This window comes from Pleurodeles waltl, chromosome 6, assembly GCF_031143425.1.
Source record: "Pleurodeles waltl isolate 20211129_DDA chromosome 6, aPleWal1.hap1.20221129, whole genome shotgun sequence".
Taxonomy (NCBI): Eukaryota; Metazoa; Chordata; class Amphibia; order Caudata; family Salamandridae; genus Pleurodeles; species Pleurodeles waltl.
The window spans coordinates 622,672,591-622,816,769 of NC_090445.1; the positions used below are offsets into that span (position 1 = coordinate 622,672,591).

Genomic DNA, 144,179 nt, shown 5'->3' on the forward strand with positions numbered 1-144,179 from the left:
ATTCTTGGTTTTTAAGCAGTGTAATTTCTGTTGATGTTTTTCCACCAAAAGGAGTTCCTAAGACACAGCATGAAGTATGAGAGTCCAGTCTGAGAAGTATAGATTTAAAAAAAAGTGGTTGTAAAATTGTGAGTAGGACAATAGGGCTGTTAAACAGTTAATGACAGACGACTAAATGATTTTAGCTCCTTCTGATGCAGTCATAAAACCTTGTAAACAAATCCAGCAACTATGCAGAAAGGAGCTACAATACAAGTACACAAATGAGGGGCCCAATGGTAATGTTATTTTAGGGGACATGTTTTGGAGTATTATGATATCCTCAAGAACCCTTCAGACTGTGGTGTTTTGCACTGTGCTTTCTCTGCAAGGTTTTGTCAATGGAGCAAAGATGCCAATCAAAATGATACAATGTGAGGTGAGGGGAGCATCTTCTTTTTTATTTTCTAAAAGAAGATCCAGCTTTAGGATTTCCTTTTTCAAAATAAAAAAGAAAACAGTTTGGTGCTTATAGTGTCCCTGAGCACTATAAGCAGACGTCTCTTACATTATATAACAGTTTGAAAACCAAGATAGAACAAGTTACCTGTAGGGCCTTACGGTGTGGGGACATTTGTATGAAGGAATTTGAATTCCTAAATGAGGATAATTGGGTCATTCCAGCCCTCCATGGAGTCCCCAAAACTCATAAAACTACAGTAGATCCACCTCTTCGCCCCATTATCTCTTCCATTAATTTGATGACAGAACCTCTGTCTAAATATGTTGATGCCTTCCTCTGTCCTTTGACTCAACAGTATGCCTCAAATATAAGAGACAAAGGAGATTTGATCTAAAAAAAATGAAAGCAAACCATTCAAACCCCAGCAAGAGATTTTAGTTACTTGTGATACGGAAGCACTGTATACAAGCATTCCACAATTAGAAGCATTGGAAGCAGTAGACAATCTAATGGAAAGAGTACTGGGAGATAGGCTTAATGGATTTATTTTAGATTGCTTAGAAATTGTGCTATTCAACAACTTTTTTTAATCTAATAGAAGTATATATCAGCAAATCAAAGGACCAGTATGGGGGCTTCTTGTGCACCTAGTATAGCAGATACCTACATAGGAGAACATGAGAGAAATCATATATTCAATAAGGTAGGACCCTTTTATGAGAATGAGGGAAAATGGTCATGCTTCATAGATGATATATTTGTCAATTATTCTGAAGAGAAAGAATACCTTGAGGAATTTTTACTTTGGCTCACCTCCAGTAATAAGAATATTAAATACACTGAAACATTCAAGAGGCAGAGAGTAGAGCTCCCAGTTATCTGGATATCAGGAGAGCAATGATATGTAAGTTCTCACAGGAAACCAACAGCCGGCAACACAGTCCCACAACATGCTAGCTTTCACCCAAATAGCCAAAAGGATTTCATTCTGTTTGGTGAATTTCCTAGGATTAGACACAATTGTACCACCATAGAAATGTTTCCGCAGCATGGACAAGAGGTCATGACAAGATTGCTGAGCAGAGACTGCCCTAGGCGCCTCATCAAACAGACATTTAAGAGAGCGAGATATTACAACTGAGATGCTCTTCTGTAAGATTTCTAAAAAGGAGGAAAAACTTAATTATAAGGTGAAAAGGATTTTTGAACGCAACTGGAAAATTCTTAAATCAAATGATGAGGACACACCTTTGGAGAAACCTATATTGGCATTCTGCCTCAATGCCAACCTGAGGGATAAATTGGTTCATGCATGTATGCGCCATAAACCTGAATGCAGGCATAAAACTATTGGAGATATTCTGCTGTTCAAAGGAAACCATTGATGAGGCACATGTCATGCCTGCGCCATAGTCCTAGTGACTCAAGGATGGGAATATAAACTACATGCTTGCCAGCTGAAAGACATTACAAACTGTAGAAGTCAACATGTAGTCTACCTCATTATGGGGGTCATTCCTACCCTGGCGGGTAGGCGACGGAGGAAGCACCGCCAACAGGCTGGCGGTGCTTCCGGGGGCATTCTGACCGCGGCGGTAAAGCCGCGGTCAGAAAAGGGAAACTGGCTTCCCGCTGCCCCAGGGAATCCTCCACGGTGGCGCTGCAAGCAGCGCTGCCATGGGGATTCCGACCCCCTTCCCGCCAGCCTGGTTCTGGCGGTTTTCACCGCCAGAACCTGGCTGGCGGGAACGGGTGTTGTGGGGCCCCTGGGGGCCCCTGCAGTGCCCATGCCACTGGCCACTGGCATGGGCACTGCAGGGGCCCCCTAACAGGGCCCCACATAGATTTTCAGTGTCTGCGTGGCAGCATGGACAAGAGGTCATGACAAGATTGCTGAGCAGAGACTGCCCTAGGCGCCTCATCAAACAGACATTTAAGAGAGCGAGATATTACAACTGAGATGCTCTTCTGTAAGATTTCTAAAAAGGAGGAAAAACTTAATTATAAGGTGAAAAGGATTTTTGAACGCAACTGGAAAATTCTTAAATCAAATGATGAGGACACACCTTTGGAGAAACCTATATTGGCATTCTGCCTCAATGCCAACCTGAGGGATAAATTGGTTCATGCATGTATGCGCCATAAACCTGAATGCAGGCATAAAACTATTGGAGATATTCTGCTGTTCAAAGGAAACCATTGATGAGGCACATGTCATGCCTGCGCCATAGTCCTAGTGACTCAAGGATGGGAATATAAACTACATGCTTGCCAGCTGAAAGACATTACAAACTGTAGAAGTCAACATGTAGTCTACCTCATTATGGGGGTCATTCCTACCCTGGCGGGTAGGCGACGGAGGAAGCACCGCCAACAGGCTGGCGGTGCTTCCGGGGGCATTCTGACCACGGCGGTAAAGCCGCGGTCAGAAAAGGGAAGCCGGCGGCAAACCGCCGGCTTCCCGCTGCCCCAGGGAATCCTCCACGGTGGCGCTGCAAGCAGCGCCGCCATGGGGATTCCGACCCCCTTCCCGCCAGCCTGGTTCTGGCGGTTTTCACCGCCAGAACCTGGCTGGCGGGAACGGGTGTCGTGGGGCCCCTAACAGGGCCCCACATAGATTTTCAGTGTCTGCGTGGCAGACACTGAAAATCGCGACGGGTGCAACTGCACCCGTCGCACACCAGCAACTCCGCCGGCTCCATTCGGAGCCGGCTTCCTCATTGCTGGTGCTTTCCCGCTGGGCGGGCGGCCTTTTGGCGGTCGCCCGCCAGCCCAGCGGGAAAGTCAGAATCACTGCGGCGGTCTTTTGACCGCGCAGCGGTGTTCTGGCGGGGGAACTTCGGCGGGCGGCCTCCGCCGCCCGCCAAAGTAAGAATGAACCCCTATATGTCCATGTGGTTTGGGCTATATTGGGGAAACAGGTAGGGAATTCAGGATTCGATATGGATAACACAAATCAGCTACTAGGAGAAATATGATCCAGGCAGCAATAGCTCAGCATTGTGTGGAGATACAACACTCAGGAGATGATGTGAAATGGCTCATAGTGGAAAAAGTGAAGCAAAAGCAAGGGTGATCTATGATGGAAGTAAGGAAGGAGAGGGAAAGCTTTTGGATTCTTACCCTTAACACAGTGAAAGAGGGATTGAATGAAGAAATAATATGGAAAGTTACACAAGCTTTATGGCTTATGAAGAGTTACCCTCTGGAGATTTGTTCATGGGACACTAGAGGGCTTCCATCATGAGAAGGAACTCTACATCTCGACGTTAAAATCCATTATCCTGATTTCCCCTGTTTTAATCCATAGTTGCTACTCAGAGATGTGCTTTCAATACTTTAAGATTAGGTTATTTGAAGTACAGTTTGGGACTGCATGAGATCATGTCTAAATCTTGAGTTGTAATTGTACATTCTTATAATCTAGCTGTGCTTTACATGTGTCACATCTCTGTATATGTGAGCTTGATCAGCTGCCCATTACATGCTGCTGTTTTGTCATGCTTATTACAGTGAATTGAAGGTAGGTAAGTAGGCAATTTGATGTTAGAAAGGGTGTGGACAACATTCTTACTTGACACTGTTATTTATGATTAGAGCAAATCAGTTTATTGATAAGGATTTCATCACTATCCTCTTTTTTAAAGTTCGCTCTTTGAATGGTGATTGCTTTTCTCGTTAAGATGTTTTTTCTGACCCCTAAGCAATGTATATAGGCAGTCCTTATTTCTATCAAGGAGAGGTATACTATAGTTTTATTTTATATTCTATCCTTGTCCCTATCATCAATAGTGCATTAGGTCATTTAATCAGTAATATTCTGAATCATATACTTCATAATAAGGACTTCCTATTATTATGTGAGCTCATGGGTAATGAATCTGTGACTACTTGGGTCCTAGCTCTGGTTTGGAGTGGTGATCGTTTTCCCTTTCAGGAGAGTTTTGTAGCTCATGTGGTGCATAAATAGACAGCCTTTATTTTGGTTCTCTGCGGTAGTCCTTATCATATTAGTAATGGACTGTCTGGAAATTAGGTTTCTTTATACGGTTTGTGCATCAGCATGAGTGCTGGCAGATGGTGAGGGTCTTTCTTTTCTCTCCTTTCTGGATTCCCTCCATAGTCTTTCTATTGATTCACCTTGCCACCACTCAAAGATGGTGCCCACTAATCTTTATGTATTTTGTCCTCCCCTGAGCTTTTCATGTTGACTAATGGATTTCAGGTGTAGTTCTGGTATTTCTTGGGTCCTCTGAACACGGAAGTTATGAACTCCAATAGATTTACTAGGAGTAGATAATCCTCTAGCATTTGTGACATGCATTTTAGATTCTGTCAAGGACATGGAGGTGAGGATTATTCTTCTCAAAGTTTGCAGAACAGTAACTGAAACATTCAAGATATCATCCATCTTACCTGTCCCCTTAGGTGGGATAACCCTTGCCTCCGCGTCCTAAATAGAATCTGAAATTCTTGTTGTGAGTGATAAAACGTTTTCTATTCTATGTCAGGACCTGAAGCTCATATTATGCTGGTTCAAAACTGATGAACCACACCAGAAGACACATGCACAATAGGTTTATAATGAAATATTTTAAGTAATGAATCAGATGACAAATCAGCAGCACGAAGGATATCTTCTAATCTAGAACCTAAAGCAAATGCTTCTGTCTGAGTGGGCACCATAATAGAAAACATAAATTCCCACTTCAGACCCACCCAGCAAACCCAGCAAGCCAAGGTCGCTGCCGAGACTGGACAGAAAGGCTTCTGATGGGCCAACAACAAAGGACCTAAGGGGTCTGTTCTATGTGCTAAAGTACGTTCTTGATAAACTTTAAGACAGTGTACCACACACAATTTCTCATTGTGATGAAAAGCAGGATAATCAACAGACCTAGGCATAGTTTCTGTTTGCTTAGAAATAAAAAACGCGACTCCTTCTGGAGAAAATAACCTATCTGGAAGATCCAGGGCTCGCACATCAGAAACCAAATGGCAGGAAATCAAACATAAAAGCATAGTCAACTTTGCACAAAGTTGCTTGAAAGACAAATCAGAATTATCAGGCCATGTTTCAAGTAAGGACAGGGCCTGTGCTACGTCCCATAAGTGGGAATATTGTGGTTTAGGTGTATTAGCCACCCTAATGCCTTTTAACAACTTACATACCATAGGATGGATACCTGCCGTTTTCCATCGATAAGGTTGTGGCCAGGAGATAAAGCCGATCTGAAATTATTTACCGACCTGTAACATAAAGTGGATTTGGAACATTATGAAAGGAAATTAAGGATAGCCTTCAGTCGGAGCCCACAGGACCCACTTCTTGTTGAAGGCACCAACCCACCCATTTCTCCCATTCCAAAGAGCATCATTTCCAGGTAGAAGGAGCTCATGTTTGGTGTATGAATTTGCACCTGCCTTTGAAAGGCCTGCCAACAGGCCCTGTCTCCCCATAGCTTCCAAACCATGAGGGACAAAAGGTTCTGCATAACCAGTGGACGTGGGGATTCCACCAGATCCAGGAAAAGGTGCGGGAAAACTGGAAGAAGAATGAGAGATGCTTTTGACATTTCCAGAAGAGTTGGAAACCAATGTTGTGTTTTCCACACTAGGATAAACAGAACTAACATTGCCATCACGTCTGACTTGGGCCACTACTCTTGGAATCATGACGAATGAAGGGAAGGCATAGTGCACCGAGCCTGCCCAATTCTGCAGGAACACATCAGTCACCATGGCTATTGGACTAAGGTGGTCATTATGACCCTGGCGGTATTACAACCGGCTGGCAGTGCCTCCCGGCGTATTTTGACTGCGGCGTGACGGGGCCGGCGGTTTTCCGCCACAATGGCCCCTGTTGGATGTAATTGCAGCGCTGCCCAGGGGATTACGAGTCCCCGACCGCCAGCCTTTTTCTGGCGGTCTGAACCGCCAGGAAAAAGCTGGCGGTACGGGAAGTCATGGGGCCACTGGCATGGGCAGTGCAGGGTTCCCCTGACAGGGCCCCATGTGGCTTTTCACTGTCTGCTGTGTTGCAACCGTGATCCCCGCTGGGGCGGCGGGCGGAAAACAGGTTTCTGCCCGCCGGCCCAGCGGGGATCTCCAAATGGCCGCAGCGGGGGTGTGGCCGCATTGGCGGCCGCACAGCAGTCAGATCTTGGAGGGCGGCTGATGCCGCCCGCCATGGTCATAATGACCCCCTAAGTCTCTAACTGTAAAATTTCTTCACGTGAACATTCAAGTGAGATGCAAAAAGGTCCACTTGGCACTGTCCCAATGAACAACCTCCTGGAAAACTTTTGGATGACATTTCCAATCGCTGTAATGGACCAGGAACCTGGAGACCTGATTGGCCTTGCCTGGGAGAAACTCCTCTAAGACTGAAATCTTTTAGGAGAGACAAAAATGCCAAAACTCCAGAGCAATGTTCGCTGGAAGGCATGATTTGGTCCCCCAGACAGCTGATGTTACAAACCGCGGAGACATTGTCCATCTGTAAGAGGATGCAACACTTGCTCTTGATAGGAAAAACTGACTTTATGGCAAAGGAGCAGGCCAGACGCTCTAGACAAATAATGTGAGGCAGTAGTTCTTCTGATGACCATCAACCGCATGCAGAGAACTCTCTACATTTACCTCCACAGCCCCACCTACTGGCATCAGATTTGATGACAACATCTGGAGAGGTTCAGAAAATGGCCTTTCAGTTCACTCCTCCATGTGCAGAAACCATCATTGAAGTTCTTATTGGGTTCCCTGAGACAACAGGATCAAATGGACATATCTGAAGCCCTGCTGAAGATATTAGATCTTCAAGCATTGAAGAGCTCTGTAATGTGATGGACCCGGGAACACAACCTGTATTGAGGAAGCTAACAAGCCCACTATCTGAGCTAGGGACCTCAAAGATACTATCTGCTTCGATAGAGCACACTTCACCTCCTGCTTGATGGATTTTATCTTCGGCGGGGGAGAGCAACAACTGGGCTTTGATGGAGTCTACCTGAAACCCCAGGAACTCTATTAGTTGTGAGGGAGTCATCATAGATTTTGTTGAGTTGATCACAAACCCCAACTCCAGGAGAAGAGACACTGTCAATGAGAGGTGTGACAACAATTGATCCTTGTTTTCCGCTAGAACTTGCATTTCCTCCAGGTAGAAGATCATGTGGACCCCATCTCCTACAAGCGGACCACCACCAGTTTCATAAGCTTTGGTAAACATCCAAGGGGCTGAAGGGAGACCGAAAGGGAGTGAGAGGTACTGGTACCTTCGACCCTTCCAGGGGAATTGAAGGTACCGTCTGTGTGACAGACAAATGGGAACTGGCAGATAGGCATCTTTCAAATTGAGTCGAACCATCCAATCTTGCTCCTGAAGCAAGTCTATCAAAAGATGGATACCTTCCATTGAAATGTTGATATATCAAATAAATATTGAACTGTCTTAGATTTAGAACAAGTCTCTGATTTCCACCTTTCTGAAATAAGAACACATTGCTGCAAAAAAAAAAACTGAGAGGTTGGGGAAGTAGCCTGTTTTGCTAAAAGTTCTAGAATTTCTGATGGTATAAAAGATTTGTTTTGTTGTGAAGAAAAGGTAGGCGGAGACAGCAAGGACTGGACTGGTTCCTGGGACAGTTGTATACGACAGCCCTGAACAGTTTCCATCACCTAGCAGTCTGATGTAATTTTGGCCCTGTTGTAAACAAAATGTTTCAGCCTGCCCCCCAGTGGAAGAGAAGAAGGAGAATTGAAAATCCAACCCTGTAGATTGGTCATCTGAGGCACAAAAACCTCTGTTGATCCCTCTGGTAAATCGCCCTCTATAACCTCTGGATCTGGTCAGGTAGAAACCCGCCTGGGCTGGATCTTGAATGTAATCCCTACATCTGGGGCTTGCATCTCTTGGAGGACCTTGCTGGTAGTAACAGCCAGTCACTTGCTCTCGCACTCGTGGTCGTCGAACAACTGGCCCTCTGCTAGGGTTCCTGGTTCAGCCGAAGCCAGTTCCACAAGTTGTGGATAGATGTGCATCAGCACTGACTTGTGGTACTCTGAGGAAAATGCACAATTAGTGTTACCCAACAGGCAGATTGCCCATAGGGTCCACCCCGCCAAGACTTTCGGGTGGATAATAGTCCCGTCTCTTGTGCATGAAGTATTTTAGCCAGGGGACCGGAGATGTCCAGAAGCTTATCCTGGCTCGGTTGATCCCTTTTTTGAGGTCCTTATTGAATTTCTTAAGGAAAGTAATCTTGGACGTGTCAATATTAGGGGAAAGAGCAGTTTTGTGGGGAACATCCAGCCTGGGACATTCTGATTTAAGATGGGATCTGACCTCCTCATCTATTCCTTTGCGGAGGTTGAGGTGCATGTAAGACACCACCGCAGGGTCTGGGTTCCAATCTGAGGATCTAGCATGTACAATCTCTGAAGGGTCAAAAATAAAAGGAGTTGGGGTGGAGTGGAAATGGAGCATTTACATTTCTTGGTAGGCTTGCAGGCATAAGAAGTATGTGAAGAGTCTGCGTCAGATTTGGTATCAGGGGATGCATCTGGGCCTGCCTCAAAACCATAGACATCGTCAGAAAAAGCAGCATGAGCCACTTTGATAATGGACGCTGAATGAGGCCAGGAGGCCAAAGCGTTAGTGGGGGCTGAGGAGGTTGGCATGGCAGGGTTTTCAGCTGTGGGAGTTCCGGATGCTTGGTTTGCTAAATCATCAAGTCATTGAGAAATGGGATGCAGAGCAGAACTTAGGGCTTTATAAAGAGTCTTTTGTACTGACATCAATAATTTCCTCCATGCCGTCACCATAATAATAGTCCTCATCTTCATTAGGGCCATAACCTTCCAGGCCCTGCTCAAATGTCTCATATTCAGACATGTTAACTGGAGGGAGGTACCTCAATCTCAAACAATACCCAGAGGGAAGGAAGGGTCTTGGCACAATATTGAAGGGGAAAAAGGGAGAGAAATGACAATTATTGCAGCCCTGCTCCACTTATGCACAGGACGTTGAGGGGAGCAAATGTCTGGCAGCAGTAATGAAAATAGTTTATATGTCACCACTTAACTCTGGCACAGGCTTATAACAGAGAGTGAATAGCCTTGCAAACCAAGAAAAATACGATCACCCCATATGACAGACTCCTGCTGAGGCCCCTCTTATTACAGCCACAGGGGTTTGGGGGTGAGACGCCACCAGCAAGGCAGCTGAAATCACTCCCCGTCAGCCGATCAGCAAGCTCTCTGAGCTGTACTGGATACCTGAAAGCAGACACACTGGTGCCCTCACTTCCAATAAGGTACACAGTGCACATTTAATACAAAAAACACCAAACTGAAAGTCATCAATAATTTTAGTGAAGCAGAATAGAGAGACACTTATCTTGTCTGAAGACCAGCAATGAAAGAGGCAGTTAAGATGATGCCTCCCTAATTTGAATATGACACTGCCTGATTATTGGTGGTTTGATGAGAGGCATCGTTTAAAACCTAAAGGGAGATGTAGTGTTAATGTTTACTGTGTATTCATTGGCTGCTATTTTTGGAGTAGTAAAGTTTTAGAAGCATAATCTGAGCCTCGGGTCCTGACCAAGGATCTGATTTTGATGTTGGTGTTAAAATATACAGATTTTTAGGTAAGACGCTCGTTGTCATGTGCATTAAGTGGGAGAGGGAGGAACTTCTGGAGGGATTCTTAGTGTATTGGATATAAGCCAACTCTGTGTACTTTGTTTTTTGAGTGCTGACTTTCATACTGGAGGGTATCCTCAGCATATCTGTTGATGTATGTTTGGATTGTCTGAGTGGGCCGATGGTGATTTTCTGTAAATTCAGCTATGCCTTAATGGGGAAGTTTGTGTGAGCAAAGAGAAGCACCCTATTTGCATTCCATTTAGAGTACATTGAATAATTAGGTGTTTGTGTTAAAGGACAACCCACTATTGTGATATGCTTGACATCTGAGTAGAATTGTCTAATTTTAAGCTTGTTTTTAATCACTAGCTTTAAGCAATGAGCTCCCTTACATCCCAATTGGATTATTTCCCATTGATGCCCAGCCTTCCAGGTCCTTAGAGGAGTTCAGTTTGTTTCCATAGGATTATTGTGTCCTTCCTATTGAGGAGGACTTGACAGAAGCAAATCTTGAACTTTTGTTTGCAGTGAGGGGACCCTCACAGGCAGGACTGAACATAAGGTAACTATGTTTTATTTATTATTTGCTGAGTGGGTCACTTCTAAAGCATTGAGTATTTCCTGATTGCTCCCTTTAGCATGATTTTTTTTAATACCTCCATTACTGTTGACTACTTGGAGATGTACCTATCAATACAAAGACAAAATAATTCTTGAGGATGTGCTTTGTTGCCCCGACTTTAGTGTGATCTTTACTAATACATCAGCGATAGTGTGCTCAGAAGACTAGAAATGAGAAGGTAATGGTAGAGAAAAAACAGGAAAGAATGGGGGCATGTTGGCATGACACTGATATCTTGGTTGCCTATCAATATTCCCTGTGAGGCTGTTTTCACCCTTTCTTGCTTTGAGTAATAATATGGACTCAAATTTAGACCACATATGGGTCTAGGCCAGAGGTCTCCAAACTTTTTTATGCCGCGCCCCCCCAGTTGAAAAATAAAAATCATTGGGCCCCCCCTCAGAATTTTTCACAATTATTTTATAAACATGGCAATGTTTAAATATGTCTAAACCTATTTAAACATTGCAGTTAAGTACTGTTACCTTTTTAAAACTGATATAACATGCTTCTGCTTAAAAAAAAGGCCTGTTATCTGTATAATATTTATTTTGGCCAGAGTCTGGGGCCCCCCCTGGGATCACTTGAGGCCCCCCTAGGGGGGCCCGCCCCCCAGTTTGAAGACCTCTGGTCTAGGCCTTGTAGACCCGCGACCTCACAGTGGTGCAGCATGACTATTATCACCTTATTCCCTATATATAGCTCACTTAGATCCACAACAATGATGATGTACAAAGGAACCTTTCATGTTAGTGCTATGCAGAAATTATTATTTTACATAAACGTAATGGTTCTGATTGCCCATGTCTACGCGTTTTTGTAGATTCAGCTCGCTGTAAACCTTTAGAAGCCACTTGTAATATAGTGTGATCCTGAGGAAGGTGGCTGAAATAAATTATTTTGTACAACAAAATGAGTGTTGACCGCCTTTAGGAGTGTTTCCAGACCACCACATTACAACAACTATAAATTAAAGCTGTATTTTGTTTTGTATGTGTAGTATGACTGGGTCTGGGTGTGAATGAAGAGGATGAAAGGGGGTGATTCTAGATGTGAGCAGGAGTGAGTAGATTAGAATGTGGGGGTATTCTTTTTTAAGCATGTAATATGTCTAACATTTTGTTTGTAAAGTGTTTTATGAAAGTAATACATAGAATAATTTTGGAAAATTATGCAAAGTAATTGAATACTATTACTAAATGTGTCTTTTAATGATATCATGTAAGAAAGAAATAAGTGAATACATTGTAATAAATTAATTGGTACATGGAATCACATTGTGCTTCGGGATCAGAACCATAAGCAATTTTTTTCAAGAATATGGAAAGAAATGCAGGTCAAGTGGGACGCTTTACATTTTGAGTTGTTATTTTTCCCCTTTGTTCCAGATCTTGAATTATAGAGGCAGGGGGTACCTTCAATTTTCGCAACGTCGCTCCACGCAGCACACTCAGAAAGCACACTGTCTGCCATGGCAGACAGTGTGCTTTCTGAGTGTGCTCACAGGGGGCCCCTGCACTGCCCATGACATGGTCGTGGGCAGGTCTGGGGCCCTCCTATGGCCCCAACTCTGCCTTTCTGACAGCCTTTTAATGGCAGTGACCCCAACCTGACAAGGCTGGCGGAAAGGAATGTCTTGATCAGAACGGTGGTTTCGAACTTGACACGCCCATTGTTGACCATGAAGTTCACTGCTGCCAAACCATTGGGATCACAGATCCTGGTGGTGGCAGGGGTGTTGTGGAGGTCCGACGGCAAGAATCGTAATCTGGCAGGTGGACTGCCAGGGATGCTGCGGTCAGACTACCACAGCAGGTACTGCAGTCCTATGGACCGCCGTATTTGGAAGCAGGCACTAACTCCTCCACTAGGCCATTGGAGATTACTCTGTCTACCAACAATTAATTTGAGCCCTAAGATATCTGTCAGATCTTGCTACACACACAACAGTATAAATATGAGGCTATAAAACCAAAATTACAGGAAGGAGAGGATAAGATGACAGTCTAGTGAGAGTGGGTCTGGAATTATATCCCAGTCCAGATCCAGCATATTTCAGCACTTCCTAATGAAACTGAGACCCATCTGTTCGAGCATTAACCTGCATTATGGTCCCACCAGGCATCACACTTTCCACAATAACCCCTTCTTACCAATCTTTCAAAATTCTTTCAACTTTGTAACCCATCTATACATTCTCCAGTCTTGCTCAACCACTCCTGTTTTAAAGCTATTTGCCTCCTCTCTCATAGCCTTCTTTTTCTAACACTTTCTTTTCTGTAAGCCCTCGCGGCTGTATTGCACGTCATTACTTTGTAGCAGTGTTTGTGCTTTATAAGTCACATAAGTGCATCCAACCAAGATACCTCTAGAGTCACAAGGGCTAGAAACAGGGGTCAAATAGACTCTTGGTATTCATTGACTTTGCAGTGATTACTAAACTAGCGATAGGGTAAATAGGAAAACACTTTCTGCTGTTATCATCATATAGTCGTCGAGATATTCGTCACCTTTGTGACGAAGTAACCCCTTCCGCCAAACTCTAACTCAGGCCCTAGGTTCTGAGTTGCTGGGCTGCCACTTCATTGCATGTCCTTAACTTTTGACTTCCTTAATATGCAGCCTTCAGTTCACTGGGCATTGGTTTGACATTTCCTGGACAAGGGTTTCTCCTCTCTTCTTTTTGCACCAACAGAGGTTCTCGTTCTTTTGGGTCACTGCAGCAGGGTTTTCTGAACATCGGTTTGTTTTCTGCCTTCAGATGAAATGGCGACATGTGGTGTGCTGTTGCGATAGAGTACGCTTTTGAGTTCAGATCAAGTACAATCACACTGGTCAAGAGGGCAGTATTTATCAGACCTTAGATGCATTGGCAAGAAGTCAGTTCTAGCTTAAATTCAAGCTATTTTTTATTTTAAAGATTCATCCATTTTGGACAGAGTGCATTTACAAAAGCTGTCTTCTGGTTTTCCAGGGTTTGACATAGCATGGAAAAGGATTAGCACTAAATAAGCAACAGAATGTGGATTGTCCTGAAAGCACCCAGAGTCTCCTAGCCAAGGCTAACTCATTCTTATGTGGCATGCAGTCCTGGCCAGAGGTGGAAGGGGAGCTCTTGTACTCTCACTGGGCTGATAGTATCCTGCCAGAATACTAACCTAAATATCGACTGGGTCTAAGGGGCACTGTTTGATGGTCAGCGGCACAAAGGTTATCACATTCACACACTACTACAACAGCCTTGGGAAGGATAACCATTTTGTGCTGGCACTCGTTATGTCCTTGAAAGAGCACAATTTTCCATACACGTTCTTCCTGTCATGCACACAAATGGCATCCTACAAACACACACACACACACACATTTGATTATGGCCTTTGTTTTGGAAATGGCAGATTTCCAAACGACAATCCGGTTAGACCTACCTTTTTCAGAGGCTCTTATAGCAGTATTCTGGATTATGTCATCCTTGATTTACGAGTTTGGCACTTTATAGTCGATGTAGAGGTGGGTTCTCGGCGTACCAGTGACCACGCCCCTTTACAAATTGTATACACCGCATCTCTTTTCATAGGGCTCGCACCGCCTCACGTCTTGGATGCTCCCAACGATTTGCTGGAATTGTCCAGCAATAGGCGCGCAGTGAGATGACCTTAGTTTTTGAAATCCAAACTGCTTAACGATAAGCTTCGAGCCTTAGTTTCCTACCACCAGCTCTTTGATGACTCTATCGTATTATCCTCCCCAGAACTCATGCCTTCCCACTTGGCTCTCTTTGCGGACCTTAAGGAGCTTTTTACCACATCTTCCATAACCAAAAGGAAACCCTTTGCATCCAACGGCAAATGGTTTGATAAGGAGTGCCGGGAGGCCAAGAGCCTTTTGTCTAAAGCTCTAAAGCTAAGGAGCCGGGATGCTATTACACATGCGAGAAGAAACTACGTTTCTACTTGCAAGTTATCTAAACTCAATTATGAGGCAAATTTATGGGAGCGCCTGGCGGAGGTGGCCAGTGCTCGTGATGGCAAGCTTTTTTGGACTTTAGTTTCACGTAGAGACTCTGCCCTTTCATCTATTCCTGAATGTTACATTGATGCAGAAACTTGGCTCTCCCACTTTGGGGAACTGTATGGCTCTTGGCCGGATTCTGACAATACTCCTACTGATTCTTTATTGTGTTATCCTGCTATGCCGCCCTTTACTTTAAAAGAAACAGAGCTGGCAATTTGTGCTCAAAGAACAGGGAAGGCTCCTGGCCCAGAGGGTATCCCCTCGGATCTGTATAAATCAGACTTATCCGTATGGACCCGGTACATCAATAGGGTATCGAACACTGCTTTGACAACTCGTTCTTACCCGGACTCGTGGAAGGTGGCAATTATTGTCCCCATTCACAAAAAAGGAGATAAGAGGGGGAATTATAGACTCATTAGATTATTAGACAACTTGCTAAAAATATTCTCTTTCCAGCTGCTATCCAGATTAAAACTTTGGATAACGAAAAACCAGGTTTTAAGCCATCTCCAGGCTGGATTTAGGGATAAGGTCAGTACCATCGATCAGGTCTTCCGATTCATTTCCATCAAGTGGAAGATCGTAGACGCAGACCAAGGTCATTTATTTGTGGCCTTTGTTGATCAGAAATCTGCGTTTGACCTTGTCCCGCGCACTAAGCTCTGGGAGGTCCTGAGCAATAATGGAGTTCCGGGTTCCATGATTAACATTATCAAAGATCTCTACTCTGACAACCGCACCAAAGTTCGCTGGGGCCTGGCTGGCGATCTGACCACATCTTTTCCAACAGCCTGCGGTGTGAGGCAGGGGTACATTCTTGCGCCTACCCTGTTTCTTTTGTTTATTAATGCTTGTATTCCATACCTTTCAGATTACCATGGTGATGCCCCTAGCTTGAGCGGGCAGAAGTTTCCTTGTCTTCTGTTTGCGGATGACACCCTGTTACTCTCACAAACCGCTATGGGCCTTTCTAGGCTGCTTTCCAAATTTACTCAGTTTTGTAAGGACCATGGGTTGGAAATCAACACAGCTAAAACAAAATACATGGTCTTTGGGAATATTAGGCGCAAAATGAAGAGGCCTGTATATCTAGAAGGTGTTTCCTCGGAAAGAGTGGGCACTTTTGATTATGTAGGCATAAAATTGGAAGACTCACATCTTTGGCATGCCCACTGCCAGAAATCTCTACTGTGCCTGAAGCAAAGGGCGGGTGGCATTGTAAGATTTGCCTCTAGATCTCCCAAATTTGCAATGTCTCCTGCCCTTGAAATATATAAATCTCAGGCCGGGGGGGGGGGGCCCTATATGGTGCTGAACTTTGGGGCCACTGCAACTCGCCAAATCTGGCAAGGGCAGAAAATCAGTTTTTGAAAATGCTGCTAAAAGTTCCCTCCAGCACTCCATCTTTGCCCGTTTGAATGGACTTAAACCTTTTCTCAATCTCGCAGCTAGCCGCCTTAAGGCCCCTGTTGTTCTGGATCCGGTTATGGACAACAGACACCCTTATTCCATTTCGTTGTGGGCTTCTTAAACTGGGGGGCCGTATTCCTATTACCAAAACCAAATGGTGCGCCTATGTCGAACGATCTTTTATCCATTTAGGTATAGGGTCCTATTGGCAGGATCCTTCCTCCATTCCTAAAAATGCTGTGCAGTTGCTGAAGGATGCTTTTTGGCACAATGTCCAGATTGTTCAATTTACCAAGATTGTTCCGTCGTCTATGTCTGATAGTTATCTATCAGTCAAATGCCAATACGAATTTGAGCCCTTTATGGACATTGCACTATCTCCATTTGCACGTGCCCTTTTTATTAGGCTTAGAACAGGGTCTCTCCCTATGTGTTCCTTAACGTATAAATCGTCCAGTTCCACCAATAGATCTAAGTTTTGCCCGATGGGTTGCAAAAGTGAAGAGTCTGTATTACATGTTTTTTTTCATTGCCATGCATATCACAAACAAAGAGCTCTTTGGATCATCCCGCTTTGTAAACACATAGGTGCCAGGTCTCGTCATCATGCTGAGAGAATTTTAAAATCTGATCCATCCGTCCAGATAGTTTTACAAGTGGCAAAATTTCTTGAATCAATCTGGCGTTTTAGATTAGCAATTTTAAAGAACAAGACTGGGTAGCTAATTTTTAGATTTATTTATATATATTTATGACTTCTGATGCAGGTTTTAGCTCTCACTTTGTAGCATATAGATATTGTTTCATCTTATCATTGATTATTTATGGATTTAGGGAATTGGTCTCTGGTTGAGTGGAATTTTTTATTATTAGGAGACATATACCTTGTTGTTTATTTTGTTTGGATTTAAATTTTCTTCAACTTTTTTCAATTTTTTATTGTGTTCATATCTTTAGTGTTCTCTTCTCTTTTAAAAATATAATTGATGTGTAATGTACTTTTATGGTATGATTTTACTTACCAAAATCAAGTCAAATGATGATGATGATGATGATTAGGCACTCTACTCACAGCATTTATCAGTGCCATGGATTGTTTTAGTCAGAATCAATGGGTCAGTGACCCTCCCCATGCCGGATATTTGCATCTTTGCTGCTTTCCCTTCTCTTTCTCATTTGAAGCTGTTGTTTGTTATCATATAATTTTTTGTTTTGCTCAGCACTAGTTGTATTCCATGAGTAGGCAATCAAGTTCTATACAAATAATTTATAAACCACCAGAAAGGCTTTGTGGGAGGAAAGATTCCACATTATGAGGGAGAAGAGGTATTTTGTATAGAGAAGCAATTTGAAGGGAAGAGGCAATATGCTTTCTCCCCTCCAGGTGGACAAGTCAAAAGGCAAAAGGTCCTGAACTAGAATAATCTATCTCCTTCTGTCAAGATGCAATTTCTCCTACATTTGGTGAGTGTGGAGGGAGTACAGCCTATGCCACAGACACCTAGGGGTCCTTTTTCATCACATAGCCACTCCAGGGGGCTTTTATATAGAGATGAAAATCTCCACATAGTCCTTCCACCACCAAAAGGGAGGCACTTCCATGTTTTTTGAGCGCCCACTCACAGGCTCCCAGAGGAGTGATCCACAAATCTCAGTTGGAATATCTCTACTACTATGGGGGCCTCAACCGAAGGGCACTCGTGGAACTTCTTCAGAAGTGCAGCTCTTGAGTAACATATTCTTTTATATGTATAAAGATAATTGCCACAATGGACCAATTTTGATGAGGCTGGTTTTGACTCTGGGCCAATCCAATATAATTTTCGTCCTCACATTCAGTCTGAAAGTAAGGGAGATGAGCAAGACAATGTTTTTCAGGGCGCACTGGCTCTAAAATAGATGTATAAAATAATAGGTGTTTTTTTCCACTTGGCTGGAAGTACAAGAAGATTAGGCTGCTATTGTTATAAGCGTGCAAACAAGTTAAGGACCATCATAGTGAAATTTCTTTATCCATACCTTATCACCAAAAGCATAGAAGAGAGCCTCAAGTCAATGTGAACAAGCCAAAAGGCAAGTGGTCCTGAACTAGAATTATCCATCTCGGTTAGAAATGGGGTCTTTGGTTGACAGTCAGGTTACCCCCTGTTCAAGCAAGGACCCTCACTCTAGTCAAGGTAAAAGAGAATCACCCTCAGCTAACCCCTGCTTACCCCCTTGGTAGCTTGGCAGGGCAGTAGGCTTAACCTCAGAGTGCTAGATGTAAAGTATTTGTACCAACACACACAGTAACTTAATGAAAACACTACAAATTGACACAACACCACTTTAGAACAATAGGAAATATTTATCTAAACAAAACAAGACCAAAACGACAAACATCCGACATACTCAAGTCAAGTTCTGAATTTTTTAAGATTAAACTCAAAAATAGTGTTTAGAAACACAAAATGCTTCGATGAAGTGTTAACACGGCGTCGTGACGGAGTCGTTACCAACAAACCGACACCAGCGGTGCCAGACACGGAGTCGTGTAGACCCCCAAGTACTGTACCTTTGGTGAAGAGTGAAAACAAGTCGATGCGCGAAGTCGGGGATCGCGGCATATGTGCAAAACATTGAATCTGTGCACTTTGAGCGGCGTCGGTCATGACGTGGTGCGGCGACTTCCAGGGAGTTGTGGACTTCAGCGGGGCTGCAGCGGCGTCGGGCCTGCAAAGATCGTCGCGTTCCAGCAAAGATCATGGAGTCGGTTGCAGGCGGCGTCACCGGATTCAGCAGCGGCGTTGGTCCGAAGTCGTCCAAAGTCGATTTCCTTGGATTTCCACCAGCTTTCCTTTCAAGGGCCCATGGACTGGATAGGGCACCACTTGTCAGAGCAGGAGTCTCTCCAGAGACTCCAGGTGCTGGCAGAGAGAAGTCTTTGCTGTCCTTGAGACTTCAAACCACAGAAGGCAAGCTCTAAATCAAGCCCTTGGAGATTTCTTCACAAGATGGAAGGCACACAAAGTCCAGTCTTTGCCCTCTTACTCTGGCAGAAGCAGCAACTGCAGGATAGCTCCACAAAGCACAGTCACAGGCAGGGCAGCACTTCTCCGCAGCTCTTCAGCTCTTCTCCAGGCAGAGCTTCCTCTTGATGTCCAGAAGTGATCTAAAGTCTGTGGTTTTGGGTGTCCTTCTTATTCCCAATTCCTCCTTTGAAGTAGGCCTACTTCAAAGTAAAGTCTCTTTTGAATGTGAAATCCTGCCTTGCCCAGGCCAGGCCCCAGACGCTCACCAGGGGGTCGGAGACTGCATTGTGTGAGGACAGGCACAGCCATTTCAGCTGCACTCCTCCCCTCCGTCCTAGCACAGATGGCTCATCAGGAAATGCAGACTACACCCCAGCTCCTTTAATGTCACTGTCTAGTGTGAGGTGCAACCAGCCCAACTGTCAAACTGACCCAGACAGGGAATCCACAAACAGGCAGAGTCACAGAAATGGCATAAGCAAGAAAATGCTCACTTTCTAAAAGTGGCATTTTCAAACACACAGGGGGTCATTCTGACCCCGGCGGTCCGAGACCGCCGGGGCCAGGGTCGGCGGGAGCACCGCCGACAGACCGGCGGTGCCCAGCGGTTCGGCCGCGGTCAGATGCGGGAATGCCGCCGCCATGGGGATTCTGACACCCCCTACCACCATCCTGTTCCTGGCGGGTCTCCCGGCAGGAACAGGATGGCGGTAGGGGGTGCCGCGGGGCCCCTGGGGGCCCCTGCAGTGCCCATGCCAATGGCATGGGCACTGCAGGGGCCCCCGTAAGAGGGCCCCACAAAGAAGTTCAGTGTCTGCTATGCAGACACTGAAATACGCGACGGGTGCCACTGCACCCGTCGCACCTTCCCACTACGCCGGCTCAATTCTGAGCCGGCGTCCTCGTGGGAAGGTTGATTTGCCCTGGGCTGGCGGGCGGCCTTTTGGTGGCCGCCCGCCAGCCCAGGGCAAATCCCAAAATACCCTCAGCGGTCTTTCGACCGCAGAGCGGTATTTTGGTGGGGGAACTTCGGCGGGCGGCCTCCGCCGCCCGCCGAAGTTAGAATCACCCCCACAATCTTAAAATCAACTTTACTAAAAGATGTATTTTTAAACTGTGAGCTCAGAGACTCCAAACTCCACATGTCCATCCGCTCCCAAAGGGAATCTACACTTTAATCAGATTTAAAGGTAGCCCCCATGTTAACCTATGAGAGGGACAGGCCTTGCAACAGTGAAAAACGAATTTAGCAATATTTCACTGTCAGGACATATAAAACACATTACTATATGTCCTACCTTAACCATACATTGCACCCTGCCCTTGGGGCTACCTAGGGCCTACCTCAGGGGTGCCTTACATGTAAGAAAAGGGAAGGGTAGGCCTGGCAAGTGGGTACATTTGCCAAGTCGAATTTACAGTTAAAACTACACACACAGGCACTGCAGTGACAGGTCTGAGACATGATAACAGAGCTAGTTATGTGGGTGGCACAACAAGTGCTGCAGGCCCACTAATAGCATTTGATTTACAGGCCCTGGCACGTCTAGTGCACTTTAATAGGGACTTAATAGTAAATCAAATATGCCAATCATGGATAAACCAATTACATATAATTTTACACAGAGAGCTTATGCACTTTAGCACTGGTTAGCAGTGGTAACGTGCTCAGAGTTCAAAAGCCAACAGCAACAGGTCAGAAAAAATAGAATGCAGGAGGAAAAAAGATTGGGGATGACCCTGCATAAGCAAAAAAGTCCAACACAACCCCCTACCAGCCTAAAGCCAGGGGAGAACAATCAATACCTTGATGGGGGCACCCCCCAGGGAGAATACCCCTTGAAATCACACCAGGAGGAGTGATTGGGCAACCCCCCCCTTCAGGTCAGGGTTTAACCCTTGCACCTGATCCTCCAGTCCAGGGTCTGTACCCACAGACTGGACCACTGCCTGGCAACCCAGGACTTCCTGGGGGCATACCTACCCCCCACCAGGTCAGAGGTTACCCTCTGAACCTGGTCATCCAACCCAGAGTCACCACCCTGCGGTTGAACCATTGCCTGGCACACCAGGACTTCCAGGGGGGCACACTAACCCCCCTCAGGAGACACACTGTCCCCAAGGGCCACACAAGAGTCTGGCTGGCGCAGGTCTCCTGACCCCTGCCCATCTGGCAGAGTCTGGATTCCCCCAACCCAGATATGGTCTCACCAAGGTCATTCCTGGGGGCTCTGCTCTCAGAGCTGACCCCTGACCCTCCAGGTTTTCCACTGGGGGTCCGCAACCCCCTCTCAACCCTCTGTCTGGACTTTTGCACCCCCTCACTAGGAGTGGCACTGCCAGACACCAGAACTGGTGGGACGCTGGCTACAGCCACCCCCCCAAGTTTTCCTGACACTGTGGGGTCTCCCTCAACAGATGGCCCTACGGTACAGGCTAGGCTCCTCTCCTGGTGTTCCCTCATGGAACCCTCCAGGACCTGGGACCGAATCTCGGGCACCTTGGGCCTCAACCCATCCCCATTCCCTTTCCTCTGAGACTGAACATGGGGTCCCTCACCCATCCCACTACACTGGGACCTACCTGGGACAATACAATCCTTCTCTACCTCACCTGGTTGGGAAATACCTAGACAACTCCCTTCAGGAGCACCCCCAAATGCCTCTTCAGACTCTCTGGTACTCACCCAGAAATCTGCCTCCATTGTAAGCTCCCTGGGGTCAGAGAACTCACACCCCACCTGGTGTTGGCGTAGCTTTGGAAAATAAGGACTAGACATATGTTCTCCAGCAATTACATCACTCAGCCCCTTACATGAATTAACCAAAGTACCCTTCACCCAACCATCCAGTGACTCTGCTTTGAAAAAGCACCCCACATCACCCTCCTAAGACTGGTGAGACAGTACCTGACTGTCCCTGACACTCAACCCACACTCTTCTGGGATGTCTTCACACTCCATAAACAAGACTTCGACCTGGGGGGAACCCTTCTCCTTGTCACTCTCACCTAGAGTCAGTAGAGTGTCCCTCCCACCAGTAGGAATATGACTCCCCATGCCAGTTCCCCAAAGGTAGCCCCCATGTTAATCTATGAGAGGAACAGGACTTGCAACAGTGAAAAACGAATTTAGCAATATTTCACTGTCAGGACATATAAAACACATTACTATGGCCCTCATTACAACCCTGGCGGTCGCTGTTAAAGCGGCGGTAAGACCGCCAACATGTCGGCGGTAAAATAAATAGAATCACGACCATGGCGGAAACCGCCAACATAGACAGCCAACAGACAGGCGGAAGACAATGTACCGCCCACACTATTATGATAGGCCAATCTACCACCTTTTCCTGGGTGGAACCAACGCGAACAAAAACACGGCAGAAACAGGACTTGGAAGGGAAAACACTCACCTCTACACATTCCACGAGGTACCAGGACGCCATGGAGCCAGAACTCCAAGTACTCCCTGCGATGGTATTCCTGCTCCTCTACCAGGAGCACGAAAGATGTCAGCGACGACCATGGTGAGTACTGCACCTACAACACAGGGGTGGGGGGAGGGAAAAGAGAGTGACACACACATGCAATACCCCTACCCCCACCCTCACCCACAACAACATACACACAAATACATGCTGCAACATTACATTTACACCCCCCCACCGCCTCTGGAAGAACGCAAGGGCAAAAGGAAATCAGTTGAATGATTGTACTAAATAAAAATCCATTAGTCAAAACTTGAAACACAGTATAAACAATTATGTACACCAACTACACAAGTCCGGATAGTGCACCCATCATATTCCGTGGACCACTTGGTCCAAAATGCATGGGCGAGGCCCACACTCGATACCAGACTCCAAATGGAGAGAACACTGCAGGGGCATCAGGTCAAAATTAAACAGGCACCTCCGGGGGAAGAAAAGGGGGGCACCTCAGCCGGATGAGTGCACAACGGCAACTCCAGGAGGGGGCCCCATGCCCACTGCTGTATCCAGGGGAGTGCAAAGCCACAGTCTCTCAAGTCTCTCAAGTGGGTGGTTTGCCCACTGCTGTATCCTAGGGAGTGCAAAGCCACAGTCTCTCAAGTCTCTCAAGTGGATGGGTTGCCCACTGCTGTATCCTGGGGAGTGCAAAGCCAGTCTCTCAAGTCTCTCAAGAGGCTGGGTTGCCCACTGCTGTATCCTGGGGAGTGCAGAGCCACAGTCTCTCAAGTCTCTCAAGTGGGTGGGTTGCCCACTGCTGTATCCTGGGGAGTGCAAAGCCACAGTCTCTCAAGTGGATAACAGTCTTCACTGGTTCTGGAGGAGGCCTTGTGCCCAGAGTGCTTCATCCTGCCAAGGACAGAGGTAGTGGATGTGATACTCCACTGACGGTGGTGCAACATGCAAGCTGCCAAGGCTCCTGGAACTGACCACCAGCCTCGGACGACTGACCACTGGGGATGGCAGCCATGTCTGCAGTGGTGCCACTGGCTCAGGATGTCGTGGGGCCGTTGGCGGTGCTGGCGGCGGTGTCAGTAGCGGCGGTGCTTGTGGCTGGCTCGTGGCATCGGTGCTGGTGGCGGTGTCAGTAGCGGCGGTGCTTGCGGCTGCCTCAGTGGCATTGGTGCTGGCGGTGGGCTCTGTGGCGGCAGTGCTGGCGGCGGTCTTTGTGGTGGCGGTGCTGGTGGCGGGCTCAGTGACTGCGGTGCTGGTGTCGGGCTCAGTGACTGCGGTGCTGGTGGTGGTGCTGGTGGCGGTGCACGTGGCGGTGCAGGTGGCGGTGCTGGTGGTGGACATGCAGGTTGGCGTCGACGTGGACCTGCCCTTGATTTTCTGGCCCTTCCCCGCCTTGGATGGTGGTGCAGCTGTCTTGCCACTATCCACTTTTGTTTTACCAGAGCCCTTGGTGGCAGGTGTTTTAGCCTTCTCCCTCTGGGATGTGGGCAACTTTTTTACTTTTGGAGGTGGCGGAATGTATTTGCCCTCGCTCCATGGAACATTGGCAGCCCTGTTGCTTGGCACACTCCAAAAGCCCGCAGTTGCTGGCACCACTGTGCCCGGTGATGTGGTGGCTGAGGTGCTGGGTTGGGACCTGGAAAGGCGGGCCCTAGGGGACGGATGGGGGGGAGGTGTAGGGAAGAGGTCAATATTAGCTAGGAAAAGCTTTTTAGACACACTGGGACAGGTAGATGGAGGGGGTTTGGAAGTGGAGGAAGAGGCAGTGGATTTAGGAGGTGTACGTTTGCTGACTTTGGGTGAAGGTGCATGGGCTGGAGGCTGTTGTGAGGTGGATGGCTGTTGGGTGGGTGTGTGGCTGCGTTTGTGTACTTTGGGAGGAGGGCTCACAGACACACTGGTAGAGGACACAGGGGATGTGTGAATGGTAGTTGGGGTGGTGAGTGTACGTGAGCGGTGTGTGATGATGGGCGTACTGGTGATGAAGGTAGTGGCTGAAGATTTAGTGCATGCAGGTGTGAGTGGAGACGAGACAGGGAGGGAGGAGGGAGACGTGGAGGAGGGGGACACAGTGGAGGGAGTGGATGTTGGTATGTGTGCATGGGTATGATGCTTGTGTGAGTGCCTGTGGGATGTGTGGTGCTTATGTTTGCCAGAGCCACCCTTGTATGTTGAGGTGTGTGCATGCTGGTCTGATGGTGTGCTTGGGATAGGCTGTGGTACAGGGGATTAGGTCTGGGAGGAGGAAGTTGGAGGGGGGAGGCTGGACAAAGGGACAATGGCTGCCATCAGTGCTGAGGCCAGAGCCTGAAATGCTCTCTGTTGGGCTGCCTGACCAGAATGAATGCCCTCCAGGTATGCATTTGTTTGTTGCAACTGCTTCTCTACACCCTGGGTGGCATTCAGAATGGTAGACTGCCCAACAGTGAGGGATCTCAGGAGGTCAATAGCCTTCTCACTGAGGGCAGCAGGGCTGACTGGGGCAAGGCCTGAGGTACCTGGGGCGAAGGAGAAGTACACCCTCCTGGGTGAGCGGCCACAGTACACACGCTGAGGGGCTGCTGGGAGGGCGGTGCTGGTAGGGGGGGGCGGCTGTACCTGTTGATGCAGGGGGCACAGAGTGGCCCGCCACCGCAAGGGAGCTCCCATCAGAGGAAGAGTCACTGTCACTGTCACTGAAGTCACCTCCTGTCCACGCCGTGGAGCTCCTCTCGCCGTCCGTCCCAATGGTGGCTTCAGACTCCATTGTCTTGCCCTCCAGGGCCAAGTGGGATGCAGCTCCCTCCTGCTCCAGTGCCACTGCTCCTTCTGCCTGATGATGCTATTGCACACAAGAACAGGGAGACCACAAAAAGGGGGGGGGGACAGAAGAAAGACATGTTCAGTGCATGCAATACCATTACCGTTGGCGGACACTACAGACATAGCAGCCCTCTGCACTACGCCATGCACTTAGAGTTCCCTAATTAATCACAGGGACATGGGGTACTAGGCCTATGCCCGATTGCACACATGGAAGTTACAGGAGCCTGACTAGGTGTAGATGGCTCATACCACTGGTGGGGTTGGGGTGCCACATAGCCTGCCTCACAAAGGGACTTTGCCTACAAAACTCGCCCTGGCCTAGGGGAACCCACTGTCCACCTCCCCCACCCAGACACCTCGTAATGCGCGCTGAGTCAGATGGATGTGACTGTACTCACCCCCTTGTGGCTGCTGTGATGCCCTCAAGCGCCCATCCAACTCCAGGTAGGCCACCACCAGGATCTGGAACATCAGGGGGGTCATGGTGCGACAGGCACCCCTCCCACTTTGGGAGGCCATCCCCAGCTGGGCCTCTGCCATCTTCTTGCTCCAGCGGCGAATGTCCTCCCATCTTTCCCGGCAGTGGGTGCTCTGTCTGTGGTGGACCCCCAGGGTCCGGACGTCCTTGGCGATGGCACGCCAAATATACTTCTTCTGGTGGGCGCTGCCCTAGAGGAATAGTACAGGGGAAAACGGAAATCTTTAACCGTCCGGACCATCACGGTCATTGACCCACGTTCCCACCCTTGCCCTGACGCACATACATTCACCGTCCGCTCATGCAGGCCTCAGTCCCCACCCTCTATCTTCCATCCACACCACTCCAAACAGGCATTGCCCCTACAGCATGCTCACAGTGTACTCACCTGTTTGTCTGGAGGACCATAGAGTAGCATGTATTGGGGGAGGACCCCATCCACTAACTTCTCCAACTCCTCCGAAGTGAAGGCAGGGGCCCTTTCCCCAGACACATGAGCCATCGTCGCTTCCAGACTGAGGTCACAGCAGCACTTGCAGTGTAGGTCCTCTCCTGTAGAAGGTCAGGTATCAAGTGAGTGAACAGACAGAAAATGGCGGTCACGTCCGCAGCGGTGCGTACCGTCACCGCCGGCGTACATCGTCATTGGCTCCTGGGACCCATAGGGTCCAATGTTAACCAATGAAGGATTGCACTGCGGTCTTTGAACGCCTACCGCGACAGTGTACAACGCCAGCGCAGTTACCTCATATCCCCACCTTACAGGTCAGACAGCTGCTATTTCAGGGGTCCACATGGCATTAATTTTAAATGGGTCACACCTATCTGGGCTTGCATACACACAGTGACAGGCATATTGCGGATTGACAAATGTGTGCAAAAAATATTTTTTTAATACCTCAGTGTTGGCTGACTCTCTGCTCGCTGTTCTCGGCCATAGGGCACATCCGCTGTAGCAGGTGAGGAGATGGGGGCATCAACCGGTGTATGGCATCAACCAGTGTACAGACTGCTGGTGGAGCTGACGACAATGGAAGAGAGACACGTAATAGTCACCTACAGACTTGATCGTGCAAAAATCCATGAACTGTGTGCCCAGTTGGAGCCAGACCTGATGTCAGCAATCCGCCATCCCACAGGGATCCCCCCTCTAGTGCAGGTCCAGTCAATACTCCATTTCCTGGCAAGTGGGTCTTTTCAAACTACCGTGTACATTGCATCAGGTATGTCCCAACCTATGTCCTCAAACATGTTGTCCAGAGTGTTGTCTGCCCTGCTGAAACACATGCGCAGCTACATCGTTTTCCCTCAGGTGGACGATTTGCCTACAGTGAAAGGTGACTTCTATGCCCTGGGACATATCTCCAACATCATAGGTGCCATTGATGGGACACATGTGGCCTTGGTACCCCCAGCAGGAGTGAACAGGTGTACAGAAACCGGAAGAGCTACAATTCAATGAATGTGCAGATGGTGTGTTTGGCCGACCAGTACATCTCCCATGTGAATGCCAAGTTTCCAGGCTCAGTGCATGACGCTTACATTTTTAGGAATAGCAGCATCCCTTATGTGATGGGGCAACTCCAGAGGCACTGTGTGTCGCTAATAGGTGAGGACAAGGACCCTATACTATGTGAATAGTTGTCTGGGTCTGGGGTTGTCCCTAAGGGTTAGTGTGTGTCTAACAGCTGTCCCTCAACATTTGTAGGTGACTTTGGGTACCCCAACCTGTCATGGCTACTGACCCCAGTGAGAAATCCCAGGACAAGGGCAGAGGAACGCTACAATGAGGCACATGGGTGAACTAGGAGAGTGATTGAAAGGACCTTCAGCCTCCTGAAGGCCAGGTTCCGGTGCCTCCATATGACAGGTGGTTCTCTCTAATACTCACCAAAGAAGGTGTGCCAGGTCATCGTGGCCTGCTGTATGCTGCACAACCTGGCTTTTCGACGACAGGTGCCTTTTCTGCAGGAGGATGGTCCAGAAGGAGGTCTTGTGGCAGCTGTAGAGCATGTGGACAGTGAAGAAGAGGAGGCAGAAGAAGAGGATATCGACAACAGAAACAACGTTATCCAGCAATACTTCCAGTGAGACACAGGTAAGAAAATGTCACTGGCTCACACATCTCATACAATTGTTAGACCTATCATATGTCTGTCGCTTTCACCTAGTGTATGGACCCTGACTTGTCACTTTGCCTTTCCATTTCACAGATGTGGGTCCCACTGTGTGACCTCTGCTATATTACCTCATGGACTAGAGCTGTGTGACATCGGTATGTTGACAATACAATCGACATTGCTATTTTCCTTAGTTATTGCAATTACACATTTGAGAAAGCACAGACTGACTCCAAATTGTTTTGTGATTCAAGGGTGTTTATTTCAGTGCAAATTAGAGGAGGGGATTGTAAAATGGGCAGGGGTGATGGTGGAGGAGTCCAGTCTATTTATTTCACAAGTGCATTGTCCAAAGGTGCGCAGGAAGTGGAGCTAGGGCAGTTGATGGATGGACAGGGTGACGAAGTGGGACAGAAGGATGACTTTCAGGGGGGGTCTCATTTCCTGGCGTGGGTCTTGGCATTGTTCTCTGTCTTTATCCTGGATCTCAGGGACCGTTTGACGGGTGGTTCTCCATCTGCAGGGGGTGGGGTGCTAGTGTCGTGGTCCTGTGGCAGTACCTCCTGTCAACTAGCGCTGGCGGAGGTGGTGGGCTGTTCATCATGCAGCACTAGCCTGTAGCCCCTTGTTGTGCCACAGTGTCCCTCCTGGTGTTCACAAGGTCCTTCAGCACCCCCATAATGGTGACCAGGGTGGTGTTGATGGACTTGAGTTCCTCCCTGATCCCCAAATACTGTTCCTCCTGCAGCCGCTGGGTCTCCTGAAACTTGGCCAGTACCGTTGCCATCGTCTCCTGGGAATGATGGTACGCTCCCATGATGTTGGAGAGTTCCTCATGGAGAGTGGGTTTCCTGGGCCTGTCCTCCCCCTGTCGCACAGCAGTCCTCCCAGTTCCCCTGTTTTCCTGTTCCTCTGTCCCTTGAACCGCGTGCCCACTGCCACTGCCCCCAGGTCCCTGATTTTCTTGGGTTGGTAGGTTTGCCTGGGTTACCTGTAGTGGTGGACACACTGCTGCTTAACGTGTCCTGGGGACAGAGGTATGGGCCCGCTGGATGGGTGCTGTGCTGGTGTTTCCTGAGGGGGAGGCTCTGTGGTGGCATGTGCCAGTGTCAGGGGAACCGACTGTCCCGAGGTCCCAGATGGGCCGGGCTGGTCATCTTGATCAAGTTGGACAGAGCTGCTGTCATCACTGTGGGCCTCTTCTGTGGGGGGAGTGGACATTCTGGAACCTCCTGTCCGGTGACATTGGGTAGAGGTCCTGCAGGGGTGTAAAGGCATGATTATTGCATCTGTGTGTGCCATGGTGTGCAATGGGTGGGTGACCCTGTACTCCAGTGCTTGCATTCTTGTCTAGGACCTTGTGTGATATTTGGTTTGGGGATCTGTGTGGGTATCTGTAGTGGACATGCTTTGGTGATGGATGTCCATGCTTTGGCGTTGCATACAGGGCTTGGTGTTGGGATGTGTGGGTTGTGATAGTGGGGCACATGTGAGGTGTTGGAGTGATGGGGTGAGGGTGAGGGTGGGGTATGTGATAGCATGCAGGTAGGGTGGGGGATGTAATAGTTAAGATTTGACTTACCAGAGTCCATTCCTCCTGCTACTCCTGCAAGGCCCTCAGGATGCAGTATAGCCAAGACCTGCTCCTCCCATGTTGTTAGTTGTGGGGGAGGAGGTGGTAGTCCGCAGCCAGTCCTCTGAACTGCAATCTGGTGTCTTGAGACCACAGAACGCACCTTCCCCCGTAGGTCATTCCACCTCTTCCTGATGTCATCCCGTGTTCTTGGATGCTGTCCCACTGCGTTAACCCTGTCTATGATTCTACGCCATAGCTCCATCTTCCTAGCTATGGAGGTGTGCTGCACCTGTGATGCGAATAGCTGTGGCTCTACCCAGACGATTTCCTCTATCATGACCCTGAGCTCCTCCTCTGAGAACCTGGGGTGTCTTTGTGGTGCCATGGTGTGGTGTGGGTGATGTGTGAGATGGTGTGTGTTGTGATGTGTTGTCTGAGGTGCGTCGATGTTGTGTGAGTGATGGTGTTGTGTGCCTGTGGATGCTAGTATTGCTGATGGTGGTGTCTCTCTCTGTGCTTCTTTCTCAATTTTTGTCATAGGGGTTTGTGGGTGAAGTGGGTGTGTGTTTTATATTGTATTGAGTGTGTGGGAGTGGTGTGTGTATGTGTATCAGGTGTGTGTATTTCGAAGTGTCCAATGTGGTTGTGTTTTGTAAATGTGTGTGTATTTTGAGCGCGGCGGTGTGTACTGCCAATGGAATACCACGGTTGAAAGACCGCCGCGTGGATTCGTGGGTCGTGATAGTGTGGGCGTATTCCTGTTGCCGTGACGGTGGAGGTTTTGTTATCGCCAGCTTATCACTGACCTTTGGTGTGGAGGACTTGTGTGGGTTTCTGGATTTTGGCGGATTCCGGCCAGTGGGTCGTAATAGCTGTAGTGGAATTCCGCCGCCGCAGCGGTGTGTTGGCGGTCTTCTGCTCGGCGGTAAGCGGGATTTACCACCAATGTTGTAATGAGGGCCTATATGTCCTACCTTACCCATACACTGCACGCTGCCCTTGGGGCTACCTAGGGCTTAACTTAGGGGTGCCTTACATGTAAGAAAAGGGAAGGTTTAGGCCTGGCAAGTGAGCACACTTGCCAAGTCGAATTTACAGTTAAAACTGCACACACAGGCACTGCAGTGGCACGTCTGAGACATGAGTAGAAGGCCCACTAGTAGAATTTGATTTACAGGCCCTGGCACCTCTAGTGCACTTTACTAGGGACTTACTAGTAAATCAAATATGCCAATCATGGATAAACCAATTACATACAATTTTACACAGAGAGCATATGTTAGCAGTGGTAAAGTGCTCTGCGTTCAAAGGCAACAGCAACAGGTCAGAAAAAATAGGAGGGAGGAGGCAAAAAGATTGGGGATGACCTTGCATAAGCAAAAAAGTCCAACAATCTCCTTCTGTCCACATGCAACTTATCCTAAGTTTGGTGAGTGTGTAGGGAGTTCAGCCTATGCCACAGACACCTAGGGTCCCTTTTTCCTCACATGGCCACGCCAGAGGGCTTTTTATGTGGAGAAGGAAATCCCCCATAGTCCCTCCACCACCAAATGTGAAGCACTTCCATTTTTGAGAGCCCACTCACAGGCTCCCAGAGGGGTAATCCACAAATCTCAATTTGAATATCTCTAATACTATGGGTGTATCAACCAAAGGGCACACGTGGCTGTTCTTCAGAAGTGCAGCACTTGAGCTGCATATTCTTTTATATATATATATATAAAATAAATTGCCACAATGGGCCAATTTTGATAGGGCTGGTTTTGACTTTGGGACAATCCAATATCATTTTCGTCCTCACATTCAGTCTGAAAGTAAGGGGAATGAGCAAGACGATGTGTTTCAGGGAGCACTGACTTTAAAAAAGATGCACAAAATAATAGATAGATGATTCCACTGGGCTCAAAGTTCAAGAAGATTTGACTGCTATTGTTATAAACTTGCGAACAAGTAAAGGACCATCATAGTGAAATTTCTTCATACCATATATATTATGAAGATGACCGTACCTTATCAACTATAGCATAAAAGAGAGCCTCAAGCCGATGTCCATCTACTTTATTCCTATAATCCTGCTTTGCATTTATCAGAATTTGCCAGACATTCTGATGATTGTGTTTAGGTACAGGACATGTTCACCAAGTCAAATGGTGGGTATGGGCAGCATGACAGGTAACATGATAAGGATATTCATGTACGGCATAGAAAATGAGATATTCTTGTTGATGCATGTATCTGTTTATTCTATGCACCTTTTGCAGTGGTAAATAAGTAAACCCACAATTTTTTGCCCCTCAAAAACAACAAATATATTTTTTAATGAGCTATTTCATTCTTTTGTTTGGCCTTCAGTTTCTCAGTGACATCCTGAAAAACGTTGGACATTGATACACAAATGTTTCTGAATTCACTCCAAAATCAGGAAATAAACTGTGTTTCCCTGTCCGAGATCAGCACTGATGGGAAATAGTTTAAACTCAATACAAGTTTGAGTAACAAATCTGCCTGCAGAAGATTATTAGGAAAACTCTTGCACAGGGTTGACTAGGTGCAGGTGACAACCTCCACTCATACATTACTAAGGTACGAAGCTCCAGAATACCAATTTGGAGAGTGCGATGAATTTCAAATTGCAGTTTGGAAAATGGTATTTGTTGTTCATCATACAGCTTCATCCTAAATGTGTGATTTAGCATGATTCGCATTTGCAATTTACTGATTATCAAATACAGAATCTGTTTCAGTGCTAAGCACATGGCCTGTGACCACCCCAGAATCAACTGCTGCCATCATGAAGTCCATCTACTCATCCTATCAGATCCTACCTCTGTCAAGCCTACTCCAGAGGACTGCAACCCATCAGCACCATGCACATGTCCATTCTGAATGCCTCCACCTCCTCTGTGACCTTCCCAGATGCTTGGAACCACCCTCCCATTGTAGAAGACCCAAACACCTTCTGGACGGATGAGACATGGTGGTCCTCATCTTCCTAGATATCTCCACAGCATTTGACACAGGCTACCACCCCATCCTTGACCAACACCTACCCAACAACAGAATCCAAGGACAGGCACTCCAGTGGATCTGCTCCTTGCTGACTGGAAGGACTCCTCTAGTGTGAGCACATAGGCCTTTGTCCAATTCCTGACTATGACTTGTTCTGTGACCTTGAGGGGCATACCAAGCATGCCTCATTCTAGACAGAGGAACGGTTTTCCTGTCATTGGGTTTAGAATGCAGTAATGGTGGCAGCATACCATATTATACCTTCTTCAGTGTAACCTGAACATTTTATCTGAGTCACTGGAGTGGAGGCCTGCTGTCCCACTGGTGTAAAATTCTGCTTCTTTGCCAGTGCTTTGCACCAACATCAAGAAAGCACATTAAGGCCCTGATTATGAGTCTGGCGGTCCTAGGATCGCCAGACTCATGGTGGTGGTCCAAAAGCCACATTATGACTGTGGCGAAAGCACCACGGTCCAACTGCTGCCACCACCACTTTTTCGCCGGTCGACCACCTGGCAGTGCCAAGAGTCTTAATCTGCCAGGATCACGACTCCCATGTCCAACAGCATGGCGGTTCTACTGCACTTGGCATGGGCAGTGCAGGGGTCCCCATGGACAGCCCTGTTGCACTTCTCAATTCCTGATTTACAGGAAATGAAAAGCTTGTCTGGTGCTGTCACACCCAATGCACCGCAACATTGCCACCAGCTTAATTACGAGCCGGCATCAATGTTGTGGGTAGTTTCCCGCTGGGCCAGTCGGCAGAAACGCTGCTTCCGCCTGCTGGCCCAGTGGGAAATTCATAATAGGGCCAGCGGGCCGACGACCGGAGTGGTGGTCTCCTGATCTAACGAGTTTGGTGGGTGGCCTCCGCTGCCCGCCAAACTCGTAATGAGGCCTTAGGTGTGTTGATATATGTAGCCTTTGTGGTACATGTATGATGTGTGTGAATGAGCCAGAGTAATGGAGAACATTTTTGATCCTCCTAGACTGTCCTTGTACAAGAAGGAAGGTGAAGACTGTGCTCACAGGCAATGGAAAGTACTGCTCACATGTCTGTAGCTGGAGGGAGGGGAACTATACACTGAAGTGAGAGGAGTGGGGACAGGGATATTCTATCAAGTGTTTTAGCTAGCAATTACTTGCTGATTAGTCTTTTTGGACATGCCATTTGATACATAGGTAGGGGTGAGAGGTGAGTCTAAATACTCTGCTGTGAAAGGTGAGGAAGCTTTTAGGTGCGGCTAGCTTTGTATATTTCTCCGATTACCCCAGCAGTTGGACTGATGACAGCCAGGTGGTGAAACTTTGCACCACTTTGTGCCTCTGTTATGTTTGTCATCTGGGCAAACATTTCACTATGGAAAGAAAAGGGAAAATGTTAAGAGTTCAATAAACTTTAAAAGAACAATTTCAAAAACATTTTTATGTTAACTATTAATGTAAGTTTATTTTGTGTACTTACTTTAAGTGTAGAGCAAACATACAAAAATGCTATAGCAGTATTAACTTAATTTAAATTAAATATCAAATTAAATTAAATATATCACATTAAATTAAAATACAGTATATTGCGTGTTAGACTTTTCATCCTTGGAGTGGTCTCCCTTAACTTGTTGTCTCTGTTCCCCAAGTTGTTGATGTATGCTGGACTATGATTTTGCTGTTTTTGTTACTCTGGGAACTTTACCGCTGCTAACCAGTGCTAAAGTGCAAGTGCTCCTTTACAAAATGTGTATGTAAACTGCTTATCCATGATTGGCATATTTGGTTTACTAGTAAGTCCAAGGGTAGGTCGCTCCCCCTGCCGCTGCAGCTCCTCCAGGTTCCTGAGTTCCTGAGACCCACCTCACAGTAAGTACCCCCCCCCCCCAGCCCCTCGCTCTGCCCCGCGCTACTCACCCTCTCTCCTGCTCCTGCTTCTTTTCTTCTTTTCTTCTTCTCTGTTCTTCTGTTCTTCCTCCCCGCTCCTCGTCTGTAATCTTCTTCTGTACTTTTCTTTCCCCCGTCTTCACTCTTCTTCTCTTCTTCCTCATCTTCTTCTGTGGTCTTCTGCCCTCTGTTCTTCGTTTTCTGTATCTTCTTCTGTGTTCTTCTGTGTTCTTCCGGTCTTCCTTTCTTCTCTCCTTCCGGTCTTCTGATCTTCCTTTCTTCTCTCCTTCCGTTCTTCTGTTCTTCTGTTCTTCTGTTCTTCTTGTCTTCTGCCTTCGGCTCTTCTGCCTCCTCTGTCCTCTTCTCCCCGCGCCTGCCCTCCTGCTCCTGCCTCATCCCCCTCCCCCACTCGCATCCCCCTCTCTATCTCCCCTATCTAACCCGTTCACTATCTACCTCCCTTACTCCTCCTATCTACCTATCTCTCTACCTCTCTATCCCACTATCTAACTCCCTCACTCTCCACCTCCTCCTATCTTCCTATCTCTCTATCTATTTCCCTATCTATCGATTTCCCTATCTATTTTCTCTATCTATTTCTCTATCTCTCCCCCCCTCACTCCCTCTATTACCTATCTTCCTATCCTCTCACTCTACCTCTCACCCTCACCCACCTCTACAACCCCCCCTCCCCTATCTTCTCAACCCTACTCCTATCTTTCTCCCTTATCTCCTAAACCTCCTAACACTCACCCCCCTCCACCCTTAAACCCCCCTCCCCCAACTCTTCTCACTCTACCCGTCCCCCGCTCCCTCGCGCATTCCCGCTGCAACCGCCAGCACGCCCCCGCCCCCCAGCTCCCATTCGCCCCCACCTGACCCCTCCTACCTCATATGGCGGCTGCTGAGTGACAGTGGTAGCGACCCTTGACCCAAGGGTAGGTTGCTCCCCCTGCCGCTGCAGCTCCTCCAGGTTCCTGAGTTCCTGAGTTCCTGAGACCCACCTCACAGTAAGTACCCCCCCCCTCCCAGCCCCTCGCTCTGGCCCGCGCTACTCACCCTCTCTCCTGCTCCTGCTTCTTTTCTTCTTTTCTTCTCTGTTCTTCTGTTCTTCCTCCTCGCTCCTCGTCTGTAATCTTCTTCTGTACTCTTCTTTCCCCCGTCTTCACTCTTCTTCTCTTCTTCCTCCTCTTCTTCTGTGGTCTTCTGTCCTCTGTTCTTTGTTTTCTGTATCTTCTTCTGTGTTCTTCTGTGTTCTTCTGTGTTCTTCCGGTCTTCCTTTCTTCTCTCCTTCCGGTCTTCTGATCTTCCTTTCTTCTCTCCTTCCGTTCTTCCGTTCTTCTGTTCTTCTGTTCTTCTTGTCTTCTGCCTTCGGCTCTTCTGCCTCCTCCATCCTCTTCTCCCCGCGCCTACCCTCCTGCTCCTGCCTCATCCCCCTCCCCCACTCGCATCCCCCTCTCTATCTCCCCTATCTAACCCGTTCACTATCTACCTCCCTCACTCCTCCTATCTACCTATCTCTCTATCTCTCTATCCCACTATCTAACTCCCTCACTCTCCACCTCCTCCTATCTTCCTATCTCTCTATCTATTTCCCTATCTATTGGTTTCCCTATCTATTTTCTCTATCTATTTTTCTATCGCTCCCCCCCTCCCTCACCCCCTCTATTACCTATCTTCCTATCCTCTCACTCTACCTCTCACCCTCACCCACCTCTACAACCCCCCTCCCCTATCTTCTCAACCCTACTCCTATCTTTTTCCCTTATCTCCTAAACCTCCCAACACTCACCCCCCCCACCCTTAAACCCCCCTCCCCCAGCTCTTCTCACTCTACCTGTCCCCCCCCTCCCTCGCACTTTCCCACCGCGAGCTCCTGCACGCCCCGCCCCCCCAGCTCCCATTCGCCCCCACCTGACCCCTCCCCCCCCTCCTACCTCATATGGCGGCTGCTGCGCGACAGTGGTAGCGACCCTTGACCCAAGGGTAGGTCGCTCCCCCTGCCGCTGCAGCTCCTCCAGGTTCCTGAGTTCCTGAGTTCCTGAGACCCACCTCACAGTAAGTACCCCCCCTCCCAGCCCCTCGCTTTGCCCCGCGCTACTCACCCTCTCTCCTGCTCCTGCTTCTTTTCTTCTTTTCTTCTTCTCTGTTCTTCTGTTCTTCCTCCCCGCTCCTCGTCTGTAATCTTCTTCTGTACTCTTCTTTCCCCCGTCTTCACTCTTCTTCTCTTCTTCCTCATCTTCTTCTGTGGTCTTCTGCCCTCTGTTCTTCGTTTTCTGTATCTTCTTCTGTGTTCTTCTGTGTTCTTCTGTGTTCTTCCGGTCTTCCTTTCTTCTCTCCTTCCGGTCTTCTGATCTTCCTTTCTTCTCTCCTTCTGTTCTTCTGTTCTTCTTGTCTTCTGCCTTCGGCTCTTCTGCCTCCTCCGTCCTCTTCTCCCCGCGCCTGCCCTCCTGCTCCTGCCTCATCCCCCTCCCCCACTCGCATCCCCCTCTCTATCTCCCCTATCTAACCCGTTCACTATCTACCTCCCTCACTCCTCCTATCTACCTATCTCTCTATCTCTCTATCCCACTATCTAACTCCCTCACTCTCCACCTCCTCCTATCTTCCTATCTCTCTATCTATTTCCCTATCTATCGATTTCCCTATCTATTTTCTCTATCTATTTCTCTATCTCTCCCCCCATCCCTCACCCCCTCTATTACCTATCTTCCTATCCTCTCACTCTACCTCTCACCCTCACCCACCTCTACAACCCCCCTCCCGTATCTTCTCAACCCTACTCCTATCTTTCTCCCTTATCTCCTAAACCTCCTAACACTCACTCCCCTCCACCCTTAAACCCCCCTCCCCAGCTCTTCTCACTCTACCTGTCCCCCCCTCCCTCACGCTTTCCCACCGCGACCTCCTGCACGCCCCGCCCCCCAGCTCCCATTCGCCCCCACCTGACCCCTCCCCCCCTCCTACCTCATATGGCGGCCGCTGCGCGACAGTGGTAGCGACCCTTGACCCAAGGGTAGGTCGCTCCCCCTGCCGCTGCAGCTCCTCCAGGTTCCTGAGTTCCTGAGTTCCTGAGACCCACCTCACAGTAAGTACCCCCCCCTCCCAGCCCCTCGCTCTGGCCCGCGCTACTCACCCTCTCTCCTGCTCCTGCTTCTTTTCTTCTTTTCTTCTCTGTTCTTCTGTTCTTCCTCCTCGCTCCTCGTCTGTAATCTTCTTCTGTACTCTTCTTTCCCCCGTCTTCACTCTTCTTCTCTTCTTCCTCCTCTTCTTCTGTGGTCTTCTGTCCTCTGTTCTTTGTTTTCTGTATCTTCTTCTGTGTTCTTCTGTGTTCTTCTGTGTTCTTCTGTGTTCTTCCGGTCTTCCTTTCTTCTCTCCTTCCGGTCTTCTGATCTTCCTTTCTTCTCTCCTTCCGTTCTTCTGTTCTTCTGTTCTTCTTGTCTTCTGCCTTCGGCTCTTCTGCCTCCTCCATCCTCTTCTCCCCGCGCCTACCCTCCTGCTCCTGCCTCATCCCCCTCCCCCACTCTCATCCCCCTCTCTATCTCCCCTATCTAACCCGTTCACTATCTACCTCCCTCACTCCTCCTATCTACCTATCTCTCTATCTCTCTATCCCACTATCTAACTCCCTCACTCTCCACCTCCTCCTATCTTCCTATCTCTCTATCTATTTCCCTATCTATCGGTTTCCCTATCTATTTTCTCTATCTATTTCTCTATCGCTCCCCCCCTCCCTCACCCCCTCTATTACCTATCTTCCTATCCTCTCACTCTACCTCTCACCCTCACCCACCTCTACAACCCCCCTCCCCTATCTTCTCAACCCTACTCCTATCTTTCTCCCTTATCTCCTAAACCTCCCAACACTCACCCCCCTCCACCCTTAAACCCCCCTCCCCCAGCTCTTCTCACTCTACCTGTCCCCCCCTCCCTCGCGCTTTCCCACTGCGAGCTCCTGCACGCCCCGCCCCCCCAGCTCCCATTCGCCCCCACCTGACCCCTCCCCCCCCCTCCTATCTCATATGGCGGCTGCTGCGCGACAGTGGTAGCGACCCTTGACCCAAGGGTAGGTCGCTCCCCCTGCCGCTGCAGCTCCTCCAGGTTCCTGAGTTCCTGAGTTCCTGAGACCCACCTCACAGTAAGTACCCCCCTCCCAGCCCCTCGCTTTGCCCCGCGCTACTCACCCTCTCTCCTGCTCCTGCTTCTTTTCTTCTTTTCTTCTTCTCTGTTCTTCTGTTCTTCCTCCCCGCTCCTCGTCTGTAATCTTCTTCTGTACTCTTCTTTCCCCCGTCTTCACTCTTCTTCTCTTCTTCCTCATCTTCTTCTGTGGTCTTCTGCCCTCTGTTCTTCGTTTTCTGTATCTTCTTCTGTGTTCTTCTGTGTTCTTCTGTGTTCTTCCGGTCTTCCTTTCTTCTCTCCTTCCGGTCTTCTGATCTTCCTTTCTTCTCTCCTTCCGTTCTTCTGTTCTTCTGTTCTTCTGTTCTTCTGTTCTTCTTGTCTTCTGCCTTCGGCTCTTCTGCCTCCTCCATCCTCTTCTCCCCACGCCTACCCTCCTGCTCCTGCCTCATCCCCCTCCCCCACTCGCATCCCCCTCTCTATCTCCCCTATCTAGCCCGTTCACTATCTACCTCCCTCACTCCTCCTATCTACCTATCTCTCTATCTCTCTATCCCACTATCTAACTCCCTCACTCTCCACCTCCTCCTATCTTCCTATCTCTCTATCTATTTCCCTATCTATGGGTTTCCCTATCTATTTTCTCTATCTATTTCTCTATCGCTCCCCCCCTCCCTCACCCCCTCTATTACCTATCTTCCTATCCTCTCACTCTACCTCTCACCCTCACCCACCTCTACAACCCCCCTCCCCTATCTTCTCAACCCTACTCCTATCTTTCTCCCTTATCTCCTAAACCTCCCAACACTCACCCCCCTCCACCCTTAAACCCCCCTCCCCCAGCTCTTCTCACTCTACCTGTCCCCCCCCTCCCTCGCGCTTTCCCACCGCGAGCTCCTGCACGCCCCGCCCCCCCAGCTCCCATTCGCCCCCACCTGACCCCTCCCCCCCCTCCTACCTCATATGGCGGCTGCTGCGCGACAGTGGTAGCGACCCTTGACCCAAGGGTAGGTCGCTCCCCCTGCCGCTGCAGCTCCTCCAGGTTCCTGAGTTCCTGAGTTCCTGAGACCCACCTCACAGTAAGGACCCCCTCCCAGCCCCTCGCTTTGCCCCGCGCTACTCACCCTCTCTCCTGCTCCTGCTTCTTTTCTTCTTTTCTTCTTCTCTGTTCTTCTGTTCTTCCTCCCCGCTCCTCGTCTGTAATCTTCTTCTGTACTCTTCTTTCCCCCGTCTTCACTCTTCTTCTCTTCTTCCTCATCTTCTTCTGTGGTCTTCTGCCCTCTGTTCTTCGTTTTCTGTATCTTCTTCTGTGTTCTTCTGTGTTCTTCTGTGTTCTTCCGGTCTTCCTTTCTTCTCTCCTTCCGGTCTTCTGATCTTCCTTTCTTCTCTCCTTCTGTTCTTCTGTTCTTCTTGTCTTCTGCCTTCGGCTCTTCTGCCTCCTCCGTCCTCTTCTCCCCGCGCCTGCCCTCCTGCTCCTGCCTCATCCCCCTCCCCCACTCGCATCCCCCTCTCTATCTCCCCTCTCTAACCCGTTCACTATCTACCTCCCTCACTCCTCCTATCTACCGATCTCTCTATCACTCTATCCCACTATCTAACTCCCTCACTCTCCACCTCCTCCTATCTTCCTATCTCTCTATCTATTTCCCTATCTATCGATTTCCCTATCTATTTTCTCTATCTATTTCTCTATCTCTCCCCCCATCCCTCACCCCCTCTATTACCTATCTTCCTATCCTCTCACTCTACCTCTCACCCTCACCCACCTCTACAACCCCCCTCCCGTATCTTCTCAACCCTACTCCTATCTTTCTCCCTTATCTCCTAAACCTCCTAACACTCACTCCCCTCCACCCTTAAACCCCCCTCCCCAGCTCTTCTCACTCTACCTGTCCCCCCCTCCCTCACGCTTTCCCACCGCGACCTCCTGCACGCCCCGCCCCCCAGCTCCCATTCGCCCCCACCTGACCCCTCCCCCCCTCCTACCTCATATGGCGGCCGCTGCGCGACAGTGGTAGCGACCCTTGACCCAAGGGTAGGTCGCTCCCCCTGCCGCTGCAGCTCCTCCAGGTTCCTGAGTTCCTGAGTTCCTGAAACCCACCTCACAGTAAGTACCCCCCCCCTCCCAGCCCCTCGCTCTGCCCCGCGCTACTCACCCTCTCTCCTGCTCCTGCTTCTTTTCTTCTTTTCTTCTTCTCTGTTCTTCTGTTCTTCCTCCTCGCTCCTCGTCTGTAATCTTCTTCTGTACTCTTCTTTCCCCCGTCTTCACTCTTCTTCTCTTCTTCCTCATCTTCTTCTGTGGTCTTCTGCCCTCTGTTCTTCGTTTTCGTTTATAAATGTTAATGATTTGATTTGATTTGAAAGTGCACTAGAGGTGCAGGGCCTGTAAATCAAATGCTACTAGTGGCCCTGCAGCACTGGTTGTGCCACCCACATAAGTAGCTCTGTAATCAAGTCTCAGACCTGCCATTGCAGTGTCTGTGTGTGCAGTTTTAACTGTAAATTCAACTTGGCAATTGTACCCACTTGCCAGGCCTAAACCTTCCCTTTTCCTACATGTCAGACATCCCTAAGGTAGACCCTAGGTAGCTCCAAGGGCAGGGTGCAGTGTATGGTTAAGATAGGACATACAGTCATGTGTTTTATATGTCCTGACAGTGAAATATTGCTAAATTTGTTTTTCACTGTTGCAAGGCCTGTCCCTCTCATAGGTTAACATGGGGGCTACCTTTAAATCTGATTAAAGTGTAGATTCCCTTGGGGAGCGGATGAACATGTGAAGTTTGGGGTCTCTGCGCTCACAATTTAAAAATACATCTTTTAGTAAAGTTGATTTTAAGATTGTGTGTTTGAAAATGCCACTTTTAACACTTTTAGAAAGTGGGCATTTTCTTGCTTATACCATTTCTGTGACTCTGCCTGTTTGTGGATTCCCTGTCTGGGTCAGTTTGACAGTTGGGCTGGTTGCACCTCACACTAGACAGTGACACAAAGGGAGCTGGGATGTAGCCTGCATTTCCTGATGAGCCATCTGTGCTAGGAGGTAGGGGAGGGGTGGTCACTTACACCTGAAAGGGCTGTGCCTGTCCTCACGCAATGCAGTCTCCGACCCCCTGGTGAGTGTCTGGGGCCTAGCCTGGGCAAGGCAGGATTTCACATTCACAAGAGACTTTACTTTGAAGTAGGCCTACTTCAAAGGGGAAATTGGGTATAAGAAGGGCACCCAAAACCACAGACTTAAGAACACTTCTAGAAACAAGAGGAACCTCTGCCTGGAGAAGAGCTGAAGAGCTGACGACGAAGAGCTGCCCTGCCTGTGACTGTGCTTTGTGGAGCTATCCTGCAGTTGCTGCTTCTGCCAGAGTAAGAGGGCAAAGACTGGACTTTGTGTACTTTCCATCTTGTGAAGAAATCTCCAAGGGCTCGATTTAGAGCTTGCCTCCTGTTGTTAGAAATCTCATGGACAGCAAAGACTTCTCTCTGCCAGCATCTGGAGTCTCTGGAGAGACTCCTGCTCTGACAAGTGGTGCCCTATCCAGTCCATGGGCCCTTGAAAGGAAAGTAGGTGGAAATCCAAGGAAATTGACTTCGGACAACTTCGAACCGACGCTGCTGCTGAATCCGGTGACGCCGCCTGCAACCGACTCCGTGTCCAGTAGAGATGGTGGCAGCAACCCTACAGTGCAGCTTGAGAGGAGGGTGCACATTCCTAAAGACCTTGTGAAAGATTACAAGAAGGAGGATGACATATACTTGTGGTTCAAGGGGTATGAGTCTGCTCTCCACTTGAATCTGGTCCCTGAAGCTCAATGGGAGAGTGGGTCTGTGGAAGCATTTTGAGGTAGAGGGGAGGGATACACTGACAGCCTTACGGGATGCTGAGAATCTCACCTACTCTAGCATGAAGGATGCCTTGCTTACAAGGTATGGTCTTACCCCTGAACAGTACAAGGATAAGTTTAGGTCCTACAAGAAGAAGGAATCCCAAACATGGTTGGAATGTGTTGATTCTTATTGCAGGTCACTGGATGGTTGGGTGAAGGGCAGTAAGGTAACTACGTATGAGGGGATTTACAATCTGATTGCTTGGGAGCACTTGTACAGTTTATGTTTTCCAGACTCCGCCAGCACCTGATTGACAGCAAGCTGACTGACCTCAGGAAGCTTGCGCAGGAAGTGGACCTCAGGGAGAGCACCAGGGTCCAGAAGAGGTATGGGGGAGACCAAGCCAAGGGTGGCCAGGGTCCCTCTCAGAAGAAAGTGGGGGTAAGGGTAAACAGGGGGAGTTCTCTAAAGGGCCCCAAACTGATTCCCAGGGTAAGGATTCCCAACCCCCTAGTGAAAAGAAGCCATTGGTCTCCAAAGGGAAGCTAGTGGCAGGTGGTCCCCCACGTAAGTGCTATGCATGTGACCAGGTGGGTCATGTAAGGGGGGACCCTAAATGCCCAAAAAGTACATCGGCACCCACTGGTGCGCCGTCCCAGGGTTTGGCCAGTGTAGCGCTTGGGGAGAAGTTGGTTTCAGGTGGGTGGGAACCAGCTGAGATGATCCTTGTCTCACTAGGGGACAGTGAGATGGTACAGAGAACCCTAGTGCCTGAAAACAATAAGAAGTACAGGCAGTGGGTGACCATCAATGGACAGAGGGTGGAGACTCTGAGAGACACAGGAGCCAATGTGACTACAGTGAGGAGTCAGCTGGTGCCTGAAGAGGAGATAGATCACCGGGTACTTCACCAAGTAGTTGCAGTGGACAACTCAGAGCGCCTGTGCAGAGTGGCACAGGTTCCATTTGAATGGGGGGGTCTCAGGTTCCTTGAAGGTAGCTGTGAGTCCAACCATGCCTGTTGATTGTTTGCTAGGCAATGACCTGGAGGATTCCCCTTTAAAGGAGGTGGAACACAGGTCTCACTTGGAGATGTTGGGTCTGCCTGGGTGGGTATCAGTATCCACCCGGTCAATGGCAGCCCGTCAGGGTAATCAAGAGCCCCTGGAGCCTGAAACAGTGGCCCAGGGGACTGCCAAGAAGAGGAAGGGCAGTGTGCACGGGAAACCGGCCCCAGAAGTTCCCAGGGTCTGGGAGGAGGTGGAGCCTGAGGGTGACACCCCGGAACCTACAGGGGAACAGATGGCTGAACTGGGGGAGGTCCCTGAGCTGTCGCAGTGGTAGCAGGAAGGGGGGCCCACCAGGGAAGCCTTCTGTGCAGCACAGAAGACATGCCCTACTTTGGAAGGTTTGCAGCAGCAGGCTGCGGACCAGGCGGCTGGCAAGGAGCCAGGATCACACCTCATATCCTATCCTTAGGCTCCTGTATAGGGAGCCTAAGGTTCCTAAGCCAGGGTCAGCCCGTGTGCTGGTGGTACCCAGTGCTTCAGGGACTCCCTATTCGGGTTGGCTCATGATGTGCCTTTAGCTGGACATTTGGGGCAGGACAAGACATTTGAGAGGCTTGTCACCCACTTTTACTGGCCCCTAATGCGCAGGCACTCAGGTGCACATTACAGGTCTTGTCAGACTTGTCAGGCAAGTGGCAAGAGTGGGAGGAAATGTAAGGCTCCCCTCCAGCCTTTGCCTGTTGTCAGTACTCCCTTTGAGAGAGTAGTCATTGACATTGTGGGGCCTCTGGATCCCATGGCAGCCATGGGCAACAGGTTTATCCTGGTCTTGGTGGACCATGCTACCCGGTACCCAGAAGCCATTCCTTTGAGATCAATCACTTCCCCTGTGGTGGGTTGTGGTTTGATGTGGATTTTTACCCGCATGGGGTTCCCCAAGGAAGTGGCACCTAATAGCGGTAGCAACTTCATATCCACATATATGAAGTCTCTGTGGAAGGAGTGTGGGGTAACCGACAAGTTCACCACCCCTTACCATCCCCAAAGTAATGGTCTGGTTGAGAGATTCAACTGCACCTTAAAAGGCATGATCATGGGCCTTTCAGAGCCCTTGAGGCGGAAGTGGGATGTCCTTTTGCCATGCCTTCTGTTCGCCCACAGGGAGGTACCTCAAAAGGGACTTGGGTTTAGTCCCTTTGAGCTGATCTATGGCCACCCTGTAAGGGGACCTTTGAGTCTGGTTAAGGAAGCTTTGGAGAAAGCTCCTAGTAAACCCCCTCAGAATGTGTTCAGTTACATGCTGGCTCTGAGAAACCAGACTGCCCGCTTCATGAGTTTCGCTCAGGAGAACCTGGAAGCAAGCCAGGAGGACATGAAATGTCGGTATGACCAGAATGCCACTCTGGTCAAGTTTCAACCAGGACAAATAGTGTGGGTGATGGCACCAGTGGAGCCTAGGGCGCTCCAGGATAAGTGGACTGGGCCATTTGAGGTGGTGGAGAGCAAGAGCAAAGTCACCTACCTGGTGTACTTGCGGTCTCCAAAGAACCCTTTAAGGGTCCTGCATGTCAACCGCCTCAAACCTCACTTTTAGCTGACTGAACTGTCCATGCTCCTTGCGACAGATGATGGGGTAGAGGAGGAGAGTGAGCCTCTTCCCCGACCTCCTGGCTGCAGGAGAAAAAGATGGGTCAGCGGAGGGAGTGCTCCTCTCCCCCTCCCTGACTGAGGAGCAGCAAGGTGACTGTCGCCACGTGTTGGGACAGTTTTCCCTGATCCCAGGAGCCACACACTTGTGCACACATGATGTGGACACTGGGGACAGTACACCCATTAAACAGAAGGTTTACAGGGTGACTGACAGGGTCAGGGCATGCATTAAGGATGAGGTATCCAAAATGCTTACCCTAGGGGTTATTGAGCACTCCAGCAGTCCTTGTGCCAGCCCAGTGGTTTTGGTCCCAAAGGCTGCTGCACCTGGTGCCACTCCAGAACTCCGGTTCTGTGTGGACTACTGGGGACTCAATGCGGTCAGCAAGATTGACGCACATCCCATCCCCCTTGCTGATGAGCTCATTGACTGGTTAGGCGCTGTTAAGTACCTCAGTACGTTTGATTTAACATCTGGGTACTGGCAGATTGCCTTAACTGAGAGGGCGAAGGAGAGGTCAGCATTCCCTACACCAGAAGGCCACTTACAATTTAAAGTGATGCCATTTGGGATGAAGAATGCCCCTGCCACCTTTCAGAGGTTGGTCAACCAGGTGTTGGCAGGACTGGATGAGTTCAGTGCCGCCTACCTGGATGACATTGCTGTGTTTAGTTCCACATGGGAGGAACACCTGCAACACATCTGGAGAGTGTTAGAGGCCCTTCAGAAGGCAGGCCTCACTATTAAGGTGAGCAAGTGCCAAATAGGGCAGGGTTCTGTGGTGTACTTAGGACACCAGGTGGGGAGTGGCCAGGTGGCACCCCTACAGTCTAAGATTGACATGATTCTGGCTTGGGAGCCTCTCAAGACCCAGACTGAAGTGAGAGCCTTTTTAGGTCTCACAGGAGACTATAGGAGGTTTGTTAAGGGATATGGTACCATTGTTACCCCTTTAACTGAGTTGACTTCTAAGAAGCAACCCAGGAAAGTTATCTGGACAGAGGCCTGCCAGAACGCTTTTGATGACCTGAAGGCTGCCATGTGCACAGCACCTGTTCTGAAGGCACCTGACTACTCCAAGGTGTTTGTTTAGCAAACAGATGCCTCAGAGCATGTTATTGGAGTAGTACTCTCACAGCTTAACGAAGAGGGCCTAGATCAACCCGTAGCCTGCATTAGCAGGAGGTTACTACCCAGCGAACGTAGGTGGAGTGCCATAGAACGTGAAGCGTTTGCTGTGGTCTGGGCACTGAAGAAGCTAAGACCCTAGTTGTTTGGGACTCACTTCTGAGTTCAGACTGACCACAGGCCGATCAGATGGTTAATGCAGATAAGGGGTGAGAATCCAAAACTGTTGAGGTGGTCCATTTCCCTACAGGGGATGGACTTTATGGTGGAACACCGTCCTGGTACAGAGCATGCCAATGCTGATGGTATGTCTAGGTTCTTCCGCCTTAGTGATGAGAACTCCCATGAGGTTGGGTATTTGCTCCCCACTTTTGGCTGGGGGGGGACACGTGTTAGACTTTTCATCCTTGGCATGGTCTCCCTTAACTTTTTGCCTTTGTTCCCCAGGTTGTTGATGTGTACTGGACTCTGATTTTTCTGTTTTTGTTACTCTGGGCACTTTACCGCTGCTAACCAGTGCGGAAGTGCAAGTGCTCCTTTACAAAATGTGCATGTAGTTGGCTTATCCATGATTGGCATATTTGGTTTACTAGTAAGTCCCTCGTAAAGTGCACTAGAGGTGCCAGGGTCTGTAAATCAAATGCTACTAGTGTGCCCGCAGCACTGGTTGTGCCACCCACATATGTAGCTCTGTAATCATGTCTCAGACCTGCCATTGCAGTGTCTGGGTGTGCAGTTTTAACTGTAAATTCAACTTGGCAAGTGTACCCACTTGCCAGGCCTAAACCTTCCCTTTTCCTACATGTCAGACACCCCTAAGGTAGGCCCTAGGAAGCCCCAAGGCTAGGGTGCAGTGTATGGTTAAGGTAGGACACACAGTAATGTGTTTTACATGTCCTGACAGTGAAATATTGCTAAATTCGTTTTTCACTGTTGCAAGGCCTGTCCCTCATATAGGTTAACATGAGGCCTACCTTTAAATCTGATTAAAGTGTAGATTCCCTTGGGGAGCGGATGGACATGTGGAGTTTGGGTCTCTGAGCTCACAATTTAAAAAAACATATTTGAGTAAAGTTGATTTTAAGATTGTGTGTTTGAAAAGGCCACTTTTACAAAGTGAGCATTTTCTTGCTAATGCCATTTCTGTGACTCTGCCTGTTTGTGGATTCCCTGTCTGGGTCAGTTTGACAGTTGGGCTGGTTGCACCTCACACTAGACAGTGACACAAAGGGAGTTACGGCGTAGTCTGCATTTCCTGATAAACCATCTGTGCTAGGAGGGAGGGGAGGAGTGGTCACTTACAACTGAAAGGGCTGTGCCTGTCCTCACACAATGAAGTCTCCGACCCCCTGGTGAGTGTCTGGGGCCTGGCCTGGGCAAGGCAGGATTTCACATTCACAATTGACTTTACTTTGAAGTAGGCCTACTTCAAAGGAGAAACTGGGTATAAGAAGGGCACCCAAAACCACAGACTTTAGAACACTTCTGGAAACAAGAGGAACCTCTGCCTGGAGAAGAGCTGAATAGCTGAGGACGAAGAGCTGCCCTGCCTGTGACTGTGCTTTGTGGAGCTATCCTGAAGTTGCTGCTTCTGCCAGAGTAAGAGGGCAAAGACTGGACTTTGTGTGCCTTCCACCTTGTGAAGAAATCTCAAAGGGCTTGATTTAGAGCTTGCCTCCTGTTGTTTGAAGTCTCAGGGACAGCAAAGACTTCTCTCTGGCAGCACGTGGAGTCTCTGCAGAGACTCCTGCTCTGACAATTGGTGCCCTAGCCAGTCCCTGGGCCCTTGAAAGGAAAGCTGGTGGAAATCCAAGGAAATTGACTTCGGACAACTTCGGACAGATGCCGCTGCTGAATCCGGTGATGTCGCCTGCAACCGACTGCATGATCTTCGCTGGAACGTGACAACCTTTGCAGGCCAGATGCCGCTGCAGCCCCACTGAAGTCCGCGACTCTGTGGAAGTCGCCGCACCACGTCGTGACTGATGCCGCTCAAAGTGCGCGTATTCAATGTTTCGCACAGATGCCGCGATCCCCGACTTTGCGCATCGACTTGTTTTCACTCTTCACCAAAGGTACTGTACTTGGGGGTCTACGCGACTCCGTGTCCGGCGCCGCTGGTGTCGGCTTGTTGGGAACGACCCCATCACGGCTCCGTGGTAACACCTCATCGAAGCATTTTGTGTTTGTAAGCGCTATTTTTGAGTTTAATCTTTAAAAATTCACAACTTGACTTGTATGTCGGATTTTTGTCATTTTGGTCTTGTTTTGTTTAGATAAATATTTCCTATTGTTCTAAACTGGTACTGTGTCATTGTGTAGTGTTTTCATCAAGTTACTGTGTGTGTTGGTACAAATACTTTACACCTCTGAGGTTAAGCCTACTGCTCTGCCAAGCTACCAAGGGGGTAAGCAGGGGTTAGCTGAGGGTGATTCTCTTTTACCCTGACTAGAGTGAGGGTCCTTGCTTGAACAAGGGGTAACCTGACTGTCAACCAAAGACCCCATTTCTAACATCGCATATAAATACTGCTGAAGAAACACCTGAACTATGCAAAATGCATTGTGCTTCAAATTATGTGTGGAAACTGTAGGACAATATGAGGTGATTGGTGAAAAAATACCTGAAATGACTTCCGCAAATTAATATAATACATTTTGGGACCATCCTCCCTTTTACTACCATTTTGCATGATTCCACATGCAAACAAGGTTTACAAGTTAACTGACAGGTGCTGGTAAGCCCTTTACAAACAATGTGTTTCGAACATTTTCTGCATATTTTCAAGAACTTGGTTTGCCACATCAAAGCATCTCCATATAACAGCTGTTCTACACCAATTTCAGATGTAGTAAAAGTTTAATTATGTGTCCAGATAAGCCTTATCCGTTAGTGGTTTGTAAATTGTGGTCCGGGGATGCCAAGGGGTCCCAGACCCCTAATCAGGAAGTCGGTGGCTGCGTAGAAAATAAAATAATACTACAATTAATAAGGGGCATATAAATAGAGAAGCAAAGTGTGAAATTGAACATTTTAAGATGTTTTGTAAATGTGAAAGAATTTTAAATTGGAGGCTAAAATTTTAAGTCGGAATCCTCATATTGATTGTAGGAGCAGTGCAAGTGCATCAAATAGAATATGGTAAGGACTATTTGTGGCCTCAATTGAATTTGGAGAAGCTCTGACCTTTTGTTTTTTCATATTTTTGTGAATTAAATACAATTAAGTGCTGTTTTTCAGTACAAACCTTTGACATTGATTAGTTCCTGATCCCTGGGTTCCAATAATGACTCAGTGGTGGTCCCCAGATTCGAATATTGATATTGTCGGGGTACCTGGATTTCAGTAATGACAAGTGGAGGTCCATAGCAGTCAAAAGGTTAAGAACCACTGTGTTAAGACTTGTATATTCCGATAAGATTAAAATTACAGTTGTAGAATTTTATGGTGTACTGTCCTCCTCAAGACAGTAAGATTTAGGACGTTTGGTGGCAAGGTGGTCTGCAAAGATCAGAACAACTATTAATTCTTATGAAATTAAACAAGGATTTAAGAGGGTTTGCCCACAGCTCATACCTGCTAGATGTCAATTACAAAGATGTAAAACTGATTGAATGTTACATGATATGCTGCATAAGATGTCCAAAGGCAATGGTTCCTAACCTGTGGTCCAGGGCCCACTGGGGGTCCACGAATCATACCCAGGGGGTCTGCAATGCCTTAGAAAATAAAATAATATTAAACAATAAACATTCTGTTAACATGAAGAAATCGGAGGGTAAAACTTAAGTTAGAATACTCGGATGTGTGCATCAAACAAGATATAGGGGGTCATTCTTACTTTGGCGGGCGGCGGAGGCCGCCCGCCAAAGTAACCCCGACAGAACACCGCACCGCGGTCGAAAGACCGCTGCGGTGATTCTGAGATTTGCCCTGGGCTGGCGGGCGGCCGCCAAATGGCCGCCCGCCAGCCCAGGACAAATCAACCTTCCCACGAGGACGCCGGCTCAGAATTGAGCCGGCGTAGTGGGAAGGTGCGACGGGTGCAGTGGCACCCGTCGCGTATTTCAGTGTCTGCATAGCAGACACTGAAATACTTTGCGGGGCCCTCTTACGGGGGCCCCTGCGGCACCCCCTACCGCCATCCTGTTCATGGCGGGTTTCCCGCCATGAACAGGATGGCGGTAGGGGGTGTCTGAATCCCCATGGCGGCGGAGCGCGCTCCGCCGCCATGGAGGATTCAGAAGGGCAGCGGTAAACCGGCGGGTGACCGCCGGTTTACCCTTTCTGACCGCGGCTGAACCGCCGCGGTCAGAATGCCCTTCGGAGCACCGCCAGTCTGTCGGCGGTGCTCCCGTGGCCGGTGACCCTGGCGGTCACCGGCCGCCAGGGTCAGAATCAGGCCCATAGTATGGATGATGAGTGACTTCAATTGAATTTAGAAAAGTTCCAACCTTTCCATTAAAATTACAATTTAGTTTTTTTTGTATTTGTTTGTGAATTAAATGAGACATGCCATATTTGTGTATTTGTTTGATGAATGTCTGTATCTGTATTTTTGTGTAATTTTTTTGTATACCAAAAGTTCAGGACATCCAGTAATAACTCAATGGGGTGGGGGGGGTCCCCGGATTCCAGTAATAGTTTATTGGAGGTCCCTGGTTCGGGTAATGATTACGTTAGGGTCCACAGAAGTCAAATGGTTAAGAACCATTGGTATAGGGAATTCCAAATGCCTGCGATGAAGACGGAGAGTGTGGACAATGTGCTCAATGGGAAACATCCTTTTTTACGACTTTTTTTTTCTCCGAAAGTCGTGGTTAACAAAAGCGCAACAACGATTTTTTTAACCACAACTCTGTTTTTTTTGCCTTAACTACGTATGTTCTGAACAACGAACATGCGTGGTTAAGGTACAAAGAAGGGAGTTGGCAAAGGTAAGTGGTGAGTTTAGGTTTTGGGGAGGGGGTGGGTGGCCAGGGGGTTTTAGGTTTTGGGGTGGGGTTGGGGGGGTGGGGCGTTTTTGGTTTTGGGGAGTGGGTGGGGGGTCAGGGGGTTTTAGGTTTTAGGGTGGGGTTGGGGGGGTGGGGCGTTTTTGGTTTTGGGGAGTGGGTGGGGGGTCAGGGGGTTTTAGGTTTTGGTGTGGGGTTGGGGGGGTGGGGCGTTTTTGGTTTTGGGGAGTGGGTGGGGAGTCAGGGGGTTTTAGGTTTTGGGGTGGGGTTGGGGGTGGCGCGTTTTTGGTTTTGGGGAGTGGGTGGGGGGTCAGGGGATTTTAGGTTTTAGGGTGGGGTGGGGGGTTGGGGCGTTTTTAGTTTTTTGGAGTGGGTGGGGGGTCAGGGGGTTTTAGGTTTTGTGGTGGGGTTGGGGCGTTTTTGGTTTTGGGGAGTGGGTGGGGGGTCAGGGGATTTTAGGTTGTGTGGTGGGGTTGGGGGGGTGGGGCGTTTTTGGTTTTGGGGAGTGGGTGGGGGTCAGGGGGTTTTAGGTTTTGGGGTGGGTTTGGGGGGGTGGGGTGAGGGATGTAGGGTGAATGGTGCCTATTGCTAATGATTTTATCAGGAATGCCTTTACAGCGAAATATCGTTGTTAAGGCATTCGTGGTAAAATCATTAGTAGTAGCAACGAGGTCGGTGTTCCGACCTCGTTGTTAAGGCAGTAGTTGTTTTTGAAGTCGTTGTTTCGTCGTACAATCGTGCTCAATGCTGTATGATTATTGAGACGAAGGTGCTGGATGTTTATCCCAAAGGTTTAATATCGCTATTGAGCTCAATGTCTAAAACATGCTGCGTGCTGAATTGAATATGCCTCATCGATATGCATATGGTTTTTATTGCTACTGTTAGAGACAGACTATGGTTTGCCCGAGAGTGGATAAGTTAATATCCACCTTCGATGAGCATTGGTGGGCATATGTGTGCCAGTTTTGCGAAACTGAATCTGGCATTTTAAAGGTTAAAGGTATAAAGGGACAAAAAGGTTGTCTGAAACATTGAAGCAATTAATTTGATTATATATACATTTTCTGTTATTGTTTCATAATATAAGCAGTTATTATCAAACTGTGTGCCTAATGGGATTTATAGATTCTGTAAATTTATGTGCCAATGTATTTACAAACTTTAAAAAGCTCAATTTTCCTAATTAAAAATAGTTATTCCACCCCAGCAGGGATCAAAGTGAAACCATTTGATAAGACACATATAACACACTCATGCACAAAATGCTCCACTGCCTTGACAATTGTGGCAAAGTAGAACCTTGCCTTTTCACCCCTCTTTGCTCTCATACCGATGTGCCTCTGTGTGCTAGACCCAGGAAATGCATTCTCAAACCCATTGGAACTACCAGGAGAGCATGCCTTCTACACGTACCCCCCTCGATGCAAAAATCTTTATGCCACATGCAAACCCATCCCCTGTTCTTCCTCGCCACTCTTCTAAACTTCATTTCAATGTCCTTATACTCATCAAAACCTTGCGTAAGACTCCATTGTCCTGTAAATCTAATTATCATAGGTTTTCGGGATAATGATCTTCCGAACCAAGAGGTCACTGAACTCATTTCAGACTCTTTACCTTCCCCCCCCATACCAATCCTTGGCATATTGAATCAACGGCAATTTCTACTGACATCATGCACAGCTGGGAGAACTCTTGTAATGTGAACTGACAGGTAGCTATCTGGGTTGTCACCTTAGCAATACTACGGTCGTGGAGGTCAACACCATCCACAGTTTTCTCTTAGTGTTATGTTGTCGAATCACTGGCTTTATCTATTTTGAACGTTTTATCTTTGCTGTTATGTCTTTCTTGCAAAAATTCTCCATCACTTCATTCTTCGAGCAGTCTACGCACTAAATGCACACTTAGTCGAGGATACATTTTGAGCATTATCTTGTGATCATCAGGTTTTACTGAACTGTCAATGAAAAAAAGTTGGGGAATGCCTCCACGCAGTCTGTCTATTTGTGTGTTACATTTGATGTAGCAAAAATATTTTAACTGCTACATTTCACAAGTAATGAACGCCTCATCCTGCAGCCTCACTACTGAGTATTCCCAATCCGATCAGAGCATCTGCATAGATTTAGATCATGCATAGGCATCAGTTGAGAGTTTTCGAGCTCCGCTGTTTTTAATTTGAACTAGAATCTACAGAGGATACGCTAGAGAGCCTCATACATCGAATGTACTCTCTATACAAACTGCAACAAACTAGTCTTTTTGCAAACGCATACTATGTAATTGAAGTGAATGCACCAAAAACATACACATACACACATTTTGTAAATGTCACTTCATATTTTATTGGCACTGCGCATTGTGTTTTTATATAAAAGGTAAAAAATACCGACAGCACATAGAGTGAAAGCTGCACAGAGAGTGTGTGCACTTCAACTGGTTGTCAGTGCATGAAGACGGAGATAAGAATTAATTCAGAACTAGACGTTACAGAGTTGATCACGTATAAAACAGAAAAGGCACCTCTAAGGTACTCATAAGTAAATGTAGGTGACCATGCACATGTCAAGAAACTGTCCTGACCTGTATGGAATGATTTAAAGCTGCTAAGGTGTGATGTTCTTCTTTATCCACAGCGGATTGGTGCGTCAGCGGTCACAATAATCTCAGCCACCTGCACCCCAATATATACCCCCTTTACATTTTCAATGTTTATTGTGTCATCCTCGAAGATAGTTCTCATTTTTCCTGTCCAGGGAATGTCAGCAGTGTAGCGTGTTCCTGCGACAAAGTAGTCCACAGAGTACTTGGGCCTAGCTTCTACTTTGGCATTAATAGAGTCAGTCGTTGATTCCATCCGCCTACCTGCTGTACCCACAGTAAAAGTGGTGGTGACAGAAGAGGAAACAGATATATCTCCAAGACCAGGGATGCCTGCGCTTACCTCAACAGTAACCCCTATCTCAACCGAGGATTCAAAGCTCCAGCTAGATTCTGTTTCAAGAGTATAGGACAGCTGCCTTTCAGCATAAACAGGTGGGCTGTCTTCGGGAGCAGCACAGTTCTGCACTTTGGTTCTGGCACTCAATTGTAAGGGCTCTGTTCTCAATATTTTCTTATCATTGAAGTTATAATTAACATCATAAATGACTACTTTTTTGGTGGGCTTGCTATTGTGGACTAAAACGTAATTGCTCTTCAGCACGTATGCTGGGATATCCATGTCCCCATGCCTTTTAATACCGGACATAGCGTTGAGGGTTTGACCTTCTGGATTTATTGGAGACGCTTTCCAGATGCTGACATCATCCCTTGCCCCACTTCCTCTATCATTCCAAACCCAGGTCCACTGTGCTGGAGTAACATACTCTGCTTTTACACAGCGGAAGCCATCAGCAGAAGGTGGTGCATAGTTCCCCGTAGCTGCGTACCCAAGGGCTACATAACCGGGGGGACACACAGGACGCCAAACAGCACCATCCCTCTTAGCTCCAGAGCCCCTATCTGTCCAAACCTGGACAAAGGAGGTAGGCTTCACCAAAGTCCCTGCCTTAATCTCCTTTGCAAATACTCCAGATGGCTTATTGTAATTATCAACGGCGATGTGGCCCAGGCTGCAGCAGTGGTCAGCTTTCCAGAAGGAGACGTCTCTATATGCGCCACTCCCTAAAAAAACAAGACAAATGCACATGAGTCCATCGCTCATACAGTTCTACAGATACTGCAAACATGTTGTTTATATAAATCATTGTTGTTTTAAGGAGCTTGTCTTCTATATTTGAAAGCTTCCAGATCTTCTTAATGCCTTAGAAGATCACATAATTCCTTCTTCATTGTGTGATGTTGCGAGTATGTCAACAAGAAACATAAGCAATAGGAACTCACAATACAGGTATGACTTGTCAACACCAAATTTAGGAGCTGATCTTTAAAAGACTTTTTGAAATGAAATGGTGAATGAGGGCCAAGGGATAAAAATGCTCAGAGTGTGCAGACATTGTCCACCAACAGCCTAGCAAAGTACTGTTTATTTGTTTGAAACCACATATATGTAAAGTCCTCACTTGACACATTTCTGTTCATTCCACCCTTTGACCTGTGACTTTGTTTGTTTTCCCTTTTTCTAGACAGTGAATTATCTTCTGATGTTTGTAGCACACCCGTAGGTGGAGTGGAGGCCACTATTTCAAATAAAGTAGTGTATAAACAAACCTCATCCAGAGCTGATATCTGAGATCCTTGACCAACTTGCTTGACCACCACTCCATAGCGCCTCACAAGGGAACATGTAATCTCATCCCAGTTTATACAAATATGCAATACTTTTCTCATCGGACTATCTTTCTGTTGATTTATAATCCTTTCTTTTCCATCAAATGCTTGCACAATTCTTAGTTTGTTTACCTTGTTTACATGCCTTCAGCCTTTTTGTTTTTAATCTATTTCGTCTTCTAAATCTGAATCTCTTCTTGGGTTGAGAAGGCTCCCTGAAATATGGTTACGAACATTCATTCTTCTCTTAGTGGGAATTTTATAATTTGCTCCAATGTGCCTTTAATGCTTTGCATCCCGACGAGCAATTCATGCTCCAGATGGGAGACATTTGTAATTATAAACTGACATCCAGTGCAGCTGTAAGTGCCCTGGGGAGCAAGCATTGCCAAATCCTGGTAATGGTATCACCAACCCACTGAGGCTTGTGTGGGATAAAGCAGATAAATAACTTTGTGTCACAATTTGACATAGATATCCCTTCATCTAAGCTGCAGATGAAATGCAAATGACCTAAAATCCTGAACCACAACAGTAGAAATAAAATGACAGTAGTAGGAGATTGTGTCCACTCTCAAGCTGTCTCAAGGTGTCAGTTACGAGATGTCAGATCCTATTGAAATTCACATGGCCAACTTATTCTGGAAGGTTTTTTCTGGAGGCAAGCTGGAGAGTTAGCAGATATGTGTACTGAACCTGTGGAGTGGACTAACATGGGGCCTTGGGAAAGTGGAAAGGTACACAATTAAGATAGTTAACATCAGTAAACATTCTCCTGAAGAGGTGTACTACTTTGGCACTTGGAGTAATACATTGATATGAAGGATGCGAGCAGCAAGGAACTACACCATCAACACTTATGAAAACTTAACACACTCCATAAAATAGTTTAAATGGTCGCAAATGAAGAGGACATCAGCTTGATCAATGTCTGCTTTTGAGAAAAAAATGCTTCATCAAAATATGCGGACACAAATAAACAGAGATACAAATGCGCAACACGTAGGATAGACTGTTTGGCTATATGTCAGCTACAGATTGCAGTTTGAAGTAAATAATAAACTCACCAAACTAATCAGAGTTCAACATTTCGGGCCAAGCTGGTGCCTCTAAAAAGACTGGGGCCACATCATTCATGTGTCGAAATGTTTTAACATGTGACTGACTTTTTACTAATCACAGGAGCCAATCAGGGTCACCAGAATTTCAGAAATTCACAATTACCTATATGCCAGCATCTCATCTGCCTAAATTAATCTGTGAAGTGACAAGGGATTAAAAGTGACTATAAAGATTTGTGACCTTACCTTTATCATCCCAGATGTCGACCATTTCTTGTGTCTGATAAAGAACCAGAGCAATGTCTGCGGAGTCTCCTTGTGATGGGAGTGTTATTTTATTTGAATTCAGGATGTACGGCGTATCTGAAGGTCTGTTATAGTTGCTAACGGATATGAAGGACTCTGAAGTCAATCCTTTAAATGGAAAACATAGATGATGCAGGTTAATTTCTCATCGTTCAACTTTCCCCCCAAAATGCTGACAGTTATACAACATTCCTGACTTGCCTGGAATAGAATAAATGTTTAATGCAAGCAAAGAAAAGACACTGAAATCAGTATGGGAGTTGTGCACATTTTGACCCATATTGTAAGTGCTATACCATTCCGAATCATTGTTTGAGCGGATAGAAACTCGCACTGTTTGTGAATCTGGTCTCGACTCCCAGGTATACATGACTACTTTTACTTTGCAGAAGCTCTGTGGACCGGGGCAGGAAGTCTGGCTGAAAGGGCTGCACTGGAAACCAAAATCAACTCTGGTAAAATGATCAAATTATCCCAGGCTGCACAAAGCAAGCAAACGTAGTGAGTGACATTGACTTTACTTTTTCCTAGGGATACACTGCCAGAATATAAACTTCTAAGTATCATGCTACATAAATATCATAGACGGAATATCAACAACAAGAATATCCCGAAGGTTAGTAAATTGAGGTAAATAAAGATGTGCTATTCTTTAAAAATTAAAAAATATTCAAGTCATTTTTTGAATTCCCTCCCTGATCATTTCTTGGTAGACCTTGTGTAGCAGAGGGAGAAGTGTAGATGCAAAGCATTGGTAGAAGGAGACTGTGAAGCCATCTGGTCCTTGAAGCCTAGAGGGTGCATTTTGGATATTGCCAGGAGGATCTGCTCCCTTGTTATTGGTTTGTTCGGGCTTTCCCTATCTGCATGCTTCAGTTATGGCAGTGTAGCTCCCACTAGGTGAGTGTCTCAAGTCCACCAATCAGTAGACTTATCAGTGTAAAGTTGTAAGTAATACTCGTGGTAGCATCAAGCTTTCTCCTAGTCATGGGTGTGTACTCGCCAATCTGTGGATTTAACTTCAGAGATTAGGTTTTTGGCCTGGCACACTTTGAGGAGGTTAGCAAACGTTTGCCAGATTGGTTGCTCCCTCATACAATATTTATTATTGAGTTGAGCTAGAAGGTTTGCCACTCTATCCAATTCCAAAGCCCTAATCTGGCCTTGTACCATAGGACCTTTCTTCCAGAGTTGTTTAGTGTGAGTGTGTGTACAAGTCCATTCCAGTGCACTAGGCTTGTCTGTAAATTCTGTAAACAGGCCCCTTCAGCAATAAAAGCACCATTTTGCACCCTAGGTCCACAGTGAAGGTTTATTTGTCCCAAAATGTACCTGGGAAATGTAGAAACCTGATTAAGAAGCTCACTGGCCACAAAGCTGAATTTGCGAGGGGAAACACCAGAACACTACATTCAAACTGTGCAAAAGGCCACTTTATTGGGTGTAAACTGGGCTAATCCACAGAGTTGTTGATTGAGAAGCACAAGCTATAATGCCCTAAACACCATCCTAACATGTTACTCCTGACCCATCCATCTCCCATAACAGTTTTCCACCTCAACACACCCATCACCCATTCTGCCCAACAATTCTGACTTTCACCACCCTTTTGATTTAACTTACTTATGTGCTCTCCTTTCCACTGTGTGCCAATTTATCAGTTCTCTCGTCAGATAATTCCTGGACCAGACCTTTGTTTTGATTTTCTGTTCTTCCTCTCTCTTGTCCTCTTTTCTCTTTCACCCTTTTTCTTGCTTCTCAAGCTCTCAGTTCTTTGAACCATCTATGCAACATGACAAAACGTCTTTGCAGGTATTCTTTGTGCCTCCTCCACACTACCTACTTCATTACTGCCATCCATTCCCCTATCCTCCCCATCAGTTTGGTTTTCAAGGTACACTCTGTTTCTGAGCAGTGACAAATGTATTCCATCATGACAGAACAACACCAGGGAATCAATCTCAAAATATTTGGTAATTGTCAACCCTTTAACCTTTAAACACCCTGAGATTTCTCCGTTAATCTCTTGTGAGCTCTGTCTATTGCAGATGCTTTCTTAGCTTCTCTCCAAACTCTGTGAGATAACAGCTGTATCAAACAACTCTCTGTAGCAATCCACCTCTCATTCAGAAACCTAAAATCCTTTTTCATCATTTTATTCACCTCCAGCCCTGTAAAATGAACCAAATATTTCTCACCAAGTGCAACAACACCACATCTGGCCATGGACACTTGTTTTCAAATATCACCACTGCCCCTTCCAACCTCTTGCACTTGACGCATCAGAGAAGATTTCCATCATCCGAGTCATCGGGTCAGTCTGGAGCCAAAGCGTGATGCTGTTGTACTGTTCCGAGAATATTAACCACGTCTGCAAAATTTGCCTTACCCTTGCTGTCACTCTTACCCTGTAATGCGTTTTTGTTTCACCCTTCATGGCAAAGGCCAGCTGTCTGTAGAACACTCTGCTGGGGGCTTTCAATCTGCACACAAAAAGTCAGGCATATGACCACCTACTGTAATTTCCACAGCTCACACTTGTCCTAATCAATACCCTCAACTTGTCATCAAGTATTATTGACCTGTTCACAACCTAGTCCAGATCGAATTCCCAAAAAGGTCAAATGGGTGAACAGGCCCTCAGTCTTCTCCACATGCAATGTCATGCCAAACTAGTCAGCCACCCATTCCGCTGCTTAATTCAAACTCCCATAATCACGCAATGCAAGCACTCCTCCCACTGTCAGCCAAATAGTGTATCACCTACTCTTTCTCTGCCACCTGTTTTATCACCCACTGTACAAAACTGCTGAATTTTGTTTAACACTACATAGGCTACTGAATACCTTAATGACATTGTCTTTTCAACATAGTATCACCTATGAAAGTGTATACGCAATAACTGACAGTCATCAGGATGAAGTGGTATAAGCCCAGATGCCAACTTTGCACTGGCATCCCATTTTAGTATTAGTACCACACTGTCATAAAAGCTCAATTGCCCCGTTGCTGCTGGCAAAATGAACTGAGCTCTCTCACTGCTTAATAAAGTAAGTTATGGAAGTTTCCTCTGGCAGTGAAAGGTGGTGTCTCACACAGAACTTGCCTGCCTCTTTTCTAAGCACTATTTCAAGTGGCGAAACAAGGAAGTCCACCATTAGAGGCTCCAGAAATGGGCATGCCATCCTGCCATGTTCCAACTCGTTTTGCAGTTTGTCTGCAACCACTTGTATTTTCTCTTTATAAGATCTTAAAGAGTCTGATCGCCTAGGTCCTTTTTAAGGAATCCTGAAACCCTGGCCAAACCCTACCCACAGAAACACTGATGCTTCCCTATCAGGGTACTATAGCAGCTATGGTCTCATGGCCCCATGCTTTACCGGTGTATTTGATTTTTCTCACCACACCCCTGATGTCTTCCCCTACCCCTGCCAACCCTCTGCTGGGCCTGACCCCCCCACCCTCGCCCCTGCACAGCAATCATGTTTAAAGCAACATGGATTTTGGTGACAGGCCCACTGAAGAAAATTCCAGCAGGCTCCCTCTGACTGCACCTCCCACCCCTCACCAAAAGGATGGGTCTAAGGGTGAACAAACTTTTGACTTCCACCGGTGGAACCGAAGGAATTTGGTAATTCCCTGTTACGCTTGTAACCTGGAATTACTAATTAAATTTCACCACTCTGTCAACAGAAGTGATCTGCAGTGTTTTTTTAATTTAACAGGGCTGGAAGAAGGGGCAGTCCCTACCTCGACCGCCACAACACTCATGATACAGAACAATGACATACAACGACATACACAACAACTAGCACTCACATATACACCATGCTCTGATCATATTTTCCAATGTACTACCAGACAATAACTTAGACCCAATTTCTCTTCCACCCAGATATTTTGGAGTTTCCAATGAGTTATTGGCCACTATGAAATGTTTCCTCTACATCTCAAAACCACAATAAAACATTTCTAAAGAAAAACAAAACACTGCAGATAAAGTTTAATCTGCAGTGGTATTTATACATAGAGGAATTGCTCCATCTTCTACCCTCTTTAAACCACTACACAGAAGAGCATACTCCTCGGTGCCATTACATAATTATGTAAGGGCACCGTGCCATTACATAATTATGTAAGGGCACCGAGGGTCATGCACTGCACTGCATTGCATACCCGGGGTGCCCTTACATAAGTATGTGAGAGCACTGAGTGGTAGGCACATTGCAGGGCCCACTTTGCGGAATACCACAGAATGTCACAGAATTGTAAAGTAATGCCACATAATTTCACTGAATAAAACTCTGCCAATTCCACACACCCCTAGGTGGGACACACCTGAAATAGCAGGTACAGCAAGGGCAAACCACTAGACATGTATTCTGACAAAAGTGGTCACTGCATACCTGTAAAACCCCACTGACTTCAAATCACTCTGCAGAATACTCCCCCCAACTACATTTTCACTGTCATGGGTCACTCTCCACGGACCACAGGTCTCCCCAAGCTCCCAGCCAATTCCCTCCATAACCCCATTCCATCCCCCCAGCTCTCTGATTTCCTGGGCCATTTTCCTCTCCCTGGCCTCTCATCTTCCATTCTTTCAAATTAGCTTTGTCACATGTCTTTCTGTCCTAGTGACGTTTTCACCCTATAACACCACCTTTTCCCATCTAGCATGTTTTCCCTTTGAAACTTCCTGTACGTTTGTCTCTTGCCACCCAAATCATTCAACCCAATCTGGCATCCTCCCGACAGGTCTTCTAACTTTCACAATCTGAAGTTTCGTCTGTGTGGAGTTTTGAAGTCCCTGAGTGACTCTGATTCCCAGTGGGGTATCCCTGATATCACCTTTCCCTTCCATCCCAGTGGGGTCGTTTCCGGTCAGCGGATCTAAACCACCACTGTTATCAGGGTTGGCATATGAGTTGCCCCACCCACCATATAGAAGTGGCCAAGGTAATCTCTTGGGTACATTGCTCTCCTATATGCAAATTCGGAGAGCTCCTGCTGCATTGTGAAAGTCCAATCATTTGCCACCAGCACCTGGATTTTCTTTTTGAAAATACAAAAGTAATAAGTGTGACAAGATCACTCTCCCATGACTACAACACTGTACTCAGAACAGGATGCGACTCAAGCGGGTTAAAGACTGGACCCCTGGGAGCCCACGGACTTGAATATGAGACACTCAGTACAGAAGGCCACGGACTTATACTTTCTGGAAAATGTAGGAAGTGTGGACTCACACACCACCATGTAAGAGGCATACTAAACTGTGCTGATGGGACACTTGATTACATAGGTTCTGTGTAAAAAAAGGGAGAGAAAGAAAGGGAATGCAGGGCCCTGGAGGACCGACTGGTGTTGGTGAAGGCGGAATATGTGGCATACCTCACAGAGGATTTGGCACAGAGTGCTGAGTCTCTACGGGACAAATGTATATCCCTTGTTGAGGGCAAGGCTATGTGCTCTACAGGAACATGCAGAGCTGGCTATATGAGGCGGGCAATAAGGTCGCAAAATTGCAGGCGTATTTAGCATAGAGAGAGGAGGGCCAACAGTGTATCTATAAGGTGCCTAGAGAGGGTGGCTATACTACAGAAACACTGGGCGATATTGCACAGACCTTTGCAGATCACCTTAGCCAGGTATTTCAATTGAGCCACCCAGTAGTATGAACATAGGTTTAGAGATAGATACTCTCTGTAATGAGGTTTTCTGGTCAGAAATCTCAAGGCAATTCTGTTTATCCCTCCATCCGAGAGCTGAAGTCATTTCACCAACTTCACATCATGGGAAAAGGGGTCAGGCACATTGAACAGGGAGCTCTGGAGGATATAAACAAACGTAGGTAAATATATAATTTTATACAGTGCGGCCATACCCAGCATAGATAAAGGCAGCTTTCTTTAGTGCTCCACATCTCTCCAGTATTCATCCAGATTACCCGCCAGATTTTCCCAGAGGAATAACTCACTGTCCACATGTATACCCAGGTATGTAAAGGCTACCATCTCCCATTGCAGGGGCAGGCCCAATCAACTCGCGGCACCCAGTCAGCCAGTGGGTAGGAGACAGATTTACCATAGTATGTGAATCCTGACATATATGCCTAACACTTCGGGTATTTGCAGAATTCTTGGGACTGATCTCTCTGAGTTAGCCAGGTGCAGGAGGATATAATCTGCATACAGATAGACCATGTCCTCCCAATTTGGATCCATTGCAAACCATGGATCAGTACATCCCCCCGTATCCACTTCGCCAATAGCTCAACAGCTCAATCGCCACTGTGAACAACAGGGAGGGATAAGGCACATCCCTGACTCGCGCCCCTCCACGGTCTGAATTCTTCAGAGAGTGCCCCACTAACCTTGACTCAAGCCAAGGATTCGCAATGCAGTATCTGGATGCAGCCTAGGCTAGGCGAGCCAAAGCCAGGTTAGACCATTTTCCCTATATTGTGGAAAACTATTCACAATTTTAATGACTCTTGGAGGTGCTGTGATGGACTAAATCGCTGCATATGCAGTCTCAGCAGATTTCCAAACAACTCTTTATTAAACTATATTCTATAGTCTAGTGCTAAAGATAAGAGTCACTTGCACAAAAACTCCCATGCTCAGTTTTTCTGTGTGTTTGGCACAATATCTTTCTTTTATATTGTTTTAAACCTTAGCTAAGCAGAGTTTTCACATTACTTTGGATTATTCAGCTTCCTTTTTTGGGACTGATAGGCAAATGCAGTGGAAGATAGATAGGCGCTAGTGTGGACTTTGTAATGAGTCACTAGATCAAAGAGTAATAGCAGGTTTAGATTATTTGCATGAAATAAATTATTTTCATACTGAAGTGGGGGAATGCTGGGTATTTCCTTAATGGTGGAGGACTGAGGAGTGAATTGATACCTGGAGTATGACTGCTGATGGGCACTATGTTTACAAGAGGCTGAGCACTTATCGGTGAGGCATTTGGTGCGGAAACACCCGGCCCAGTTTTACCAGGACTGGATCTGCATCTGGTAAAACCCCTGTCAGCACAAGAAAAATGTCTGGAAGCATTGGCACAGTTAGGCCACCTTCCAAACGCCTACAGTACTGAGTTATTAATTTGAAATGTTGCTCCAGTATCTGAGGAGCAATCCTTGTCACCTGACAACCTCTCCACATTGCGATCCACTGTGGCCCCAATTCCCATGTGCCACTTGCCTAAATCAGAAAATAGAGATACGTCTGTCTATATTGACCCGGTAATACTAGAACCACATGTTGTTTCACATTTAAGCTTCAACAACTCAATATGCTCAGAATGTGGAGAGAGATATTGGACAGGATTGTTAATTCCTTCCTCAATATCTCTGTCATAGGCACTGTAACAGCACTTTCAGAATAAGCATAAATTGTACAAAATTTAAAATTGGTTAATTGCTTCTTAAATAAAAATGAATACCTCCGGGCTGAGCGGGGTCATTCTCTATTCTCCAAAGACCAACGTCAGCGCTGGCACCTGATCCTATATCATTCCAGATAGGAAAAAGGAATCCAGTTTGAACCAGATCTGACCGGACACACCTATGAAACATTGTAAGTTGTGTTAGAATTCTGCCTGGATTTTCTGAATGAATATTTCACATTAATAAGGCACACACAAAATCTTTTCAAACAACAAACATAACCTATTGAAATTGAAGCTAAATAATAAACGAAATTCATATACAATAGAGGACAAACAGAATAAATGTAACTCAGTAAAGTGCATGTTTACAGAAGGGACTTTGCATTACAACCAGTAAGCATTGGTCAGACTAGGTGCAACATGGAAGAACACATTTCTGCAAGCAGATATTTTAATAAACCAATTAAAGAACAGATCATCAGGTCACTGTCCTCTTCAATCACAGCTGAGGTACCTGCTGTATATGGCAGTGATGGCAATTAAACATGCTCCTTTTAAAAGTTGACCCACTTTGCAAGGTCCAAAGGGTATCCAGAAACAAAGGCCTCAACACCCAAGCCCACTTTATCCCAAGCCCACTTTGGATCAGAATCTTCTAGGAATATCAGGTAGGAAACAGCTGCTCTCTTGGAAGTCCAAAGGTGCAAAAATTCAAAGCTCTCAAAAGAATAGACAGATGAAAAACAAAGCTACCCATAGCCCCAAAAAAATGAAGAAATGAAAACAGCAATCCCCTACTCTTGGCATAGCCAAGTATTTGGCATCCCTCGCCCCAGAGGTGTGTCATAGAATAATGAAGTTCCATCACTGGCTAGATGTCAAGTGAAAGTGCAGTTACGTCCTGGCAAACTTTGGACACACTTTTATCATACATATAGAGCTGTGATTTCAGACATAGGGCCTGCTTTAATTCTTGGCAGGTGGCCAGTTTCTCCGCTAGGGCAGTTAAATTATTCTGTCATCTTGACAAAGGTGCCACCCACCAAATTTAGAAAACTCAGCTGACCCAGAAGACATTTCCAGGACCCACGGTCACAGCAACTCCTGTCAATGCATTGTTAGCTTGACGGACAACTCCGACAGCATGACAGATGTACGGCAAACTAAAAATGTTTTTTTTTTTAATTTTCAAAACAAAATCTCAAAGCAGAATTTTCCTTTAAAAAATAAAAAAAGCAATGACCCCCTCACAATGGGAGTTTCCTCCCATGACAAACAGGGCACTGAGCACTATTCAGTGCCCTTTACTGCCAGATTTTTGCCTAGCAGTGACAGGCATTGAAAGTTGGCTGTATGTTTCCCCATCTAAATGAGAAATTCTACAGCCAAACCTCTGTTTGGCCATCGGAGGGGTTTGACCACATCAGAGGCAGAGTAGTCTGCGCGGTCCTCAAATCTATGGTCTGCCCGATTCTAAATCGGGCAGGACAATAAAGCTGTTGAGGAAGGTGAACTCTGTCACTTTTGTGACAGAGTTCCCTCTCCGCCAACATTTAAATCAAGCCCTAAGTCGAAGAAACATTGAATAATTTTCTTTGTTGCTAAGATAAACGTGACTAGGAGGTTCTATGTCGCCTAGTTACGGGAAGGGGTTACGGAATATGAGGGACTCAAATCTGCAAGGGGTTGGTCACATTACTTTTAAGCTCCTGAATTAAATGATGTAAAATACTCAGCTGATTTTGTAAAGCATCTTCTTAAATTTGGTGACGGAGCATGGGATCCAGAAAGTGGATGCCAACTCCTGATGAATTTGTTTGATCGCAGGCGCGGTAATGGGCAGATAAGTGACTCTACAAGCAGATTCAGAACTGGAGGAAAAGTGACGGGCATTGAGGAAGCATCAGCAAAGAAGAGAAAATTGTGAGAGGTGCGATGTGGTTACGTTGGGCCGAAGCATAAAGAATGTAACACTTCGAATGTTACTGTTGATGCACGCAAGCTGTTAGACTGAAGCATCAGGCTTCACGCTGAAGGCAGCACATGTCTAACCACAAACCTCACACTGAAGATAGCACCTGCCTAACCAGAGACCTCGCGCTGAAGGCAGCATGTGCCTATATACAGTAGCATTAAGCTTTGCGCTGAAGGCAGCGCATATATTTAAGGTACTCAGGCCCGTATTTATACTCCGTTTGCGCCGAATTAGCGTCGTTTTTTTCGACGCAAATTCGGCGCAAAACGAACGCCATATTTATACTTTGGCGTTAGACGCGTCTAGCGCCAAAGTATGGGCAAATAGCGTCATTTTTTTGCGTGAACGCCTTCCTTGCGTTAATGAGATGCAAGGAAGGCGTTCCCGTCTAAAAAAAATGACGGCGACGCAAATGCATCGTATTTATACTCCCGGGCAAAAATCACGCCCGGGAGGTGGCGGGTCAAAAAACCCCGCATTTGCGCCACTATTTAACGCCTGGGTCAGGGTAGGCGTTAAGGGGCCTGTGGGCTCAAAATGAGCCCACAGGTGCCCTCCCCTGCCCCCAGGGACCCCCCCTGCCACCCCTGCCCACCCCAGGAGGACACCCAAGGATGGAGGGACCCACCCCAGGGACATTCAGGTAAGTTCAGGTAAGTATAATTTTTTATTTTTTAAAAAAAAAATTGGGTGGCATAGGGGGGCCTTATTTGTGCCCCCCTACATGCCACTATGCCCAATGACCATGCCCAGGGGACAGAAGTCCCCTGGGCATGGCCAGTGGGCAAGGGGGCATGACTCCTGTCTTTACTAAGACAGGAGTCATTTAAATGGCGTCTGGGCGTCGAAAATAATGGCGCAAATCGGGTTGAGGCAATTTTTTTGCCTCAACCTGACTTGCCCCATTTTAAGACGCCCTAACGCCATTTTCCCCCTACGCCGGCGCTGCCTGGTCTACGTGGTTTTTTCCACGCACACCAGGCAGCGCCGGTCTGCTAGCGCCGGCTAACGGCATTCCATAAATACGGCGCCCGCATGGCGCTTCAGAATGGCGTTAGACGGCGCTAAATTTTTTGACGCTAAACTGCGTTAGCGCAGTTTAGCGTCAAAAAGTATAAATATGGGCCTCAAAGCCCACACTGAGATCGGCGTGCTTTTATAACTGGTGGCAATGTGTGCGTTTTGAAGACATTGCAGCTGTTAAAGAAGAAATTTCATGTTAAGAAAAAAAACCAAATACCCTGAACTGTAGCTCAGAGTCGTTTCTCAGTAAAATACAAGGGATTTCTTTCTTTTGGTCTGTCTAGCTGAGAAGAAACCCTTCCCAGGAGAGCAAGTCTGTGAAGAAATAAAGGAAAGACTTGTCAAGCATGTGGATGCAATAGAAAAAGGACTACAGCTAGCACCTAGACCACAGTGACTATTTGCAATATTTTAGTTCATTGTTTTAACTAAAGCGGAGACCACCGTGACTAATTTTATTATTTTAATCCATTATTTTAACTATTACATTATTGGAATTCAGGGTGTGTGAATATGTAGCTAGAGGTATAGGAGCAGTAACCCTCGCTATAAGTGGGTATTAGGTGGAAAACATTGAGTTACAATCGATCACACCACCTCCAAAATGTTTAAAAAATCCAGGGCATCCCAGGATACCATGGGAAGATTAGGAAAGAGGCGTACTTGGAGGCTGTAGGGGGTGATGCATTTTATTCTAAATGGTAGTTAGTAATTTTAAAACATAGTTTGGGCATTGAAGGGAGGAAATTACTAAAAACTCTACCCATACCAATGAGCGATACTAACAATGAAGATGACAAATCTTCAGGGTCAGATGTAGTACTAGAAGATGAGTCCAGAAATGTAATGAAAGCTTTAGAAAATTATGGAAAGAAAGCAAGCGGAGTAGTTGAGTGATATACATCCAGGGTGCAGCAGCCCCGGGAGAGTGTGGAACAGTACATTTCTATTTTGAGAACACTAGCAAGCAAGTGCAAGTTTAAAGATATACAAGAAAAGATTGTGACCGATAAATTTATTAACAGAACAAATTGCATGAAGATTCAGGAGAAACTTTTAGGATTAAAAAACCCATTGCTTGATAAAACTATAAGGATAGCTAGGCGTGTGGAGAATATTGCTAGATGTGGAATGGGGTTTTAATGAAGGGCAAGCAAAAGATAAGTTCAAATCTGATGAGGTTCATTTGGTACAAAAAAACATCAAGGTCAGTGTCTGTGAAAGATGAGGGCGACTCCAGGCAGTCATATAAAGGACAACCTGATAAACGTCAATGTTATCGATATCGAAGCACCAGGCATTTGCCTGAATCTGACTCGTGTCCTGCCATTAAAGCCAGGTGTTTTAAATGCAAGAGGAATAGACATTTCTCCAGAATGTGTATACGGGAAGCACATAGTGACAACAGAAAAGTGAATGCAGTACATGAAGCAGAATGTAGTACGGGTTCCTGCTTGAATGGGAGCTCATAAGGCAACAGTGATGTAGAAATACTGGTGGTGAATGATGGTGGTCAATAGAATTACACTGTCATAGGTTATTCCAAACCTTCTAAGTGCTGGTTAAAAGGAAATGGTAAGGAGATGCATATGTGGACTGATTCCTGTTCTCCATATACCACTATTGACCGGGCAATGTGGGATGGAATACCAGGGGCTGATCTTGTCACTCCTGATGTAAACTGGAAGATTACTGTGGGGTTAAAATACCTTAGTGAGGTATTTTGAGGCCAATTTGGAATATAAAGGCCGCACGGCAAAGGCAAAGGTATATGCAGTTGAAAAAGGAAAAATATTATTAGGTTGGAAGGAACAAATAACTTTAGGTATGATCCTAGATACTAACAATTCTGATTAAGTGCTTCTTATTGAAGACATCTTTCATCAATCAATCAATCAATCAATCACTGCATTTGTAAAGCGCGCTACATACCCGCAAGGGTCTCAAGGTGCTGGGGACGGGGGGTGCTACTGGTCGAAGAGCCAGGTCTTGAGGAGTCTTCTGAAGGCCAGCAGGTCCTGGGTCTGTCGTAGGATGGTGGGGAGAGTGTTCCAGGTCTTGGCGGCGAGGTAGGAGAAGGATCTGCCGCCGGCTGTGGTTTTTCGGATGCGGGGGACTGTGGCGAGGGCGAGGTTGGCTGAGCGGAGGCTTCGGGTGGGGGTGTGGAAGCTGAGTCGGTTGTTGAGGTAGGTGGGTCCGGTGTTGTGCAGTGCTTTGTGTGCGTGGATCAGGAGCTTGAAGGTGATCCTTTTGTTGATGGGGAGCCAGTGCAGGCCTCTTAGGTGGAGTGTGATGTGGCTGCGGCGGGGGACATCGAGGATGAGTCGGGCCGAGGCGTTCTGGATGCGTTGGAGTCGTCTCAGGAGCTTGTTTGTAGTTCCTGAGTAGATGGCGTTCCCGTAGTCGAGTCTGTTGGTGATGAGGGCCTGGGTAACGGTTTTTCTCGTGTCAAGGGGGATCCATTTGAAGATCCTGCGGAGCATACGGAGGGTGTTGAAGCAGGACGCGGAGATGGCGTTGACTTGCCTGGTCATGGAGAGAGTGGAGTCGAGGATGACCCCCAGGTTGCGTGCGTGGTCCGTGCGTTCCGGGGCTGTGCCTAGTGACGTGGGCCACCAAGAGTCGTCCCAGGCTGATGGGGTGGGTCCGAGAATGAGGACCTCCGTCTTGTCTGAGTTCAGCTTCAGTCTGCTGTCCTTCATCCAGTCGGCTATGGCCTTCATTCCTCGGTGGAGGTTAGCTTTGGCGGTGTCGGGATCTTCGGTGAGGGATATGATCAGCTGGGTGTCGTCGGCGTAGGAGATGATGTTGAGGTTGTGTTGTCGTGCGACGTGGGCGAGGGGGGCCATGTAGATATTGAACAGTGTCGGGCTGAGGGAGGATCCCTGTGGGACGCCGCAGATGATCTCAGTGGTTTTGGAGCGGAAGGGTGGGAGGCGGACACTCTGGGTTCTGCCGGAGAGGAAGGATGTGGTCCAGGCCAGGGCCTTCTCTTGGATACCGGCGTCATGGAGGCGTGCTGATAGGGTGCGGTGGCAGACCGTGTCAAAGGCTGCTGATAGGTCCAGGAGGATGAGGGCAGCTGTTTCTCCTTTGTCCATCAGGGTCCGGATGTCGTCAGTGGCGGCGATGAGGGCGGTCTTGGTGCTGTGGTTACTGCGAAAACCAGATTGGGACGGGTCCAGGATGTTGTTGACTTCGAGGTAGCGGGTCAGCTGTTTGTTGACAATCTTCTCGGTCACTTTTGCCGGGAAAGGGAGCAGGGAGATGGGACGGAAGTTCTTGAGGTCCTTGGGGTCCGCCTTGGGCTTCTTCAGAAGGGCGTTGATCTCGGCGTGCTTCCAGCTTTCTGGGAAGGTTGCTGTCTCGAAGGAACAGTTGGTTGTTTTCCGGAGGTGGGGCGCGATGGCTGCGCTGGCTTTGTTGAAGACGTGCTGAGGGCAGGGGTCCGATGGGGATCCGGAGTGGATGGAGTTCATGGTTTTGATGGTGTCTTCGTCGCTGACGCTGGACCAGGCGGTCAGGCGACTGGTGCGAGTGGTAGTCGCAGGGGTGGTGGACTCGGTGGTGGGTGAGGGGGGGTCGGGGTTGAAGCTATCGTGGATGTCGGTGATCTTGCGGTGGAAGAAGGTGGCCAGGGAGTCGCACAGGTCTTGAGATGGCGGGATGTCGTTGGTGATGGAGCTGGGGTTGGAGAGTTCTTTCACGATGCTGAAGAGCTCTTTGGTGTTGTGTGCGTTGTTGTCTAGGCGGTCCTTGAAGGCGGTCTTCTTGGCGGTCCTGATGAGTTGGTGATGTCTGCGGGTGGCACTCTTGAGGGCTGTGTGGTTGTCTGGTGTTCGGTCGTGAGCCATTTCTTCTCCAGCTTCCGACAGGTGTGCTTGGAGATACGGAGGTCCTCGGTGAACCAGGCGGCTTTCTTGTTGGTGTGGTTGGTTGTAAAGGTCTTGAGAGGGCGAGGGTGTTGGCGCAGTCGTTGATCCACTGTGTGAGGTTGGTCGCGGCAGTGTCTGGGTCGGTGGGGTTGGTGGGTGGTCTCAGGGCGAGGGCGGTAGTCAGTTGGTCCCCGGTGACCTTGCCCCAGCAGCGGCGTGGTAGCTGTTGGGTGCGGGGATGTGTGGTGGGTTTTCTGAAGGTGAAGTGGACGCATCAGTGGTCGGTCCAGTGTGGTTCGGTGGTGTGGTTGAAGGAGACGTGGGGGCTAGCGGAGAAGATGGGGTCAAGCGTGTGTCCAGCGGCGTGAGTGGGTGTCGTTACAAGCTGTTTGAGTCCGAGGTTGGCGAGGTTGGCGAGGTTGTCGATCAGGGCGGTGGAGTTGGCGTCGTTGTTGTTCTCGAGGTGGAAGTTCAGGTCCCGAGGAGGATGTAGTCTGTGGAAGCGAGGGCGTGGGTGCTGATGAGGTCAGCGATGGTGTCACTGAACTGTGGGCGGGGTCCGGGAGGTCTGTAGATGAGAGTTCCTCTGAGGGTGGTGTTGGGGTCGTTGTGGATCTGGAAGTGCATGTGCTCGGCGGTGGTGAGGGTGTCATCGGTGTTCGTTGAGATTTTGATGGAGTCTTTGTGGATGATGGCGAATCCTCCTCCCACTCCGTTGGTGTGGTCTCTGCGGGAGATCTTGTAACCCTGTGGGATGGCTATGGCAATGTCTGGTGCTGAGGTGGCGTTCAGCCAGGTCTCCGTCAGGAAGGCAACGTCAGGGGCAGTGGAGTCTAGGAGGTCCCAAAGTTCGATGGCGTGCTTGCGAGCAGAGCGGGTGTTGAGGAGGATGCAGCGGAGGTGGTTGGGTTCTCTGGCTGGTGGTGTGGAGGGTTGGATGCTGGAGAATCTGCAGTTCCGGCAGGTGAAAGGCCCCTGGGTGCGTTTCAGGGTGGCCTGGTAGCAGGGCTGGTCTCGTCTGGTGTTGAGTGCGTGGAGGGTGCTTGCGTCGTAGTGCAGTCTGGCGTTGCGGGGGGTGCGGGTTCCAGGGGTTCTGGTGCTGGTGCTGGGTGCGGTCCAGGCGCGGACGGGCGCAGACGGGCTTGCCTTAGGCGCGCCTTTGGCGCTCCAGCGGCGTGCCTGCTGCGCGCCCGCTTCGCGGCCTCCATATGAGGGCAGAGGGAGGGAGGAGCAGCTGGGAGGTGGGAGCGGGGCGGCCAATGGGAGTGAAGGGGGCGGGGCAGCAGGGGCTCAGCAGCAAGGGAAAAACCCAGGGGAAAACCCAGGGAAAAAACTGCGGGAAAAGACGGCGGGAGAGGGACAACAGAGCACAGGGGTACAGAAGCAAAACACAGGGGCACAGAATGGAAAAAACAAGTGGCACAGAAGCACAAGCTCAGGGGAATAGAAAAAAGGGAGCGAGTAGTCAGGCGGCAAAAGTGGCAACGGAGGTTCAACCCACAGGGGGCTGCGTGGCAGATGCGGGGAGCGACCTGCCTGGTGACAGGGTCAAAGGTCGCTCTCTACCACCGCTTCGCGGCCTCCATATGAGGGCAGAGGGAGGGAGGAGCAGCTGGGAGGTGGGAGCGGGGCGGCCAATGGGAGTGAAGGGGGCGGGGCAGCAGGGGCTCAGCAGCAAGGGAAAAACCCAGGGAAAAACCCAGGGGAAAACCCAGGGAAAAAACGGCGGGAAAAGACGGCGGGAGAGGGACAACAGAGCACAGGGGTACAGAAGCAAAACACAGGGGCACAGAATGGAAAAAACAAGTGGCACAGAAGCACAAGCTCAGGGGAATAGAAAAAAGGGAGCGAGTAGTCAGGCGGCAAAAGTGGCAACGGAGGTTCAACCCACAGGGGGCTGCGTGGCAGATGGGGGGAGCGACCTGCCTGGTGACAGGGTCAAAGGTCGCTCTCTACCACCGCTTCGCGGCCTCCATATGAGGGCAGAGGGAGGGAGGAGCAGCTGGGAGGTGGGAGCGGGGCGGCCAATGGGAGTGAAGGGGGCGGGGCAGCAGGGGCTCAGCAGCAAGGGAAAAACCCAGGGAAAAACCCAGGGGAAAACCCAGGGAAAAAACTGCGGGAAAAGACGGCGGGAGAGGGACAACAGAGCACAGGGGTACAGAAGCAAAACACAGGGGCACAGAATGGAAAAAACAAGTGGCACAGAAGCACAAGCTCAGGGGAATAGAAAAAAGGGAGCGAGTAGTCAGGCGGCAAAAGTGGCAACGGAGGTTCAACCCACAGGGGGCTGCGTGGCAGATGCGGGGAGCGACCTGCCTGGTGACAGGGTCAAAGGTCGCTCTCTACCACCGCTTCGCGGCCTCCATATGAGGGCAGAGGGAGGGAGGAGCAGCTGGGAGGTGGGAGCGGGGCGGCCAATGGGAGTGAAGGGGGCGGGGCAGCAGGGGCTCAGCAGCAAGGGAAAAACCCAGGGAAAAACCCAGGGGAAAACCCAGGGAAAAAACGGCGGGAAAAGACGGCGGGAGAGGGACAACAGAGCACAGGGGTACAGAAGCAAAACACAGGGGCACAGAATGGAAAAAACAAGTGGCACAGAAGCACAAGCTCAGGGGAATAGAAAAAAGGGAGCGAGTAGTCAGGCGGCAAAAGTGGCAACGGAGGTTCAACCCACAGGGGGCTGCGTGGCAGATGGGGGGAGCGACCTGCCTGGTGACAGGGTCAAAGGTCGCTCTCTACCACCGCTTCGCGGCCTCCATATGAGGGCAGAGGGAGGGAGGAGCAGCTGGGAGGTGGGAGCGGGGCGGCCAATGGGAGTGAAGGGGGCGGGGCAGCAGGGGCTCAGCAGCAAGGGAAAAACCCGGGGAAAAACCCAGGGGAAAACCCAGGGAAAAAACAGCGGGAAAAGACGGCAGGAGAGGGAAAACAGAGCACAGGGGTACAGAAGCAAAACACAGGGGCACAGAATGGAAAAAACAAGTGGCACAGAAGCACAAGCTCAGGGGAATAGAAAAAAGGGAGCGAGTAGTCAGGCGGCAAAAGTGGCAACGGAGGTTCAACCCACAGTGGGCTGCGTGGCAGATGGGGGGAGCGACCTGCCTGGTGACAGGGTCAAAGGTCGCTCTCTACCACCGCTTCGCGGCCTCCATATGAGGGCAGAGGGAGGGAGGAGCAGCTGGGAGGTGGGAGCGGGGCGGCCAATGGGAGTGAAGGGGGCGGGGCAGCAGGGGCTCAGCAGCAAGGGAAAAACCCAGGGAAAAACCCAGGGGAAAACCCAGGGAAAAAGCGGCGGGAAAAGACGGCCGGAGAGGGACAACAGAGCACAGGGGTACAGAAGCAAAACACAGGGGCACAGAATGGAAAAAACAAGTGGCACAGAAGCACAAGCTCAGGGGAATAGAAAAAAGGGAGCGAGTAGTCAGGCGGCAAAAGTGGCAACGGAGGTTCAACCCACAGGGGGCTGCGTGGCAGATGGGGGGAGCGACCTGCCTGGTGATAGGGTCAAAGGTCGCTCTCTACCACCGCTTCGCAGCCTCCATATGAGGGCAGAGGGAGGGAGGAGCAGCTGGGAGGTGGGAGCGGGGCGGCCAATGGGAGTGAAGGGGGCGGGGCAGCAGGGGCTCAGCAGCAAGGGAAAAACCCGGGGAAAAACCCAGGGGAAAACCCAGGGAAAAACGGCGGGAAAAGACGGCGGGAGAGGGACAACAGAGCACAGGGGTACAGAAGCAAAACACAGGGGCACAGAATGGAAAAAACAAGTGGCACAGAAGCACAAGCTCAGGGGAATAGAAAAAAGGGAGCGAGTAGTCAGGCGGCAAAAGTGGCAACGGAGGTTCAACCCACAGGGGGCTGCGTGGCAGATGGGGGGAGCGACCTGTCTGGTGACATGGGGAATGTTGGAGTAACAAGTATCCCAATTTATTTGCAAATCCTTTTGGCTGTTTAGAAATATTTTAGCACAAAATTGTGCTGAGAAAAGACAGCCTTCCAAAGGTGCATAAGGGTAGGAATGTACAACTGTTGCTAAGGAGTCAGTGAAAAGAAGAATTAAACAGGTTATGTGGTGCTGGCCTGATCGAACCTATAGAATCATCTGAGTGGTTAAATCAAATAATATTAGCAACCAAAGTAAATGGTAAACTCAGGATGTGTATTAATCTCAGGGATCTTAATGAGTTTGTATTGATAGACAGACATCTTCTACCATGTATAAATGAAATGGTGATGAACATAAGATGCAAAATATTTCTCATCACTAGATTTCTCCAGCGTTTATCACCAGGTGAAATTTCACAGAGAATCAAAACACCTCACATCATTCATCACCCTGAAGGAGCTTTCTAATGTGTGTGTATGCCTTTTGGTTTAGTTTCTGCATCGGCGGTGTTTCACCGGGTGATGCCGAACATTTTACAAGGGGAAAACAATGTCTTCTATTTTCAAGACAACATTCTAGTGTGGGAACCCGACAAGAAGAGACACAATGAAGTGCTAAATTCTGTGTTACAGAATCTCGAAAGAACTGGATTTACTGTAAACAAAGACACATGTAGATTCTGTGTTCAAGAGGTGGAATACTTAGGACATACTTTGTCAAGTGAAGGAATTTGTCTCAAATTTCAGTTGGTAGAAGCCATCAAGAAAGCACCTCCACCAACGAATAGGGAGCAACTTCAATCGTTTCTGGGTCTGGCCGAATATTATTATAAATTTGTGGAACGATTCTCAGACAAAGTGTATGTATTGCGTGTGTTAATGAAAACGGGAATGCACTATGACTGGACTGAAGAATGTCAGGCTGCATTTGTTGATGTCAAAAAAACTATTGTAGAAGCAGTTGTTTTGAAATCCTTTGATCCCCAAGACAAGACTATAATAGTCACAGATGCAAGTATGTATGGGCTGGGGGCTGTATTAATGCAACAGAATAGCAATCAAGAAAGGGTGGTTGCTTTTGTGTCATGCACTTTGAAAGGAGCAGAGGGAAGGTACTCTACCATTTAGAAGGAAACATTAGCTTGTTGGACTTTAGAACATAGGTTTGGGGTATGTCATTTGAGCTGAGTCGAGAACTGACCATAAGTCTTTGGTAGAATTGTTTTCCACAAAGCAGAGCTGCAAAAGCAACCCTGAGAATAGCTAAGTGGTTGTTCCGTCTGCAGAAATACAATTTTAAGATTAAGTTCATGCCGAGCACAAAGAACGCGAATGCGGATTGTTTGTCTCGTTTGCCTGTTCAGAGTGATTAGGTGGTGGTGGTGACGGTGCAGGATGGGTGTAAGGGAGCTATTTTGAAACAAAAATGGAAAAAGGCTGTGACTAGGAATAACATTTGCAATTCATTTTGTTGAACATATTACATCCCAGATTTAACAAGGAAGATTGGCCCTGGTTGTGTGACTATGCTAAAGTATGGTCTGAGTTATCAGTGGTGGATTGAATATTCATAAAATGTTGGGGATAAGTGTTGCCCAAGGAATTATCTTCTAGGCTTATGGAACTAATACACAAAGGACACAAAGGCAAGCTATGAAGAGAAGAGCAAACAATTAATTTCTGGTGGCCGGGAATGGACGGCGAAATAGAGAGACTTGTAAGATATTTTTGTGCGTGTGCATGGAGTGACAAGACCCATGTGACAGTAGACACCCCTATTAAAGCCATTGAGTTTCCATCAAAGGCAAGGGAATGAATAGCAATTGACATTTATGGCAAGGGGCTTGAAGGCAAGTATGATGTAGTGCTTGTAGATTACTATTCTAAGTGGCCGGAAGTGGTAGTCACCAAGGATATAAGATCTTCAGAGATGATAACGATTTGTGAGGAGATATTCAGGAGGGAAGGTTACCCTGAATGGTTGGTGACAGACAATGGACCGCAGTTTGTAGCTGAGGAATTTCAAAAGTTTCTTCCACGTCATTGTATAAATCATCATAGATCAGCAGTGTACAATCCTGGGAGAAATGGTCTTGTAAAACGATTTCACAGAGTATTAAAGAATGTGTACGATTGGCTAGGAAATCAGAGTTAGACATAGAGTTATCGAAACACACCACACACAACTAATAATGTGACATCATTTAGTTTGTTAAGAGGCAGAGAGGCATGTATTAAAGTTTGCTTACTTGGATGGAAAGAAAGAACGAGTAGCACATTGACAGTGATAAACTCAATAAGCGATTGGAAGTATATAAAGTTAAATATGTCACCAGGCATAACAGAAGGTAAGGAAATACTCCCCAAAATTCCAAGAAAGGATTGGGTGACAACCAGGAATGATGGCAAACTGTTGAGGAGGTAGAACCCTCGTAAAGTTAGAAAAGTCAAGGGAAATAATGTCTGGTTAAATGATGGCAGGACGTGGAATGCTAGGAAGGTTACCAGGTGCAGCATGGTAGAACATGCACATTTAAATGCCAATGTGGGACATAATGGAAGTACGGATAGGGAGCCTTAAAAATCCATGAGCAGTGTGGGTAAGAGAATAACGAAAAAAACAGTAAGGTTTAACAATTGGGAGTGTTAATTTATCTTAGCCTAAATAAGATGTTCAAATTGTTATACACACAGCTTTTGCATGTTGCATCTATGCTATTAATGGCATATTAGTGATTATTCTTTTAATGTATTATAAATCATTTCAGGTATATCTGTTAAATTTTCTTTGTGTATATAAAATGGGGGATATGTTATGTTCTATTGTTGTTGTTAAGATAGCTCCGACTAGGTGGCTCTATGTTGCCAAGTAATGGGAAGGAGTTCTGGAACATGAGGGAGTCTAATCTGCCAAGGGGTGTACACATTACTGTTAAGCTCCTAAATTAAAGGATATAATACACTCAGCTGATTTTGTGGAAAGTCTTCCTAAAAGTTATGATTGACGAAGGGTAGGACCTGTCCTGATGAACAATGTAGACCTGGATAAGGCCATGAGCAACAGTCCAGAAGCATATCTATTAAAGTGTAATGATTTGTATTATATGGGCTCCTCAGTGCAGTGTTTTCATTTGTACTTTAGAAGACTAATAAACAAAGGGCTTACACCATTCTCCATAACTCACACATGTTTAATCTGAATAAATCTTAGTCATCGCAACAATAGGGAGGCCTACAAACTCTTGAACGTTCTCAAGAACTCCACAAGAGAGCTCACTGTGGTTACTGCTTTGAAACTATGGTGGGGAGGGGCTTGATGATAAAACATGCAATTTTGACTGCTGAGGGCCACCTTCTTTTTTGAGTGAAGCCCTCCTGTATAGAGTATTAAGTGTGGTAAAAGACTCCTTTTGGTTTTCACCCTCTCTTATTATATAAGTGCATCTGGTACAACTTGTTTGTGTGTCATGGTATATATGCGACAGGTATGGTCTTTGGGAGGAAATACCAGTGATACCTACAAGTGTCTCTAACTTCTTACTTCCCCGTGTAATGAGTACTAGCTTAAAAAGCATCACACAATAATAAGTACATCTCTCAATTTTATAAAAAATTCGATCTTTGATATAAAAGTGAAAACTGTTGTCATAAGATATATCATTGCAATACAGGCCAACAAGGCTGGTCTTTGTATTAAAAACACAAGGCAAGTGAGAGAATGGAGGAGTCACTTTACTGTATGAAAATTATACTTGCGTAGCCATTAATGCGGAGTTGTCTTAAGCTATTTTTTCTATATTAATCTCCCTTTTTGTGGGGAGCTTCCAAAAAATAATCCTCTTGTAAAGTGTCTATTTTCAAACTCTAACTCACTAGCTGAGGCTTCATTGCAATTTAATTCAACAAAAGATCTCCTTGTTGAATTGGGATATCTGGGCATAAATTGTCCATGTTGCCTGTTGCACAACAGAGGATTTTCCTAACAATGTACTTGGCTCTAATGAAAATTAGGCCTTCATTATTATGAACATTACAGCCTCTGTTATCTGCTATAATCAGGTTGACAACCCTTGCTACAGTATTCAAGTAGATGTTATGACCCTGATGGTAACAAGAGCCTTCTTATTATTAGGCCCAAGTTCATTATTAGCCAAATCCTGTGTTGTGCAATAGAATTTTGAGACTGGCATACAAAGGTGTGTAAATTTAACATGGAGATGTTTTCTTTTTGAATACAAATATTGCCATATTGGCAGATAAAATCGGACAGAAATTGTGCAAGGAAAATGCTACACATTCTGTTTTCAAGCTTTAAATAGTATTACAATGTTACCTCCATTGCAAGTTGAGGGTATCAATCCTACCTGTAAATATCTCACCCAGCAGTATTCCTATTTACCAGGTTCAATATCACCTTCCGTTATAATAGGCAACTCAAGGACAGTCTCAACTGATAGAGATGAAATTCATCATAAAATGACTACATACATCTATTTGTGAGCTGCCGAGTGGATGATGAATTAAAACAGGCATAATAAAATGCTTGATTATAGAGACGTTGGTAGAGTGAGAGTTCTAACCTACTCTTGCTCTTTTTTAACAAAAGGCTTAGTTCCGACCAAAGGCCTAGAGAAGGATAAGCAACCACATACAGAATTTGAAACAAGCCACCCTTAAAAAGAAACCGTGAAAAATATCTTGTGCTAACTATCTGACTTCCTTATTTTCATATATAAGTAAATTCTGAGGTTTTATTACTTTTTTTTTTAGGTTCTAATGTCGCAGGATATATTTTGCCCAGAATAGTTTATATTTTCGTCCTATCTACAAATATAATACGTAAATAGTTTTGATGAGGGTTCTCTTTCATTCCAGCCCTTCCAGCACTCATTCTCTCAATACTAAACTTGACTTTTGTGTCTCTAATTAGATTTGTTCATTATTGTAACAATCAATACTGATGTAAGAACACTGTGAAGACTTTTTGTAAAAAATAGATTAAACCATGAAAAAGAAAAATATTCTGAAGCTTGATTCATGTTCTTCAGGATGTTGTTTGCAGCTGTACTAGAATATAAGTAGTCTCATAGCTATCACCCATAAATGTCTCTCTTGTCTAAATGTTACTGTTAAATTATGTCATTTTGAGGTCGAGTGCGGAAGCACTTTAACCTGTTGTAAGTATTGTGGGCTTTCAGTCGTTCCTGGGCTTGCCTTTCAAAAATCATTTGTTATCATTGGTAAATGCTTTATGTTTGGCCCTCCTTTGGGCGGTTTTGTTACCGCCTTGCAGACTGTCGCTATTACATGGATAAGTGCACGTTTGACAATATGTTTGACTGCGAGAAAACGTCTTTTTGTGTCTCTCATTCATGCTCATGCTCACTGCGGCCAATCAGCTCACTCATGTCAACTGTTTTACTTTTCATTTTCAATTTAAGTGGCAAGAAAAGTCCAGTTACAAATTTACAATGATAATACCTCTAACTCAAGCAAACGCAAGAACCTTTGTATTGCAAATGGTTGTTTGTTATGCAGATTTTGTGTAGCGTTGTTGTTCCCAGTTCTGTGACACTGTTGTGTGTTTTGGTATGCACACTATCCCAGTGTAATGGGCTTGTGAGGTTGGAGCTGTGTATGTCAGGTACTGTGTGACTGGTATGCTCTGGTTTGGTGCTCAGCAAAGGCAAAGGTGCTGTGGTCCTTAATGTAACCCTTGGAAGTGCTGTCTTCTAGTTGCACATATTCTTCGTCAATGTATTTCATGAGGTGAATCAGAAGTTGGAGGTCAATTGAATAGCATACCTGTTCTACCCTTCTTGAAATGTATCCATTTCTGGCTGATCTGGCTCTTTTTCCTGCTCGTGTGACTAATAGCATGAGTTCCCTGAGAAATGCTTCACAGTGATTGTACATTTTCATCTCCAGTAGACGCCTCAACTGCTTGAAATTGAAGATCCACACAGACCATCATTGAAATTAGGCTAAAATCCTCAACCATGACAAAACCTTTACTCGCAGGCCGGAGATTAAGGTTTTGTGTTGTAGGCAGAACTGCCTACTGTCTCTTCCAGGTAAAATCCATTTAGCCTGTCATGACAGGGAACTCTTACTTTCACAAGGGCAAGATGACTGTAATTAGCAAGATTCAGAAGGTCATCCTGTAAGCAACAAAAAGTGACATGTCCAAAAGAAAGGCAAGGACATGCCCATATACCCTAAAATGAAACAAAAAAAATGCGTTATGAGCAACCCCCACACTCTCTATTCAGCTCTGGAAGATTAAGTACAGCTCTAACAGCAGCATCTGACTGACTTAGGTGGTCATTATGAACATGGAGGTCCGGACCGCCATGCCGGGTGTGGCGGAAATTACCGCTACCGGCATGGCGGTCCGTACTGCCATATAATGTTCATGGAGAGACTGCCAGAGATGGAACTCCGCCACAGCAGGGCTACCGACTCCAGGCAGCCTGGCGATGGCTGAGTTCCTTATCCGACAGGGCAGCGCTGCAAGCAGCGCTGCCTGACGGATAATGAACCTGTTTTTCTCCAGCCTTTCCCTGGCAGTTTAGCCCGCCAGGGAATGGCTGGTGGAATGGGTGCCCCGGGGCACCCGTGCACAGCCCTGTTGTGCATGTCACTGCCCGATTTACGGGCAGTGATATGTGCGACTTGTTCTGCTGCACCTGCTGCACTGCCACATTGCCGACAGATTACAGGCCCTGCATTCTGCTGGGCAGGCTGGCGGAAACACTGTTTCCGTCCGCCGGCCCAACGGAATGTTGTTTATTTGGCCGGCGGGGTCTTCAAAGTGCTGGTGGTTGTTGTTTTGACCACCAGCACCGAACTCGGCAGGATTTCCTGCCGAGTTCGTAATGAGGGCCTAAGTCTCATGTGGAGTGAATGTGTATCTCCTAATACTATTATGGGATGTCTTCATCAGCATGGATCTGGAAACACCATGGGCCTGATTCAAAGTTTGGCGTATGGTTTTCTCTGTCACAAACGTGGCGGATATCCTGTCTGCCAAATTATGATTTCTATATGCTATTATGGGATTGTAATAAGGCAGATGGGATATCTGTCATGTTTGTGACGGAGTAACCCCCTCCGCCAAAGTCTAAATCAGGCCCTATTATCGAATGTCTTGCAACAATGTGACTGAGCTACCAGCAAGGACAGATTTTGACTGCCTCCTTCCACATTTTCAAAGTGCTCATGACCTGAGTGGTTTGCTGGCCTGACACTAACTCTCAGAACTTTGGTAGATGTACTGGTCCTTTGGGCTGGCAACCCAGTTCACTTTTAACTTCAGCAAACCTCTGTGTCGTAGGACAGAGGAATAGAGTAGACCAGAAAGTGGACACCATGCTGCGCCCTTAAGAATTATGGATAGGCTGTCATACTGAAAAGAAAGACTGCTATATAAGAGGTGAATAGGGAAGGAAGTAGATTGCCAATAAAGTGAAGAACCTGCTCAAAATCATTCAATAAAGGTTCAGCTGCTTTGAAACTTGCCCTAAGGAACTGCTTCCTGTGATAAGAGACAAACTAAGATCAGAGTGCTGCTCTCACTTCCCATAACACTGATGATTCATCTGTTGTGTGTAAACCTGTCTCTGAAATCACCATCCCAGTATGAGAATTGACTGGTAAGAATGGCTTAAGAAACCTTTTGATAAACCACTTTTTTTCTGATGGGTCACTTGGGTGGTGAGCACACACAAAATGTAAAAGTCTGACATCTTGGTGATGTCAGAACTAGGAACTCTGGGACAAAGTTATGCCCACTTCCCACAGGAAGTGGTCATATAGGGGATTTAGTGACCCCAGGGGTAAGTAGTCTATTGACTACTGCCCTAAACTCCCCTAACACCTCTAAGTGCAGTATTTAGGGGCCCCTGGCACCAGAAAAAAAGATCCTGCAGACCTGAAGAAGAAGGACACTCCAGAGAGGCAAAAGCAAGAAGTGAAGACTGGTGGCAGACTCGGTGCCAGCCCTGTCAGCCTGCCTGCTGACTTTGACAATTGCAACAAACTTGCCTCATCGTGCAGCTGTTTACGCCTCCAAAAGCCCATGAGGATTGTCAGCCTTTGCCCCAGAATCAGGAACTCCCGTGGAGTAGCAGAGCTGCTTCACTGCAAATCTCAGCCACACTAAGAAACACTGAGGGGACTTGAGACCACCAAATCCCAGAGTCATAAAAACGTTCTGATCCTAGAGTAGAGAGACGTCATCCAGAGACTTTTCGGAAGGCTGGCAAGAGAGAAACTCTGAGATACTGCTCAGATCCTTTGAAAATATTTTGCTGACACTTCTCAGTTTTACACTGAGAGGTCTTATATTTCCTCTGCCTGAATTCTATGCCACCTATGAATTTCTGGAATCACTGTTTATGGGAAGTTCTTCCGATTTAACTGAAGACAAATGCGTTCACATCTGAACTAAGAACTCTTTATGAGTTCTAAGTGATTTCTTTCTTGCACTCTTCATCAACTTAGAATAGGGATTTACTTATAGGGAACACATTTTATGCTTTGTTCTGTATTGTATTAATATTTTCATTGACCAATTGATGATTTCAATTAAGAAAGCAATATTAAAAGATTGTAATAACATTTTCAAACGTACATTGACATCGTATTGACTTCCTTGAAATGCAAATAGTATTTATAATGACTGTTGATCTGCAGCTTCTGATTAATTTGTACTCGCTCCTAAGGTCCAACCTTTGGTGTGCAGCAAGGGTGGGATATCCAACACTATCCCAGCTTCTTATAGGACTGTGCTTACATTCCTATCAAGATGCTGGGAGAAGGACTGAGGTGGGTCTTCCCCTTTTCAAACCTGCTCTTGTTGCTCCCCCTGGCTTCTCATTGGAGCCTCCGTGTTGCCAGCTAAGTAAGAAAGGTAGGTAGAAAAAAATATATATTTCTTTACGTCTGCTTGTATATGTTTGTGAGTGATTAAGAGTGTGTCACAACTCCATCTTGTGTCCTATGTGTGGTAGGTTTTACTCCACCGGGCTCCTGTAAACTTTCCCTTGTGGTGCATCCCTGCCCCGAGTACTCCAAGTCATGCTTCCCTTGAGGCACCTTCTTGTTTCGAGCACTCCATGATTCCACCTGAACCATTGGCCCTCCTGTTAAGTTGCTATGCAAGGTTAGTCCGTTTTGCAGCTACAGATTATCACATGTATTTTTAGGATAAGTATGCTTCCTTGATCCCCCACTGAACTGTCCTATCATGGACTAGGGTTCTGTTGTACTTGTTAATTGTTTCCCTTTAACGTTTGCACCTGCCACCTGCAGGGTCTCAAATCCATTGTACGTAATACATGATATTCCCCAGGTTAATTGGAAGTTTCAACGCTGCCAGGAGGCCAAGGAACCTTCCTGGAACACCCTTTATTCCAGTATAATATACCACATCTGAACCTGCATCAGCACTTGGCCTCGTCCCCATCCGGTGCAAGCATCCTCCCTGCACTCAACTCCTGAGTCACCCGGATCGTTCAGCATTCCAGTCCAGTGCAAGTATTGTCCCTTCACTAAACTTCTGAGTTGCCTGGAACTTCTAGCGCTCAAATCTTCCAAAACTTGCGGATTATCCCATGACTCTTGCTTCTGCAATGCTTCTTGTGTCTTCCTTGTGAGCTACAATTCTGCCTTATCTTGAGCGTCTTGCACCGAGCCTCCTGCCTCCTTTGGATTCCTACTTAAACAAGTCTAAGTACTTTCTCTTCAGGTTAGTGCACACTTATCCTTACAGTAGGAAGCAGGCCTGACTGTCAGCCTCTTTAAGACTCTAGACTTGTCTCCAGTTCCTTCTTTGTAATTTTCCTTCAGCGCTCCTTGCTTGTCCTTACTTCAGACCCTCTCTCCAACCTTGGCACTTGAACGGTTTTTGCTTCTGGACCAGAGACTTAGGGCCAGATGTAGGAAAATCCTGAATTGAGACTCACAACTAATATGAATGAGGTGGGTAGCTATTTGCGACCCCCTTGCGACTCGCAGCACTCACAGTGATGGTGACTTGCTGGAGACAGCAGACCACCATGTCTGTGACTGCTTTTAAATAAAGCAGTTTTTTTTTTTTTAAGGCAACCCGTTTTCCTTAAAGGAAAACAAGATGCATTACAAAATGAAAAAATGTTTTCCAGGTAATTCACAAAGGGGAAGGGGTCCCATGGGGACCCCTTCCCTTTTGCGAATGGGTTACCACCAGTGTGACACATCATGCAGTATCGAGCTGCGACTCGCAATTAGGAAGGGGAACACCCCTTCCTAATTGCGACTCGCAGTCCCATTTTGCGAGTCGGTAACCAGGTTACTGACTCGCAAAACGGGGATTGGGCATCACAATGTGCTTTTTGCATGCCGCAAACAGCGAAATTCACTGTTTGCGCCATGCAAAAAGTTTGCTACATCTGGCCCTTAAGTCTGTGTTTCTCCATTGAACAGAAGTGTCAAGAAGAATGTTCTTTTAGAAGGGATTTATATTTCTATGAACCGTATAACCTCCAGTTTATGTTTCTAGCCTACCTTGGTAGTGTCATTAACTCCAACCTATGTACCGAGTATAACCTTGCCTTACTATGCCATGGTGGTGTCCCTAACTCCAATCCATGTATCAAGTGCAACCTTGGGAGTGCCAGTAACTCTAATCTATGATCCGAGTTTACCCCTGGAGTGCCAGAGGCTCCAAGTTCTTCCTCAAGAGTCTCCGAAGATTCTCATTCAGGAATGTGGTTATTCTGCTCTTATGCCGTGATTTAGAAGAAACCTGTAAGTGTCAGTTATTGAAGCAGTGCAGTGTAAATTATATAGGGATGTGCTAGTGTATTGATGTAATTGCCTCTTCCTGTTGTTCTCAGTGTATTGTATCTTCATGAAACCAGAGATGCTGGTCCTGTAAACATCCACTTTCGCATACCCAGAAGGTGTCTGGAGCGACGCATCCTGTTATACAGATTAGAACTGTTGCTGAGCATATCCAGTACCATCCATTTTTTATTCCTATTTTGTGCCTCCCCCCTTCCACTTCGCGGGATCAAGGAGTACTGTCACTGGATCTTGCATCACCCTGAGAGGGAGTGGAGGTCCAGCATTGGCTCCAGTGTCGTCTCCACAGTTGAGACCAGATGAGTGTGAGACAGAGTGAATGGCGTTAAATGAATGTGAATGTGTGAATGTGTTTGAGAGTGTGAATGAAACTGAAAGTGAGTTAGAATCTGAGTTTGAGAGTGTTTATGAATAAGTGAAAGTGAGTAAAAGAGGGTGAGTGAAAGAGTATTGTGTTAGAAGAATTGATTGATTGGAGATTGTGTGAAAGTGAGTCAGTAGTGTAGCTATCAATGGTGCAAAGAGATTCAGTCTCACCAGGACCCAGAGTCAGTGAGTGAGTGTAAGTATGTTAGTAAGTGATGATAAGAGCCAGTGAGTATGAGTATGGCTGTGTGTAACAGCGAGTGGGAGTATGAGTGGCAATGAGCGAGAGAATATTAGTTAAAGTGAGTGGGGGAAGAAAGCAAGTGTGAGAGGGAGTATTAGTGAGACAAATGTTGAACAAAATGCAGTGAACTCCTGTCAAGCCACAAAAAGAGAGTCCTAACCCCAAGCTCCTAGATCCCAGCTGTTAACTGGGAGACATCAGCCTCTTCAAATGTTTCTGCTTGATTAATATTGTGTCCAGGGACATCATGGAGCAAGAAATGGTGGATGGGGAAGTAGACCACTGTCAGTTTCTTTTGCTTCACCACCATTTCTTGCTTTGTGAAGTCCCGGGGTGGGACATCAAGCAGAGAGTGCTGGGTACAGGCTGTATGTTCAAATTGAACACTAGGAGATTTCAAGGGGCGTAACCTGGGCAGTTGCTAATGCTTATTGCATAACTGAAGGAAAACTGTGGAATTGCCTACTACCTTGTACGTTGAACCTTCCTGATTATCCACAATGAGCAAGCTTAATTAAAAGTTCTCACACTCTTATAGTCAGTCGTATTTGGATTTATTGAAAGACATTCAAGGCATTGCTTTTTGGCAAACCCACTGGTCTTTTCATTCTCATTAAGCATTCTTCTGATTAACAGTATCTCAGACCTTAAGTTTGTTGCCCAAACGTGGAAGGTTGTACTGAGACACTGACAAAACATGTAACATATTTCTGTGGCCAAAACAGAACCACTACATTGAGTGAATAGAATGTACAATTGTGTAAGAATATGTAATTTTCCTGTGTCTCTGAGAAGCACTACTGGCAAGTGTTTGATAAAAATGTGCTAAAATGATACTCCTTGTACAGTAGCTCAGATGAAGTAAGTATTGAATAAGACAAAGTCACTGATAGAAATGTTCTGACGTCTTAAGAGAAAATGTGATTTGTAATTTTTGAGGAAATTAACCTGGTTGAAACATGAAATTGGTCTAGAGATATCAAAATAAATTAACATAAACACTTTTGATTCCCCGGGGTTTTGGTATTCCTCACTATCCACGAAGAATACTGTTAGATGTGGCCCTATTTTCTCCGTTCTTTACATAATTATCTTTATTATCCTTTGGTTGTTTGTTTGATTTGGAATCATTTAAACTATTTAAAATGTTTATTTTCCCTGCCAGTGGTCTGCTCTGAGTAGCTTCTGACTCTAGTGTGCTCACGTGAATATGTACTTTTGGCATGTAAATCCACAATGTAACCTTACACTGTGTAACTTTAATATCAAACTCAAGTCCACCAAGTTTCTGTTGAACTACTGAATACTGACATCAACAATATGGTGGTACAAGAATTTAGAGATACAAAATATCAAAAGGTAAGTAGATATTAGGGAAGTATAGATTTACTATTCCTCATTCCCCTTCCACATACCTTGAAGATGTATGTACCACATAGTTAAATATATGCTGATTTACGGATTAAAACTCTAGAGTTACTAACCTGTCAATATATTGTTTTTGATAGTTTGTCTTCAATATTGTGCCCCATCAACACTGTGCATCAATATTCAGGGGACACAACCACCAACTTTAATCACAGTTCCACAATTTTACAAAATGGGCTATTTACATGGCCTGTTTGCTTTCCATGAACCATTGTGCTCTTGTCCCACATCAAGCCTGGATTCTGAAGGTCAACACATCGGTTTCACTCTTTGTATTACTTACCTGTAGCCATTGACGTTAGGCAATTGGTGGTAGTTGCCAACTGCTGCATTCCCCAAACAGACGTATCCAGAGGGTGGTATCATCTGATAAATGGTGACATCTTTTGCTGCTCCACTCCCTGAGTCTTTCCAAATAACTCTGGACAAACAAAAGCAATACCATTAAAATAGATTGCAAACTGATTACTTTTTCAAAAGAAATTAGTGGAACGTGCCAATAATGTGTGAGCAGAACTCTTTCAGTAGTGCGAATTCACCGATTAAAAAAACACAAGTTTGTGGTGTTGAATTTCAGTTCCAATATTTTATGTATTTGGTAAAACATGAATTGTACACAATCCAAAGGGAGATTGTTCAGTGGCAGTGTCTTCTTTAAGAGAAATGCCACCTTTCATTCAGGGTGCCAAAGGGCTTCGATGACATACTCAATTGCTGGTGTTAGTTTGACTTACCAGGCCAAGTAGCCTCATTTACGTGAGCAGAGCCACTATTGTAGTTGTCAAAATCTGGTTCCACACTCCTAAATGGATTTGCTTACATCTAAATGTGATTTCTGAGTGTTCCTTTGGGCAGCAAGAGGCTCAGCTTCTGGTGACGATAAATATTTCCCGTTCCATAAAAATAAATGCTGCTGCCACCACCTGAAACCACCTGAACAACCTAAGGACTGGCAGAACTGCCCTGCAGAACACCTTCACACTTACACATTTGAAGTATTCCTAAACCACTTCCTGGGTGATTCCCATGAAATGAACACAGATTTACTCCTATCGATGTGCGAAGGTGAAGATAACTCCCTAAAATTTGATGGAGGCATAAGAGGGAGTGTTTCTCTATTTTGAAAATTAATTTAACAATAAATGAAAAAAGAAAAAGTTAACAAGAGTTTTAGCACTTGCGCTGTTTTTCATATGCAAAATATACGTTCACATAATTACACCCCCCCCCCCCCCCACACACACACACACAATAAGAATTCACATCTCTTTTTCAGAATTACCTCAAGAAATTAGAGCAGGTTTGCAGGCACGATCTGGAATGTTTGTAATTTGCAAACAGTTATAAATATCCACCAATGTGGAGGTTGCAGATCTCTGTTTGTTTGTAAGGTTCAACCCAATATATTCACCATAGTTCGATTTCAATTTAGAGTATTTTTTCTTTAAAACATTCCTCGAAATGTATGAAAAGACGACATTTCACATATCTAATAACGCGGACGCATGCTGTATAGCATGAAATAACACGGCTCCCAACAGCATTTTCTTCAATATGTGCGACACAACATTAATATATGTCCATAACAATACAGTTTGTCCCAAAATACGGCAATCAGTGTTCTCACAACGGCAATTCCCACCATTAACCCATTATTATCAAACACTATCATGCAATATAACAGAAGGTAGCACAACACATTAAACAACTCTTCTGAATACATTCAACAGAGCTCAGATATGCCAAATAGTTTGCTGTTTTATTAATAAGATTTATCACACCTTCTTTACCCTAAAGCCACGTCAGTCATTATGTCCACCTTTCGTTATCTAGATGTCCTAATCCTTAAGTAGCCCGTGGCTGCAATGCAGATATTTGATGGTGTTTATAAAACCTTGATGATGTTGCACACTCTCTCATCGATTCCCAATAATCCTGTCTACTCACTTGTCAATTGTACCCCGGTTAGTTTCTCTATTGCTCCGCCCGCTTGGTTATGTTAACCCACCCAATGCCACTCCTGTCACAACCCAGGGCTGCACTGCTTGCCCCAAACCTTGCAGGATCACACGAGGATGAGGCACTGCCTGCCCCAGACATTGTAGGGCCAGGCAAGGAGGAGAGCTGTATTGAGATCTGGTACATATGGGTATTAGAATATCACACAACACCAGCATAGGAGTATCACACCCCATGTTACTCACACGAAAGGGCAAGTAGTGCACTATAATATGTACTCCTTGCCTTAACTTAAATAAATGATCGCTACTTGATCCAACCTTCACTGGAAGACTTGCTCTGTTTTTACTTTAACTTGCCACTGAAAAAAATAATTTTTGGCAGAGCATGCTAGACAAAATAAAGCACCGGGTATACTATCACACAGTTATGCCTTATAGGCAGCTAAACAAAAACACCCAACACCAAGAAAAGGACAGGGGAAAAATGAAGAGACTGAGGGCGATAAATGCGAGCAAGGACAAGACAAGAGGAAGCAGGAAAAGGAAATATGAAATCCTAAAGACACAATATTTCCTTAACAGTTCAAGATGGACGTTCAACACGTTGGGTTAGTCAGTTTGGTGAAGGATATTCATAAAAAAAAATTAAGAAACAGGTCTGACAGAAGGAGCTCTTCAGAGTTTGTTTCACAGAGTTGTCTTTTCTCTAGAATCACATAGATCTGGCGTAGAGAACAGCTTTGTTTTCCACCCTTAATTATGGACTGGCACAGTTGATTTAAAAAAAAGTAAATAAAGAAAAGGTGTTCCCAGATGACAACGTTATATACTTTTGACAGCAATGTTTCTAGCAGTTACTTTTATCTTCCCCTAGACTCCTCACCCTATAGTCAGATTAATCTAAAAGCATTACCATTAAACAAGCATTGGTAAAGCCAAAGGGTCTGGCCTATACAAGAGCTATTGGCTTTGGCAATGTGTTTTGCCTTGTTGTACTCTAGTGTGGCTACTGTTCTGAGTGGCTAAAAGTTAATGGTGTTAAATGGGGGAGTAGAGTGGAGTAGGAGGAGCAGAGTGTTGTAGAGTTGAGTAGAGGGGAGTAGAGTTCAGTGGTTCAGTGGCAGAGAGTGCCATAGAGTGGAGTGGGGTGGAACAGGGTGGGGTGGGTTGGCGTGGATTGATGTAGTGGGTGGATTGGAGTAGAGTGGGGTGGATTGGATTGAGGTAGAGTTGGGTGGAATGGTGTGGGGTTGATTGGATTGGAGTGGGGTGAATTCAAATGAGCTGAGGGGCACAGGATTAAGATGGATTGGAGTCAGGTGGATTAGATAGAATTGGGGTGTTTGGTTTGGATTGGAGTGATAGGGCTGGAGTGAGGTGGATTGGATTGGGATGGAGTGGACTGGAGTGGTGTGGATTAGATTGGACTCGAGTGGTTGGATTATATTTGACTCAAATGGGGTGGATTGGAATGGAGTGGGGTGGGGTCGACTGCATCGGAGTGGGTGGATTGGTGTGGGCAGACTAGATTGGATTGGATTGGAGTGGGGTGGATTGGGGTGGTCTCGATAGATTAGAGTGGGGAGGGCTTGATGGAGTGGATTGGAGTGGGGTGGACTTAACTGGGATGGGGTGGGTGGACTGGATTGGAATAGAGTGTGTAGATTGTAGTAGGGTTTGGTGGATTGGAGTTAGTGGGGTGGATTGGGGCAGGGAGGACTGAAGTGGGGTGCACTGGATTAGAGAGGGGTGGATTGGATTGGGGTGTGGTGGTCTGCAGTGGGATGGATTGGAATGGAGTGGGGTGGGTGAATTGAATTGGATTAGGGTGTGGTGTATTGGATTGGAGTGGATTTGAGTGGATTCAAGTGGACTGGAGTGGGTGAATTAGAGTGTTGTGGGGTGGATGGATTGGACTGGAGTGTGGTGGACTGAACTGGGATGGTGTGGTTTGGATTGGGTGGATTGGATTGGAGTGGGGTAAACTGGGTGGATAGGATTGTAATGCGGTGGACTGGACTGGGATTGGGATGGAGTGGGGTGGATTAGAGTGAGTGGATTGGAGTGGGGTGGAGTGGATTGAAATGGGATAGGATGGGGTGGGCTGGAGAGGTTGGTTTGGATTTAGATGGGGTGGATTGGATTGGGGTGGATTGCCTTGAGGTTAGGTGGAGTGCATTGAGGTGAGATGGATTTATTGGCATGGGGTGAATTGGACTAGAGTGGGGTGGACTGGAGTGAGGTGGATTGGGGTGTATCGGATTGGGATGGAGTGGAGTGGAGTGGATTAGAGTGAGGTGGATTGATTGAATTAGGTGGATTGGGTTGAGTGGTGTGGATTAGGGTGTGAGGGATTGGATCAAGTGTGGTGGATTAGGGTGGGGTAAAATGGCTGGATGGAGTGTGGTGGAAGGGATTGGGTTGGGATGGATTGAGTGGATGGGGTGCATTGGAATGGAGTGTGGGAGATTGGACTGCTGGATTAGATTGGGTTGGATTAGATTGGTGTGGGCTGGATTGGATGGGTGTGGGTGGATTGACTGGAGAGGGGTGTATTGGATTGAAGTGAGGTCGATTAAGGTGGTTTAGAGTATGGTGGATTGGACTGGAGCAGGGTGGATTAATGTAGACTGGATTGGAATCGAGTGGGGTCAGTTAAAGCGGATTGTATTGGGGTGGGGTGGATCGGATTGGCGTGAGGTGGACTGGGTAGCAGTGGACTTTTGTGGTGTGGGGTGGATTAGATTTGAGTGGGTTTATTTGAAGTTGGGTGGATGGATTGGAGCGCAGTTGGATAGATTTGAGTGGGATGGGCTGGGATGGATTGGAGTGGGGTGGATTGGACTTGAATGGGGTGGATTGGACTTGAATGGGGTGGATTTAACTGGAGTGGGCTGAATTGGACTGGAGTGGATTGGGATGGATTGGATGGGGTGGGATGTATTGGATTGGAGTGGGCTAGATTGGACTGGAGTGGGGTGGATTGGATTGGTGTGGGGTGTAATAGATTGTAGTGCTGTGGATTGTAATGGCTAGGAGTGGGGTGAATTGGGATGGGTGAGGTGGTTTGGATTGGGGTGAGGTGAGGTAGATTGGATTGGAGTGAGGCAAATTGTTTTGGACTCAAGTGGGTTGTTTGGGATTGGAGTGGGCAGGTTGTTTTGGATTAAAGTGAGGCAGATTTGACTGGGGCCAATTGAAATGGGTTGGAGTGGGCAGATTGTTTTGGATTGAAGTGGGGCAGATTGTTTTGGATTGGAGTGGAACATATTGCTTTGGACTGAAGTGGGGCAGATTGGAGTTGGGCGGATTAGAGTAGGACAGATTGTTTTGGTTTGGAATCAGGCAGACTGGAGTGGGGCAGATTGGTTTGGATTGGAGTGGGTGGGGTGGATTGGAGTGGGGTGAATTGGTATGGAGTGGGGTGGATTGAATTGTGGTGAGTTGGATCTTATACTATACTAGAGCCCTTGTAGCCTCATGGCTACCATTAGGTGTCCTGGTGTTTTGGATTGGAGTGAACAGATTTGAGTCAGACACATTGTTTTGGACTGGATTGAGCAGAATGGAATGGGGTTGATTGTTTTGGACTGGAGTGAGTTAGACTGGAGTGAGGTGGGTTTGAGTGAGACAGATTGTTTTGGATTGAAATGGGGCAGATGGGAGTGGAGCGGGATTGCAGTGGAGCAGATTGTTTTACATTAAAGTGTAGCACATTGGAGTGAGGTTGGCTGTAGTGGGGCAGATTGTTTTGGATTGAAGTCAGCAGACTGGAGTGGGGGCGGATTGAAGTGAGGTAGATTGTTTTGGATTGGAGTGGGGCAGATTGGAGTGAGGGGGATTCGTGTAGGACAGATTGTTTTGGATTGAAGTAGGGCAGATGGCAGTGGGGTGGTATTGGAGTGGGGTAGATTGTTTTGGATTAAAGTGGAGCACATTGGAGTGAGGGGGACTGGAGTGGGCTGATTATTGTGGATTGCAGTGGGGCACATTGGAGTGGGGCAGATTGTTTTGGATTGGAGTGGGGCACATTGGAGAGGGTTAAATGGGAGTGGGCATATTGTTTTGGATTGGAGAGGTGCACACTGTTTTTGATTGGAGTGGGGGAGATTTGTTTGGAGTGGTGCAGATTGTTTTTGATTAGGGTGGGGCAAATTGGAGTGGCTCAGATTAGATTGGGGTGGGTTGGGAGGATTTGAGTGGGGTGAGTTAGAGTGGATTGGATTGTGTGAGCTGTTTTGATTGGAGTGGGGTGTATTGGTGTGGGATAAAGTGGGGTGGATTGTAGTGGGGAGGATGGAATGGGCGGATTGGGGTGTACTGCATGATAATGTGTTAAAGTATCACTTCAGAAATTACACATAATAAAGAAACAGCATTGCTTTGCAATATTTCGAACAAGTTAATCATCTTTTGAGAAGATGAGCCAAAAAAAAAAAAAAAACATGAGTGGAAAGTGAGAAAAGGCGACTTGGCACAATAAAAGAAAATTAGTTAAAAAAAATAAAACTTTTGTTTGTCCTGCTGGGCACAATTTTGCCAGTAACAAGACTTCTATTTGCTGGACACTACAGTTTAAAAAGAACAAAATAGTACCTCGATCACATTTAGAGCAGCGGGCATGCACTAATTAGGTTGAATCAATCAGTGCTTGGTCCCTGCTCCACACTGAGAAACGGAAATTATGCCAGGCCTGCCTTGGCGAATTACAAGGCTGTAAAGAAGAGTGCCAAGCAAAGCAACAAATGGTAAGTGACAGGCAGGTTCCAAGCCCTTTACTGTACACAATAGAGTCTCGCAAGTGAGACGTATGAGCTAGCACATGCAATCGCAGCCTCTACCCTAAAAACAATGCTTTGTTGTTCAACTCATCTGTTCACCTTTCATATTTTAAACCTTAATACTGTTTTACTGATGTTGAATAGTTCAGCACACAACTTTGGGGAGTTGCAGGCCTGTCAACCTGGCCTCAAATTACTGTTTCGAAACAGAAAAGATGCTTCTGCGTGATTATTCTTCATTTATACCAAAGTTGTGTCCGCATTGTACACATCAGCAAGATCATAACACTTGCATTCTCCCTTCCTCTTACTCACTCTGAAATGAAGCGAAGCAGATACACAACTAAATGAAACAAGACTGATTGGATGATCAGTTCTACTGCACTTGCTAGGGGCATCCTAATAGTTATTTGCTGAGCAGCGCCTTCAAATTTGTTGCCAGTATGCCATAAAAGAGGTTGTTACATTGTGGTTAGACATAACTTCAGTCGGTGTCACTTAGAAGCCCTTGGTGGTCCAGAAGAGCTATTAAACTAGAACACATTTTTAGATTTAGTCTGGCATCATAGATTTGTTACGCCTTTTACAGAAGGTCCCTTTGGAGGGACGGCTTACTTTCTGAAGACTTCCCTGAAGAAGGGGAAAATGAGTGTTTAAACATTTCCTTAAGGGTCTGAGACAAAAACTTCTTTGCTTCATGATCCTTGACAGACTTGAAGAAGCAGGAGTGACAGGCAGCAGAAAAGAATCATGTTTCGACCCTACACTCTGCACGTTAGGTGTCCTTGAGAGCTCACAAAGACAGTTTTTGCTATTGATAACAGGTTCCAAATGCTGAATGGTTGATGGTGTCAAATCCAAGGTTGATGCAGCCACACTTGGAGTCCTTTGATGCAACGCAGAGGTAGTGGAGAGCTAAGGGAAAGTTTTCCAGCTCCAGTCTGGCACCTGATGGATATTCAAAATGTGAGACCTATGTGGGATGAAACATGCATCAGAGCTAGATTTTGTAGTGGTTCTTGTGTAGCTGTTTTGTGGCATGGACAGAGCACCTGAAAGTTAACTAAAGTTTTTGAAAGGTAAGCATCATAATAATGGTAGATGTAAGTGCCATTACCGGCAGCACAGCTGCTGAATTCTCCCATGTAGTGGAAGTCTCAATGATTAATATCTTATTGGCAATGTATATTAAAGCAAGCATTGCCAGAGCCAATAGGTCTAGCTGAAACACCTTTGGCTTTGCCCATGCTTCTTTTACTTTATCAAGATTTTTGTAACACTTTATTTTTGGGGAGCTGCTGGGCCCTCACCAATAAAAACATTAGCTAAATGAAACAATTGTTTTGGCACACAAAGCATAAATCGCCCACAGCAGTCTCTGGTTGTGTCGAGAAACACTTTATCCATGGATGTGCTCATTGTAAAAGGGAAGAACGTCATTACACACAGTGAAGTTAGCCAACAGGTGAAGTGGGCTAGCCCACTGAACCATTCTGTAGGCTCCAGAAGTAAAATGTGAATGTGACAACATTGATGTCAAAGACTGGCTAAGAATATAAAGGATAAAGTACACCCTGCCGTACATGATAAGGATATTTAAAGTCACCAAAGTGCTCCATAAACATATAGAGGAACTAGGCCAAATGCCAACTTCCTTTGTAAGGTTGTGGAACTCTGAGGTGACTTGCAATATTCTTATCATGTAGAGCAGGGGGTACTTTATCCCATATAATACATGGTCACACCATCACCTTTCCGACAAACCACTTAAATCCTTTCATATGAAAGGGGCAGCATGTTTGCAAACATGAAGAATGAAAATAGAACTTCTAGTGACGGCTTCTCCAACAAGTAGCTTGTGAGCTCCAGATACCTGTAAGTAGCTTTCTAGTGTGCAGCCAGCCTAATAAACCAGCAGCTTTTGCTTTGATCAATTAATATATGTACACTAAAATTGAGAAGAGTGTATTTGAGATAAATATTTGTAATTTCAGAACTCATAAGCAAATGTTTGGAGAAATTTGGTTACATTGCCAAAAGATTTATAAATCTGATACTGATTGAAAAATCATGTGGCTAGGGGGAGATTTATTACTAACATTATTACCTCTGTGCCAGAGGCACTGCAGCTATGGCTTTTAAGCAGTACTCATGACGAGACATTGTAAATTGCCAAAGCCCTTTTTTACATTGCTGCTGAAAACCCTGTCTGCTGTACCAATGTGCTTAATTCTGGTAAACTTGCATAGGTTGGTCAGGAATGTAATCTTATTCATGTGGTCAGTAATACATAACTAATAATAATAGTATCTCAAGATGATTTTCATTGAACCCAAGTAGCTCTAACTGCAGAAAACTTTGAGGATTCCTGCTCTATTGCAAAATTAAACACATCAAAAACCTGTTAGATTTCTGTTGCAAAAAACAAATTAAAATTAGTTCAGTACAAGTCCGTTTTTTTCTTTTTGAAAAAGCTGCAGTAGTGCAGAAGAGGTAGAAACAAACAAAAAGATTCTAACTTTTCTATAATCATTTAAGGAGTGCAAAAAATAAACACGTACTTTCTGCTTCTCAGTGTAAACTAGGAAAATAGAGGTGAAAAAAGAAAAGCAACTTTCATATTTGTTGCTTTAAACAGCTGCTTTGATTATGCTCCATGACCTGCCTTTCACCTGGCTGTTGGCTCTGCCAGCAGGCATCGTGACATCGGAACTCAACTGTGCTAAGGTATTACAGTTGACTTCAGACATCTTTTCTTTATTATCGGAGGCAAGGTGTGTCACAATTCGCAGATTACATGAGGAATGACGTATCCCCTGCTATACATATTAAGGATATTGCAAGTCACTGAGGAGTTCCATAACCATATTGAGGAACGAGGCCAGATGACAAGTTATTTTGTAAGGTTATGAAACTCCGAGGTGACTCGCAATATCCTTATTATGTAGGGCGGATGTACATTAGCCCAAACAATAATGGTCACACCATCACCTTTCTCACAGGTGCGTTGCTCCTTCATATGCAAGAGTGACCTTGCTTGCAAACATGAAGAATTAAAATAGAACCTTCAATGCAAAACTAAACACATCAAAAACATGTTAGATATTTATTGCAAAAAGATATTAGAAACAATTCAATACAAGTTTGTTTAAAAAAACAGCAGTGGCTGTGCACGACCCAGTTACTTATCAGTAATCTTCATTACTCTGAGTCCTAGTCATCTTTTTCACAGTCCTTACTGATTGAGTATCTGTTTTGGATCTACAGACATTGCTATCTAGCACAGACAAAATTCCTACCTCCAAGATGGCCACAACACTTCCAAATCAAACAGATGTTGCCGAAGATAACACATGGATACCAAACTCTGGTGTTGTTCCCCCACCCAGTTGGAGACAATAATGTGAAGTATGAGGTGTGTCCCAAGTCCTAGTGCAACATACATCCTTAAGGCTGGTGACCTTAAACACTGCCCAGGAAGAGGAAACAGCCAAAATTGACCTACCCTGAGCAGAAGAGGGAAACTCCTGACCAGCCAACTGATAGGCAGTAGAAATAGACAACTTTATCCACTGGGAAATTGTAAAAGAAGAATTCACACCTTTCCCTTCCAGACCAACAGTAAGGGAGTCAGATTTACAAAAAGCAGTTTCAGCCAAATAAATGCACGAGGCTCCGTGAACATCTAGCGTGTGGAAATCAGATTTCTCTGAAAACTGAGGATGAGGATAAAGACAGGTAGCACAATGTCTTCAGAACAGTGAAAAGAATGACTGGGATGAAGAATTACCTTGTTAGGAAAGAGTCTCAAAAACTGAGCAGAGGCCAGCAGAGCACCGATCTCATCAATTCTTCGACTTGAGCAAATGGTCACCAAAAAAATCCCTTGGCTGACAAAAACTGGCAATGCATTATGGTCAGAAGTTCAAACCACTCCCCTTGCAGAGCTCGAAGCACTAAGGGAAGGCCCAAGGCAAGAACTGGAGAATGAATAACAAGACCCCTGAGAAAAAACATTTCAAGAGGCAAGAAGCCAAAGGTGCAGCCAAAGAATTGTCTGAACGCTGAAGAGCTGGAATGGCAGCCCACTGACTTCTCAAAGTCAAAACTGCTAACCCCAAAAGAAATCTGTCCCTCAGGAAATCAAGAATCCAATGAGGATCACAAGAATAAAGGGAAACATTTCTTGAGGTATACCAAGCCTCACAATTCTTCCAGTTTCTACAGTATGACTTTGGAGAAGACAGTCTCTTAGAATGCTGGATGGACTCTGTGACCTCTGTTGAAAAAACCCTGAGAAATTATAGCTGACCTTTGAAATACCTAACCCTCAGGTTCAACCACTTCAGAACGGCCAGGGAGAGCTGGGGAAGCCAAAGAGGAGGAGGACAGAGGGGATTGAGCCAGAGGGAAATGAGCCAGAGGGGATAAAGAGACAACTGCAAGAGAAGCAAATACCACGGTCTCCACAAACATCCTGGAACCAACAGTTGGACTTCTGCCTTATCTTCCGGAATCTTTCTCATCACCTTAGGAATCAACTGTAAAGGAAGGAATGCGTAAAGGGAATTGAAAAGGCATTGGTCGCTGAGGCTCCTTGAGATTGAAGCAGTCTGCAAAATACAGGGAGCTAAGAATTTTCTCTGGTAGAAAAGAGATACAACATTTGGAGTCCCAAATCTCTTTGGAATCTGAAGAAACAGATAGAGACAAAGGCACATCATCACAGAGGATGTTCAGTAATGACTCAGGCATTCCGCAGTCCCATTCTCCTACCCTGGAAGATAAACCCTGAGAGAAAGGAGATGAATCTCTGCCCAATAGCTGATCTCCCTATAAAGAAGAATCAGAGCCTGAGGGCCCATACCCACCTATCAGTTGATATAAAACCATGCCACCAGATTGTCGGGTTGAATGCAAACATGGTGACTCTGAATGAGGGGCAGGAAGTGAACCAGAGCCCTCTGAAAGGCCACCAATTCCTTCCAGTTGGAGGAAACAAATGACTGTTCATTGGACCTCGTTCCCTACACCATGTGTTCCCCCATTACCGCTCCCCTGCCCCACTTGCTTCCATCTGTGGAAAATACACTCTTAGGCGAGGGAAGGAGAGAAAACCCTTTCTGTAGGGTTTCAAAAGGTCATCAAAAGACACATCCGATAACAAACAATCCTGTAGTTCCGTTATTGAGAGAAGCTCAGAGCAGGCCTTGCCTTCATTCATGTGGTCAGCCAACAGACAAAGCTCACATGTATGTAATGTAAGTGTTAGCACGAACCACAAAATTAGAGGCAGTTTACCAACGCTTAACTGCACCCTCAATTTTTTATTCATAGATTTTGATGGTAGGGCATTGTCAGCTCTAAACACTAACGTTTTACAAACCTCTGAATTATCAATCCTCCTAATTATCAACGAAATCTAAAGGAACCATTGTACTCAGTGCAAATTCATCATGGCAGACAAAAGGATATTTTAACCCCATGGACCGAGTGACTTCATCAACCTATTGGTGGGGACCTGCTAAAGGAATGACCTAGAGTGGTGAGCCATGCATTACGTTGTAAAACATAGGTAGCTGGATGTATTGGAGTCAATTTATAACACAACTAACAACATTAAGTTTGACGTAGTAAATTAATGTGGCTTTCCAGCATTTTCATGTCGATCCAAAGAATGTAAAAGAAACAATTCAGACAGATCTCAGAGCAATGTGAGCATGAGGGCAACTGATAAAATACATCATGAAATCTAATATTAAAGATGCAATGTTGAAAATAAAGCAAAAACAACATGAAAATGAATTGCTTACCGACTGATGCCGGTGGTATAAAGGTGATTCTTTCAGTTTTTAAAGTTATTCCTAATAGACAACATTTTTTGCAAACTGTCTGCTCCAAGCAGTTTGTTTCACGGAGGTCTGCCTGTCTAAGTATTGACCTCGTTAACCCCTGAGTAAAAATAGAGTAATGCACTTTTCCATGAAGAGGCTGATCTGCACAGACAAGCCGTCACTATTCTTCGTGCTTGCCATTGCCTCGTTTATGCGGATGGTTGCAGGTGGCTGGCACTGGCACACTTTTTGAAACCGGGGCTTAATGTTCATCATCAGAATTTGAGCCAGAGCTTGAGAGGGAATGGGAGAAATGAGGATATAGGAATGAGGAGAAAGATAAGAAAACTAACAATGGGAGAAAGCAGGGATGAAAATGTGAGATTAAGAAACATGAAGTGAAGGGCTTTGGAAAACGGGCTTGAAGCGGGTTTAGGACAAGGTAGCCTTGGGATTCAGCGCCCTCGGCACCTGCAGAAGGCTCTTGGGACTTGCACTTGTTTCCAGTTTCACAGCTTAAATGCGGATCCACACGTGACAACATCTTAGGTTTTAGGGACTAAAGTTTACTGCATGTAAAGTTTAATTTATGGTGTTCAGAAGGAAAAGGATAATACCTGAAACTGGAAGGTGGTGTGACAAACCCATTCCCAACATCCTTCACTATGATGGCAGCGTTTGGAGGTGGTGAATAGTTGTTCACGGCAGTGTCACCCACTGGATAGAAACCTATAAAGTGGTAAAACAGGAGGGATATAGTCAGCAGAAGCACATATTACCAAAACTGATTTTAAGATCAAATTCAGGAGATATTGTAAAATCCAAGCAGTGGCCTGACGAAAATTGAGCCCCCTCCCCCACCTGTTAAGTACATGGTGGGGGTCCCTCTGGTCTGCCATCTACCACTTTTAATGAGGGGGGCCCACTAGAGCTGTTTCCCCCCTTCCCGTTTTTTTACGAATATACAGTAATAAAACGTCAAATTTGACTGGCGTGAAAGAACTTTTGTAAAATAGATCGACCATACAACCATTTGCTGCTGTGCTCTCCAAAAAAGTTAAAATAAAAAAAAAACTGCGGGTGCAATGGATGAGCCTTTGGGGCAGGGTGTGGGCGAAGCAATGGGGAGTAGGAAGGGAGAAATGCAGCAACAGAAGCTCTTGAAGGTGAACTGGTGGAAGCCCTAAAAATTAACTAAAAAAGACAGGGAAGGGAGGGTAAAAGAATTGACAGGCTTGGGGGGAGGGATGAGTGGGTAACAAGTAGAACGACTGCTAGGTGTTTGGGAGAGAGAAGTAGCACTCAAGGAAACAGCACAGCACACAAGCAAACATATTCAGTTTCATAGAGTGCTGACATAAAAATTTAGATTCCTAAATGGGTACAGTGCTAGTGTACAAGTCATCCAGTCAATAGGATGGCAAAGAGGCTGTGCTCCAGGGGAGGGATAAACAGAAGGTGAAAGACAACACATGATGGACATAGAAAGCCATTGAATAAAAAACATGTAAATAAGAGCAACAGCAACGGCAGCCAATGGTAAGCAATCGGTTGGGAAAAAGCCGACTATCCCTAATTGTGTGCTGAGCATAAGCATGAACATGGGTTTGGAGCAAATACAATATTACACAAGTATGACCTCAGTCACAAATATACATATCCTAAACAATGTAGTGCCTTAAAAGAATTTTCTTGGAAATTACTGATTTAAACTTTTAAATTAAAAAATCTTGATTCATGTTTATTGGTTTCTTTAATTGCTTACATTTTAGGAGGAGAGAGAGACGTGCCTCCATACTCACCTTGTTTTCATCCTTCTTTTTTTTCTTTATATCTCAACCGCCCTTCTGCACCACAATGGGACTATACCGATATTTAATTGTCAAGCAGTGTAGATTTGAGGTTCCCCCACTCTAATTTCCGCTATGGCATTACGGTATTATATATGGTATTATATTGCTTTCTATCAGCCTAATATTGACTAACTTAAATATTGATCAATGCTTTACAAGTTTACAAGTCAATGTGCAGTTTTCATGGTTACACGCAACTGCTCTCCAGAAAGAAAACAGACATTTGCAGGAAGTAATATCTATGCCCTTATACCAGAAATGTTGTAAGTTACAGTAGAAATAGGCTTTTTGTGTAATGAGCAGTGGTCTGATCCTGGATCTATGGGGAATAGAAGCCTTGGCTCACTCTGTTATCAAATCTTGGGTAGACATGCAGATACTTAAACTGAGGAGATGGATGTTCCTTGGTGTCAACATAGATTCAAAATTATTTTTCACTGCTTTTATAGTGAAATCAACCTGGGGATGGGGTCCTGCATCAGTCTGAGACAAATCGGTGTAGCTAGAGGAACGACTAACAGGAGCAAAAGATAGTTGCAAAAATAATAACAGACACTTTATGCTGAACCTAGTTAGGGGCTAGGGCATTGATCCAGATGGTACTGATTTGTAAGTGAGCATAGGTTTTAATTCTGGTAAAAGTAACAACGTGCTGGCCATATTTTTCAAATTTCAGGTTGTAAAATTTCAGGAAATTTCAGGGATTGTAATCATTTAGGGCCTCATTATGAATTTGGTGGTCCGACTGCCGGACCACCAATATGCGGTGGGGAAGTGGCTGCCAATATGGGCATGGGCAGTGCAGGGGCCTCCCTGTGGTGGTGACACTGCCATGAAAAGGCTGGCGGAAAGGCAAGTCATGAGAAGCACGGCGATGCCGACATCGGCACCGCCATACTTGACCAATGCTTGCACTGCCGCCAACCATTCGGGATCCATGATCCTGGCGGTGGCTGGAGTCTCCTGGTGGTCAGACTGTCAAGATTTCGGCGGTTGGACTGCCATCGTGAGCATGGCGGTCGTGGGACCACCGTACTCGTAATGAGGCCCTTAGTATTGTGGCTCGTAAAAATAGTACTTTTATGCTAGAGATACTGACTACAAACTTCCATGGGAGTTGCTATGGTTTTGTCCCAAGCACAAGAAGTCATTCACTAGGCAAAGGAAGATTAAACTGAACCATTGTTTTACTACTCAACAATTTGGGTGGAGGAGCGTTGCCCATCCCCACTTACCCCCCTCCCGCACCCCCCAGCAGCAACCGCTGCAAATCCTTTTACATGGAAAGGATAATAAACTCTGTTTAGTATCCTTTCAATGTGAAAGGGGCAGGGCATTAGGGGGTGACGAGCTGAGGGGAGTGCAATATGCACTCCCCTCAGAGCGCATGTGTGTTTGGCCGGCCGTCTTAGGTAGTCCTCATGGACGAGAGGGACTGCTTAAAGTAAATTCTTGGGACAATTGAGATCATTTCTGTTGGACCTTTCCCTTTTTTTCAAGGTTACTCCAAACTTTTTGCCTTCCTCCACCTATTTTTGTGACATTCTTTTTGTTGGCTTTAGGACTCTGGGAACTTTACCACCGCCAATGAGTGCTAAAGTGCATGTGCTTTCTCCTCTAAACATGGTATGATTGGCTTACAACTTTTTGGCATATTTGATTTACTTGTAGGTCCCTTGTAAAGTGGTGTACCATATATCCAGGGCCTGTAAATTAAATGCTACTAGTGGGCCTACAGCAGTGATTGTGTCACCCACAGAAGTAGCCTTTCAAACCTGTCTTAGGCCAGCCATTGCAGTGCTTATGTGAGCAGATTACTGGCACTTCGACTTGGCATTTATAACTACTTGCTAAGCCTTAAACACCCCTTTTATTACACATAGGTCATCCCTTAGGTAGGGCCTAGGGAACCCTATGGGCAGGGTGCTGTGTCAGTAAAAGGTAGGACATGTACTGTTATGTTTTGCATGTCCTAGTAGTGACAAACAGCATATTTGTTTTTCATTACTGTGAGGTCTGCTCCTCTCATAGGTTATCTTTGAGAATTCACTTATACACGTTTAAGTGATAATGCCTAATGAGAAAGAAGTAGCTTTGTCATTATTTATATTTTTGGAATGGTAATTATAAGATCTGCTTACTGGTGTATAGTTGGACTTTACATTGCTATTTTAGAAATGCCACTTTTAGAAAAGAAGCATTTCTATGTACTTATAACTCTGTGTGCTTTGCAGGCCATCCCCAAACCATGTCTGGCCTGGGTGACAGCTACACTTTGTGCATACTCTCTAGGCAGCCACAACACAAGAAGGGATGGGTGTGAAAGTGAGTCATCTGCATTCATCTGCATACTGATAGTCTTCCTGGACTGTGAGAGGGAGAGGTCGTTCACAATTTACATTTGTATAGGTTGTGTTCTGCCCTCACACAAATGGCTGATTTACCCCATCTGGAGCCAGGGCTGGGCTGAAAGGAACTGTTGTGCACTTCTAAGGGTTCCTTTGAAGTCACCCCTTCATCAAAGAGATTTTTTAGTAAAGGTACTGGGGCTTTCAACCCATGTTTTTAGAGACTGCATTGGACTTGTAATCAGATGCTGCTGACTCTACAAACTGCACAATTCCAGAGGACTGCAGTGCTGGCAGGAGGAACTGCCATTTGGACTATTTGCTTTGTGTACTGGCCTGCTGAGCCACTCCCAAGCATTCTAAAGCATGAAGTGTGGCCCCCGAGACCGGCATGTCACCTTTATGACTTGCTCTGCTTTGAATGGACACGCTGAACCGGCAAGCCGCATTCTAGTAAGAGCCATGTTGCCTAGGCAACTTGGAGGCTCAGGAGATGTCAGCGCTACCGCTACCTTGCCTGCCCCCAGAAAACATAATCCCATTTGGTGTGGCTGCGTCCACCTCTAACTGAGCTGAGCCACCTTGTTCCAGCCCCAGCAGTAGTGTGCAGTCACCCGTATCAGACCAGGAGAGGTACCATGTACAAATTGAAGCCATGGTGCATGCGCAAGCTGCTGGAAGAGAATCTGCATCAGAAAATGTCCTGTGTTTGGCATTCCACTTCCAGGGTCCTGCTCGCCACCATAAGCACTTGTAGGAGCTGTCCTAAGTTCCCTGATCCCAATGGAGGGCTGCTTTAGACACTTGGGGACATTGCTTGCTGAGGGTGGAGGCCTCTGTGGAGCGTACTTGGCTCCATTGGCCTATGGTGTCCATCCTGAGAGGCCCCTTGGGCTAAGCACTGTTTGCAACTCAGTTGAGGCAACAGGTGCCATCATTAGGGCTTGGCTGGGTGCTGATTTGCTCACTCTCACCTTAAGAAGTGATTTGATTAATCCCCAATGGGGATCGTTGTCCCCCCTCCGACTAGTTACAATAAATGACGAGGTAGGAGTGAAAGTGCTTTGGAGCTTGTTGAGTATTTGTTACATTTCATGGGGTTTTAATGTCTCTTAAGGAAGTGAATGCACATGTAAACACTGTGTGCCCTTCAGGCATTTATTGTGATAACTAGAAGAGTACTTGTGTGACACTTTTATTGTCTTTATCTTGTGTGCATGACAACCCAGAATTTAGCACAGAACTGCTATAAAGAGTGCAGTTGCGCATGTGCCCATGCTCTTCCTGCAATATAGGTGACTGTTCCTAAAAGATACTCTGCACTGGGGGAAATTGCCTATATGTGACCCACATGTAAAGTATTAGTTATGGACTGGTGATTTTCTGCATATACCGGGACATTTTAACTCTGTATTAATTGCCTTTCTTACGTTACTCTTTCCGTTTTGGTCTTGTGTTGTGGTATAAATAATATAGAAAGCATATTTTTGTATACCACTGTGTGGAATCTGTTTTGTGTTGTATTCATTGTGTTGCTGTGTGAGGTTGAGCAAATGCCTTACACATTGCCTCTGAAGATAAGCCTGTCTTCTCTGTGCCAAGCTACCTGTGGGTGAGTATAGGTTATCTTTGGGGTGTAACTGACTTGCCCTGACTAGAGCGGTGGGTTCTGACTGGTTTAGGTGCATACCCTAGCCAACCAGAAAGCCCATTTATAAACGAATTCTTGTAGAGGTGACCAAACAAAAGAAGTGGTCAACTTAATACAAGCTTTATGAATAGCACCCATAGAGTATCTGAAAAATTAATGCTGAACATTACCTATGGATGTTCTTTCTCAGAAACAAGATTCAGTGTTATCATTGGATATACTCAAGGCAAACTCCACTTGGGAGGTGTTAACTTCAGAATAAAGTCTTATGAGTGCACTGAATGTGAAAAAAGACCAAGTTGTGAATCCCATTTGAATCAACCTGAGAGAAAACATACTGGGAAACACTTCATCAGTGCTCTGAATGACAGAAAAGTTACAGTGTTAAACTCAGTCTCACTCAAAAAGAGAGAACCCTCACTAGGGAGGAATCCTTATCAGTGCTGTGAATGCCAGAAAAGCTTTGATTGTAGGTTCATTCTGGCGCTCCATGAGAAGACCCACACTTGGCAGAAAATTAATTGAAGCTCTGAATTCCAGAAAAGCATCAGAGAGAACGCTAGTTTCATTCAACATGAGGGAACCCTCATGTGGGAAAACTTATCAGAGCTTTGCCATAGAAAACATCAGCCTTAAGGTCAGACTTGTGGCACACAAGAGAACAGAAAACTGGAGAAAAATTCAATGCTCTAAGTGCCAGATGATCTTTAGTCAAATATTCAGTTTCACTTCACTTAGTAGAGAAAACCTTGTCAGTGCTCTGAGTGCCAGAAAAAAGTAGTTGGGGTTATGAACATATCTTTTCATCTTTGCCAATGGAGTGAAGGCCTATTGGCCCACTCTTGTAAAGTTCTGCTTCTATGCACTAACCTAGATCCTTGTGCTAACATCCCAAGTGTGTGGGCTGTGTAGTGCATACAGTGTTTATACAGGTAATGAAGAGTAGTGAAGGACTGCAGATTCCCTTTTGGATGCTCTTAGCCTCTTCCTGTGCACATGAGGGAGGTGAGGTTGTTTTCAAATGCAGAAGGAGTGCATTGCTGACATTCTGGAAGCTAGACTTGAGACACTTGACACTGAAGTGGAAAAAGAGAAGAAAGGGCTCCTTTAGAAATTTGATTAGGTCCTCTTCCTGAGAGGGACTGATTAGTCTTACAGTGGCACTGTCATTTGGAAGAAGGTGGGGCTGAAGGGTTGGGCTGCAATTTCTGTTCTTCTGGATGAAATGAGTCCTTTATTTGAGGTCAGTCTTTTGTCTCTTTCCTAATCACTCTCAGCATGGTTGCTAATGAGCTAACTGTAGGAAGCTCACACGTCTTTGGGGTTCTGTTGTAGGTACTCTGTGCTGAAGACTACCTTTCTGTGAGAAACATGAATCTGCACAAAGGCTAAGTCTGGAGAACAGTCTAGAGAAGAAAGATGAAATGACAATCAACCCAAAACACTTAAAAAAGTGCAGACTTTCAGAAAGAGAATCCATATTCAGTGTCTGCTTAATGGGCATGTAAATGAGAGCAACTCAGCGAATTGTTGTTCCAGGTACAAAATCTCTTCAACCAAGGAAAAGAGGGCTCCACAAAGTACTCAAAAGACTACTGCACAAGCAGTGCTGGTGTCTGCTTGACAGCCAGCTTTGCAGAGGTCAGGAGACATTACCTGGAGTCTGGCCAGCAATTTGTGGATAGCAGTCTCTCTGTGAAAATAGTTCCAGGAGGGAAACAAAATCAGCCATCATTGCTGCAGTCAATGGTACGTTTGTGCCTGCGACGGAGAGTGGTGCTGAGAGGTTTGTGCCCAAGGCAGACTCTGCCTCAAAGCCTCAATTTTGTGCCCTGAGCAGACAGCACCACCACACAGACGTTGTTCCTCAGTGGAACGTGTCACTGCCATCCAAGATTGTGCCCAAGATGTGCTGTGTTGCTGCAAGTGAGACTCTGTTGGAGCTGCCCTAGAGACACTGTGACTTTGACCTTGAGGGCCTGCCTACTACACCACATTTTTAACCCAGAAGCAGGTCCAGCATTGCCAGAATCACCACCTATCTGTGAGGACATTAGAAGGAAGCTCTTGCTTGCAGATTGAAGATTGTGCATCCAGCTAGTGTGTCTCCTTCCAAAAGCAGGAGTGAAGTGTGATATGGCCTGTTGGTCCACAATAAATACCAGAAAATGGACTCTGAGATCTGCACTGTGTTGAAATTCTTTAATAGCATAGATATGCTTTAGAATTGAGTGTTTCAACTGAAGTCTGGTATAATCTGCAACTAAGCCTTGATACAAACCCAAGAAACACTCTGACTCAGTGGGAGAGCTACCTAGGCGTACCCAAGGGGAAAAAGAGAGAGAGAGAGAGGTAGAGAGAGAGAGAGAGAGAGAGAGAGAGAGAGAGGGGGAAAGAGAGAGAGAGAGAGAGAGAGAGAGAGAGAGAGAGAGAGAGAGAGAGAGACAAGTTGGAGCAGCAAACAAAGTGCAGTAGCCTAACTCTAGTTCAAGAACTGTGATTGTTTTATATGTTGTGAAGTGTTACATTTGAAGTGTATAGATTAAAGTACTTTTCTTTTACCAAAGTAAAGCACTGGGTTGAACATTCAGTCATTGCACTGTTGGTGACGGCTGAGTTCTGAGTTTGCGCACCCCCAGATAATCTCCCTGAGAAGCCAGTGACTGCTCGCCATTGCTACCAGTGAAAGTCAAGTACTAAAGGGAGTGTACTTGGCTCAGTGTCAGAGCCCATAATGCCACTGTTGCAGCTAGACTCACTGTTCCATAGCCCGCGATGCCACTGCTCTCGCCATTTCATGACTTCTCTACCAGAGAGACAACGCTGTGCAGTTTGAAGTGCTGCTTATGCCCTCTGGGCTATGTTGACATTCAGGTGGGACTTAGTAATTCTTTGGATGACTCCTGTTGGTGCTGTGCCTTGTTTTGGTGCGGCTTAGATAGGGGATACATATCCCAGGATTCCAATGTGTTGGCCATCTTGGGAGAGGACCGGCATTAAGGAACCACATGGATTGAAACGTGCTCTGTTCAAAGAGAAACCAGCACAAGTACCATTTCTTCCAACTTAGCAGTACCGCAGTTCATGGTGCTTTGAAACAGATCTTAGAAACTCGTGCTCCATGGGATTCCGGACGGCAAGGAGTTTCACACAAAGTCATAGAACAATTCAGTCTGGTCAGTTGTTTGTTTGTTTATTTTTAAAGTGAACATTCCTCAAGAAGTCTTCTTTTGTGTACTAACCATGCTGTCAATGATCCTTCCAAAACGTTTGAACCAATACCTATAAGAAGGCTAATCCAGGTTTGCAAATATCAAACACCAAGGTAACCCTTTCCTTGAGTATCTGTGCCACACAAAGAACCAGTTGAAAATGGAAAAGACAAACTTGTGACTTCAACAAAGTTTGGACCAATGGATCACAAAGAAGAGAAATAGACCCTTAATTATTCAGAGACTACTTTTACTTTGCTTGAGTGTGCCAGGATGGTATGTTACCTAATTTCCATGCAGTGCATGATAAGAAACACCTTTTTATGTTCTGTATGTTAATGCACTAACCTTATCTGCATTATATTCTCCTCAGAAAATCAGTTACAACCCAGAATAAACTCTTTTGAGTAAGTTAGCCAGACCAGAAACTATCAACAGCTGCCAGGGTTGTTCACATGAATACAAGGTAACCCAAGGCAACTGGGGCCAGATTTACAAGAAAGTGGCACATCAGCTTTTATGTACCACTTTTCTTGCACCCTCCTGTGCCCACAAAGGACACCATGTGCGCACCATATTTACAATATGGCACCCCATGGCGCATGTTAGGACACTAGCATCATAATTTATGATGGAATTGTGGTACTTTGCAGGATTAGTGCCATAAATTGTGGAGCTAACCCTGCAAAGTAAAGGAAGGCCCATGGAAGGTAATGGGTACCTCATTTTGACGCCTGACTTAGGCAGGCTAACAATGATGCTAAAAATGGTGCAGTGAAATGTTGCAAATTTCCTTGTGCCATTTCTACTGGCCTCCATGCGTGGGAACACCCCTTTGCATACATTATGCCTGGCGCAGGCATAGTGTGACACAAGGGGTTACAAAGTGGCTCATTGCATGCATTGTGCCACTTTGTAAATCTGGCGAAGGAAAATGGCCTTCTTAACGCCCCATTACTGTAAAAAAAAAAAAAGGACTAGGGTGCCACTAAGAGGTCCTAGAGCTGTGTAAATTTGGCAGTTGATTTCTCTGCTATTAGGAAAGAGGTTCAGAGACGCTTAGTAGCCACATCTCCCTTTGTGTAACAGATCTCCTTCCAAGCTGTACCTATCGACAAACAATTTCCTCCTCACCTGGACATGTTCGCAGTCTGCTGTAGAAAAACACAGCTCTAATGGTGCCCGGAGGGGGGTCCTTAATGAGCATCTAGTCATACCTTAAGAAGATGGATGAAAAAATCATGAGACCTCTGTCACCCTGTTTGCAGACCCATAGTAGGACAGATTGTGGTAAATCATAGGTAAGCGACCCCAGCCCTCAACTAAGGTTCAATGGCACCTGCTTGCCCTGTGGTTCCCAGAAAGGGATGCAACATCTGAATTCCATAAAATCTTGAGTAATAAAGCCTGTTTCACTCACCATAAGACTCACTAGTTTCACAATGAAAAACAAACCTTTCATGTGGAGGAGTGGAGTTCCCTGTCGGGGCTCCAATCTGAAGACACAGGAGGCTATCTAGAGACCCCCTCCCCCTGACCAACTACCCCGCCACCTATGCCGGGTGCTTGCTGTATTCATGCTTTTGGTGAGCACTGGGCTAGCCATTTATCCAGATATTCTCCTGCCACGCATAATCATCTGGAGCTCTTGAGCTTAGCCCTCAAGCTGTTGCCTCTAAATTTCGCATGCTATATTTTGGGGTTCACCGTAACTACATTTCTCAACGTGGAGGCTTCTCTAAGGGAGTTGTGTTAAACTCAAGGTTGTGTTGTGGAGCTCTGCAGGGAGCTGTGGTTGGTAGCTCTATTTTGCTTCTGCTGTTACCCACACCTGTGGTGAGGCTGTCCCTGCACCTTACCCCATTTTTTGCCTTACAAGTACAGACATAGGGTCCACAACAGTAGTCTGCAAGGGACTAATGACCTGTAAGAGACCCCTTGGGATCAGGGAGTGTTAGCTCCTATGCTTGGTCCCCTTACAGCAGATGATATATTTACACTGAACAACGCTATTATTAAGACATCCTCAGTGGAGACCATGTCCTGTTTTTAAAAAGCTACAATCAGTAAGACTGATACTCTGCATCGCTCCTAGTAGCAGTGGCTATATTGGTAGGAAAAATGGCCAACTACCCATCCATAGCCACCAAAACAATGCCTTCGATCAACATCGAAAGGTCAAACCCTTAACCATGGTGATATTAATGGTCAGTGAGTCTGCCTGGAACTGCAGAGATGAGGTACATGACTCTGCTACATCCATGACATGATTGTTTCATTTTACTTGACTTTAAGGATGGCGGGGGAGCATAATCATGACTGGTGGAAGCTCCACAGTGATGGGCAGTTTCTGCCCAAAGAAAGAGTATACTATGTGTCTGGATGCCCTTACTCTTGTGTCTTAGGTCCGCTAGTTGGCCAAAAAAGTATTGGATGGACTGCCCTGCATGAATGTACTCTTTATCTTGAAAAAATAGCCTTCATTATAATGTAATGTAACAACCCAATGTGCAGTTGTGTATTTTAAATATGCACTGTCACCTATTCGAGAACTATTATTCATGTTATATGTCTCATTAATCTCCTAAAATTACAACCCTCTCTACACCTACATCCATGTACCACAGTGAAGATCCTCAGAAGATATTTTCAGATCAAATGAAAAAGCTGTCTGGTTATCTGATTGAAATTTTTACACAATTTACAAACATAACATAACATTTGGTGCTTAATATAAACTGCAAATCCAGAACAATATAAATTTGCAGTGCATCATTAGGGAAAGATAAGCTTTAGGTGGTTATGGCTGGGAAAGTCCCCTAAAAAAGCAATTAAACCATTGTTCTGCAACTTCGATAAGTAACTCAATAATAACAAGAAATGTGTTGTCGCAATATTAGTAAAAATCTGAACATAAACGAAGTTTCTATTGATTTAGCCCAATACACAGAGTTTTGGGGTAACTCCTGGCCTGATTTAGAGTTTGAGGGTGGCGATACTCTAAAAGAAACATGACGAATATCCAGTCTACCATATTACAAATACATTATATCCAGTGCTTGAAATGGAAAAATTAAAGTGCAGGTACTCTGTGCCAGAGTACCTGCTTGTTCCTGAGAAGTGCCGGTACTCTCCTATTAAAAGTATTACGTTTTTCTTGAAATGTGCCGGTACTCTCCCTCTCAAAATAAAAAAGTGCCGGTACTCAGTACCGGACAGTACCGGCCCATTTAAAGCACTGATTATATCCAATAGAACTTGTAATATAGCAAACAGGATATCTGCCACATTTGTGATGGAGTAACCTATCTGCCAAACATTAAAAATGACCTCTTGTCTATTTTCATACATAAAATGTATTTTTTCTAAAAATGTATCAGATTTCAGTTCAGAGTCGTACCCGTTTTGTTCATGCCACTTACCCTGTCATTTAAAGATCTGTTTCAGTCTGTTGATCTGGCCTTGCACATAGCTTGTGGTTGAGCTGATAACACATTTCCAATAAGATAGCACCCAACTGGACCAATTGGATTGTATCTGATGTTGACAATTTTGTTGGTATCTAATTAAAAGGGAGTATTGCAATTGATGCACTTTATGAACAGCTGGCATGACATTTTGAGGAATAAGGACTTTGAATGAAAGAGTGAGAAAGTTGAGTGTTTGCCTTAGGCAGAGGCCAAATTGCCAGCCTGTTGCCAGCCTGTTGAACATTTATTCATTTTGGAGCAGATATCAAAGGTTCCATGTAAACCGTTTTCCGCCCACTTGAGTCTCAGCTGTACCTAGTGAGTATAAATATGTCTAGTTAGGTTGGCTCTTTCTTACCTGCTTGAAAAGCCATTGGTCTCCAAATGGACACGTCATCCTTTGCCCCGCTTTCCCTGTCATTCCAGATCTCCTCAAATTGAGTGGTGTAGGCATAGATCAGTTTATCTGCATCATAACAAAAAGACGATACATCAGAAACAGATTCTATCAACAGATTCCATGAATCAGTCAACATATACTGTAAATGATTCAAGACGTTTTTAACAACATTCTGCAGTGCAACACATTATGTTGTCCAGAGTGGTTGTCTGCCATCCTCCGTGGACGCAGTCAGGAAATGGGAAAGAGAGAGTTCAATAACAATGTAGACTAACATGCCTTTCAGACCTCTCCATTTGTCTATTTTATTTCTCCAAATACTGCTTGAGTGCAGAAGAAACCATCCACCTATTCCAGGGGCAGCCAACAGTGAAGGGTACTGTGAAACGATCCACCCTTCCCACAAGTACTGTATGAGAAAACAAGCACAGAGTCTGACCTGTCTCCTGATGGGTAGAAGTTCCACTAATACACTCCTTTGCTGTGACTATAGTAAAAGTTCACTGGCTGATTACCATCATCAATTAGATTCTTCCTACATTGCCATAAGGGATATTCTAAACGCTATATCACACTGATAATTAGCTATTCTGTTAGACAGGTTCTAACAATGGAGTATGGTCACTGGAAAAGTGGTAAGTGCAAAGGTGAACATTTTACAGTGTTGTGCTGTCACAAAACATTTAGAAATCGCACTTGTTGCTTGGCGCGTGACAGAGCTGTGCTCTTAGATTCCCCACTACTATAGACTCATAGGTCAACCCGCTTTTATGAAAAGTCACATACCTGCAGAGTAGGGGCCCGGCCTTGTACTTTTTAAATATTTTATGTAGAAAAGTTAGGGCGTCTGGGTAGCTTCCCTGCTCGACTTAAATGAACTGCGTATATAAAGACAGATTTGCAAAAACATTCTTGAGAAAACTCCATGGAGGAGCGAGGCAACGTTTTGGGTAATGTTGCCCTAGGTGGAAGGGTTAGTGAATGGGTAGGCGCAAGAAGGTTGGGGTGAGGGTAAAGGCTAGTTAGAATGCTAGTTAGATTAAAGTTTGAGAGAAAGTGTTATAAATAAATGTAGGTCCAGGGCTAGTTTAAAGAAAGACATAGGCCCTCATTACGAGTCGGCTGAAAAAAGTCCATGTATGCGGTGACTGGTGGATGGTGTGAATAAAGTGCTTGAGGCCTGGAGTCGTGCTCTAATCACTGTGTGCCAAAGGGGTAGCTGTGCATAAGCATGAGATAATACAGAAACACTGAGGATAATACTTGTATGGGGGATACAGGTGTTTTTAAGCACCCCAAGACGAGGAGGTGTTATGTCTTTTTAATTGTATTTATTATGATAGTTTTTAGATGATGCGGTTGTAATTTCTCTTGTCAGTTGGCTTTGCGTTCGAATTCCAGATCTCTGACGGAAGATCACTTGATGACTGGAATGCCTGCACAGTGGAAGTCAACAGATGGGCTCCTCAACCACATGTATTTAATGAAGAATAAATGGTGCTGCAAGTAACACTTTCTGACAGCGTGATCATTTCATCGACTACAGGATGCTGTTTAGTGGCCCTTTAGAGTAAATCTATGTAGCCTGCCATGACTGGCAACTCTCACTTCACCTAAGTCTACTTCGACCATATGAACTACAGTCCTTTAATTTAATTATCTTGTTACTTACTCAAAAAGCAAGTTTAATTTGTCTAGTAAAACCACCCTCAGGGAACCATGCTGCTCTGGGCACATAATCCAGTGGCATCAGGCTATTCTCTCTTTCCCGCTCTGCATAGGATACACCCATCAGTGATTCCTAGAATTCTGCAGCTATGCTGTTGACACCTAAATCTGTCTAAGGTGGGCAGGCAAGGCACCGGTCGACCAGAGCTTTCAACAGCTTGACTGAGGACACCCTAGCCGGATGTGTTACAGTTTCTTAAAGATGAACCTCAACAAAAGGGTTTGGCCCATATTTATACATTCTAAGCGCCGCATTTGCACCGCTTTTTGATGCAAAAACGGCGCAAACGTACAAAATACATTTGTATTTTGCAAGTTTGCACCGTTTTTGGGTAAAACAAATGACACAAATGCGGCGCTAAAAAAGTATAAATATGGGCCTTTGTTTCTCATTCTCAACTCTGAACCAACAATGTCTAGCCTCTCACTCTTGGAACCAGTCAGGTTCTAGCTGTAAGGCTAAAGACCTTGAGAGTTTTATATCACACCATACTGACTTTAGTGCCTTAAATATCAGTTCTTTTTAAGGAATGACAGAATCGTCTTGCCTTTCCACAGAGAACGCATGGTGTCACAGAACTAGATTCTTTTGTGAGATGACTGTTCAAGTGCATCCATATGACCTTCATCAAGTACACCATCATGACACTCCAATAACCCAATAATGCAGCCATTTGGCATTTGCGAAGCTCATATCTCACCAGCTCCTGACTTACTGCACGTGAAGGCACAGTTCACTGTTGAAAGGGCACTTGTCCTTCCACAGACCAAATCTTCCTTTCCTAAGTTATGCTTCCATGCAAGGCCAGACAGTTGTTGCCAATCATGCATATTAAGATAAAAGCCCACAAGCATAAAATGAGAATGCACCACACTCTCTTTGAGCCTCACAAGACCACCTCAATGTTGGACAGCTCAAGAGGAAGGCATGTTCTTTTGAAGTACCTTCTCCATTCAATGTTGTCAGCTGTTTATTGGACAGTTCCCTTTGTTACTCAGACCAAAGTGCTACGTAAATAGAGACTAACAGCCAGATGTTCCAGTTACCGGTTGCAAAATACTGGTTGCAGTTTGTGACTAGTATTTTTCTGAACAGTAAATAATTTTATTAATTGTTTTTAATAATTGTACGAATAGGTTTGTTCTTACCAACCTGATAAATATTAATAAGGTGGGCCATAAATTGTGACATTATGATTGGACACCATTTTTTATATTCCCCCGGGGAACTCTTCCCTTCTGCAAATGCTTTACCGCCTCCTTTGAGGTTTCTATAAAATTTCAGTATTTTGTGAACAGATTTAAGTCTGAAAATATTGAAAGATAAGATACTGATTCGATATTTAGAAGGGGTGCCTACAACACTCACCCAGATACCACATTGGTATCCATTCAGGATCCCAGAAAAACTTTTTTAATTCCTAAAATTGGATTAATATGTGCAAAAAAGCATTTTAGCAGCTACACATGCCCAATTAGTAGATCTGGCCCCATGTGCTTCATAAAACATGATAATATTCACAATAAACAATTACAGCCCTGGATGCACCCTTGGTGTTCAGGCAGACTAAATATTGTGATTTTTGGCTCACACCATGCCTTTATAAGGACTCTTGACTCATGTTTTCTCATTCGCATAGATCATCCCCTTTCAAAGGTAACTTTGCTTAGCTATAAGAATATAATAAAGGGATGAGAGGTAACATTTCGTTCTGCCCCCGGAATGGATGAATTTTGGTCACTCCACGTTACTCTTTAATGCAGAGTTCTGGCCAAATTCTTCAAATCGTTGTGTGGCTGAAATTTTGTCTTTTGAGGCTCCAGAAAATGCGAGCTGGTGAGCGAGATTTGCCTCCCCCTAGCATGATTTGCTAATGGGGCCAGTCACATGTGGTCCTGGGTGGTTGCGAGCCATCGCAGTTCGAGGGCTACCATTCAAGTAGATTTTCTGCCACTCAAGTAGATGTTCTTCTCAAGCAGCATCAAAATCAACTTGAATAGCCGTGCACTCTTGGGCAATGCATGGTGCAGTTCACGCTGATTTTTAGCACTGTTCGCACTACTGGTGCTAAATTGCAGCATGAGCTGCATATTTTCCACTTGTTGGTGTTACTCCGCAGAATCTTGCAGAGTTTTTTTGTAACTCCGCGGAATTCCACAGAATGAAATGACATCAGTTCCACCCACCGACTTGCCATCTTGCCAAACAAGAAGGTTAGTAAAATGTAACAGAATTATTTGTATGATGCCTGCACAAAGCTGCTGTGTTGCATGAATTTGGAAAACCCCATTTAATTGAGTGCTAAATTTTGCGTAGGGCATTAACCATCTCCAGGACTTTCTGCATTGTGGCCATGTCAGGCTTTTCAAAGACTCAACAAAGAGCATCCTGTTGCACACGCTCACAACAATGGAGAAATCTTCAGCTTACAAGCTGCTTGAGAATCCCACCTGGGAATGACTTCTTTTACTCTGCCAGTGTCGCCAATACTTGCTGAACTGAACTTATGAGGCCAGCACAGGGGGGATCACAGTGTCCTCTGCACTACCCTTATTAATGAAATATTCTCCAAACCCAGAGAGGCTGCACTCCTGTTGGCAGGATAGACTTTCTCAATCATTTCATACCATAATCTGAAGATACCTTGTCTACTCTGCTCCTCCTGCACAACAAGAGCCTGCGAGATACCCATCTTAAGTGCAGCATCTTTCAAACACTGCACTAATGATATATGTGACAGTCCTGGTTGAACTCAGTAGGGTTTAGCCCTTATTCTTTTCTTGCAGGAGATGTTAGCAACCTGTCTCTGACACACATCATGTCATATGGTCCTATCCCCAGTAAAGGCTCTGCTCCAACTAGGCTTGGTCTGTTATGAGAGGGTTCAGTGATGCAGCAGCCTCCATTGGCCTGCTCCTTGACAGGCCAAAAAATACCAGACTGGAGAACAACCGGAGCAAATAGTTTTCATGTCTCTGGCAATAACAAAGATCTGTCTACTCTGGAGGTGGAAGTCAGCTGTTTTTACAACATATTTCGTCTAGTTGAATTGACAGATGATGATGGCATCTCCTTAAAGGCTAATCCCTCGGATAAATAACCTACTACGAATCTTTGAATGAATCTGTGCTCCTTTCTTGTCAATAGATCTGGGCTTTGGGATGATTACATGGGGCTATGTTGGAGCTCTGTGCCCCACTGGGCACTTGAGCTCTGTCATCTAATTTATGCCTACTGTCTCCTGTTCTTCCACACCCTCCTTCTTTGTTTCTATTTTCTCTTTTCCCTCCTTGTGCACTCCTGTTCATTCCTTTTCCATTTTTTTAGTGTCTTGTTTACAGCATGTTCTGTTATTCCATCTGTTTTCGTTTTATACTCCCTCACCCCCAACTATGTGACAAGTAGATAGGTTGTTGTAACCAGACTTCTTTTGTGTTAATAACAAACAGGATTGTGTTTTCTTGGTGGATTACTACATTTCCAATCTTCAGTTGATTAAGTGAATGCAGACTGTGATTTCTGAAAGAAGCCCGTCTGCATTATGGCATTTATATCTTATATTTTAAATTTTGTGGGGTCATGTCCTACTTTTTTCTCTTAATAAATATGTGACATAAATTGTTTAAAAGAAAGAATGTCATCCCATATTACAGCGTAACCACAAAAGTTCATTTTGGAAAGGTCATATTGAGATTGTCAATTCTGAGTACATCTGTCTTTAAAGAACATCACCACTCTGACTCATCCCAAATCTATTCTACTACTTTCATCTCCTAAATAACCCTGCCTAAGCTCTCCCCTCCTCTTCCACATCTAACTGACCCAAACCTCACTTTACTGCCACATCTCCCAAACAACCCTACTAAATGCTCCCTCAGTAATGCTACTATGATCTCCCTAACCCTTTCCACAGACTCTTCCCTACTCCATCCCCCCTTTACCCATCCCAAGCCTAAATCCTATTACCATAAACTCCCAATTAACACTTCTGGATTCTTCCCTCCTCCACCACTACATTACTCCAGTCAATCCAACTAACAAACAAACATATCCGTGGCTCAAATTAACTCATAATAATACTAAAACTGTACTCATATTTCCCTATACTAATCCACCACTAATTCCTTTTGGGTTCCGGAGTAGCGTGCGACCTGCCAAAAAGCGCTTTGACGCCTTGTCAGGGGTAGTAAGCGCTATATGAATACTATTACAATTGTAATTACAATTTCATCACAATGCAGAAGACTGCAGCTCCCAGAAACCAGCTGCCTCTCCTGTCACTCGTTCACTGTAAACTTGCCTTTGGCCCTGTACAGTCCTCTGGTGCATTCTGGTAAGATGTTTGCTACACATATACCACATACACACATCTTACCTGAGCTGGATGCTGGCTGAGTGTAAAGGATGCAGAGGAACATCAGGAACAACGCAGCAGAAGCCCCCATCCTGGACAGCGGGTTACTCTGAAGACGTGTCTAGAAAAGACGGAAATGATTTGAAAGAGATTTTAAAGATCAAAAGGAACTGAAAGGTGTATCTGATTCATGAAATCAAATAATGACAGCTCTGGATGGAATGATCAGGGTGAATGGAGTGAAGAGAAGAGAGCAAAGAACGGCCTAGGAAACAAGGTGGGAGAGGAAAAGCGGGAAAGGAGTAAGGAAATGCTGGGTAGAGAAGAGAAGGGTGAGTCAAAGAAAAGAAGAATAGAGGAGATGAGTGGAACTGTGACCATAAAGGGGGAAATGCATGAAGGGCAGAATTGATGAATCGATGAATAGGAGAGGTAAGGAAAATAATAGGGGAACAACAGATGAAAGAGATCAAAGGAGTGAGACAGGATTTTATTGAAGGAAGGGGCTATTTGTTTTTATTCAGAAGAACTAATAGAGGCTGTTTTAACAACAATTTTTATGCGTATTCACAAAAATAATCAGAATGCTTGTGCAATTCACACAAAAATCATTTAATGCACCTGGGGTCTTTTCTGTTTGTTGATGCAGAAATGCATGAGTAAACACACCACTCTTCTGAGTAGATAAGTCCTTCATTAAGCCTGCCTTAACTCATTTGTTGCTGAATCATCGCCATTAAGCACTTTGTCCTGCTGTAGATGGTTAGTCGGCAATCGGTATCCCTCCCTTTTAATAATTCCAAAAGGGATAAAGTCGACCCCAGAGTGACAGAGTTAGCGCATCTGTCTAATGATGATTTACGAAAGCACCACCTCAAAGTGGGTGGAATGGGCAAACTAATTCATTGTCATTCACAGTCTAAAACCATATGAGAAGAAACGAAGATTGGGCACCGTGCGTTTTAAGAGACTTACTGCATAGTTGTTAAAGTTTGTTTATTGCAGACTGTCCACATTTAGCTGAATGAATATCAACCTAGTGGCCACACATTTCTGGTAGTTTAGTGTCACAGAAAAAAGTACTTTTTACTTGGAATCCTCTGGTGTGTGTTCAGACTACTGCAAATAATTTCAGTACCTCCAAAACACACTCTAACATGAAAATATCAAAAACTGGTCCATCACCTATCAAATGCCCTTTTGGTAATCCCTCTCTGGTCCGTAGTGGGCAAACAACCCGAGAATGATCCTGCAGGGTGCCCCCTCCCGTCTGCCCAGGACCATCACTCCTAGAATCCCCCTCTGATATCCAGTCTCTTACCTGCAGTGGAATCTCACCCATACAATGCCACTTTGGCCTGCCCTCTCTTGTTTGCACTCAGCCATCACCCTAGAATGCCCACCTGCCCATCACTCGTAGAAGGTTGCCCTCGTGTGTCCTCTGTGGTCAGCCCCAGACCATCATCCCAGAATGCCAATTCATATGCATGCCCCTCTGGTGACCCTCTCTGCCCTGTACGCATCAGTCACCCACAGAATGCTCCTCTACTGTGCTCTCTCTGGCCTCTCTAGACATCACCCCCTAGAATGCCCCTTTCACGCCCTAGTAGAAATTCACAGAATCATCACCCACGGAATGCTCCTATGGCATGCCTGTTCTGGAGCATCACTTCTAGTATTCTAGCCACGTATGTGTGTCTTCTCTGATCTTCACTTGACCACTACCCCTAGAATGCCCCTCGTGGTTGTTTTATTTTGTCTTCACTGGACCATCAGCCATTTGATGCCCCTCCGGTGCATCCTGTCTTGTCTTGACGGTAGCAACACCACTAGAATGCCCCAAAGGCATGTTCTTTGTGGTCTGCATTGGGCACTCAATTGCACTGTGAATCCCTGGGGTGCCCTCTTTGATCTGCACCCAACCATCACCCATAGAATGCCCCTCTGGTGTTCCCGCTCTAGTCCACACCCTCTGCGGGATACTCACGCCTGTCACTGGAGGAAGAACGTCTGCGCACGCGGCTGTCTCTACCGAGATGCAGTGATGCTGCAGAGTTGGCTGACTGCAGCAGAGTCTAGGCGCACCGGCACCCAGGGACCCAGGGCTACAAGCTCTCAACTCAGCACTAGCTCCCGCAGTGCTCTATTTATGGAGAACGCTGAGCGGGAAAATGCAGAAATTCCTGTTTTAGGGCTTTGATTCTAATCTCAGGGCTCTTCTTTGGGGCGGGGTCGGTCACCGGTGCAGAGGTAGCATTCGTTTCACAATGACGGGCTAACCGGCTCCATTGTCATAAAAAGTGTGTGTTTACATTGTGTCCACAGAGGCTGCCCTTTGTTTGTTGGACCCGGTCTTGTGACAGACACCTCACACAGTCAAGAAACGTAAGGGGACAAAGTCTTGATTAACCTGTCTCTTTACACAACCAAACCTTGTCGCTTACACCTATTACCAGATGTTAATACTTCTCAACCCAATCTCCCTTTTTTAAACGACATTAAGAACCAGTGGCAGTTTCCCCAGGATGTGAATGTAATTACCTCCGAGTTACCCACATATGCGGAAGATGCATTAACCTATTGAGCTATTTTACCAGCTCACCGCACGGGGTCCCCAGTACCTACCCTGCAGACTCATTGCAAAATCTGTTGTAAGATTTAAAAATGTTTCTTAAATAACTACTTGATAGCGAGCACGCATGATTTTATTGTGTTAGTGCTGGGGAAAGGCTGAGTCCTCGCACAGGAGGACCAGAAGGAACGTGTAGATTAACAGTAGCAGACTGTCCGGGGACTGGTACAGAAAATAGACCCAGAACCCAAAATAAAAGTGGTCCTCCTTTGCGAATTAGATAGTTAAAAATCATTGGCCCATGTATGCAAATTGGGGAAGTTTTAAATTTGTAAAGACACACTGTATCCTTGTTTTGCAAGGAATGGAAAACTGCGTGGATTTGAGTTTTCTGCAGGCAAAGTCTGTTTTAATATCAGGAGAATTAAAAGTAAAAACCTGCCCAGCAAACCATGAAATAGGCCCACAAACAGTCAAAAAACATTTACAATGCAATAGGTCTCGCATTTACTTGAGTTGGGAGCTGTTGGCATTGTAAATGCATAACTGGACTTTTTTGCCACATTAATTGGTCAACCTGCTGCATATTTTGGTCCTTTCTGCCACATAATTCCAGTGGCCCTGCATATACCTATAGGGCTAGTAGGCCTAATGGAATATTTTTTTAAACAAGGCCCTTAAAACACAAACTACTCCAAGGTGCAAAACATATTTACTTGGCGGTTGGTACAGGCGACATTGCCTGCTAGGCAATGAATAACTGATTGTTATTGGTTTACTGTCCCTTTATTGCAGTCTTGGGAGTCAAACAAAATGCACAGGATTTTTCACACGCTTGAGGAGAGCCATCTCACATGATATTAATAATCCTCGGTAAGTCTAGAACTGAAATACTAGTTATAAAATATTGACCATAGTACAGCATAATCAACTGTAACCTCTCCTCAAGGTTAGTTTTATAAATACAAGCACATGCCGCTCAAGTTTTACAGACTCAAATGTGTGTAGTTCATCTAGTAAGGTTTCTGTTTTGTATTCGCAGCATGTATCACGTTATCAAAATAAAAATAAAAATAAAACTACAAGTCCCAGAATACAAAGAAGAAACATAAACTAAATGACCAAATGACACATCAAACTAGGGAGCTGGACAACTCTACTAATACTAGTCCAAGAGCTGGTTTCAAGCTTGTATCACGTTATAAAAATAAAACTATGAGCCCCAGAATTCAAAGCAGAAACATAAACTAAATGAGCGATTCACGTTTTGAACTGGGGAGCTGGACAACTCCATGGGCTGGCTTCCAACTTTACAATGTTACAGTTGGAATGCCCTATTGAATAGTAGTGTATCACAGTGAAAACATGGTGAAGCCAGGATTTCAGCACCTTACCTAACTGTTTTCATCACGGGCTGCAGCTACAGCTCAAGACCTGGGGTTGGCTGTCTGCAGAGGGTTTGGAAGCGGCCCGAGTGAACAACTTTCAAAGGTGTTTATTAAGGGGTTCAGTAATGTTGTAATATTGCGCTCAAACCAATAACTCATTAGCCCTGGAGGCCCAAAATAAACAACTGCCTTCAAATCAGAAAATAGCTTTAAAGCGCTATGCAGTAACACAGCTGCTGCACATAAATGTTAAAGCACTGAATACTGAGGCAACGTAATTTTAAAGCTACTTCGGGCTATTTGTAGCATAGAGGTTTAATATGCCTGCTGCAAAGAACGTGTACTAGGCAGATCAAAGAGTGTATATAATGCAAATATGTCAAAATAACTCTGGTGATTCATGTTCTTTCTGGAGAAAGAACATAGTTTTATCTAGTGGAGCCATGAACTCATTATAAGGTAGCACAGAGGGTTACCATGCCTGCTGCAAAAATATCACAGAGTGCATATAATGTGAAAATGTCAAAATAACTGGTGATTAATGTTCTTTTTGGAGATCGAACATACTTTTGTTTAGTGGATGCTTGGATTCATCATAAGGTAGCGCAGAGGGTTAATATGCCTGCTGCAAAGAAAGAGTACTAGACAGACCACAAAGTGCATATAATGTAAAAATGTCAAAATAACTCTGGTGATTAACCCCTTGGGTGCCTTGGACGCGGTGGTAACATCTGCTGCCATGGCACTCAGGCGCCAGGGACATAACCACCTCATCCAAGTACCGGCCCACGGGGGAAGCGCAAGCGCTTCCCCTGGGGGCTTCGCACCCCCCTCCCACGGGCAGGGATGGAAGGGGAATCACTCCCCGTTCCACCCCCCCACCGTGGCATCTGATGACATCAGTGCACAATCGCCCACTAACCTCATCAGAGGCTGCCCCCTCGTGGATCGGAGGAGAAATGCAAGAGCATTTCTCCTCCGATCACGTGGAGGGGGAGAGAGAGGCATCAAAGGAAGGGAAAGGCCTTTACTTTTCTTTGATGTCTCTCTCAGCATTACTGCTGCCTGATCGCAAAGTGATCGGGCAGCAGAAATGCCCACTAGACACCAGGCAGAACCCTCTAGGCACCAGGGATCGTTTTTTATTTACATTTTTTTTTTAGATGTTGTGAGCAACCCCTTAGGCAAGGGTCACTCCCCTGGGGTACAATTTTATTTTAGGCCATTTCTTCCCCCCTTGGGGGCAGATCGGCCTATTTTTAGTAGGCCAAAAACCACTAGACACCAGGGATTTTCATTTTTCTGCCTCAATTTCACACAAGGGGAGCAACCCCTTAGGCAAGGGTGGTTCCCCTTAGGGGCAAATTTATTTTAGGCCATTGGTGGGCAGAAACCACTGGGCACCAGGCAAGGGGAGCGATCTTTAAGGCAAGGGTTGCTCCCCTGGGGGGGAGGGGGCACATTTATTTTAGCCCATTTCTGTCCCCTTTGGGGGCTGAGGGGCCTATTTCTATTAGGCCGACCTGCCCCCGGGCGGGCAGAAACCACTTAGGCACAAGGGATTGGTGTGTGTGTATGTGTGTGTTTTGTTTGGGGTGCAGCCCCTTACCAAGGGTCGTGCCCCATGGGGGCACATTACTGTTGGCCATATCTGCTCCCCTTGGGGGCAGATCAGCCTATTTTTGGAAAGCACATCTGCCCCCAACGGGGGCAAAAACCACATCAGAGACCAGGGAAGATAAAAAAAAAAAAAAAAAATGGAGCCAAAGTTGTTCTGCCCACCAGTGGGAAAATGGGGCAGTAACTCCCCTGATCCACTCCCGGGGGGGGGGGTTAGAAAGCCTACTAGATGCCAGGGAATTAAACCAAAAAATATTGGGGTGGTGGCTATCAACCAGTATGGGCATGGTTATGCTCCCACCCCAACTGAAAGGGGTAACAGTCATTCAGCTCTCCCCTGCACACTAAAACATGTTATCCCACGGCAAGCAAGAGAACAGTTGATTATTTTGGGTTTTGGTTTTACAGTTGGGCCATGAAAGCTTGTCTAACTCTCAAAATCGTCCCACTTGGAATGGTAAAGGCTGCACTTTTTGCAATTTGGCATGCAGCCATGTAGAAAATTCCACAAGACCTAGACACATCTGAAAACTAAACTTCTGTATGCGTCCAGGGTGGTGTTCTTCACATGCACCCGCCCCATTTTCTTACCCATAATGCCCTGCAAACCTCCAACTTTGCTGGAAATCACACATTTTCCCCAGATTTTTGTGATGGAACCTTCCAGAATCTGCAGGAATCCACCAAATTCCTACCACCCAGCATTATCGTATCTACACCAATAAAAATTCTACCCCATTTGTCAGCCTAACAATGTTATTTTTCAAACTGCCCTTTTGGACCCGCTTTGGTTCCCCCTCAATTTTGACATGTTTTTGGCTCTTCCCTGTCATAGGCATTTGGCCCACCTACACAAGTGAGGTATAATTTTTACCAGGAGACTGAGGGGAAATTTGGGTGGTAGTATATTTGTCCTGGTGCAGTGTTCCCACACTGAAATGTGGGGAAAATTTGATGTTTAAGCTAAATATGAGGTTTGCTGCAGATTCTGGGTAAGAAACCACTAGGGGATCCACGCAAGTCACACTTACCTGGACTCCCTCGAGTGTCTAGTTTTCAGAAATGTTTGGGTTTGGTTGGTTTGCCTATATGGCTGCTGAGCCCAGGACTAAAAACGGAGTTGCCCCCCTGCAAAAACAGGTAGTTTTCTATTTGATAATTTTGATGTGTCCACATAGTGTTTTAGGGCATTTCCTTTTGCGGGCACTAGGCTTACCTATACAAGTGAGGTACCATTTTTATCGGGAGACTTGGGGGAATGCTGGGTGGAAGGAAATGTGTGGCTCCTCTTAGATTCCAGAACTTTCTTTCACCGAAATGTGAGGAAAAAGTGTTTTTTTGCCACATTTTGAGGTTTGCAAAGGATTCTGGGTAACAGAACCTGGTGAGAGTCCCACAAGTCTCCCTATCTTGGATTCCCCTAGATATCTAGTTTTTAAAAAATGCACAGGTTTGGTAGGTTTCCCTAGGTGCTGGCTGAGCTAGAGGCCAAAATCCATAGCTAGGCACTTTGCAAAAAACAGCTCTGTTTTCTTTGGGAAAATGTGATGTGTCCACGTTGTGTTTTGAGGCGTTTCCTGTTGCGGGCACTAGGTCTACTCACACAAGTGAGGTACCATTTTTATCGGGAGACTTAGCGGAATGCTGGGTGAAAGGAAATTTGAGGCTCCTCTCAGGTTACAGAACTTTCTGTCACCAAAATGTGAGGAAAAAGTGTTTTTTTGGCCAAATTTTGAGGTTTGCAAAGGATTCTGGGTAACAGAACCTGGTGACAGCCCTACAAGTCACCCCATCATGGAGTCCCCTAGGTGTCTAGTTTTAAGAAATGCACAGATTTTGTAGGTTTCTATAGGTGCCAGCTGAGCTAGAGGCCAAAATCCACTGCTAGGAACTTTGCAAAAAACAGTTCAGTTTTCTTTGGGAAAATGTGATGTGTCCACGTTGTTTTTTGGGGCATTTCCCTTCGCGGGCACTAGGTCTACCCACACAAGTGAGGTACTATTTTTATCGGGAGACTTAGAGGAACGCTGGGTGGAAGGAAATGTGTGGCTCCTCCCAGATTACAGAACTTTCTGTCACCGAAATGTGAGGATCAAGTATTTTTTTGGCCACATTTTGAGGTTTGCAAAGGATTCTGGAACCTGGTGAGAGCCCTGCAAGTCACCCCATCTTGGAGTCCCCTAGGTGTCTAGTTTTTAGAAATGCATAGGTTTTGTGGGTTTCCATAGGTGCCGGCTGAGCTACAGGCCAAAATCCACAGCTAAGCACTTTGCAAAAAAACAGCTCTGTATTTTTTGGGGAAAATGTGATGTGTCCACGTTGTGTTTTGGGGCATTTCCTGTTGAGGGCACTAGGCCTACCCACAAAAGTGAATGTACCATTTTTATTGGGAGACATGGGGGAATGCTGGGTTGAAGGAAATGTGTGGCTCCTCTCAGATTCCAGAACTTTCTGTCACCGAAATGTGAGGCAAAAGTGTTTTGTTTGCAAAATTTTGAGGTTTGCAAAGGATTCTGGGTAACAGAACCTGATGAGAGTGCCACAAGTCACCCCATCCTGGGTTCTCCTACGTCTCTAATTTAAAAAAATGCACAGATGTGGTAGGTTTCCCTAGGTGCCGGCTGAGCTAGAAGCCAAAATCCACAGCTAGGCACTTTGGGAAAACAGTTCTGTTTTCTTTGGGAAAATGTGATGTGTCCACGTTGTGTTTTAGGGCATTTCCTGTTGCGGGTACTAGGCCTACCCACACAAGTAAGGTACCATTTTTATCGGGAGACTTCTGGGAATGCTGGTTTGAAGGAAATTTGTGGATCCTCTCAGATTCGAGAAATTTTTGTTACCGAAATGTGAGGAAAAAGTGTTTTTTTGCCACATTTTGAGGTTTACAAAGGATTCTGGGTAACAGAACCTGGTGAGAGTGCCACAAGTCACCCCATCCTGAGCTCTCCTTCATGTCTATTTTTAAAAAATGTACAGGTTTGGTAGGTTTCCCTACATGCCGGCTGAACTAGATGCCAAAATCCACAGCTAGGCACTTTGCAAAAAACAGCTCTGTTTTCTTTGGGAAAATGTGATGTGTCCACGTTGTGTTTTGGGGCATTTCCTGTTGCGGTCACTAGGGCTACACATGTGAGGTGCCATTTTTATCGGGAGACTTCTGGGGATGCTGGTTTGAAGGAAATTTGTGGATCCTCACAGATTCCAGAACTTTCTGTCACCGAAATGTGAGGAAAAGTGTCCTTTTTACCAAATGTTGAGGTTTGCAAAGGATTCCTGGCAACAGAACTTGGTGAGAGTTCCACAAGTCACCCCATTCTGGGTTCCCCTAGCTCTCTAGTTTTAAAAAATTCACAGGTTTGCTAGATTTCTCTAGGTGCTAGAGGCCAAAATCCACAGTTAGGCCCTTTCCAAAAAACAGCTCTGTTTTCTTTGAGAAAATGTGATGTGTCCACGTTGTGTTTTGGGGCATTTCCTGTTGCGGTCACTAGGGCTACACATGTGAGGTGCCATTTTTATCTGGAGACTTCTGGGGATGCTGGTTTGAAGGAAATATGTGGATCCTCACAGATTCCAGAACTTTCTGTCACCGAAATGTGAGGAAAAAGTGTCCTTTTTGCCAAATGTTGACGTTTGCAAAGGATTCCTGGCAACAGAACTTGGTGAGAGTGCCACAAGTCACCCCATTCTGGGTTCCTCTAGCTGTTTAGTTTTAAAAAAATTCACAGGTTTGCTAGATTTCCCTAGGTGCTAGAGGCCAAAATCCACAGTTAGGCCCTTTCCAAAAAACAAGTCAGATTTCAATGTAAAAATTTGATATGTCTGTTAGAAAGGGGTTTCTGGTTGGCTAGGGTATGCACCTCAGCCAGGCAGAATTTACCCACTCTAGTCAGGGCTTGGGAGTTACACGTCCAAGATAACCCCTGCTCACCCCCTTGGTAGCTTGGCACGAGCAGTCAGGCTTAACCTGGAGGCAATGTGTAAAGCGTTTGCACAACACACAACACACGTGACGCAAAATGTACACCACAAAGTAAACACAACACTGAGCTATGTAAAAATAATCTGTATTGCACAAAACATAATTAGACCATCATTACACGTAAGTAATACCCTGCTACCTTAGCAGTTGTCAGAAGGTTACACAAGTTTCTAATACTCTGCAAGAATATGCAGTTGTCACATTAGAACACGTAAGTACTCAGGATTCTGCAACATAAGCAGTAGTCAGGAATTATAGTAAAAGGTATATGCACTTGTCATGAACAATTCCTAAATACCCATAAAAGGAACATTAGAGAATATACCACAAGTCATATACATACATATCAGCTAGACATGCCTAGAAAAGGAACATGAGCACATATATGTATCACCAGTAAACAGGTAGGAAATAGCAAACATCTGTAAGTTTGTATTAGGCTCCTAGAGCCTAGATTTTCTAAAGAGTACCTGCTAGCTGGTGGAAAAGGCACTTCCAGTGCCTAGAGATGAACACAGGGGTCCCCGGCGTTCCTGGGCGCACCATGGGGGCCACGCGGTGTCTGTGGGTGAGGGGAACGGTGTTCAGCCCTCTCGCTCCTTGGAGGGTAGAACGGGCCCCTCCAGGGACCCGTGAGCCTTGTGGGGGCCTACCTCGGCCCCCTCACACCCTGTCCGTGGGGTGGGGGCCGGGCGTGGCCCAGCGACCAAAAAGACAAGCGGGAAGAGACCTTCGTGCAGGTCTCCCTTCCCGATTGTCCCAGGAAAACAAAGTGCCCGTAGTTAGGGAGCGTTCCGCTCCTGGCGCAGTGACTGGGGAAGGGGGGCGCTCCCTGCGCCTTCCCCGAGTCCTGCCTCACGGCGGAGGGAGCTCGGACCCCTCCGGGGGCCCGAGGGAAAGACTTGCCCACACCCGATGTGGTGCGCGAGTCAGGGGAAGACGCTCCCACGTCGTCGGGAGGCTTCCCTGTAGGGAGGAAGGCGGCTGGTGCCCCGGGGGCACTCCTGGAAGCGGGAGGTGCCTCGGGGCGCCGCGAGGAGCACGCTTGCTTCGATTCCTTGGCTGCTGTGCTCCGGGGTCACAGAGATGAGCGCGATCCCCGCGCTCCAAATTATTCAGTGAACCCGGCTGCGGCGGTGATTTTAATCAGCAGAGAAGTGCTTCTGAAAGCACAGGGGCACTTCCATAAGCCCGGGCAGAGGCGGTGATTTCTCCTTAGCAGTAACAGGAACGCCCGTTGGAAATAGCTAGGGGCAAAGTTTGCAGAGAGGGTTTGCAGGGGTGAGGGGCCACAGCACCCTGCCCCTGGGAGCAAACCAAAACAAGAAGGTGCAAAGGGCTGGTGGGCCCAGCCACAGGCCAGCACAAGGGGTGCAGATGGTGGCAGTTCCTCCTAGTGACCAGGCAGGTCACAGGTCAGCACAACAGCAGCAGTCCAAGGTGGTTTCCTGGTGAGTCCATTCATCAGCGTTCTGTGTAGTTTCAAGTTCCAAGAATGTTCAAATTGTGGGGGAAATTCCCCTGTACTTACAGTCAGTTCTTACAGTGTTTCACAATGGTAGGGAGAGGAGGTTTCAGCCAGTTACAACCGGTTCTGGGAGTGCCCCCTCTCTCCTTTCAGCACAGGCTCCAAACATCAGTGGGGGGTTAACGACCCTATTGTTTGAGGCCAGGGCACAGTCTTTACAAATGCAGGTGGGCCCCGCCTCTCCCTTCTCTCAGCCCAGGAAGGCTTTACAATATGTAGATGCACCTCTGTGTCACCTCCACCCTCCCTGTGTTCAGGCTGTCTGAGAAGTATGCACAAAGCCCCAACTGTCAGTCTGCCCAGACGTTGATTGGAGACAAGCTGCAAAACACCAAAGTCATAAGCACAGATAAATGCGCATTTTCTAGAAGTGGCATTTCTGTGATAGTAATAAAAAATACACATACACCAGTAAGCAGCATTTCTTACCACTGTCACAACCATACCAAACATGCCTACGCTACCCTTCATAAATCAGACAATACCCCTTACACCTAAGGCAGGGCATCTCCAATGCAATCCTATGAGAGGGCAGCACTCACAGCAGTGAGACACCAGTTAGGCTGTTTGTCACTACCAGGACAGGCCACGCAACATGGCAATTGTCCTGCCTTCTACATACATGACACTCTGCCCAGAGGGCTAGCTAGGGCGTACCTTAGGGGTGACTTACTTGTAGTAAAAGGGGAGTTCTGGGCCTGGCAAGTAAATTTAGATTCCAGGTCCCTGTGGCAGGAAACTGCGCACACAGGCTCTGTGCTAGCAGGCCTTAAATAGGTTTGACAGCCTACTTCAGTGGGTGGCGCAAGCAGCGCTGCAGGCCCACTAGTAGCATTTAATTTACAGGCCCTGGGTATAGGGATACCACTTTACAAGGGACTTATAGGTAAATTAAATATGCCAAACAGGTATAATCCAATCATACCAAATCTGTAAGAGAGAGCACATGCACTTTAGCACTGGTTAGCAGTGAAAAAGTGCTCAGAGTCAAAACGTCAGCCAACAAAGGTCAGAAAAATAAGGAGGCAAAAGCAAAAAGTCTGGGGAATGACCCTGTAAAAGGGCCAGGTCCAACATGGCCCCCTACCAGCCCAAAGCCAGGGGAGAACAATCAATACCTTGATGGACTTCCCTGATTAGGGCAATAGAACCAGGACCCTGGCCCGCAACTGCAGGGACATGATCCAGTTCTACGCCAATCTGAACCCAGTTGAATTCCTCTGTCTATGCTCCCAAGACAATCTAAGCTAACCCAGGGAGGCGTCCTAGTTGTCTCTGGCCAGAGCCAGGTCCCAGGCAAGCCTGGGGCCACTGGCCTCTGAAACCTGTAAGAGTGGGGGGGCGGGAGTCCCAGGTGCATAGCATCCTGTTTCCACTCTCCTTCCCACCAGTTCAGGAGTTACCCCCTGCCACTGGCCTTCTAGCCTAGGGACTGGTCCCATAGCCTGAATAGGGCCCAGGGGAGAATCTCTCCTCCTGCCCCTCCTTCTAGGGTTCCGCCTCCTCCGAGAAGGAGTTGTACTCCCAGAATCCAGAACTGCCAGGGCGCTTGTTACAGTCGTCCTGGTCAGCTCACCCACCAGTTTAGAGGATCCCCCCTGTAACTGGTCTCCCAACCCAGGGTCCTTCCCCTCTGGCTGAGCTGGGGTCAGGAAAGAGCCTTTCCTCCTCCTGCCCCTCCTTCTAGAGTTCCGCACCCTCCCATCAGGAGTGATACCCCCAGAAGTAATGGTAGAGAGACTGGGGACAGCCTTCTCCACCTCCAGGTAAAGGAAGCTACCCTGGACCTGGTTTTCCAAACTAGGGACGGTACCCTTGGGCAGGGTCTCCAACCTAGGGACGGTACCCTTGGGCTGGTCATGAGTTAGGGAAGTGTCCTCCCTGAAACTCTCCCTTACAGGAACTGAATCACTAGGGCATGCATCTTCCAACCTAGGGACGTTACCCTTTTGCTGGACAGGAGTCAGGAAAGTGTCTTCCCGTGAATCCCCTCGTGAAGGAACTGAATCCCTAGAGAATGCATCAGTAGAGAGGCTGGTTACAGCAGTCTCTATTTTCAGATCTAGGGGGTTGCCCATGATCTGGTTTTCCAGCCTAGGGACGATACCCTTTTGCCGGACAGAAGTCAGGGGAGTGCCCTCCCTCAAACTCTCCCTTACAGGAACTGAATCCCTAGGGCATGCATCTTCCAACCTAGGGACGTTACCCTTTTGCTGGACAGGAGTCAGGGAAGTGTCTTCCCGTGAATCCCCTCGTGAAGGAACTGAATCCCTAGAGAATGCATCAGTAGAGAGGCTGGTTACAGCAGTCTCTATTTTCAGATCTAGGGGGTTGCCCATGATCTGGTTTTCCAGCCTAGGGACGATACCCTTTTGCCGGACAGAAGTCAGGGGAGTGCCCTCCCTCAAACTCTCCCTTACAGGAACTGAATCCCTAGGGCATTCATCTTCCAACCTAGGGACGTTACCCTTTTGCTGGACAGGAGTCAGGGAAGTGTCTTCCCGTGAATCCCCTCGTGAAGGAACTGAATCCCTAGAGAATGCATCAGTAGAGAGGCTGGTTACAGCAGTATCTATTTTCAGATCTAGGGGGTTCCCCATGATGTGGTTTTCCAGCCTAGGGACGATACCCTTTTGCCGGACAGAAGTCAGGGGAGTGCCCTCCCTCAAACTCTCCCTTACAGGAACTGAATCCCTAGGGCATGCATCTTCCAACCTAGGGACGTTATCCTTTTGCTGGAGAGGAGTCAGGGAAGTGTCTTCCCGTGAATCCCCTCTTGAAGGAACTGAATCCCTAGAGAATGCACCAGTAGAGATGCTGGTCACAGCAGTCTCTATTATCAGATCTAGGGGGTTGCCCATGATCTGGTCTTCCAACCTAGGGACGATACCCTTTTGCTGGACAGGAGTCAGGGGAGTGTCCTCCCTCAAACCCCCAAAAGGAAGCATCTGCACCCCTCTCTGCGGGGTGGTGCTGCTGATCTCCAGAGTTGGAGCAACCCTGTTCCCAGGTGTCCCCCCTTCTCCTTCAGACTTTAGGACATCCATTTTACAGGATTGGCCTTTGGTAATGACTACCCTCCTGCCTTGGGGTCCCTCTCGGGTACCTTCCAAGACCTGCGGAGGAGGACAGGTCCCTGTGGATCCTGCACCCTCCCCGCTCAGAACGTTGTTGGGGTTGGTTAAATTCTTGCCTCGGTGTACCGATAAGGAGCCCTCTAAGGCACACGTAAGAGGATAGGTCCTTAACAATCATACTTCCTCCCCGCTGAAAATTTTACCTGGAACAGTTAAACTCCAGCCTTGGGGCCCCTTCTGGGTGCCTTCCAAGACATGTGTAAGAAGACAGGTCCCTCTGGATCCTGCACCTTCCCCGCTCAGAATTTGGTCTGAATTACCCAGAACCTCCCCCACCCCTTCCAGGTGTGAACTTAAGACAGCCCTTGGTGTCTGACCAGCTCCCCTGGCACTAAGCCAGAGGTCAGCCTCCTTTGCAAGCTCCCTGGGGTCAGAGAACTTAAAGTAAGACAAGTGTTGGCGTAGCTCTGAAAAACAGCAACGGAACATGTGTTCTCTTAGAATGAGACTAAACAGCCCTTCAAAAGTGGTTGCTCTGCTACCTTCCACCCATCCTGTTAGTGCTTTGCAACAAGTCCCCATAAAATCCTCCCAAGACTGGTGAGACCGCTTCCTGCTGCCTCTGAACCTCAACCTGTAGTCTTCAGGGGTGAGACCATACTCTTCTATCAGGGCCTTTCTGATGTTGGGATACCCCTGCCTGTCACTTCCTTCTGGGGCCAGTAGGACATCCCTTTCCACCTCAGGAATAAAGCTCTCTAGGACAGTTCCCCAATCTTTCTCAGGAATCCTGCGCGCAACTAGAGCTTCTTCATACCCCTTAAGCCACTGACGTATGTCATCTCTCTCCTTGAACCCAGGTACCAAATCTGTGGGTAGGTAAGGATTGTGCCTAGTCAAAAGGGCTCTAAGGGACGAAGGTATACAATATTCGTTGCTGTACCCGGCTAAGCTGAAAGTAATGCTTGACAGTAAAACAACATTTCTTCAATCCCCGGAGGAGGCATGGGAATGGCTGGAAGCTCATGGGACCCAGACAGAGCGGCTCGGGAGGGGGGGCCCGACCGGGGGTGGACCGCGCCGGCCCCCAGGGGAAGACGGATCCGAAGTCGCCCACGCTTGGCGCCATCCCGGAACCAAAAAGAAAGTGGCAGAAGAGCAGCACTGGAGGCAGCGGCCCGCGTGAACGGAGAGGGGACCCCCCGGGAGGACTCTGGCGGTGAATCTGACGAGACTGTGATGTCATCGGCGGGGGGCTCGAGCAGCTCGGTGCAGGCCCCGGTAGTGACCCCACAAACTGCAGATGACCTCTGAGGCCCAGAGGCTTACCGGACACCCTGGGGCGGGCGCAAATGGTGCACTAATGGCCCCTCCGTGCAGGGCCACCCCCCTACTGGAATCTTGCCTGTACAGGTGGACTGGCGAGAACTGCAACTAAAAGATGAAACATGCTGCACTGTTGCACAGGTGTTTTTTCTGTTTTTGGGCAGCCTACTGTTTGAGAGGTGCCCTGGGGAGGGGGAGTTGGGATAAGCAGTTACAAGTTAGGATGGCAAGGGGTGGTGAATGGTTGCGTAACAACAGTGCTTCACTAATGACCAGGGGACAGCAGACGGTAAGAGTAGCAAAGAGTAGCCAATGTAAATTTAAAAATCACCAACATGGCAGAATACAATTTCTTAACGTGGAACGTTAGAGGGATGGGGTCACCGGCCAAGCGACACAAAATACTGGCTTATTTAAAAAGGAGGAATATACAGGTAGCAATGCTACAGGAGACCCACCTGGCGGCTGGTGAACCTGAGAGATTGAGATGTAGGTGGAGGGGGCGGGTGTTCGCAACAGAGTACTCAGCGTACGCAAGGGGAGTAATGATCTGGATCCGTGCAGGGGTTCCCCTAGAGATAGAAGCTTCCAACATAGATCGTGAGGGGAGATTCGTGATTCTGGAGGGAAGGCTATACGGCACACCGATTGTCCTATGCTGCATGTATGCCCCAAATCAAGACCAGATCCGTTTTTTGACGAAATTATCGAGCCACTTCACCCGCCAGAGGAGAGGAGAGCTTTTGGTTGGAGGGGACTTCAATAGTATATTAGATGTAGACTTGGATAGATCCTCCCCCCCACTGCAGGGTGCAATGTCAAGTAAGATAGCTGGGAAACTTAGTGAATGGATGAGCTACTGGGGGCTGGTGGATATATGGCGGGAACAACACTTACACGACAGGGATTACTCATATTATTCGGGCCTTCACCGACTCCACACCAGAATCGACAGGGTGGCGTGTACGGCAGACCTTGCACGTGGGATGGTTCACTCAGAATATCTGGGCCGTACACTGTCCGACCACAGCCCTCTATTGGTAACATGGATGGCAGCAGAGATTAGGCCCCCTATTCCGGCCTGGAGATTGTCCCCTACAGCACTTGAGAACCCAGCATATAGAGACGCCCTGAGACAGCACCTGACTGACCATATTCAATTTAACAGTGGATCCACCACCTCTAGATCTACGGAATGGGAGGCCCTCAAGGTGGTGACAAGGGGTTTTTGTCTTGGACAATCGGCCGGAGTGAGACGCACACTTGAAAGGGAGCTGACTACGCTAGAGAAGATAATACATGAGGGAGAACTTACTCAGGGGGCTGGCACACTAGTAAATGAGAAATATAATCAGGCAAAGAGGGACCATTCCCAGATCGAAGAACAACTCAGATGCCACAGCACACAAAAATACTTTGCCTCCCTACAATCTGAAGAGGGTAGGTCTGGGAAAATGTTAGCCTGGTTGGTGAGGCCGGGTGGAGAGGCCGAGCCCATCACAAATGTGCTGGATAAGGAAGGGTCATGCAGAAGTAGACCAGGCCCTGTAAATGATGCATTCAAGGAATATTACACCTTTTTATATGGAAAACCGGCTGAAATCAGTACGGAGGTCTTTGATAATTACCTACAACATATACCTATAACGAGCCTGATGGCCGGAGACAGGGATAGGCTGGGGGGCCCAGTGACGGTGGCGGAGGTCAGTGAAGCTATAGCTCAATTAGCCTCAGGGAAGACCCCGGGAACAGACGGCCTCCCCATGGACTTTTATAAAAAATTCGAGAAGCAACTGACCCCCCAGTTGGTAGAGATGTATACAGAATTGCTACAGAATGGGATAATGCCGTGCACCATGAGAGAGGCAATGGTAGTCCCACTCCCTAAGACAAAATCTAGGCAACCTTCGGTGACTGACTTCCGCCCCCTGTCAATGCGAAACAGTGATTTTAAAATACTAAGCAAGATCTTGGCCAACCGTTTACTCCCTCTTGTACCAACTCTGGTACATGTAGATCAGAATGGTTTCGTCCCGAATCGCAGCACCTCCTTAAACCTGAGACGTCTCTTTGCGGTCCTGAATATGCCTAGCGACACGAAACCTGCAGCAGGGGTGTTGCTCGCGGTGGATTTTGAGAAGGCATTTGACTCGATCAGATGGGACTACTTGAGAGCAGTGATGCTCCGTATGGGAATGGGTGAAGATTGGGTCAAATGGGTTGACTTGTTGTACACGTCACCGCTGGCAAGAGTGAGAACAGGTAAAACAGTGTCCGGAACTTACCCAATTCACAGGGGAACCAGACAAGGTTGCCCATTGTCCCCACTGTTATTCGCCCTGGCCATCGAGCCGCTGGCGTCCCAGATGCGGCAGGAGGGCGTGGGTAGAGGAGTGGAATGGGGACACCAAGAACATATAATCTCGCTATATGCTGATGATATACTTGTCTACCTTAGGGACGGAGAGAAGGATCTCCCATGGGCGCTGGGAGTGCTGGAGAACTATGGGAACATATCTGGAATTTGCCTCAACCGTAGCAAGACATGCGTGTTCCCTATGGCTCCGGGCGGCGAACGCCCGACAACATGCCCTGGGGATATGATTTGGGCCCCTCGAACCTTTAAGTACTTGGGCATACAGGTGTTTCACGACAGGGCAGACTTGCGCGAGGGTAACCTGGACAGAGCTCTACGATCTCTAAAGTCCTCGGTGGGGTTCTGGCGATCGCTGAAATTGACGATAATGGCCAGAGTAGCATTGTCCAAAATGGTCATGCTGCCCCGGCTTCTATACTACTTCGCTAACCTGCCCCTTCTGATTCCAACAGCGTGGTTTCGTGAACTAAACACCCTACTCAGGGAACTTATATGGGATGATGGTCGTAGACGCACCTCGCTCCAGATACTATGCAGGCCAACAAACAAAGGGGGTCTAGGAGCGCCAGATTTTGAAGCCTACTGCCTGGCATCCCAGCTGCAATGGGTTGCCGGGTGGCTCACAGGTAAGGGTCACCTGGAGAGGTACACCGACCAAGTAGTGGAGGACATAAATCAGTTCATTGCTCGAATGACAAATAGGAAGCTTAATCCCCACATGCACAGCCCGATGACAAAAGTGGCGTCAGCATGTTGGAAGAGGTGCGTGAAAAGGGATGGCACTGTCCCCCCGTACTCTCCGGCCCTACCCCTGGCGGTACTTACGATCGAGGCTGGTGAGAGGAACCTGGGAGGCATGAGCCTCGGAACCTGGAGGAGAGCAGGAATAGAAACGGTGGGAGGCCTGTTTCAGGAGGGAGTGTTGAGGTCTTTCACTAATCTTGTTGACAGTGGAGTCTCCCCGGGTCAGTTCCTTATGTATCATAAACTGATACATATGCTGAAAACGCACTGGATCACGGTCAACGCGGAACCAGCCACCCACAGGGTGCTGCATCTCCTATTGACATCAGGAGATGAGTCCCATCTGATATCTAAATTATACCGAGTTCAAGTTGAGGATGCACTAGATTCCCTGCGGCCACTGAGAGAGAGATGGGGGAGGACAGTCGGTAGGGAACCGTCAGATGCGGAATGGAACAGAGCTTTGGCTTACCCCCGGACCGTCGCTCGCAGCACGCGACTGAGATATATACAATATAATTACCTCCACAGAACGTACCTCACCCCACATCGGCTAACAGTAATCTATGGGGGAGTTCCTAGGGTGTGCCCCAGATGTAAAAATGTAGACGCAAATTTTGACCACATGGTATGGACCTGTCCAGAGATCCAACTGGGTGGGAAGAGGTGATGTCCGACCTATCGAGACTCCTTAATATGAACCTGACTCCGATCCCTGACAGATGTTTGATGGGCTTTGGGGATGGGTTGCCGCAGGGAAGAGTGGAGACCCGATTTCTGAGTCTGGCACTGGTATTATATAGGAGACAGATCACAAAGAACTGGAAGGCACAGTTTCGGCCCCCCCGGGTTGGGTGGAGACAAGACGTTACAACATGGGCTGGAGCCGAACTCCAGGTCCTGAAGAGCGAGGAGGGGAGGGGACTGCGTCGCCACCCTATAGCACAGAAATGGGAAGTAGCAATGACAAGCTGGGACAATATATTGAGAACAGCGGACGCAGACACACCAACAGGAGTGGAAACTGGATAAACATAGGAAGGGAGGAGATGTTGCCTCGCCCTCGAGGACATGATAAGGGAAGACACGATAAGGCTGAGATTGAACAAAAGGCGGACAACAGGGGACAGAGCCCAGGACATTTAGTAACAGACAGGTTGGACCCGGTAGACGCCCCACCCACCTGAAACCAGACAAGTCTATGAGTAATGACACCATACATACTGGAAAAGCCAAGAAATGGCATCCCCCTGCATTAGCAGCCTCCACCCCCTACATTGCCATCGTGTTTACGTTTAAGTTGATTAATGTTTGAAACGAGTTAAAGGTGTTGTATAATAGCTAGGAAAACATGACTCTGCTACACCAGGCCAATTGGGCAACCCATACGAGAAGAAGCGCCACTGATGTTCTATTCTTGCATAAGTTTAAAGTATAAAGGTTATCAAATAATTAATGAAGTAGAACATTCAAACAATGTAGACAGTAGTGATATTAACACTGTTATGCACTAACACGAAGCAAACAAGATGGTGCTGTAAACATAATACTGTTTATTAAATAATAAAATGTTAATAAAAAAATATTTTTTTTTAAAAAAGGTAAGGATTGTGCCTAACACTAAAAATGCTACCACCACTGGACTCCACCTGCATTACTGGTGAGTCCAGATTTGTAGACTGCGCTCTAGAGCGAGCCTTTCTCTGGTAAAGGCCCTTTCAGCCTCTGCCATCCTCTCCTGGGCTAAGGTTTTTTCAACCTCAGCCTGTCTCTCTTCTACAGCCAGCCTAGCTAGCTGCAGCTTCAGGTCCCTCTCTTCCCACCTATCTCTGAGCTCCTCAGGTGACAGGAAATGGGAGGTGGTGCTGCTGCTACGCAAGGAACCAGTAAGGGACTCCCTATCTATGGGGTCCTCTCTCTCTACTGGCGTCCCTGGCCAGTAATTTTCTCCCTCAGAACCCTCCCTCTCTTGGGCCTCTTTTTGTTCTATGAAGTCTGCCTCCTCAAAATTAAACAGGGCTCTCCTGAGAGTCCCTTCATGGGCTTCAGCCTCTATGAAAGGTATACCTCTCTCCCTGCAGAATCCCCTTAACTCTTCTAGAGCGTAATACAACTTATCATCCATGTCAAAGGTGGACTCCATTCTGTTAAGAGCACAACACTAGCGTAAACACAAGAGTCAAAAAGTGCGAGTATATACCATAGGAGTAAAATTAAAATGACTATTTTGAGAGAACAGGAGAATAATTTAAGAAAAGAGAATTCAAATATGTAATGGTCTAAGTACAATTTGCGGTGCAAAAATGAGTCACAAGGTATTGTGCAAGCGCAAGTCCTATCCTCACCGCTGACAACCAATGTTAGAAATGGGGTTTCTGGTTGGCTAGGGTATGCACCTCAGCCAGGCAGAACTTACCCACTCTAGTCAGGGCTTGGGAGTTACACGTCCAAGATAACCCCTGCTCACCCCCTTGGTAGCTTGGCACGAGCAGTCAGGCTTAACCTGGAGGCAATGTGTAAAGCGTTTGCACAACACACAACACACGTGACGCAAAATGTACACCACAAAGTAAACACAACACTGAGCTATGTAAAAATAATCTGTATTGCACAAAACATAATTAGACTAACATTACACGTAAGTAATATCCTGCTACCTTAGCAGTTGTCAGAAGGTTACACAAGTTACTAATACTCTGCAAGAATATGCAGTTGTCACATTAGAACACGTAGGTACTCAGGATTCTGCAACATAAGCAGTAGTCAGGAATGATAGTAAAAGGTATATGCACTTGTCATGAACAATTCCTAAATACCCATAAAAGGAACATTAGAGAATATACCACAAGTCATATCCATACATATCAGCCAGACATGCCTAGAAAAGGAACATGAGCACATATATGTATCACCAGTAAACAGGTAGGAAATAGCAAACATCTGTAAGTTTTTATTAGGCTCCTAGAGCCTATATTTTCTGAAGAGTACCTGCTAGCTGGTGGAAAAGCTACTTCCAGTGCCTAGAGACGGACACGGGGGCCCCCGGCGCTCCTGGGTGCACCACGGGGGCCACAAGGTGTCTGTGGGTGAGGGGAAGGGCGTTCAGCCCTCTCGCTCCTTGAAGGGTAGAACGGGCCCCTCCGGGGACCCGTGAGCCTTGTGGGGGCCTGCCTCGGCCCCCTCAGACCCTGTCCGTGGGGTGGGGGCCAGGCGTGGCCCAGCGACCGAAAAGACAGGCGGGAAGAGACCTTCGTGCAGGTCTCCCTTCCCGATTGTCCCGGGAAAACAAAGTGCCCGTAGTTAGGAAGCGTCCCACTCCTGGCGCAGTGACTGGGGAAGGGGGGTGCTCCCCGCGCCTTCCCCGAGTCCTGCCTCACCGAGGAAGGGAGCCCGGACCCCTCCAGGGGCCCGAGGGAAAGACTCGCCTGCACCCGATGTGGTGCGCGAGTCAGGAGAAGCCGCTGCCACGTCGTCGGGAGGCTTCCCTGTAGGGAGGAAGGTGGCTGGTGCCCCGGGGCGCTTCCGGAAGCGGGAGGTGCCGCAGGGGCGCCGCGAGGAGCACGCTTTCTCCGATTCCTTGCCTGCTGTGCCCCGGGGGCACAGAGATGAGCCCGATCCCCGTGCTCAAAATGATTCCGTGAAACCGGTTGCGGCGGTGAATTTAATCAGCAGAGAAGCGCTTCTGAAAGCACAGGGGCACTTCCATAAGCCCGGGCAGCGGCGGTGATTTCTCCTTAGCAGTAACAGGAACGCCCGTTGGAAAGCGCTAGGGGCAAAGTTTGCAGAGAGAGTTTGCAGGGGTGAGGGGCCACAGCACCCTGCCCCTGGGAGCAAACCAAAACAAGAAGGTGCACAGGGCTGGTGGGCCCAGCTACAGGCCAGCACAAGGGGTGCAGATGGTGGCAGTTCCTCCTAGTGACCAGGCAGGTCACAGGTCAGCACAACAGCAGCAGTCCAAGGTGGTTTCCTGGTGAGTCCATTCATCAGCGTTCTGTGTAGTTTCAAGTTCCAAGAATGTTCAAATTGTGGGGAAAATTCCCCCGTACTTACAGCCAGTTCTTACAGTGTTTCACAATGGTAGGGAGAGGAGGTACCAGCCAGTTACAACTGGTTCTGGGAGTGCCCCCTCTCTCCTTTCAGCACAGGCTCCAAACATCAGTGGGGGCTTAACGACCCTATTGTGTGAGGCCAGGGCACAGTTTTTACAAATGCAGGTGTGCCCCGCCTCTACCTTCTCTCAGCCCAGGAAGGCTTTACAATAGGTAGATGCACCTCTGTGTCACCTCCACCCTCCCTCTGTTCAGGCTGTCTGAGAAGCATGCACAAAGCTCCAACTATCAGTCTGCCAGACGTTGATTGGAGACAAGCTGCAGAACACCAAAGTCATAAGCACAGATAAATGCGCACTTTCTAGAAGTGGCATTTCTGTGATAGTAATAAAAAAAAAACCTACACCAGTAAGCGGCATTTCTTACCACTATCAAAACCATACCAAACATGCCTACGCTACCCTTCATAAATCAGACAATACCCCTTACACCTAAGGCAGGGCATCTCCAATGCAATCCTATGAGAGGGCAGCACTCACAGCAGTGAGACACCAGTTAGGCTGTTTGTCACTACCAGAACAGGCCACGCAACATGGCACATGTCCTGCCTTCTACATACATGGCACCCTGACCAGAGGGCTAGCTAGGGCGTACCTTAGGGGTGAATTAGTAAAAGGGGAGTTCTGGGCCTGGCAAGTAAATTCAGATGCCAGGTCCCTGTGGCAGGAAACTGCACACACAGGCTCTGCACTAGCAGGCCTTAAATAGGTTTGACAGGCTACTTCAGTGGGTGGCGCAAGCAGCGCTGCAGGCCCACTAGTAGCATTTAATTTACAGGCCCTGGGTATAGGGATACCACTTTACAAGGGACTGATAGGTAAATTAAATATGCCAATCATTTATAATCCAATCATACCAAATTTGTAAGAGAGAGCACATGCACTTTAGCACTGGTTAGCAGTGAAAAAGTGCTCAGAGTCAAAACGTCAGCCAACAAAGGTCAGAAAAATAAGGAGGCAAAAGCAAAAAGTCTGGGGAAGGACCCTGTAAAAGGGCCAGGTCCAACAATGTCCATATTGTGTTTCCTGTCACAGGCGTTAGGCATACCCACGCAAGTGAGGTACAATTTTTATCTGGAGATTTGGGGGAACACAGAATAGAAAAACAAGTTGCCCCTTTTCTTTCTCTATATATTTTTTCCTTCCAAATGTAAGACAGTGTGTAAAAAAGATGTCTACTTTTGAGAAATGTCCTGCAACTCATATGCTAATATGGGGATCCCGCAATTCAGAGATGTGCAAATAACCACTGCTTATCAACACCTTATCTTGTGCCCATTTTGGGAATACAAAGGTTTCCTTGATACCTATTTTTCACTCTTTATATTTCACCAAATGAATTACTGTATACCCGGTATACAATGAAAACCCATTGCAAGGTGCAGCTCCTTTATTGGCTCTGGGTACCTAGGGATCTTGATGAAACTACAAGCCCTATATATCCCTGCAACCAGAAGAGTTCAGCAGATGTAACGGTATATTGCTTTTGAAAATCTGACTTGGCAGGAAAAAGTTACAGAGTAAAACATTGAGAGGAATGGCTGTTTCTTTTCACCTCAATTTCAATATTGTTTTATTTTAGCTGTTATTTTCTGTAGGAAAACCTTGTAGGATCTACACAAATGACCCCTTGCTGAATTTAGAATTGTGTCTACTTTTCAGAAATGTTTAGCTTCTCGGGATCTAGCATTGGTTTCATACCCATTTCTGTCATTAACTGGAAGGAGGCTAAAAGCACAAAAAATAGTAAAAATGGGGTATGTCCCAGTAAAATGCCGAAATTGTGTTGAAAAATGTGGTTTCCTGATTCATGTCTTCCTGTTCCTGAAAGCTGGGAAGATGGTGATTTTAGCACCACAAACTCTTTGTTGATGCCATTTTCAGGAAAAAGCCACCCACCCTCTTCGGCAGCCTTTTTCCCCATTTTGCTTAAAAAAACAACATTTTTGCTGTATTTTGGCTATTTTCCTGGTCTCCTCCAGGGGAACCCACAAACTCTGGGTGCCTCTAGAATCCATAGGATGTTGAAAAAAAAGAACACAAATTTGGCGTGGGT

General features: G+C 46.4%; 1 protein-coding gene across 1 annotated transcript; it reads right to left on the reverse strand.

Moving 5' to 3' along the window:
- Window positions 1-53,462: 53,462 nt before the first annotated feature.
- LOC138300075 (uncharacterized) lies at window positions 53,463-121,544 on the reverse strand. The gene is made up of 8 exons (XM_069238949.1): window positions 121,392-121,544; window positions 119,426-119,525; window positions 113,280-113,387; window positions 101,005-101,116; window positions 88,095-88,232; window positions 64,234-64,355; window positions 56,722-56,889; window positions 53,463-54,808 (listed from the first exon to the last, which is right to left on the reverse strand). Exons 2-8 carry the CDS (start codon window positions 119,493-119,495, stop codon window positions 53,769-53,771), a joined length of 1,758 nt encoding a protein of 585 aa, XP_069095050.1. The 5' UTR covers window positions 119,496-119,525; window positions 121,392-121,544; the 3' UTR covers window positions 53,463-53,768.
- Window positions 121,545-144,179: the final 22,635 nt, after the last annotated feature.

What these genes read in the sequence shown, in the direction of transcription:
- LOC138300075 (XM_069238949.1), bottom strand. Translation starts at nt 119,495, where the DNA reads ATGGGGGCTTCTGCTGCGTTGTTCCTGATGTTCCTCTGCATCCTTTAC. An exon ending in ACCAATGGCTTTTCAAGCAG is followed by an intron (nt 101,117 to 113,279) that starts GTAAGAAAGAGC and finishes ACCACTTTATAG; the next exon opens with GTTTCTATCCAGTGGGTGAC. An exon ending in CCTAACGTCAATGGCTACAG is followed by an intron (nt 64,356 to 88,094) that starts GTAAGTAATACA and finishes AATGTTTCATAG; the next exon opens with GTGTGTCCGGTCAGATCTGG.